Source organism: Phacochoerus africanus, chromosome 2 (assembly GCF_016906955.1).
Source record: "Phacochoerus africanus isolate WHEZ1 chromosome 2, ROS_Pafr_v1, whole genome shotgun sequence".
In the NCBI taxonomy this organism is placed as follows: Eukaryota; Metazoa; Chordata; class Mammalia; order Artiodactyla; family Suidae; genus Phacochoerus; species Phacochoerus africanus.
In genome coordinates, this window is record NC_062545.1 from 131,877,870 (window position 1) to 131,986,473 (window position 108,604).

Below are 108,604 nucleotides of genomic sequence, written 5' to 3' on the forward strand. Positions count from 1 at the left end.
GAAGAGGGAGGAATTCTGAGCAGGGAAAATATAAACTCAATTAGAGGAAGAATAAATGTGGTTTAGTCAGATACCACCTGGGATGATGTTGGCTGGATCTCACAGGCCTGCAGTCCTTGCAGTTACCCAGCCTCCAAATGGAGGAAAGAGGCTGGAAACAGCAACAGAGACATCAATAGTTTATTGGATAGAAGAGCTGAAGCAAAGGTTCTGGAATGACAACCCCACTGAGGGTGGCAGACAACACATGGCAGTAATCTTTGTTACTTGGGAAGAAGAAGGAAACTACTCTTTATGAGGGGAGTCAACAAGTTCCCATTGTGGCTCAGCGAGTTAAGAACCTGACATAGTATCCATGAGGATGCGGGTTTTATCCCTGGCCCAGCTCATTGGGTTAAGGAACCAGCATTGCTGCAAGATGCAGCTCGGATCCCAATTGCTGTGGGCTGTGGTGTAGGATGGTGGCTGCAGTGCCAATTCATCTCCCAGATGGGAAACTTCCATATGCTGCAGGTGTGGCTCTCAAAAGAAGAAAAAAAAAGATATGGGTTGTTGATGTCAGGTGGGCTCATCAATTACCAGTATAGAGACTAATTAACCCTATACTTAAGAGGATTGGATAGTCATGTAGTGAAGCGGAACTGGTTATCAGGGATTTGTAGATTAAAAAAAAATGCACAATGTGAGAAATGCGAATCAGGTTTTGTTTGGGGAAAAATGAGGATTATAGCTCAGGAGGCAGCATTTCAGATGGCTCTGAGAAAACCCTCCAAGGAGGTGAGGGGTGAAGCTAGGATATATAGGAGTTTTGCAACAAAGGGCAAGGTAGGAACAAGAGGGTTACTGCTAATAAAAGGACACTAGATATCTCAAATTATGTAATTTAGTGCTTTTCTACGTGTGAGAAGGTGCAAGTGTCTGGGCTCACTGAAACCATTCCCTTGATACTCACCTCAGCTATCTGGGGCCAGTATCCTGTATTTTCACATCCTAAGTTCCCTTGGGGGTCAACAGTTCATTATAGGATGTGGGTGCAATTGCAGATGACTGTGACATCTTTGACATCTTTATTATACTGATATGGCAGATAATATTTTATTTCTCAAGATATACAGAGAGCAAGAGAATGGTTTGTTTGTTTGTTTGTTTTTTGCCAGGCCTGTGGCCACATGTAAATTTCCAGGCCAGGGATCAAATCCACACCACAGCAGTGACCCAAGCCACTGTAGTGACAATGCTGGATACTTAACCCTATGTGCCACAAGGAAACTCTGAGAACAGTAACTTTGAATGCCCTAGCTGTACAGATGAGAAACTGAGGATAAGTATGGTTAGTATAGATGGAGTAGATTATGGAAGTCTTAGAACTGATGCAGTGGCATATCTAGAAGTCAAAAGAATTTAGTAAATGTTGTCTGTCCCCCCCTCCCCCCCAAAAAAAGAATTCCCGTCATGGCGCAGCAGAAATTAATCCGACTAGGAACCATGAGGTTTCAGGTTTGATCCCTGGCCTCACTCAGTGGGTTAAGGATCTGGCGTTGCCCTGAGCTATGGTGTGGGTCACAGATGTGGCCCAGATCTGGTGTTGCTGTGGCTGTGGTGTAGGCCAGCAGCTGTAGCTCCGATTTGACCCCTAGCCTGGGAACCTCCATATGCCGCGAGTGCGGCCCTAAAAAGCAAAAAAAAAAAAAGTTGTGTCCAGAGTAGGGCAATCAGCAGATTGAATGTAAATTGCATAGGGCAGTAATTATTGAGGTTTCATGGGATTTGGAAAGGTATGAAATCAAAGGCAGCAACATAACAAAACAAAGAGGACTTAAAGTGAGTGAGAGAAAGTGTTTTTTTTTTTTTTCCTTTTTAGGACTGAACCCACGGCGTATTTTTTTTTGTTTGTTTTTTGTTTTTTGGGGTTTTTTTTTGTCTTTTTGCCTTTTCTAGGGCTGCTCTCGGGGCATATGGAGGTTCCCAGGCTAGGGGTCCAATCTGAACTGTAGCTGCTGGCCTATGCCATAGCCACATGTGATCAGAGCCAAGTCTGTGATCTACACCACAGCTCAGGGCAAAGCTGGATCCCCAATCCAACGAGCAAGGCCAGGGATTTAACCGGAGTCCTCGTGGATACTAATTGGGTTCGTTAACTGCTGAGCCTTCCATGGGAACTGCAAGGGGAGGTTTCAAAAAGAGAAGCCAAGGATGGCCAGGAACTTTGAGTTTAGAAGGATGTGGCCACTTACAGAAAAAGTGGAAATTGAGTTCCTGTTGTGGCTCAGCAGTAACGAACCCAGCTAGTATCCATGAGGACTTGGTTTTGATCCCTGGCCTTACTCAGTGGTTTAAGGATCCAGTGTTGCTGTGAGCTGTTGTGTAGTTCGAAGACGCAGCTTGGATCCTGTGTTACTGTGGCATAGGCCAGCAGCTATAGCTCCTATTCAACTCCTAGCCTGCGAACCTCCAAATGCCGCGAATGCGGCCCTGAAAAGCAAAAAAAAAAAAAAAAAAAGAAAAAAAAGAAGAAAGAAAGAAATGAATAAGTGGCCACTAAGCACCAGCTTTGGAGGAAGAATGAAAGCTTGCATCTATCTTGATCCTTATCTGCGGCCCTATTTTCCACTCCCAAACTGTAAAACCACCTCCTAGTCTCTGCGAACGGAGGACACAGTTTTTAAGGCATTAGTCTGCTGTGGCTTCCTTTGCAGTGCCAAAGCAATAAAGCTATTTTTTTTAAAATCTATTTTGCATGCCCCCTTCCCCCCCAAAAAAAGAAAAAAAAATGGGAGGCGTTCCTTGGTGTCCTAGAAGGATTCACTATTATCACTGCTAATAGTTGCTTGGGTTCAATCTTGGCCCTGGAATTTCTGCATGGGGGTGTGCGGCGGGGCAGCCAGGCCAAAAAAAGAAAAGAAAAGAAAAGAAAAGAAAAGAAAATGTATGTTGGTGTTTAGAGGAACATATGTTGGTTTGCGTGTAACTCATGTCTGTAACTAGAAAAGAGGAAGGCACAGGCTGGGCTTAGGAGACAAACCCACAATTTAAGGTTGTGGGAGTACAGAGTAAAGTAGGCAGCTAGAAAAAGCTCAAGGACAAGTTCCCCTAGTGGTTTTGATCCCTGGCCTTACTCAGTGGTTTAAGGATGAAATGAATCCGATTAGGAACCATGAGGTTGTGGGTTCGATTCCTGGCCTCGCTCAGTGGGTTAAGGATCCCGCTTTGCCGTGGCTTGGATCTGGCGTTGCTGTGCCTCGGGCATAGGCTGGCAGGAACAGCTCAATTAGACCCCTAGCCTGGGAACCTCCATATGCCGTGGGTGACAAAAAGACCAAAAAAAAAAAAAAAAAAAGTTCAAGGAGGTTGCAGAGCCAGGCAAGTGTAGTAGAATCCGGAGAAGTCAAAGAAAAATTTGAAGACAGAAAAGGTGTAGAGTGGAAAAGAGTGACAGAGGAAACTTGGAAAAGGCAATTGTATTTGATGAGGACTTGGAAGGTACTTTGGAGAACGGTGTTAACAGCCAATGGTTACAATTCATTCGAATTCATGCTGAGGGCTTAATTCCTGCCAGCGTTATGCTAGGTGCTGGGGACAGGAAGAAGAGTACTTTCTGGACCCAAGAAGCTCACAGCATGGCGGAGGAAGTGAGAAGTGAATGAATAATTAAGATACAAGTGTTGAAAGTGCTTAAACAGAGGGGCGCGCAAGATACAATCGAAACCCTGGGGAGTGGGCGACCCCACGGGGCAGGATTGGGGAAGGGCAGGTAGGAGAGTTTGGTGTTCAAGTTTCAGGTGGGTCTCCCAAGATTCTTTGGGGGTTAATTCCAGGAGAAGTAGCTCTCTGTGGCCGTGGACTGCTCTTGGGCTGCTGCAAGGAATGGAGCACGAGTGGACCCTGGCTCCTTGGGGGCCAAGGTTATTAGCAATATCTGGGTCCTACTTGAAAGATACAGGATGAAGTTTGCAGCATGAAGGCGGAATGCAGGAAGGAGAGGCGAAAATTTTCTCTAAATTCTCCCCACTTTCTGACACAGGGCAGAAAAGATCAGGAAGGGCAGGAGGAGCGGGTCCTTTGGGAAGCTAGTCGACCATAACCCTCATTTCGCTAAGCTTCGGGATCTTTATTACTCTTCCCCCGACCTGCGTACCTGACCGGAACTCTAGTGTCATAAGGCCCAGTTTCCCTGCGGACTGGAAAAGCAGATGGACCTACACAGGAAAAGTGGAGTAGCCGGCGGGGAAAAGCCAGGAGCACAGCACTCTGGGGTGTCGCGAGGGAGGGCTGCAGCGTCGGGACTTGCGAGGGCGACACAGCCCCAGCAGGTGAGAAATGAAGGGGCCGTGACAATGTCCAGACCGCTCCCGGTCTTGGATCAGGAGCTAAACGCCGGGGCTCTTGGGGATAGGTTTGCCACTTAGTAGTTGTATACTTCGGGTGATTTAATCTTAGAGCCTCCATTTCTTCATCTTTGCAATTGGAATAGTAGCCCCTCTTTTGGTTGTTGTGAGGAGTTAATTAAAGTACACCTAGAATAGTTTCTGACACGTGGTAAGCGCAGGACATACAGTCTTCAGTGAGATTGCTTGCTTTTAGCTTCATGGTTTATGCTGCCATGAAAACTCACCAGCTTCAGCCCAGGATCATCCAGTTAGTGATTTTGACTATGTTTATTGGTAAAAATATGAAACAAAATATTCATAACTAACGTTATATTATTAGAGAAGTAATAACACTACTGAGGGGTTGGAAAATAGGGTGAATAATGGTACTCATAATCCCATCACCCTGCACACGGCTGTAAGCCTTTTTTAACCCCCAAATCTTTTTTGTTTGTACATTTACATTTTTATACTTATAACGTTACCATATATGCTTTTTTTTTTTTTTCTTCCCCTTTTTCTTTTTAGGGCTGCACCCGCAGCGAATGGAAGTTCCCAGACTAGGGGTGGAACCCGAGCTACAGCTGCTGGCCTATGCAACAGCCATAGCAACACTATAGATACTAGCCGAGTCTGTGACCTACACCACAGCTCACCAATGCTGGATCCTTAACCCACTGAGTGAGGCCAGGGATGGAACCTGAATCCTCATGTATCCTAGTAGGGTTTGTTAACTTCTGAGCCACCGACGGGAACTCCAGTATACATGCATTTTTAATTCCTCATATTTGTCACTCAGTAGTGTAGCCTAAGCATGGTGTTCATGAGAATCTTTTTTTTTTTGGTGTTTTTTTCTGCACCTGAAGCATGTAGCAGTTCCTGGGCTAGGAATGGAACCAAGCCACAGCAGACTGCAGTGACAACGGCCAGATCCTTAAGCTGCTGTGACATGGAGGAATTCTGAGAATCATTTTTTGATTGTACAAATTCCATTTTATCACTTATTTCCCAAATTTTATGTGTGGAGAGAGAAAAATCATTTGAACAAGTCAGTAAGGGAAATTTAAGTATTACCTATGATTCCAAGACCTGAGGTCAACTCTTGTTATTTTTCCTGGTTCCCTGCAATTTTTGGTCCATTTGAAAACATACTGTTCACACATTTTCATTTGTTTATTTATTTTCGGGTCGCGGGTGCAGCATATGAAAGTTCCCAGGCTGGGGTAGAATCTGAGTTGCAGTTGCTGGCCTACACTACGCCCATAGCAATGCCAGATTCAAGCTGCGTCTGCAGCTTACACCACAGCTCTCAGCAACGCCGGATCCTTTCCCCACTAAACAAGGCCAGGCATTGAACCCGAGTCTTCATGGGTACTAGTTGGGTACCACTGAGCCACGATGAGAACACCCACATTTTCCTTTTATTTTAGCAAACATTGAGCATCAGTTATGTTCAAGCCATAGTCAGTAAGCCTAAGGTCAGGTTAGTTAGGTAGACAGGTGAAAGCAAGATCCTAACAGTATGTAAGGGCTGTGAGATGTATGCACAGTTTCTCATGAGAATATTGAGGAAGATCAATGTCAGTGTCCTCCAGTTAGAGGCCACTAGGAACATGCCTATAGTTGAACAAGTTGGGTTTACTATTCCTGTAGTTGTTACTGACCAAACTTGGGTCTGTTTGCCCCAGTGTAGTAAAGCCAATCTACTGACACTGGGTCGTGGTGAAGCCAAGTGCAGCATTTATTGCAGGCACCAAGAGTCCAGCACAGCCAGTGCTTAAAAGTTCAGAACTCCTAGAAGGCTTTCAGGGGAAGGTTTTAACCCCTGGAAGGCTTTCAGGGTGTGTGATCAGCTGTGGACATTCTTCTGATTGGTTGGTAGCGAGGTAATCTGGAGTCAACATCATTAACCTGTCGCCAACCTATCTGGGGTCTGCCTGCTTGTAGGCAGATAACTTCTACATGGTAGGGGTTTCAGTATCTGCAAAAACAGCTCAGAGGGCATGGCTCATAATATTATCTATAACCCTTGAAGAGGAATTAAAGGTCCTTGGCTTTGTGTTTTTTTTTTTTGTTTGTTTGTTTGTTTTTGTTTTTTGCTTCTTTAGGACTGCGCCTGAAGCATATGGAAGTTCCCTGGCTAGGGGTCAAATTGGAACTACAGCTGCCAGCCTATGCACTGGCCACAGCAACGTGGGATCCAAGCCATGTCTGTGACTTTGTTTAATGGCTAAATTATTATTATTTTGTCTTGCTCAACTCCCTTTTTTCTTGCATTTTCTTACTTCCCTGATTAAATTTACTCTTTGGAATTCAGGGAAGGCCCAGGAAGGTACAGTTTTTCTACAGACAAGAGGCAGCTGGAGTTCCCATCCTGGCTCAGTGGTTAACAAATCCAACTAGGAACCATGAGGTTGCGGGTTCAATCCCTGGCCTCACATAGTGAGTTAAGGATCTGGCGTTGCCATGAGCTGTGGTGTAGGTTGCAGACATGGCTCGGATCCTGCGTTGCTGTGGCTCTGGCGTAGGCTGGTGGCAACAGCTCCAATTAGACCCCTAGCCTGGGAACCTCCATATGCCGTGGGTGCGGCCCTAGAAAAGATTTAAAAAAAAAAAAAAAAAAGAGGCAGATGGAGGACATGAGGGGCGGGGATAGGAGTGGGGGGGGTCTGTCCCAGGAAGGCCTCATAGGTCCTGTGAGAGAGTACACACACCGTGGGAAACCATGGGTCATCTCAATCAGAGGGTGTTAGAAGGGATTTATTATTTTCTTTCTTTCTTTTTTTTGGCTGCACCCACCATGTGGAAGTTCCCAGGCCACAGATTAAACCCAAGCTGTAGTTTGACCTGCACCTCAGCTCTGGCAATGCTAGATTCTTTTTTGGGCTGCACCTGCAGCATATGGAAGTTCCCAGGCTAGGGATTGAATTGGAGCTATAGTTGGCGGCCTGCACCACAGCCACAGCAACTCTGGATCTTTCACCCACTCAGGCCAGGGGTCAAAACCCACATCCTCAAGGATACCAGTTCTTAACCCACTGCACCACTGAACTTCCAGAAAGGATTTATTGTTGGATTTGGGTTTGTTTTAGGTGATTTTGGGGAAAATAGTCAGAGGGTAGAGGTAATTCTGTGATTAGGAGAGAGTCTTTTTTTTTTTTTTTTTTTTTTTTTGCTTGTTAGGGCCACACCTGTGGCACATGGAGGTTCCTAGGCTAGGGGTCCAATTGGAGCTATAGCTGCTGGCCTACACCACAGCCACGGCAATGCCAGATCTGAGCCACCTCTGCGACCCACACCACAGCTCATGTCAATGCCGTATCCTTAACCCACTGATTGAGGGCAGGGATCGAACCCACAACCTCATGGTTCCTAGTCGGATTCGTTTCTCCTGTGCCACGACGGGAACTCCAGGAGAGCGTCTTATCTACCTAGAGGGAGCCCAAATTATGACATTCACTCATATTCGCCAGGATAGTAGAATATTTGGTCACTTTTGTGATTTTTGAGTATTGTTTGTGTGTGTGAGTGTGTTGCTTGTTCAGACACGATTATAGTTAACCTTAACTAAAGAGCTGAGGGTATTGCCCATGGAAATGAGGAGAAGTTAGGCCAGGAGTTGGGCACTTTTTGGAGGGCCTTGTATACCATTTTAGAAGTTTGAATTTCTGGAGGGAATTGGTGAATACAGGGAATGACATCATATTTAGAAAAATCCCTTTGTTGCCAGTCAAAGGATTGATTGGGAGAAGAGAAGGAGATCAGAGTCAGAGAGATAAGTTAGGACTTTGCAAATCCTAAAGGGTGTTCTCTGGGCCAAAAACAAAGGCATCACCTAGGAGCTTGTTAGAAACATAGAATCTCAGGAATTCCCATCTTGGCTCAGCAGAAATGAATCTGACTAGCATCCATGAGGACACAGGTTCAATCCCTGTCCTTGATCAGTGGATTAAGGATCCGGTGTTGCCATGAGCTGTGGTGTATGTCGCAGATGCTGCTAGGATCCTGTGATACTGTGGCTGTGATGTAGGCTGGCAGCTACAGCTCCAATTTGACCCCTAGCCTGGGAACCTGTATGTGCCACAGGTTAGAAGCCTCTTGCGTGCCTGGCAACCATCCTGGGAGCTGGAAGTACCGCAATGAAGATAATCTCTCCCTTCAAAACACTTCCATTCTGGTGGGGAAGACTGACAAATGAACTGTCAGTAAACTGAAGAAGGGAAAGTGTCAGCTCAGGATGCAGGGAGAACACATCATAAAGGTGCGGGTCTTGGTGGAATTGAGTAATCAAGGAAGGGTTCTTGGAGGAGGGGTAATGGATGTCTTAAGCTGAATCCCAAATGATAAATTAGGGAGCAAATTGGTAGGAGGGCTTTTCTGGCCTGGGACCAGTATTTCTGCCAAGGCATGAAGTCCAGAGAGAGAACACTGGGTGGTGCTTGCTGGATCATGGGTATTCTCTGTGATTAGAGCAGAGTTGGGTGGTACTGGAGGGGGAGTTGGAGAGATGAGCAGAGGCCAGATCTGGAGGGGGGGGGGTCTGTGAACCTTGTGGGGAAAGCTGAGTTTTATTCTGAAGACCAAGAGAGCCTCAAAAGAGCTTTAATCAGAGAAGATAAATAATCAGTCTTGTGTTTTAGGCCCTCTAGATGCTGATGGTGAGAGAAGGTGGAGGTTAGGGGTTGCATTCCTGGAGTGCAGTGACTTTGGAGAGAGCAGGTGGTGAGCCACCTGATGTGGGGGGCGAGGGAGGCAGGGCAGTCAGGAAAGATGACCAACCCTCTGTTGTAGATAGAGTGGTCTGGGTGCTATTTTGATGCAGACTATAAGCAGCTAAGGCAGGTGAGCTGGATTGTTGGATTTGGGGCATTTTTGAGGCTTTTTTTTGGGTAAAGGTTTCAGCATTCCATTTAGTTCTCACTTAGCACTGTGTTCAGACTAGTAGGTGGGTGGCTTTATTTATTTATTTATTTTTCCCTCTCCTGGTCTCTGGAGAGAGAAAGATGAAATTAGCATTGCGTATTTCATTTCATTTTAGGGTAGCTGAAATAGATGGGAGAGGGGACTGTTTAACTTTCCCGGTTCTGCAGCACTTCTTGCCAACAATCATTAGATGTTGCTGCAGAGCAAAGTTGTTTATTTGCACTGAGCTATAGAAGAAATATTGCCAATATTTTACATACAGGAGAGACAGTGGTATCTAATGGGAGAATTTAAGGCCAGGATTCTAATGCTAGCTCCCATACTGATTAGCATTGTGAGCTTAGGCATGTTACTTCACCTGTTGGTGTCTATTTCCTTGTGAAAGGAAATATCTCTCTGACTTGTCTTATAGGGAATCTTATGTGGACTAAATGGGATAATATATGTCAGGGTGATTTGAAAACATTAAGAATGGTATTTACATGTAATGGTATTATTGCTGTTATTGTTTAGATTAGTTCAAAAAGTGACTGATATTCAAAGTCTTGTTACTCAAAGTGGGGGCCTTAGACTAGGAACTTCTTAGACATGAAGAATCTTGGGGGTCTTGTCAGACTTACTGGATCAGAGAACCCTCTTATAGCCATCATTCCATCTGACCTTCAGAAGAATCCCTTAAGGTAGGTAGGGGAGGAGTTATCTCGGCCTTTCCTTCAAGAAAGTGGAGGCCTCAGAGTTCCCGTCATGGCTCAGTGGTTAACAATCCAACTAGGAACCATGAGGTTTCGGGTTCAATCCTTGGCCTCAATCAGTGGGTTAAGGATCCAGCACTGCCATGAGCTGTGATATCGGTCCGAAGGACACGGCTCAGATCCTGCATGGCTGTGGCTGTGGCATAGGTTGGCAGCTTGTAACTCTGATTAGACCCCTAGCCTGGGAACCTCCAGGTGCAGCCCTAAAAAGAAAAAGCAAAGCAAAACAAAACAAAACAAAAAACAAACAGTGGAGGCCTCAAAAGATCAACTGCTTTACCAAAGGGTAAATAGCCCTGTTAGTGTTCACAATACAGCCTATATTTGGGCAGAGCCAGGTGTCCTGACTCCACATACAATGCAGGCTGTAGGGGTTTCCCATTGTGGCTCAGTGGTAACGAGTCCAGCTAGTATTCATGAAGATGTGGGTTCGATCCCTGACCTTGCTCAGTGGGTTAAGGATCCTGTGTTTTGCTATGAGCTGCTGGGTAGATCACAGATGCAGCTCAGATCTTGAGTTGCTGTGGCTGTGGTATAGGCCAGCAGCTGCAGCTCTGATTCCACTCCTAGCCTGGGAACTTCCATATGCCATGGTGTGGCCCCAAATAGCAAAACAACAACAACAACAAACAGTGCAGGCTTGTAGTCGTCTCTCTTTTTTTTCTAGGTGAAGCGCTTATAAAACGCTCTCAGGTTAGCCTAGATCCTGGAGTGAATTAGTTGAATATTATTTATTTTAGGAACCAATTATTTCTTTAAAAATCAAGCCTAAGGAGTTCCTGTTATAGTTCAGTGGGTTAAGAACCTGACTAGTATCCATGAGGATGATGATTCAATTCCTGGTCTCACTCAGAATTAAAATCTGCATTGCTGCAAGTTGCGGTGTAGGTCACAGATGAGGCTCAGATCTGGTGTGACCTGTGGCTCCGATTTGACCCCTAGCCCGGGAACTTCCATATGTTGGGAGTATAGCCCGAAAAGAAAAAAAAAAAAAAGCGTTAAAAAATTTGCTTTAAAATTGACACAATCATTTGAAGCACATACTTGAATTATTTTGATAATTAAATTCCATAAAGGGGCTTATGTTTGTTCGTCATGGCTTTTTTTTCATAAGGCAGTGTATATACAGTGTAGACATTGTTTTGCTCACAGTAGGCCCTGGGTAAATGCTTATAGAATTAGAAAATAAGTCCATGAATTTCACAATGTATATCCGTGTTGATTTGAAATTATGATGCATTCATTACTACACTGGTAACTCCTCAATGTCTTTTTACTTATAGGTGGAACTGGGCTATTTGCTGAAGCTTCTTTCCCTGTTAGCCCAAGGAGAAATTTAATTTTAGCTTTTCCTTACCATGGCTTTGGTTCACAAATTGTTGAATGGCACTTATATTCGTAGAAAATGCCTGAAGCCAAGTGTTGCCTCATTGTCCAAGTGTGGTCCATTTTTGAGTACTCGCTTTGCAGACTATTGCTCCAGTAGCCTTCAGAAACCTTCAGTGCCTGCTTCTGGCAAAGCTTCTCAGAGGAAGACCGAAGGAAATGTGGAAGGGCATCACCAAAGAGATGTTGCTTTGGATATAACTTCTCTGGGGACAAGCCTGAAGTTCAGTTTTTGATAAAGCAATTAAAGAAGAAATAAAGGACCATTATAAGGCGTTTGATAGAATGATATAGTGAATCATTGGATAGGGCTGAAGGTCGCCCTCTGCATGAGGTCTTGCGGAACAAGCAAGGTTGTCTGGCAGTTCCGTGGCAAAGAAGATTTGGATAAGTGGATAGTGACTTCTGATAAGACAATTGTGGCAGAAGGAAGCTTTCCTAAAGAGGGCAAGAAATAACCAAAGTGCACTCCTGTATGGAACCCTGAGCTCTGAGGCACCTCAGGATGGGGAGAGTGGCCGAAGTGGGTACTTGTGCGATGATATCCAAGGTTCTCAGGGTACGTAAGACCCAGGAGCTGCAGTTTTCTAGTGAGTTGGGCAAACTTCATTGTAGCATGAACTATAGCTGACAGGTTTTATTCTGTAAATGAAAACAGCTGGTGTCTCATCTTGTGTATGGGGTAAATAACTACTGGGCACAAGTGTAAAGCTTTGTGAGCATAAGGGGAAAGTTCTGGTAGAGAGGTGGCTTGTTTTGGGGCATCACTTTGGGCCAGGGTGAGACATTCTTAGGTTTGAAGAGCCCTGAGACGTTTAGATATTTAAATGAGAAGCTGGAGTTGCCATTGTGGCGTAGCGAAGACGAGTCTGACTAGAAACATGAGGTTGCAGGTTGGATCTTTGACCTTGCTCAGTGGGTTAAAAAAGGATCTGGTGTTGCTGTGAGCTGTGGTGTAGGTCGCAGACTCTGCTCAGATCCTGCATTGCTGTGGCTGTTGTGTAGGCCAGCAGCTGTAGCTCTGATTCAACCCCTAGCCTGGGAACCTCCATATGCTGTGGGTGTGGCCCTAAAAAGCAAAAAAAAAAAAAAAAAAAAAAAAAAGAATCTGAGGAGATTTGTATCTCCTCTAACCTGGGACCACAGACCGTATAATGGGTTGGGGTTCCATAGAGTGGAAGTAGGGTCAGGCTGTGGATTATTTTTTTAGGTAAACTTTTACATTTTAGAATATTTTTGTTTTACAGGAAAAAATGGCAAAGATAGTACAGAGAGTTCCTGTATGACCCTCACTCAGCTTCTCCATTTGTTACCATCTTACATCACTATAGTACCTTTGTCACAATGAGAAGCCAACATTGGTGCATTAAAGTTTAACAATGCCAGATTCTGTTTGGATTTTCACTGGTTTTTCCATAATATCTTTTTTCCTATTTCAGCTCTCCCCATCTAAGACACCACATTACATCTATTGTCATGTCTTCTTCTGTGACGGATTTCTTAGTCTTTCCTTATTTTTTCATGAGGATTCGAGAAATACTACTGGTCAGGCAATTTGTAGAATGATCCTCAATTTGGGATTTTCTTATTTTTTTTTTTTTACTCTGAGTTAGCCTGGAGTTCTGGGCTTTTAGGAAGAATACCACAGAATGAAGTACCGATCTCATCATATCAGTTACATACTAGCAGTACCCTGACCACCTGGTCACGGTAGTGTTTGCCAAGTTACTCCATTGTTAAGTTACCTTTTTTTTCCCTTTCTTTCCACACTCTGTTCTTTGGAAACAAATCAATAAGTGTACCCTATATTAAGATATGGGTTAGATATGGGTTAGGGTGGGGGATTAAGTTCAGTCTCCCTGGAAGGAGTAGTGTTTACATAAATTATTTGAGATTCTTCAGAAATGAAGGCTTGTTTCTTCTCCCAAATTTATTTATTCATTCAGTCATTTAGTATGGACCCACACTTGGGTTATAATCCAAAACTGTGTTAGTTATTTTATGTTCAAATTGTTGCACTTTTGGCCACTGAAAACTCTTTCAGGTTGGCCTCCCTTTGACATGCCACCATCTTTTTGTTTTTTTTTTGAGCACTTTTTTAGCAACAACAAGATGCTGTTAGCTCATCTTGTATTTTCTCTGTTCCAACCCTAGGAATTAGCCATTCCTTTTTTTTTTTTTTTTTTTAAGGCAATCCTGTGGTATATGGAAGTTCCCAGGCTATGGGTCAAATCAGAGCTATAGCTTGCTGACCTAAGCCACATCCACAGCAACACAGATCTGAGCTGTGTTTGGTGACCTACATGGCAGCTTGTGGGCAACACCAGATCTTAACTGAGTGGGGCCAGGGGATCAAACTACATCCTCATTGGTTTCTAGTTCAATTTAGTTTCCACTGAGCCACAAAGGAAACTCCCTAGAATTAGCCATTTCTTGAAGGAGCCCTGGTTCTTTTTTTTTCTTTTTTTTTTTTTTTTTTGAGAATGGTGTTGGAAACCAAGATCTGGGCCCTGAGTATGCTTGTTACTAGTGGATTGTCACTATTTCTAGGACCTCTCAATGTATACAGTTAGGAAATATATATTGCATACCAACTCATGAACAACAGACATCTGTAATTATTTCTATACCTTGTATTAAGGTGTTTTTTTTTTTTTGCCTTTTTCTAGGGCCACTCCCGCAGCATATGGAAGTTCCCAGACTAGGGGTCGAATTGGAGCTACAGCTGCTGGCCTGCGCCACAGCAACGCAGGATCTGAGTGTGTCTGTGACCTACACCACAGCTCACGGCAACCCTGGATCCTTAACTCACTGAACAAGGCAGGGATTCGAACCCGCAACCTCATGGTTCCTAGTCAGATTCGTTAACCACTGAGCCACAACGGGAACTCCTATATCTGTATTAAGGTTAAATATGAGTTCATAACTGATGCTCTGACTCTAATCCTATACCACATGGTCTATCCTAGCCTTCTCCCTCTTGTTTTGATAGCTTACTTTTTGTAACGGTGCGAAATGTGTCTGCCACCATTTATGTACACTTTATTTATTTATTTTGGTCAGGTTTTTATTTTTATTTATTTTTTTAGGGCTGCACTTACCACATACGGAAGGTTCCCAGGCTAGGGGTCAAATTGGAGCTGTAGGCTGCCACCCTACACCACAGCAACGCCAGGTCTGAGGTGCTTTTGTGATCTACAGCACAGCTCACGGCAACACCAGATCCTTAACCACTGAGCGAGGACAGGGATCGAACCTGTGTCCCATGGATGCTAGTCAGATTCATTTCTGCTGAGCCAAGATGGGAATTCCTGAGATTCTATGGATCCAGGGGTTGAACTTGAGTCCTCTTGGATACTAGTCGAGTTTGTTACCACTGAGCCACAATGGAAACTCCCTGCCTACACTTATTTATTAATTCAACCCCAAAGTACATGTAAAGCAGTTTCAGAATTTCTAATCCATAAGCCTGTGAGAAACAACTTTACTGGCCTCGAGTACAGTGTTTATGTATAGTTTCTTTTGTGTTTAGCCTTTTGGTTTCCAGTCAGAACACCCATTTTCCAAAGTTACTTAGATTAGCTCTTTTGTTTGCCACCAGCCTGTTGCTTTTGGCAAATTTGCTGATCAGGTATCATTTCATGGCTGCTCTGGATAGGCTCCTGTGCCTGGCCATGGCCACAGCCCCTGGGTGATTGTTTAGTTATGGTTAAGAAGAAAAACAAATGGTAGGAATAGTGTTAAGCTCCCTCTCTCCAGATAATGATGAAAAGGAAAGGTATGTGCTCTTTCAGAAAGAGACAGCAAGCTATGCATATAAGATTTTTTTTTCAGGCCTTGAAAATCCACAGATGGCTTCAGTCAGTTCACAATGGAAAATAATTCTGTGATGTACTGTGGAGTAGTGAAAATAGCTGATAACATTTCTTAAGTGTACCCTGCCAGTCCTTGTGCTAATTACCTAATATACATTATCCCTTTCATTCCTCACATCAATCCTGTAAGTTATAACCATCCTAGTTGTACCAGTGAGGAAACAGGCTTGGGGAGATTTAGTGGCTTGTCCAAAATTATATGGCTAGTAAGTAATAGTTCATATCAGAGCACTAGTATTCTTAAAATCATATTACCTCTGAGGTTGCTATAAACACCTTTGGAAATAAATGCTGCATTCTGCTTCAGAGAGAGACAGTTTAGGTAGTTGTTAAGAACATAGATTTTTTTTAAGCCTTTGGAATAGATAAGCAATGGGATCCTGCTATATAGCACCGGGAACTATGTCTGATCACTTGTGATGGAGCATGATAATGTGAGAAGAAAGAATGTATACCTGCAGTGGTGACTGGGTCACCTTACAGTGAAGCAGAAAATTGACAGAACACTGTAAATCAGCTATAATGGAAAAAACAAAAATCATTACTAAATAAATTTAAAAAATGAAATAATTAGAAAATACAAGAGCATAGGTTTTGGAGTTAAACAGCACTGGACCTACCACTTGTTAGTTGAGTGCTCAATTTCTTCGGTATATAAAATGGAGTACAATAGTACCTATTCTCATGGGGGTGTTGTGAGGATTAAATTACGTATGCAAAGTGCTTAATGTATGTTTTCAATGGATGGTAGCTGTTATTAAAAAAACAACCAGTTTTAAAACTTTATGGGAAAGTCTTGGAGTTTCCGTTGTGGCTCAGTGGTAATGAACTCGACTAGTATCCATGAGGACTTAGGATTCCGTCCTCGCTCAGTGGGTTAAGGATCTGGCTTTGCCATGAGCTGTGGTGTAGGTCGCAGACATGGCTCAGATTTGGCATTGCTGTGGCTGTGGTGTAGGCTGGCCAGCTACAGCTCCGAGTTGGCCCTTAGCCATATGCTGTGGGTATGCCCCCCCCCCAAAAAAAAACCTTTATGGGAAGTTTTTAAAACATATTTTTCCTGATTTATAGGACGGCAGTTGTCAGAAAATGGCCCACTGAGAAGCTGTGTTGCTCCATAGGCCCAGGGAAAGGAAAGCATATACCGTAATTCATTTCTGTTCAGTAACACAAGTCAGTGCCTACTGCACATAAACACTGTCCTGGGCCAATCACGTCTTGAACGTTACCTTAGAAACTTAACTAGGTCAGTATTCTGTACTGAAAGAGGCATCAGCAGATTTATCTGGCTCCCCTATGGTGGTAGAAAACAGGAAAGGCAGAAAAATGGCTTGTGGATTCTTTCGATGCTGTAAGAGGTGATTTTTTTTGCTAATAGTGGAAAGTGAGGTGAAATTAACTTTCCTTTTGTACCCTAGGGACCTTTTGAGATAAAGAAGTCTTATGATTGGTCCCAGTTCAACACTCTGTATCTCCGTGTTCGTGGAGATGGCCGGCCTTGGATGGTGAATATCAGGGAGGACACGGATATAATTCAGAGGAAGGATCACATGTACAGTTACTTCATGTCACCCGTGGGGGGCCCTACTGGCAGGAGGGTCAAGGTAACATAGCAGAATCTTTACTGTGTATGAAATGAGGCCTTTTGAGGTCATGGTTACATAGTTTTTTTTTTGGTCTTTTTGCGTTTTCTTGAGCCACTCCTATGGCATAGGGAGGTTCCCAGGCTAGGGGTCTAGTTGGAGCTGTAGCCCCTGGCCTACACCACAGCCACAGCAATGCCATATCCCAGCCGAGTCTGGGGCCTACACCACAGCTCACAGCAATGCTGGATCCTTAACCCACTGAGCAAGGCCAGGGACCGAACCCACAACTTCATGGTTCCTATTTGGATTCGTTAACCACTGCACCACGACAGGAACTCCCATAATTTTGGTTTTTTTTTTTTTTCATTCTTTGTTTTTTTTTAAATTCCTCTTTGGAAGTTATGAGAAGGGAAAAAAGGAAGAGGACTTAAGGGCACAATTTACATAATTGACTTTGTCTTTCATTAATATGTTACCTTATTAACCAGTAAATATTTTTTAAGAGAATTTCTCCTACTCTTTTTTTTTTTTGTCTTTTTGCCTTTTCTTGAGCTGCTCCCACAGCACATGGAGGTTCCCAGGCTACGGTCTAATCGGAGCTGTAGCCACTGGCCTATGCCAGAGCCACAGCAATGCGGGATTCAAGCCGCATCTATGACCCATGCCACAGCTCCGGGCAATGCTGGATCCTTACCTCACTGAGCAAGGCCAGGGATCAAACCCGCAACCTCATGGTTCCTAGTAGGATTCATTTCCTCTGTGCACAATGGGAAGTCCATTGTGTCCTTTTTTTAGATTCCACATGTAATTGATAGAAAACTATAGGCCAATATCTTTGCTGAATATAGGCACAAAATTTCTCAACAAAGTATTAGCAAATTGAGTTCCTGTCGTGGTGCAGCAAAACGAATCCATCTAGGAGCCATGAAATTGTGGGTTTGATCCCTGACCTTGCTCAGTGGGTTGAGGATCTGGCTTTGCTGTGAGCTGTGGTGTAGGTCACAGACATGGCTTGGATCCTGTGTGGCTGTGGCATAGGCTGGCAGCTGTAGCTCTGATTCAACTCCTAGACTGGGAACCTGCATATGCTGACGATGCCCTAAAAAGCAAAAAAAAAAAAAAAAAAACCTGCTTTTGCTGCATCCCGTTGATTTTATATAGTTGTGATTTCATTATCATTTGTCTAATGGCATTTTAAAATTTATTTTGCTTTCATTATTGACCCATTGGTTTTTTAGTAGCATGTTTTTAGTCTCCATGTAATTATTATTTTTCTCATTTCTTTTTCTGTGGTTGATTTCCAGTTTCATGCTTGTGCTCAGAAAAGATGCTTGAGATAATTTCTATACTCTTAAATGTGCCAAGGCTTGTTTTGTGCCCTAGTGTCTGGTCAGCCTTGGAGAATGTTTCATGTGCACTTGAAAAGAATATGTATCCCTGGTTTTTTTGATGTAATGTCCTGAAAATATCAATTAAGTGTAACTCTTTTTTCTTGGCCGTGCCTGAGGCACGTGGAAGTTCCTGGACCAGAGATTGAACTTGAGCCAACAGCAGGGACAATGCCGAGTCCTTCACTGCTAGGCCACCAGGGAACACCCTTAATTCCTCAGTTTTATGTTTTAGGATCTCTTTGACTTATTGATTTTCTGTCTAGAAGATCTGTCCATTGATATGAGTCATGTGTAAAGTCTCCTATTATTGTATTCCTGTCACTTTCTCCCTTTGTGACTGTTAGTATTTGTTTTATGTATTTGGGTACTCCTATATTAGGTGCATATATGTTGATGAGTATAAAATCCTTTTCTTATTTTTATTGTTATATAGTGTTCTCCATTTATCTTTCTTTATGGCTTTGTTTTAAAGTCTATTTTGTCTGATATGAGTATTGCGACCCCCCACTTTCTTGTAATTTACGTGAAATATCTTTTTACATCTCCTCGCTTTCAATCTGTGTGTCCTTTTCCCTAAAGTGGGTCTCTTGTAGGTGGCATATATTTTTGGCTGTTGGCTTTTGTTTTATTTTTTCAATCCAGTCTGATACTCTGTATCTTTTGTTTGGAGCATTTAGTCCATTGATATTTAAGGTAACTATTGAGATACATATTTATTGCCATTTTAAACTTTGTTTTCCAGTTGAATTTGTTATTCTTCTTTGTTCTTTTGTGGTTTGATGATTTCATTTTACTTTATGCTTGTATTTTCTTTTTGGTTTTAGTAAATCTATATTATGTTTTTGATTTGTGGTTACCCTGTTTTCGAGTATGTTTACCCCTTCCTATATCTACTTGTCTTTGACTGGCTATCATATAGGATCAAACACATTCTAGAGAAAAAATTTTCATTTTCTCACTCTCTTTCCTCATATTTTATTTTGATGTCCTCTTTTACATCTTCATGTTTATCCTTTTGCTGTTCATTGTGGTTATCATTTTCACAAAAAAATATTTTGAGTTTTTTTCCTTATTCTGTGTACTGGCTTATTTTTATTTATTTATTTATTTATTTATTTATTTATTTATTTATTTATTGCCATGCCTGAAGCATGCAGAAGTACTTGGGCCAGGGATTGAACTTGCACCACAGCAGTGACCTGAGCTACACCAGTGACAATGCTTGCTCCTTAACTGCTAGGCCACCTGGGAACTCCTCTACTGGCTTATTTTTTTATTATTTTTAAATTTTTTTGTCTTTTCTTGGGCCGCACCCATGGCATATGGAGGTTCCCAGGCTAGGGGTCTAATTGGAGCTGTAGACGCCAGCCTACATCAGAGCCACAGCAATGCCAGATCCAAGCTGTGTCTGCAACGTACACCACAGCTCACGGCAACGCCGGATCCTTAACCCACTGAGCGAGGCCAGGGATCAACCCGAAACCTCATAGTTCCTAGTCAGATTCGTTAACCGCTGAGCCACGATGGGAACTCCCTATTTTTAAATTTTTGTCCTTTTAGGGCCACACCCGAGGCATATGGAAGTTCACAGGCTAGGGGTCAATTGGAGCTGTAGCCACTGGCCTACACTAGAGCAAATGGGATCTGAGCCATGTCTGTGGCCTACACTGCAGCTCATGGCAACGCTGGATCCTTAACCCACTGAGCAAGGCCATTGATTGAACCTGATACGAGCTGGGTTCATTACTGCTGAGCCTCTATGGGAACTCCCTATACTGGCTTTTTAAAGTGATTTACTTTCCAATTATGATTTTGTCTTTATTTTCTATTTAGAGAAGACCTTTCAATACTTCTTTTAGGATAGATTTAATATTGCTGTTTTCTTCTAGTTTTTGTCTCACAAATTTCTTTTTTCCTTTTTTTCTCTTAAGGCCACCCCTGTGGCATATGGAAGTTCCCAGGCTAGGAGTTGAATCAGAGTTGTAGCTGTAGGCCTACTCCCCAACAATGCCAGATCTGAGTCACATCTATGACCTTGTGGTGACTTGGGATCCTTAACCCATTGACAGAAGCCAAGAATCAAACCTGCATCCTCATGGGAGACTATGCTAGGTTTGTAACCCACCAAGCCACAATGGGAACTCCCTTATTTCTCCCTCTATTCTAAATGTTAATTTTCCTGGGTAGAGTATTCTAGGTTGCTATTTTTCCCTTTTAGGATTTTGAATAAATCTCGCCACTTCCTTCTGCCTGCAGTCTTCCTGTAGAGAAGTCAGCTGATTGCCTATGGGGTTCCCTTGTAATCAACCTTTGGGAATCCTGTCTTTTTTTTTGCCACACCAGCAGCATGTGGAAGTTCTGGGGTCAGGGATCGAACCTGTGACACTGTAGTGATCTGAGCCACAACACTGACTACATTGGATCCCTGCTAATCCACCAGAGAACCCCTAGAATCTTCTCTTTAACTTTTGCCATTTTTAATATAATATGTTTTGGTGCAGTTCTGTTTGGCTTCATCTTGTTTGGGACCCTTCATGCTTCCTGTATATGGATTTGTTTCCTTTAGTTTTCAGCCATAATTTTTTCCCATCTATTTCCTTTCTTTTTACTTTTTTTTTTTTTTTTTTAAAAGGGCTACATGTGCAGCATATGGAAGTTCCCAGGCTGGGGGTCCATCTGGAACTGCAGCTGCAGGCCTATGCCACAGCCATGGCAACACCAGATCTGAGCCGCATCTAAGACCTGTGTTTGCAGAATGCCGGATCCTTAACCCACTGAGTGAGGTCAGGGATTGAATCCATATCCTCATGTTGCATTCTTAACCCACTGAGCTACAACGGGAACTCTTTTTTTTTTTTTTTTTTTTTGCTGCACCCATGATATGTGAAGTTCTTGGGCCAGAGATTGAACCCCTGTCACAGCAGTGACCTGAGCCACTGCAATAAAAATGATGGATCCTTATCCACTAGGCCACCAGGGAATTCTATCTTGCAATACAATACATTTTCTTTCTTTCTTTCTTTTTTTTTTTTTGCTTTTTAGGGCCGCACTCACAGCATATGGAGGCTTCCCAGGTCAGGGGTTGAATCAGAGCTATAGCTGCCAGCCTACACCACAGCCACAGTAATATGGGGTCTGAGCCACATCTGCAACCTATACCACAGTTCATGGCAATGCTGGATCCTTAACCCACTGAGTGAGGCCAGGGATTAAACCTACATCCTCATGGATACTAGTTGGATTCGTTTCCCCTGCTCCACAATGGGAACTCCTTGCAATACATTTTCTTTTTTTTTTTGTCTTTTTGCTATTTCTTTGGGCCACTCCCGCGGCATATGGAGGTTCCCAGGTTAGGGGTCAAATCGGAGCTGTAGCCACTGGCCTACGCCAGAGCCATAGCAACGTGGGATCCAAGCCGAGTCTGCAACCTACACCACAGCTCACGGCAACGCTGGATTGTTAACCCACTGAGCAAGGGCAGAGACCGAACCTGCAACCTCATGGTTCCTAGTCGGATTTGTTAACCACTGCGCCACGACGGGAGCTCCGAAATACATTTTCAATCCACTTTTCCCTTTCTGCGATTCCTATTATGTGTAGATTGTCATACTTTTTATTATACCGTAAGTCTTTTATATTGCTTTCTTTTTCTTATTTGGCTTTTTTCCTACTGTTCTGATTGGATGATTTCCATTATTCTATCTTCTAGGTCACTCTTTTGTTCTCCATTATTCATCCTGCTCTTTGTTGCCTTTTGCTCAGCAGCCTGGCAAATGTGTTTTCTAATTTTTCTTGGCTCCTCCTCATAGTTTCTAGTTCCTTTTTTATCTCTCTTTTTTTTTTTTGAAATTGGTGTCTCTTAGACTGAAGAGGTCTGTTTTCACTGTTCTTTCAGGGGAATTCCCTTGGTCTTTTAACTGGGAGTGGTTCTTCTCCTTTTTCATTTTACTTATATTTCTATCCTTGAGTTTAGAAAAAACATTTGTCTACTATGCTTTGGAGGGATATTTACATGTGGAAGTGTCCATCTGTAGTGGGCTTAATATTTTTGGTGTGAGGCTTGTTTTTAGTATGGATGTCTGTTCCCTCTGTTCTCAGTGTGTGCTGGACGTTATCCCCTTCATAGGGGGTAGGCAGACATGGTGACTGATGCTTACTCCTTGGTTGTCATCAGTGGAAGCTTGTGCCCACACCCAGAGCCTGAGACGTCAGTGGAGGAGGCCTGTGACCACTTCTAAAGCCCACAGTCAGTGGCTTGTGACCACTTCTGGTACCTGTGCCTGCTGTGGGAGCTCATGTAGGCAGTGTCCTGTTGCCTGAGAGCATGTGCAGGGAAAAGGCTGCAATGGTGGGACCGCCCTTCCTCTCACACACTCTCCCACACCGTGGGTGCCTGGCTTCCAGGGTAGGCCTGGGCTTCTTCCTTGTACACTCTCAGTTGTGGTCATGCCAGACTTCAGGCCCTTCAGGTTGTTTCTGTGCAGCCCATGCCAGTCCTCTCCCTGTGTCTGATCTGCAATGCCCAAGCTTCAGCAGCTAGCCCCCGCCTGCACCAGAGACACATTTCAGACTGGGGAGCCATGGGGTGGTGCAACTGACTGTGCAGTTCTCTCTCAGTTCTGGCTGCCTGGGTAGGTTGCTCTGCTCTCCTCCCAGGCGCTGAAGCTCCTCCTCTGTCCCAGCTGATCTCCCTGCTGGTGAGAGCCTTTAACAGCTCCCTCCCAGGGGTGTGGGTCCTGACTGATTCCTTTCATTTTCTTCTTTTGTCCTGCCTGGTTAAGTGGAGATTTTCTTGCTTTTTCAGAAGTTTGAAGTTTTCTGCCAGCGTTCAATAGATATCCTGTGAGAATCATTCCATGTGTCGATGTATTTTTGAAGTATTTGTGGGAGGAGGTTAGCTTCTTCATGTCCTACTTACTCTGCCATCTTGATTGCTCCACCTAAATAGGCTTTGAATTGAGTTTGTATTTATGTCAACAAGTGTTTTTGGTGATAATAATCTGAATAGTACTTTTTTTTTTTTTTTTTGGTCTTTTTGCCTTTTCTAGGGCTGCTCCTGCGGCATATGGAGGTTCCCAGGCTACGGGTCTAATCAGAGCTGTAGATGCTGGCCTACACCATAGCCACAGCAACATGGGATCTGAGCCGCATCTGCAACGTACACCACAGCTCACGGCAACGCCGGATCCTTAACCCACTGAGCAAGGCCAGGGATCAAACGTGCAACCTCATGGTTCCTAGTCGGATTCGTTTCTGCTGCACCATGACGAGAACTCCAGTTTGGTCTTTTTAGAGCTGCACCCGTGGCATATGGAGGTTCCCAGGCTAGGGGTCAAATTGGAGCTGTAGCTGTTGGCCTACACTACAGCCATAGCAATGAGGGATCCAAGCCGAGTCTGTGACCTACACCACAGCTCACTGCAGTGCTGGATCCTTAACCTACTGAGCAAGGCCAGGGATCAAATCTGTGTCCTCATGGATGCTAGTCAGATTTGTTTCAGCTCAGCCACAAGAACTCTCTGTATTTTTAAAATTTAGATCCTGGAGACCTTTTATATGATTACGTGGAATTATTCCACATTCTTTGTTATTTTGTTTGTATATGGAAGTTCCCAGGCCAGGGGTCAAATCAGAGCTATCGCTGGCGGCCCAAGCCACAGCCACAGCAACATTAGATCCAAGCTGAGTCTGCTACCTACACCACAGCTCACAGCAACACCGGATCCTTAACCCACTGAGAGAGGCCAGGGATCAAACCTGCATCCTCATGGATCCTAGTCAGGTTATTTAACTGCCAAGGCACATGGAAACTCTGCCAGCTGCTTTCTAAAAGAGTTGTACTAGGGAGTTCCTGTTGTGGCTCAGAGGAAACAAATCTGACTAGCTGTGGTATAGATCCCAGACATGGCTTGGATCCCACCTTGATGTGGCATAGGCCGGCAGCTGTAGCTCTGATTCTATCCCTAGACTGGGAACTTCCGTATGCTCCAAGTGTGGCTGAAAAAGCAAAATGAAAATAAGAGTTGTACTAATTTGCACTCCTATTAACATTTTTCTATTGAGTTGTTTAATCTTAGTTATTTGTAAAATTTTGTGTATGGGATACTAGTTTTTGCCATCAGAAAGTTTTAATTGTACTGTTTTTTCCTTTGTGACTTCTGGCTTGGAAAGTTTTTCAGGTATTCTCTTCTAGTATTTATATTATTTCATTGAAAAATTTGTATCTGTGTTCTAAATGATTAGCCACTTGTTATAACTTAACATATTAGATAATTTTAGAATAAAATATAAACTATCACTTTTATCATTGCAACTTTATGCAGATGCCTCAGTTGCTTACATTTTAGCTATGAAATAAGTGTTTCTGCTTTCAGATTCCTTTCTCCAAATTTTTCTTCTCCAATCAAGGAAGAATCCGGGATGCTCAGTACCAGCTTCTGCTTGATAAGGTAACATTTTCCTATATTTTCATTCCGAACTGTATTATCTTTAGTGGAACAGAACTCCTGTGAGGATGATTTCAGTCCCTTTTTTTTTCTTTTTTGCTTTTTAGGGCTGCACTCACAGCATGTGGACATTCCCAGGCTAGGGGTTGAATTGGTGCTACAGCTGCCGGCCTACAACACAGGATCCAAGCCACATCTTCGACTTACACCACAACTCATGGTAACATCAGATCCTTAACCCACTGAACGAAGCCAGGGATCGAACTTGAAACCCCATGGTTCCTAGTTGGATTCATTTCTGCTGCGCCACAATGGGAACTCTGAGTTCAGTTCATTTTTGAAGGCTGGCATGTGAAAGATGAAAATTCCTATTTGAGGAGTTCCCTTCATGGTTCAGTGGTTAATGAACCCTGCTAGTGTCCATGAGGAGTCGGGTTCGATCTCTGGTCTTGCTCAGTGGGTCGGGGATCTGGTAATGCTGTGAGCTGTGGTGTAGGTCACAGATGTGGCTCAGATCTGGTGTGGTTGTTGCTGTGGTGTAGGCCCACAGCTGTAGCTCCAATTCGACCCCTAGCCTGGGAACCTCCCTATGCTGTGGATATGGCCCTAAAAAGGGGAAAAAAAAAAAAAAAAAGATAGATGGGAGTTCCCTGGGTGGCTCAGTGAGTTAAGGATCCAGCATTGTCACTGCAGTGGTTTGAGTCACTGCTCAAATTCCTTTTTAAGTATAGCCTTGTCATACCTAGACAGATGCTCAGACCTATCCTGTAAGGCAACCCCAAATCTTGGAGGAATTTCAGTATTGTCATCTTTTTAGCATGCTTACATTTCATTTTAGCTTTAAAATAAGAACAGTTTTAGAGTTCAGGAGAGAGTCAAGGAGCCTCCATTAGGTATCCGTGTTGTAGTTACTAGTCTTGATGGGCACTTTTTAAAAAAAAATATATTTATTGTTTTATTACCACTTCAGAATCTTTTGGCCAAGCTAGATTGACAGGTTTTATTTATTTTTTTGTCTTTTTAGGGCCACACTTGTGGCATATAGAGGTTCCCAGGCTAGGGGTCTAATCGGAGCTACAGCTGCCAGCCTGTGCCACAGCCACAGCAGCACAGGATCTGAGTCACGTCTGTGACCTACACCACAGCCCACGGCAATGTTGGATCTTTAGCCCACTGAGCAGAGCCAGGGATCGAACCTGCAACCTCATGGTTCCTAGTCAGATCTGTTTCTGCTATGCCACAATGGGAATTCCTCGTTTTTTTTTTTTCTTTTTTTTTTTCTGGCCTCCCTGGCATATGGAGTTTCTAGGCTGGGGATCAGATCCAAGCCACCTATGGCTGTGCCAATGCTGGGTTCTTTAAACCACTGTGCTGGACTGGGGATTGAACCTGTGTTCTGGCGCTGCAGAGACATGGTCTAACCTATTTTGCCGCAGTGGGAACCACCCCCCCCCTTTTTTCCCCATTTTATTATTTTTAAAAAAGTTTGAGGAGTTCCCATTGTGGCACAGTGGAAAGGAATCTGACTAGTATCCATCAGGATGTGGGTTTAATCCCAGGCCTCACTCAGTGGCTGGGGGATCTTGGGTTGCCGTGAGCTGTGGTATAGGTTTCATATGCCACAGGTGCAGCCCTAAAAAAAAAATATAGAAAAAGTTTTTGGGTTAAGGATCAAACCCAAGGCACAGCAGTGACTGAGCCAGGGCAGTGACAGTGATGGATCCTTAACCAGCTAGGCCACCAGGGAACTCCTGGCATTACTTTACAGAGAAAAGTAGAAAGAAAAGCAGCCTTATACTTCCTTTTATAATCTGCTACAGCACATGAGAACTATGGTATACTTGCTTAGGGTTGACAGTATAGACTCAGCTATAGTAATTACCTCATGGGATTTTGAAACTCTAGGAACAATATCAGAGTAAGATTTTGATCAATTTCTTTATTTGAAATTTAGATCTCTTCTGTCGGATTCACCTTGGCTGATAAAGTGGATGGTCCATTCTTCCTGGAAATAGATTTTATTGGAGTATTTACTGATCCAGCCCACACAGAAGAATTTGCCTATGAAAATTCTCCAGAGCTTAATCCAAGACTTTTTAAATAAATCTGTGGCATTTCTATATTACTAAACTAAGGTTGGTAGAATCCATAGTGACACAAAAAGTATTTCTTTAATGACATCCAAACAGTGGCTGATAACGTAGTTCCTAAAGACTAATGCTGTTGCTAAGAGGAACCGGGATCTAACCTATACCTTAACTTAAAAAAATCCAAGTACTGAGGCAGAGGTACTATGTAAATAACTGGCTTTGGTTAGAATGATTCCTGTTAGGAATAGTTTTTTACCTTAGTAGGTGCTTTTCCAAAGCAGGGCGGTCTCTGAGATGACTGAGGATGGCCGCCTACCATTCTATTCCTCATAGCTTTCTTTTCTTTTTTAATTAGGAGAGGCGGCTGCCAAAGAATACTTAGATGCTATAAAAGCCATGGGGAGGAGATACCTGTTTTAGTCGGCTTGGGCTACTATAACAAATTGTTGTAGACTAGGTGGCTTAAACAAAACTGCATTTCTCAGTTTTGGAGGCTGGGAAGTCCAAGATCAAGGTACCTGCATACCTGGTATCTGCTGAGTGTCTGCTTCTTGGCTTGTAGACAGTTGCCTTCTCACTGTTTCCTCACTTGGAGAGAACAAGTTCAGGTCTCTTTCTCTTCATGTAATACCACTAATCCTATCATGAGGGCTCCACCGTCATGACCTAATTACATCCCAGAGGCCCCATACCTCCAAGTACCAAGTCACTCTGGGAATTAGGATTTCAGCATGTGAATTCTGGGGGAACACAAGCATGCAGTCCCTAACACCTACTAAGCTGGTCCTCTAGAGATGCATGAACTTTACCAGTTCTTACTTTATAGACTTATGTCCCCAAACCTTCCCCATTTTCAGCTTTAGAGACTGCATTCCCAAAAATAAGACTCTGATTAACAGTTTATTGATCAATTCTTATCATCTTAGAGAAAGAGATAGGACACTATAATATAGCCAGAGTACCCTAGGAGAGCCTGGTTTGAAATAAGAATACATAGGGAGTTTCTGTTGTGGCTCAGTGGTTAATGAACATGGTTAGTATCCATGAGGATTCTGGTTCAATTGACGTTGCTCAGTGGGTTAAGGATCTGGTGTTGCCATGAGCTGTGTTACAGGTCGCAGAGGAGGCTTGGATCTGGCATGGCTGTGGCTGTGGTTGTGGCATGGGCTGGCGGCTATAGCTCCAATTGGACCCTTAGCCTAGGACCCTCCATATGTATTGGGTGTGGCCCTAAAAAGACAAAAACAAAACAAAACACAAAAGCTGATAGCTTTTCCATTATCTTGGCTAAGATATGCTTTGTGTGTTTTCATGTAATTGCCTTTTCAGCTTTATTATTACCTTATTGAGGTATGTACCTTATATAACAAAGTTCATCTGTTTTAACTATACAATATTGTTTAGTTTTTTTTTTTAAACAGAATTTTGTAGTCTTTACACAAGGTAATTTTAGGAAAATTTTCTCATCCTAAAAAGAAATTTCAGTGCCCCTTTGTAGTCACTTAATTCCCACTCTCAGGCCTATAACTACTCTTTATCTATAGGGTTATCTTCTCTGGCTGTTTTATGTAAATAGAATCATAATATTATCTTTTGTGTCTGGCTTCTTTTCACTTGGCATAGTGTCTTTGTGATTCATCCATTTGTAGCATCTTATCAGTACTTCATTCTTTCTAGTGCATAATACTTTTGAATCCATTCATCTAGTGATGGACACTGGATTTCTCTCCATTTTTTGGCTACTACGAAAAATACTATTAAAATATTGGCACACAAATTTTGATGTGCACATGTGTTTTCATTTCTCTTAGGAGGAGAACTACTGGGTCATATGGTAGTTGCACAGTTAACTTTTTAAAGAACCACCAAACTGTCTTCCAAAGTGGTTGTATCATTGTACCTTCTCACTAGCAATGTATTTGACAGTTACCAGAGATTTCTTGATTGATCTGATTTCTGCCCCTAGATAGCAAAATCTGAGTTTATTAAATACCCTGTAGTGGGAGCTCCCTGGTGGCTCAGCAGGTTAAAGATCTGGCAATGTCACTGCTATGGCGCAAGATCTATCTTTGGCCCTGGATCTTGTGCATACTATGAGCGTAGCCAAAAAAAACCCTAAACACCCAGGAACATGCCATGTTCTATGGACTCATGTATATGTAACAGTAAGTACAGCAGAATCTGACAAGTGCTGTGAAAATGCAAAAGAAAGATATAGTCATTTCTTCTAAAAGTAGGAGTAGGAGGTCAAGAAAGGTTACACAGAGTACAAGTCAACTATTGTTTGTCTTGGCTGGTCAACCAAATTTTGGAGGCAAACTAGTTTACAAAGCACAAGAAAAAATTTTATTTATGAAAATCTTATAAAGTAGAAAACTCAGAAGCTCCACTCAAGTGTAACAAACATGGATATGATGGTAAACAACTCTGTAATCTTTTCTAGGAACTGAGTAAGATCTAAGTTTGATAGCATAGTAATCCTTAAAGTAGCAATCCTCTAATTTCAACATGGCTTTCTATATTTTTAAATAAGAAAGACTAGAATAAGCTATAGTTTTTAAGAATATATAGATGACAGTTACATGAAGTAATATGAACAAAGTTACACAGATAAATATTCACCTTACCAAACCATATGGTCCAGTTTCAGGAACAGTTCTAGTCTCTAGAGGATGAAGAGGTGGCCTTTGACAGCTTACCCTATTCTTAACTTGTTAGTGTTCAATTTCTACTGAAGCTTGTGGTATAATAAGCTACTATCAGGTAAAGACTTTTGCCTAGAGGAGGATTAAAGTTCTATTAATATTAGAGCCAGCAGAGGGAACTTGATATTAAAAATCTAGGTCAAGAAATCTATAGGAGTCTCTTTAGAAAACTGAGTCAGTTACAAAAGGGCTTATATAAAAACTATTTCAAAATAATATGTGAGTTTGAAAGGTAATAACATCTTTTTCGGGGTATAACATGTGAAGAAGCCACTAACACTACATATATATATGAACAAAAGTTAAGAGTAGGAAAAGGTCTTCTGACTAAAGTGAGAGGATAATATAAAAATATTTACAAAAAAGGATTCGGAATAAAGGAATATTTACGGGATGTTGAATTTTCAATATTTAGCCATGATGAGGCCCCTTCGAACTTCCAAAATCTTTTCTTTCTTCTCCTTTCGTTCTTGCTCATGTTTCTTCCGTTGCTTCTCCCTAAGAGGGACAGGTATTCATTAGGCTCTAGCAAAGCTCCAAAGAGAACACTTTAAAAGACCTGTTACTAGACTAATGTCCAAACTTAAAATGACATCCAGCACACTTTGGTAAAACACTCTTAGAGGATACTGTGCTCTATGTAGTTGTCTTTGTGATGGCAGCCATACCTATTAGTCATTGTTGTGTTAAAGGGCTAGAAATTGGTATCTTTTTTTTCTTTTTAGGGCCGCACCCACAGCATATGGACGTTCCCAGGCTAGGGTCAAATTGGAGCTACAGCAGCCGGCCTAACGCCGCAGCCACAGAACTAGGGATCTGGGCCGAGTTTGTGACCTATACCACAGTTCATGGCAACGCCAGATCCTTAAGCCACTGATTGAGGCTAGGGATCGAACCTGAAACCTCATGGTTCCTAGTCAGATTCATTTCCACTGCACCATGACGGGAACTCCGGTATCTTCTTTTTTGTGTTAAGGTAGCATTCTAAAATCAAGCATGAAAAAAACAAAAAAACCCCCCAAAAAACCCACTGCAGTACATGTGGTGCAATGGGATTGGCAGTGTCTTGGGAGTTCTGGGAGGCAGGTTCGATCCTCGGCCCAGGACAGTGAGTTAAGGGTCGGGCGTTGCTGCAGCTGAAGATTAGGTCAAAACTGCAGCTTGGATCTGATCCATGGCCTGGGAACTGCATATGCCACAGAGCAGCCAAAAAAGAAAAAAAAAAAAAAAAAAAAAGCATGGGATTGGAACCAGAAAGCACCTTGGAGATGGAATCCAGTCACTATAGTTTTTACAGTTTGTTTTAAATGAGAAACCTCTACCTCTGGAAGCCAAAGATCAAGCTCAAAATCACACTGTCTCAAGAATGTACTACAACTGGTATCAGGGTCTACTGACTTAAACCACTGTTTTTTGGGGGGAAGGAGAAAAAAATAAAAGGCCTTGAATCATGTTAATGATTTTAAAAGCAAATAATAAGGTCTTGGTGGTAGCTGACAAGTCAAGTGATAGGTAACCTTGTATCAGAAGAGTTTCATGCAGGGAACAGATTGACCAAACCAGGACCAGCTGCAGCCCATGGCTTTCATGCACCAAGAAGCCTCTAAGGAGCATCCTGGGCTTTCACCCTGTAGAGTCTTAAAGCCTAGTAAGTCTGGTTTCCCTGGGAGTGAGGAGTTTACACCTATCTGCACACGTATCTGCATACCTAGGTGCCCTGTACACTTGGATTAGTATCTGGAGGGACATTAGGTGCATTGTTTGGGCAAATAGGTCATCTAAGCTCTGAATCCAGTGTCATCTTCTGAATCACCTGCAGAGCTTTGGAAACAATACAGATGTTTGTGTTCCTTCTCAAACCTACTGAATTAGGACCCATTGTGGTATTACTGCCTTGGCACATGTACTTTTAGAAAGTTCTATATATAATTCCACTTGTACTCTCTTTAACACCACTATTGCTGCAACACTCCAACCGTAAGACGCTGCTTTTATATAGTCTTACAAAATTTAAAGAATTATAGAACTGGGCATTTAGGTACTTACCTGGTCTGGAGATGAGGTTGTTTATAAGTTTTCTTGTGGAAGCTAACTCTGTTTCCATGCTGACTCAGAGAATTATTTTCCTTAGATTGGCCCCATGGTTTCAGTTTTCCTGATTTAAGACAGAGATAAAGATAGATTTAAGACTCTTGTATTTATATTCCTCATTATCTCTTCATCTGTGGCTACCTGCTTGCTGTCAACATTTATTCATTTATTTATTTGCCTTTTTAGGCTGCACCTGCAGCATACGGAAGTTCCCAGGCTAGGGGTCAAATAGGAGCTGTAGCCGCCAGCCTATGCCACAGCCACGCAGGATCAGAGCCACATCTGTAACCTACACCACAGCTCACAGCAACGCTGGATCCTTAACCCACTGAGCGAGGCCAGAGTTCAAACTTGAGTCCTCATGGATACTAGTAGCGTTCATTAACCACTGAGCCATGATGGTAACTCCCATAGAAAGAAATCTTAATAGAGAAAAAAAATACTAATACTGAATACAATTACTTAGCACATTAAAAGAAGTCATAATAAACCAAGTAGTTTATCCCAAGGCTGCATAGGTATTATGTAATATTAAAGTAGTATTTCACCTGTGCAGTTTATTACCACCACATATTAACAAAGTATTTGGAATGGATCAAGTAGAAAGCTTTTGGCTTTAGAACTGAGACCAGGAGTTTCATTTGTGGCTCAGTGGTTAATAAATCTGACTAGGATCCATGAAGGTGCAGTTTCAATCCTTGGCCTTGCTCAGTGGGTTAAGGATCTGGCATTGCTGTGAGCTGTGGTGTAGGCTGGCAGATGCAGCTCTGATTTGACCCCTAGCCTGCAAACATCCATATGCCATGGGTGTGGCCATAAAAAGCAAAAAAATAAAAAATAAAAAATAACTGAGACCAAATATTTAGATATTTATGTACTACTTATATTTGTAGTTTGACCTATTTCTGAGTACCAATGATTATCATTTGCGGTGTTTCTCATTTTATAAAAAGGACTTTCACATCCGTTGCATCATTTGATCCTTTAAGTAACCACTGAAGTAGTACTTATTTTCCCTTCTATAAAAGAATTGTGACTTGTCTAGAACATAAAATAACAAACACAGATGAAGCTCTATACCAGGTTTTGTACCATAAGGAGAAATCAGTGGTGGTTAGTCATTCCCATAAATACTTTTTGAATACCTGGCATGTGCCAGAGACAGTTCTATGCTAGGAACGTAGCAGTGAACCAAGCAGTCAAAGGTCCTTGCTCTCTTGGGCTTACATTCCAGTGATAGAGTAGATAATAGTAAGACAACATCAGGTGGTGCCATGTGCTATGAAATGTAAAACCAGGTAAGGAGTAAAGTGTGGGGGGTGGGGTGGGGAGAGCCTTTCTAGGTTGCTGACAGTTGAGTGGGTGCCCCATTAAAACAAGGGAGCAAGCTGTGCAAAGGTCAATGGGAACAGTATTCCAGGTGGAGCAGGGTGATAACAAGTTCAAAGAGCTGGAGGAGGGAATGAGCTCTGTGAGTCTGAGGAGCTGAAACACCAGTGTGGTTAGCAGAGTCAGGGAAGGGAGAAGGCAATGCAATAAAAGTGGGAGAGAGATTAGCCTTAGGAGGTTCTGAACAAGGCAGGTATTCCTCTGATTTGTTTTTAAGGTTATAGTGGGGCAAAGAGGCTATTCTGGAAGCCCAGGTAAGACGATGACGACGCGGACTAAATTGAGTCACAGTGGAGGGGCAAAATGTGGTCAGATAAAAGTTGTTTCAATGATGGGGTTGAAAGGACTAGCTGATGGACTGGATATGGGATCTGAGGGCATGAGGAGCCAAAAATGATTCCTAAGCTTCTGACCTGACACTTGGCAGAGGTGCCATTGCTGTAGAAGGAAAAATGGGGTGAGAGAAGTGTTTTTAAACCATAGGTTAGTTTGACTCTTACCTCTAAATAAGACTTACATTATCATTATACATGTTTCATTAACATTAGTAATTTAAAGATAAACATTGTTACATGAACATGATTCTTATAGGGAGTTTTTTTGTTTTAAAGTAATTCTAGGAGTTCTCTTGTAATGCAGTGGGTTAAGGATCTGGAGTTGTCACTGCAGTGGCTTAGGTCGCTGCTATAGTGCAGGTTTGATCCCTGTCCCAGGAACATACACTACGGGTGCGGCCAAATCAAACAAGTAAATGAAAAACCAAACAAAGTAATTCCAGAAGCACTAGATAGATCACATTAAGTATGGCTGTTTTAAACAGATGTAAAGATACTTTAATATATTCCCAGGAGTAGTATTTGGCCCATAAATGTCACAGCTTGTTGGACTGATGGTTCTCAGCCTGGGATCCTTTAAAAATTAAAGAGAGAGTTCCCTTCGTGGCTCAGAGGTTAGCAAACCTGACTAGGATTCATGAGGACACGGATTCGATCCCTGGACTTGCTCAGTGGGTTAAGGATCCAGCTTTGCTGTAAGCGTGAGCTGCAGTAGTGGTGTATGTCACAGATGTGGCTCGGATCTGGCATTGCTGTGGCTGTGGCGTAGGCTGGCAGCTATAGCTCCAATTCAACCCCTAGTCTGGGAACCTCCATATGCCACAGGTGCAGCCCTAGAAAATTAAACATTTATTTACCCACAGGCTAATAACTCCCAAGTTTCTTGATTTTGGCTGAAGCTCTATTAATTTGTTGTAGTAACACTGGTTAGAAGTTGTCTTTGGTTAACAAAAACGTGAGATAATTATTTAGTATTTGTTTCATGGATAGTTTTAAAATCATGGGTCATGTGGATACATGGGCAGAGACAGGAATTCTAGGTCAAGTATGACTTCCACTGAGTCACTAAAATTCTTTACATTCTCAGATAGATGCAGAATTGTTTAATCAAAACACCCATACATACCTTTGTGTGGTTCGTAGGTGAGGGGACGAGACAAACTTGCTTTGAGATCAAACACTGGTTTTCTCTGGGAAGTCGGAGTCTGTGAGGCCTCTGCCGTTAACTTGAACGGAGTAATAACTAAAATACAAAATCCAAGAGCTTAATTAGAAAAAGACATGTTAAAGTATCATTTCTCAGTCTTAAAAATGGAATTTAATATGAACAGTATGAAACAGATGTAGGTTAAAAAGGAGGAGAAAAGAGTAATTGAGGAAAACTAACCCCTGAGATTTGTTCGCCTGTTAGCAGCTTCCTATGGAGCCTAAATATTGTGACATTTCCTAGGATTAACTGGAGTCTAGATTCCTGTTAAAAGAATTAACTGGGTAATTTCTCAGACTATTTCTAATATTATCTACTCTTTAAAAATTATTATCATTGGAGTTCCTTCCATGGCAAAGTGGGTTAAGTATCTGACTGCATTGGCTCAGGTGCTGCCGAGGTGTGGGTTTGAGCCCTGGCCTGGCACAGTGGGTTAAAGGATCTGGTGTTGCCACAGCTGTGGCTCGGATTCAATCCCTGGCCCAGGAACTTCCGTATGCTGTGAGTGTGGCCATTTAAAAAAAGTTATGTATTATTAATAACATTTTCATTAACAGATATAAATCCTGCAAGGAACCTAATCACATAGAGATAAAAAGATCCATGGCTCTGGTTGTTACTAATGAAGGCTGTTATTAAAGAATGTGAATGTAGGTTACGAAGCTCAATCACACCAGGATGATGTAATTTAGTAAGCCCCATTTTTGCTACAGTTGGGCAGCACATATCTGACTCATTTTGCAAAATCCTTTCTCCTCATAGGTTGTATTCAAGACCATTGTCAAATGTTGGCACTTGCTTGTATATGTGACCAAGTGACCAGGATCAGGATTGCCTAGTGAAATGACACAGAAAAGCACAGAACTTCTGTGCTGAAGCCATCCCACTGTGTTATCTCCATATTTGTCAGGGTGGTAAACAATGGGGCTATCACTCACTGCTCACGAGAGAATACACTGGGACATTCAACCAGTAACAGAAGTATCTGCATACCCAACTATTCAGCAATCCACTCCTCATCTTGAGAAACTTTTTTTTTTTCTTTTTAAGGCCACAGGTACAGCATATGGAAGTTCCCAGGCTCAGGGTCAAATCAGAGCTATAGCTGCAGGCCTATGCCACAGCCACATCAATGTGGTGGGATCAGAGCTATATCCACGACCTATACCACAGCTCATGGCAATGCCAGATCCTTAATTCACTGATCGAGGCCAGGGATCAAACACATATCCTCTTGGATACTAGTTGGGTTCATTTCCACTGAGCTACAAAAGGAACCCCCTCTCCAGAAACTCTTGTATGTGGACAGGAGAATGTTCTAGAAGGGTCATAGCTATATAAAATTACAAAAGTTGGAAATACCCACAGATCCATGAGCAGTAAAATGGCTAAGATGAAATATATCCATACTATTGAAAATCACAGTGAAAATGAATGAACTGTAGCTCCTTTATCAATATAGATGAATCCTGAAACATACTGAATGAATAAAGGAAGAAACCACAAGAAAAAAATCTAATACTTTGATTTTATTTATATAAAGTTCATATTTGATAACTGGGTAAAAAAGTGATCCCATCCAAACTGGGCACACCCGAGTTGCTCAGAATATGGCAAACATTGTCTGTGAGCATTTGTGAGGCCTTTCCCATTACTAGACAGGTGGCTGCTGCTCAGTGTCCCCTGTTCCATGTAAAATGACATGGCAAGTCTACTCTCTGGTTTTTTTAGCCCTGCTTTCTGCCCAGGCCCCTTTCTTCCCCTATTATAGGATAATTTAGAATGTTATATGGAATGTGTGTTTGCTGTGGTGTAAGTAAGATTAAGTGTTAGTGGGAATAAGAAGTCATTTAGAAGAATATAAATTTGCTATTCCCACCTCTGCATTCTCTAGCAATTTAGTTTGTCAGTTTCACTATTTAGTCTTTTTTTTATTTTTTTGCCACACCTGAGACATGTGGAATTTCCCAGGCCAGGGATCAAACCCAAGCCACAGCAGCGACCTGAGCTACTATAGTGACAATGCTAGATCCATAACCCACTGTGCCACTAGGAAACTCCTCACTATTCAGTCTTTGATTTAGGTGTTTAAAGGCATGACAGAATCCTCAGAGTTGTCACACTGATAATTACCAACAATTATCCTCTAGTCTCGGGGAACCTGGCAGTCCTTCCTTCTTGTGTAATCAAGGCTCTTAACAGCCATTCAATAGGACCCCCCCCCTTTTTTTTTTTGCTTTTTAGGGCCACATTCACAGCATACGGAAGTTCCCAGGCTAGGGGTTGAACTGGAGCTGCAGCTGCTGGCCTACACCACAGCAACAGAGGATTGGAGCCGAGTCTGCAACCTATACCACAGGTCATGGCAATGCTGGATCCTTAACCCACTGAGCAAGGACAGGGATGGAACCTGCGTCCTCATGGATCCTAGTCGGGTTTGTTAACCACTGAACCATGAAGGGAACTCCTCAACAGGACGCTGAAAAGAATTCTCATATACTCAGTACTAATACACAGGCCTTACCCTGATGGTGATACTGTTTTAAACCTTCACACTGCTTTTGCAGTGTTCTTTCGAAAACCACCTGGTTCTTCATAGGTGAAGATGAAGTAGACTGTGTGTAGAAAATGATCTATATGGCTTATTCTGGCTTATATAATCTATTAGTTCATTTAGTCCATGAACTCTTGGTCTTGTCAGTTTCAGAGTCTTACAGAACCATTCAGAGACCATGATGAATACTGTGATCCTCCCCTAATCCCGGAAGGGGCTGAATGTTCTTTGAGGAGGGTCACCACCTTAGGATTTGTCTTGGACAGGATGGAGTCCTCAGGCAGATATCAGTTTTTTGGTCTGTGTTTCTGGCATTTTCTTCACCAGTATAAATGACAAATGTTCTATAGAGAAATCTTTACTTTAGATTCTGTAGATATGGAGAGGCTTTAAGGAAACAGAGTTAATCATTTTAGGAAGTTATATGGCTTAAAAATGAACTAGAAGGGTTTCTGTTTACCAGCGGTGGTCTTTAACTTGTGTGTCCCAAACACAGCCTGGCCTTTTGGGGTGCTCCTAGATGTAGTCACATGTGGGGACTTTCTGGCAGGAGTCTTGGTCAGTGAACGCTTATGCTCATTATCTTGAGTAGCAGCTGAAAACCTAAATAGGATGGTGGAGTGTAAGACATGAATACTTGTGTCAAAAAAAATAACTTGTGTCAAGCTTCTCAACAAAATCCCTACCCATCACCAAGCACTGAAAGGGCTTCAATAAATATTTGCATAAATGAACCTCTTTTGCAGAAAAGACATGTTCTCTCTTTTTTGTTGTTGTTGTTTTTTTGCTTTTTAGGGCCACACTTGTGGCATATGGAAGTTCCAAGCTAGGGGGATAAGAGCTACAGCTGCTGGCCTACACCACAGCCACAGCAGCACAGGATCCGAGGCGTGTCTGCGACCTACACCACAGCTCACAGCAATGCCGGATCCTTAACCCACTGAGCAAGGCCATGGATCGAACCTGCAACCTCATGGTTACTAGTTGGATTCATTTACACTGCGCCACGACAGGAACTCCCAAAGACATGTTCTTAAGCAATGATATTAGAGCAAATCGTTTATCAGCTTTTGTTATTGGAAAATAGGATTTGTATTCTCTGCTCTCACTGTATTGGACAATGACAGTATAAAGCAGACCTTGAAGGAGATGACTTGGCCTCAAGGTATAATATAATAGGTGTTTGAAGAAACTCCTCTTTTTTCTCTTCCCGGTGAGGGCAAGTCAGAGGGAGTGGAAGACTGTTATGCCAAATGAGAGATAGGAACATTTCTTCCATCTTCCAAGAAGAATGGCATTCATTTCAGTGGTACCTAAGCCCATTCTCTACTCAGAGCAACCTGCTATAAATGTTTCTCATTGATTTTCTTCCTTTCTTTTTTATTATTTTTGTTTTGTTTTGTTTTTTAGGGCCACACCTGTGGCACAAGGAAGTTACTAGGCTAGGGATCAACTGGAGCTGCAGTTGCTGGCCCATGCCACAGCCACGTGGGATCCAAGCTACACCTGTGACCTACACTTGAAGCTCGAGGCAATGCCACATCTTTAACCCATAGAGCAAAGCCAGAGATTGAACCCACATCCTCGTGTTTACTAGTTGGGTTCTTAACTCACTGACCACAATGGGAACCCCCCTCATTGATATTCTGATGCAGACTTTTTCTACATTTATCATCTCTGAAACTAGAATGTGTTGTACAATTGCTAGCATGTCAGAGTTAGTTGGCAGTGATTTTTCTTAGTGGTTCATAAAGTAATAGTAAGCTTTCAGTTGACAGTGTTTTAAATTCAGTGAAAATCCAGTAATGGCAGATATAAATATACATAGGGTTGGTGGTAGGGGGTTAACAGAAGGGAACTTCTGGACTTCTAACTAAAGAATGATAGTGATCCTGAACCAACACCCAAATCGTTACCAAAGACTTTTGTGTTAGGAGAGGTGCTACCAAGTCCGGGCTGCTCCGCCCCCTATGTGAAACAACAGCTAGCCCCTGACCATTGTGTTCTTAACTAGTAACAAATAAAATCAGAACTGCCAAGTATAAGTACTTCTATTCCAAGCTCACCTGATAAACAGAAGTTCAAACTCGGGTATTTTCCAGCTTTAGAAACTATGTCAGATTGGAGTTTCTGTTGTGGCTCAGCAGGTTAAGAACCCAACTAGTTTCCATGAGGCTGGATGTTTAACCCCTGGCCTTGGAGATGTGGCTCAGATCTGGCATTGCTGTGGCTGTGGTGGAGGCTGGCAGCTGCAGCTTCAATTCAACCCCTAGCCTGGGAACTTCCATATGCCACAGGGGCAGCCCTAAAAAAAGAAAAAAGAAAAAAACTATGTCAGATAATTGTGTGTGTTGGGGAAGTTACCATACACCAGTTCTATTAGATGCTACAAATGTCCTTAAAAAAGAGAATCCAATTTTAGTATTAAAACAACAGAGTTGAAGGCCACACTGATGTCAGGAAAGGCACACAAAAAACATGGATCAGCAGGGCATGAGATAGCTATGCCACTGCAGTGTCCAGTGGGGGTACCAGGTTCATACTTTAAGGTGACTTAATTCTTTCATTCACTGCCTTGAGAGATTTTTGTTAGCAATTTGGCTTTAACTTTATACTTCAGTCAATGGGAAAATTTCTCTTTACACATCTTTGCAGACAGCCATTAAATTAATAAAATATCCACATCTATCTTACTTTCTATCTTTTTTTGCAAATCAAATATGCACTTAGGGAAGGTGAATAAAACAAGAAAACTAAACACAAATTTCAGGGGAAAAAAGATGAGAACTTATAAAAACCATTTGCTCATCTTTCTCTCTGTTCCCATCCACTTTCCCCTTTTTCATCAACATTAACATGTATTTGATGCAGTCCACCTGAAATGTACCCGAAGTAGTAAAGACCTCACTTTGAGACCTCACCCCCGCATCCATTTTGCAGCTCTTCTTTACCTGACGTTCATTTTGGCTGCTGAGAGAGCGGGACGCTTGGTGGACCCCTTCCCACATAAGGCACTCCGACCTGTGTGGGGCCGGCCCTGGGAGCGCCGCTGGCTGCCGGGGTTACCAGCGCCGGACAGTCTTCCTCGCAGAGGAACTGGAGTTGCCAGCACACTCTTAGTGATGAGCTGCTTCTGAAGAAAAGGGAAATGCACCGCATTAAAGCTTGGCCCCTTAGACAGTGTTGTCTCCCAGGCAGAGGGCAGGAGAGCGCCCCCATTCATCCCATCCCATCCCCACTTAGAACCCTGTAACCCTTCCTTCTCCACTGCCTCACGCTGGCCTACCTGCCTGGCTGGTGGGGCAGTTCCCTGCACCTGGGTTGCTAGGGGGACTCTGATTTAAGAGAAACTTCTGGTTGTGCTGGGTGATGTGTTCCAGAAAGCCTTTCCTGGCTACCACTAGCCAGGTATTTTCCAACTAGAGAAAGCACTGGCTGGTGGGGCAGTTCCCTGCACCTGGGTTGCTAGGGGAACTCTGATTTAAGAGAAACTTCTGGTTGTGCTGGGTGATGTGTTCCAGAAAGCCTTTCCTGGCTACCACTAGCCAGGTATTTTCCAACTAGAGAAAGCAGGTGGCTAAACAGTCCCCTGTGGCCAGAAAGGGAGGATAAATCAGTTCTCTTGGAAAGATTGTTCCTTTAAGAACATATGCAGTTTACTAAATACACACTCAGACTATGTAAATAGCTCATGGAATCTACAAATAATTTAAAGTTCTTTTAAAATGTTTTTAATTTTAATTTTTTTCTGGCTACACCCTTGGCATGTGGAAGTTCCCAGGTCACAGATCAAACCCACACCATAGTAGCCTCCCAAAGTGCAGAAGTAACAATGCCAGATCCTTAACCCACTGTACCACTAGGGGACTCCTAAAGTTCTTTTTAAAAATCTCAAGTAATGCAAGGAGGGAGGGAGGGAAATGCTTTCTCAGAACTGGCAGGGAAGGGTTCCACTCACATTACTTTTTTTGGATAGTGTCAAAGCCCAAAGAGTGATTGAATGTTTTACTATCATTAGTCTAAGCTCTGCTGTAAGTGGAAGAAATCTAACTTTATGAACTGAAAACAGAGGTAGGACTATTGAAAATGACAATGTAAAGCCAAGACATAACATTCTGATTATATTCTATGAAATACAAGAAATTAGAATTATGTTAACTTCTCAATTTGACCCACAAGCAGAAGAGATTCTCATCTTGTGAGACCAATTTAAAACCAGGATATTTAGTCAATACATATCTTTACCATAAGCTGAGAACTCACTTGGATGTACCAAGTATCATGTTACATCTAATCACATCTTTATGCCTTCTATCCTTCACTTAAATTCCAACTTTCCACATTGTCTCCTCACAGTTCACTTGCTGCCAGTTGAACCATCAATTCTGCATCTTTGTTTAAGCAACTCATAATGTTTCAATGATTGTATTCACACTGAGTACCAATCTTTATGACTTTTCCAGGAAGACTATTAGGCTCTGACTCTAGTAGCACTAATTTATTTTGTCTGCAGTATATCTAATCAATTCTTCCCTTTCTTTGAACAACAAGAAAAAAATCCTACAAAAGCAAACGGCTCAATCATACATACATAAAAATGTGAGTTAAGGATGAAACATACAGAAAAATAATAAAAGTACAAAAATAAATATAAGAGCATATCTTTATGATCTTGGGACAGGCAGGCTAGGACAAAAAATTCAGATTTAAAAGGAAAAGTTGATGGAGTTCCCATTGTCACTCAGTGGAAACGAAGATGTGGGTTTGATCCCTGGCCCCACTTAATGGGGTAAGGATCTGGCGTTGCTGTGGCTGTGGCCGTGGCCAGCAGCTGCAGCTCCACTTTGACTCCTAGCCCGGGAACTTCCATATGCCACGCTGTGCCCTAAAAATAAAACAAAAACAAAAAAAAAGGAAAAGGTGGACAGTTGAATAAAACAATAAAACCTTCCACAAGGTGAAAGATATAAACTGTGGAAAAATATTTGGAACATATAATATATATCATTAATATAGATAAGTGGCTCATAAATTGGCAAAAATTAAGAAAAAGCCAATTCACAGAAAAACTGCCAATTATAAAGAGTTGTAACATAAACATGTAACAGATAATGATCAAAGAAATGCAGAATCACCTGGGATTGTTTCCATCTAAAGATCAAAAAATTTGATCATTCCCAAAACATAGGCAGAATGCACTTTGACATAAATCACAGCAACATCTTGTTTGATCCACCTCCTAGAATAATGACAACAAAAGCAAACCAATGGGACCTAATTAAATCCAAAAGCTTTCACACAGCAAAAGAAACCATTAAAAAAAAAACCAAAAAGACAATCCACAGAATGGGAGAAAATCTTTGCAAACAATACAACAGACAAAGGCCTACTCTCCAGAATATACAAACAGCTCATACAACTCAACAACAACCAAAAAACTCAATTGAAAAATAAGCAGAAGATCTAAATAGACATTCTTCCAAAGAGGACATATGGTTGGCCAGTAGGCACATGAAAAATTGCTCAACATCACTAATTATTAGAGAAATGCAAATCAAAACTACAATGAGGTACCATCTCACACCAGTCAGAATTAACAAGTCAACAAATAACAGATGCTGGAGAGGGTGTGGAGAAAAGGGAACCCTCCTACACTGTTGGTGGGAATGTAAATTGGCACAACCACTGTGGAAAACAGTGTGGAGGGTGCTCAGTAAAATAAATATAGAACTACCATATAATCCATCAGCTTCCCTCCTGGGCATGTATCTGGACAGAGCTACAATTCAAAAAGATACATGCACCTGTATGTTCATAATAGCACTATTCTCAATAGCCAAGACATGGAAAAAACCTAAATGTCCATCAACAGATGAATGGATTAAGATGTGGTACACATATAATAGAATACCACCCAGCCATTAAAAAGGACAAAAAAAAAATGCCATTTGCAGCAACATGGATGCAACTAGAGATTCTCATACTGAGTGAAGTCGGAAAGAGAAAAATACCAGAATATATCACTTATATGTGGAATATAAAATATGGCACAAATGATCCTATGTACAAAACAGAAACAGATCATGGATCTGGAGAACAGACTTGTGGTTGCCGGGGGGGGGGGGGGGGTGGGGGCGGAGGGGGAGGCACTGAGATGGTTGGGGAGTTTGGGTTGAAAGATGCAAACAATTACATTTAGAATGGATAAACAATGGAGTCCTATTGTAAAATGCAGGGAACCTTGTCTAGTTTCTTGGGATAGAACATGATGGAAGATAGTATGAGAAAAAGAATGTGTTTACAGCAGGAATTGACACAGCACTGTAAAGCAACTATGGTGTAATAAAAAAATAAAATTGGGGAGCTCCTGTTGTGGCTCAGCAGGTTACAAACCTGACTAGGATCCATGAGGATGTGGGTTCAATCCCTGACCTCGCTCAGTGGGTTAAGGATCTGGCGTTGCCGTGAGCTGTGGTGTAGGTCGCAGAAGCAGCTTGGATCTGGTGTGGATGTGGCTGTGGCTGGCAATTGCTTCTCCAATTTGACCCATAGCCTGGGAACTTCCATATGCTGCAGGTGCGGCCCTCGGAAAAAAAAAAAAAAATTGATCATTCCCACCATTAGCAAAGTAAACAGACATCTTGGAGCACAAGGTTTCTGATCATTGTAGCAGAAGAGCCATTTGGCAATTAATTCAAACAGGTTTCCCTCCTCTAATCATTAAAGAAGAGACTGGTCATGGCCAGGATGATTCTAGAATATCTGCTCATTTCTTATTATCCATCACTACCTGAATAACTAATCCCCAAACATGTCAACTGTCAAGAAAAACTTCATATTAGCTATGGTGAAATCTCTGTAATTGTTTTTCATTCATCAATGTCCAAGAGATCATACCAAATAACCCATCTTGATTGGCCAATTCCTTAAACAATGGGGGTGGGGTGGGACTTAGAACTGAATCATTCAGGTGGGGCTATCTTCTAAACAACATGAGATAGGAGTTCCTTTTGTGGCTCAGTGGTCAACGAACCCGACTAGGATCCATGGGGATGCAGTTTCGATCCCTGGCCTTGCTCAGGGTTAAGGATCCGGCATTGCTGTGAACTGTGGTGTAGGTTGCAGACAAGGCTCGGATCCCATGTTGCTGTGACTGTGGTGTAGGCCGGCAGCTATAACTCTGATTAGACCCTAGCCTGGGAACTTCCATATGCTGTGGGTGTGGCCCTAAAAAACAAAAACAAAACCCCCAGAACAAGATAAGCTACTCATGAATTCAGCACAGCTTCAAGGCTACATGCAAGTGTATGGCTGAAGCAGCTGTTTTGCCATAACTTTTACCTGGAAAATTAACTTATCCATATTATGTACTATAGAAAGCTTGACTTGCAGTAAATACTTAAGAAGACTCAGCTTCATGGTAAGGAAAGTGAGTGGCCCTCCTTCCAGGCATATTTACAGCTAGCTCATGTATATGCAGAAAAAGAAGCTAACTGTTCACTTTTTGTAAAGCATCAGCATGCCCCCTCCCTTTTTAGTTTTATTTTTAGCTCTCGGCATGAGGTAGTTCCTGGGCCAGGAATCAAACCCGAGCCACAGCAGTGACCACACCAGATCCTTAACACACTAGGCCACCAGGGAACTCTCCTCCTCCTCTTCTAAGTCCTCCTAGCCTTCTGTGTTAGTATTCAGCTATGAATGTTTTGATACTTAGTCCTTGCTAATATTTAAGAGACTTTTTTTTCTTTCTTTCTTTTTAGGGCCACCCCTGCAGCATACGGGAAGTACCTGATCTAGGTGTTGAATCAGAGCTGCAGCTGCCAACCTACACCACAGCAACATCAGATCCGAGCTGCATCTGCGACCTGTGCTGCAGCTTGCAGCAATGCTGGATCCTTAACCCACTGAGCGGGGCCAGAGCTTGAACCTGCATCCTCATGGATACTAGCTGGGTTAACCTGCTAAGCAACAACGGGAATGCCTTAGGAGTCTGTTTTATAAACATATTGAGTATCTCTTCTCTGGATTGTCCAATCCAGATTGTTAAGTCAGTATGAAGGAATGGAGATCTTTAATGCCATGACCTGGGTATGCTGCTGTTTGCTAGAAGGTTGATAAACAGTGTCTTCAACTGTGGTAACAAGTGGTTTTATAAATACTGTTCAAATAAACATTCATCACCCAAGATTAAGCTTCTAAGAACTGTATTTTTTGTTTGTTTAAATTATTTAGAACTTATTACCCAGTGCATTTCCCCATTGGCACTGGTATCAGAGAGCTCAAGACTCAAAGGAGTGACTGATATAACAGACATTGTACTACATTTTCTGCCCCTTTAAAATCAGCCTAATACTGTTTTGTGTTATGTGTAATAGCACAAACTGCCTCAAATTCCTTACCAAAAAAAAAAAAAAGCAGGTTATTATATATTAATAAATTAAAAAATGTTTCCTAGCCATCTATGAGATATCCCATCTATGTAACACCAGATACCATGTAAGACAGTAATAGCAACTTCTTAGGATGTTATCAACACACTATTTTGCTAACTCAACCTTGGGGTTGACTTCACCTTTTCTTACTCAAAGGCACTTTGAATCCAGCAGGACTTGGCCTGAAGGACCACACTCAGGGAGCTCATTTAAGGTAAGACTTCAAGTTAGCCACTGTTCATCACTTTTTTCCTTTAGTTAGGAAATGGGGAAAGAAGATAGATTCAGCCATAAATCAACTCTTTGCCAACAAAAGTGACAGGCACAATGTCTGAATGTGGAAAACAGAACAACTTAATCTTTTTTCTTTTACTGTTTACTTTTGGAATTCTTTTTTTTTTTTCTTTTACTATTTACTCGTGTGGTTTTATTTAAAAAATTTGAAGAATTTTTATAGAATTCTTTTATAGTAAGGATTCACTCCTTTATCTGAAGAATTTTGAAAATTCTCAAAAACCAATTTAAAATAATAAAGATACAAACTTGAACAAATCCATTCCACTGGTAGAGTAATAGAAAGCTGGTTGTATTAACCATGGTTTAGTGCCATAATTTTGAGAGTCTCCTGATGGTTTAGTGGTTGGGATTCAGTGCTTTCACCACTGTAGCCCAGGCTCAATCCCTTGTCTGGGACCCGAGATCCCACATCAAGCCACTCCACCGCGCACGTATGTACACACACACACACACACACACACACACACACACACACACACACACGAAGAACATAATTTTATCAACATACCTTCAGTTCATTAAATGAATTGCGTTCTTCAAAATGTTTCTTTTTTCTCTCAATATATTGATCAATGGACTCCATTTCCTTAAAATGAGCCTCATGAAGCTTCTTAAAGTCTGGAATATTCCCCCAAATATGAAAATTAACAACACGAAATCCATTTATTCACCTCCCCCGTGTTTTTCTGTTAACGCTGTTCTTGTCTCGGCTTCCTGACATTCAACTTCAACATCATTTTTGCTAAAATTTTAATTTCAAAACATTTAGTTTTTGGAAATGCAGGGGGCAAAGCATAGTCATATTCTAAATTATTAAACATTAACCATTTCTCCATTGTTCATTTCACTGCTAACTGACATCTTGGTTTGGTCCACAGGATAAGAAAAGATAAACAGATTTATCTTTTCTCGTCATCAATTAATGAATGGCCTTTACCTAGTCATAAATTTGACATTTTATAATGCTTATTTAGAAAAGCTCTTTGCCAAGGACTGGCAACCTTTTTCTGTAAAAGGGCAGACAATAAACATCTTAGGCTTGGTGGCCACATACAGTACGGGATCTGTCTCAGATTGTTCCTTTTTTTTGGTCTTTTAAGGGCGGCACCTGAGGCACATGGAGGTTCCCAGGCTGGGGTCGAATCAGAGCTGTAGTGGCCAGCCTACACCACAGCCACAGAGCAACATAGGATCCAAGCTGCGTCTGCGATCTATACCACAGCTCACGGCAATGCTGGATCCTTAATCCACTGAGCAAGGCCAGGGATCAAACCCACATCCTTATGGATACTAGTCGGGTCTGTTACCACTGAGCCAAGATGTGAACTCCCAGACTCTTCCTTTATACAAACCTTTAAAACTGTAAAAACTAAAACAAAAAAGTGTAGCTCAAGGGCTACACTTGAGCTCAAGGGCTATAAGATAGGCCAGGGTGCTCTGTGCTGTTCTAATTAGTTATAATTAAGTATTAGAATTTCTAATATATGCTGAGCAGCATTTTAAGTTCTATACACATACATCACTCAGTGAATATTTCATGTGCCAGGCACTAGAGATAGAGAATTACATGCCCAGAAATGGAGCCCTTTAGACTTACTACTTTTTTTTTTGCTTTTTTAGGGCCGCACTTGTGGCCCTAAAAGGGGTCCAACTGGAGCTGTAGCTGCCAGCCTAAGCCACAGCCACAGCAATGCCAGATCCTACACCACAGCTCATGGCAACGCTGGGTACCTAACCCACTGAGCAAGGCCAGGACTCAAACCCCAACCTCATGGTTCCTAGTCGGAGACATTTCTATTGCACCATGACAGGAATTCCTAGACTTACTACTTAAAAAAAAAATTTATTACTAGATGGACATTGCTAAATATTTTATACACATTAATTCTCAGATATTTATTGAATATTTGCTACACACTAATTGCTCTGCTAGGTCATCAGAAGTGGAAAACTATCATAATTAACCCATGTATAACATGATGAAATAGGCGGTTTAATTATTCCCACTTTAAACTGAGGAAGTGGGTTATTGAGAAAAGTAAGTTGCCCAAGGTCTCATATGGAGACAGTGAGGGAATGAGGCCACAAGCCACAGATCTAGCAGCTGAGGGAGGGCACTGCCTCTGCAACATCTGCCCAAGGGGGCCAACCATTATTCATTCCTTCGTGTGCAAAACTTACTTGGAGTAGTGCTTGCAGTTTTTTTATTTTTTCCAGGTTTGGGAAACTCATCTGTATAGACAGACTTCTTTTTTTCTGAAGGTACCTTTGAAACTTCAGGACCTAAATCCAGAGATACAGAACTAATGAAAGATTTCCAAAAAATTATTCCCATTTAGAAACGCTTATTAGTTAACATGGAGCATTTTCATGTGAACGCTTTCTGGCAAGGTACTGGGAGAAATAGCACAAAGAATTAGTTCTGGCATCACCACGATTTTAGCTCATATTTCAACAAAACAGAAATTTTACATTTCCTGTATAGAAGTCTTCAAAATACACCAGAAACTTAAAAACACTATTTCAGAACTTTTGATGTGAACATGTCTAGTTGCTTTAACTAGAACAATAGAAATCACATAATCCTACTAAACTAAGAAACACTATTATAATTTTGCCATATTTTCTTAGGTTCTTTGCTTCTGTACTTGTTTTTGTTTTTTAAATCCAGTTGAAATCATGATATATATAGAAGGGTTGCTTTTTCCCCCCACTTATCTTTCACATTCTGATATCTTTTTGACTTGAGGCAATCTACTAAAATATAGGTAAGTAGGTTTTCAAGAAATGCTACTTATAAAGTCACTTATTCTTTTTTTTTGTCTTTTGTCCTTTTAGGGCCGCACCTGTGGCATATGGAGGTTCCCAGGCTAGGGGCTGAATTGGAGCTGTAGCCTCCAGCCTATGCCACAGCCACAGCCATGTCAGATCTGAGCTGCGCCAGTGACCTACATCACAGCTCATGGCAATGCCGGATCCTTAACCCACTGAGCAAGGCCAGGGATCAAGCCCGCAACCTCATGGTTCCTAGTCGGATTTGTTTCTGCTGCGGCACGGCAGGAACTCCTAAAGTCACTCATTCTTAAGATTTCCCATTGTATCCATAAAAGAGGGCAAAAGAATGATTGGATAGAGCAGAAGGGGCTGCAGAAGCTCTTGCATGAACCTTTGCCATGAGAAACAGGATATACCTATTTCTTCTTTTTGGCTGTGCCTCGGCATATAGAAGTTCCTGGGCCAAGGACTGAATGTGTGCCACGGCGTGACAAACCAGATTCTCAAGTTGCTGAGCCATCAGGGAACTCTGAGAAAACAGGGTTATTTAAGTTGTCAGAGCCACTCCTCACAAGATAACTTATGGAAATGGAAATACAATAACTGTAGCAAAAAGGAATAAGCAAGCAGACACCACCATAACCAGGTGATGGACATTAACATGACAAATCATGGGACAAATCGACATCTGAGCCCTTTGGGGTGGTGACTGAGGACACAGACCCACTTTGTGGGATTCTTGCCAGTCGTGCATGATCTGAATCTAACTGTCAACAACATTAGACAAACCAAGTCAGCAGATTTCCCAAACAGGCCTGTATTAAAAAAAAGTCAACATGCTGGGAGACAAAGGAAGACTGAGGAGCTGTTCCAGATTAAAGTAGCTTAAAGAGACATGGCAATGATGGTGTTCCCACTGTGGCACTGGCAGTGTCTCTGCAGCGCCAGGATGCAGGTTCAATCCCACACATGGCACAGTGGATTAAGGATCTGGCATTGCCGCAGCTGTGGCACAGGTTGCAGCTGCAGCTTGGATCTAATCTCTAGCCTGGAAGCTTCCATATGCCATGGGGTGGCCAAAAAAAAAGATATATGGCAATGAAATGCAAAGCATGGGCTGAAGGTTGCCTGTGCTCTAAGGGACACTATGGGATAAGTGATAAAATCTTAGTAAGGCCTGTCTACAGCTTATTTAGCAATTTCACTTTCTAGTCGCAAGAAACATTTATGCTCTCAAAACTTACTGAGGATTCCAAAGAATTTTTGCTCATGTCTGTTATATCAATATGAGCCATACTAGATATTAAAATTAAGGCATTTAAAATATTTGATTTGCTAAAAATATACCAATTACACATCAACATAAATAATTTATGAAAAATGGCTAAAATTTCTAAATCAAAAATAGTTTTTTTTTTTTTTTTAAATACAATTTCTTGGAGTTCCCATCGTGGTGTGGCGGAAATGAATCTGACTAGAATCCATGAGGATGTGGGTTTGATCCCTGGCCTTGCTCAGTGGTTAAGGATCTGGTGTTGCTATGAGTTGTGGTGTAGGTCACAGACTCAGCTTGGATCCTGCATCTTAGCTGCAGGCCAGCAGCTATAGCTCCAGTTCGACTCCTAGCCTGGGAATTTCCATATGCCGCTGGTGCAGTTCTAAAAAGACATACCAAAAAAATCTGGATTCTGCTTCTGCACACATTATGTTGCAATATATTGTTTGGGTTGAATTATACATGGAAAAAATTATGCAACATACAGCTATGTGGTTGAAAGGGAAGAGTATTTTAACAATACTTCTTGTCAGATAATTGTGGATGTTTTTCTTTAATACTATACCAAACTTTGACAAGTGGATAGTTTCTTAGGGTTTACTTGTAATGTGGAATACAATGCTCTATCAGTGAAATTTCTGCACTCTGTACATTTGTAAGAGAAAGTCCTTGTGTTGTAAGAAACACAAAGGAGTTTCCTGGTGGCCTAGCAATTACAGATCTGGCATTGTCACTGATGGTGGCGTGGGTCACTACTTGGTGCAGTTTGATCGCTGACATGTAAACTTCTACATGCCACAGGCGTGCCCCCCTCACCCCAGAAAAGAAAAAAAAAAGGTAACAATGGAAAGAAAAGGACACACGGGGAGAATGCCACATGAAGAGGAAGAGACAAGAGTGATGCAGCTGCAAGTCAAGGTCTACAGCCACCACAGAGAGGTCAGAAAGGGTTTTCCCCAAAGTCTTGGAGGAAAAAGGCCCCACTGATGCCCTGATCTTAGACTCCAGCCTCCAGAACTGTGAGAGAAAACATTTCTGTTGTTTTAAGTCACCCAATTTGTGGCACTGCTTTATGGCAGTCCTAGGAAATTAATGCACACGGTTACCCTAGCAAGTTTGGATTTTTTTTTGTAAGTTACTTGACATACCATTTATTCCACTTTTTCCTGAGGGCACTGCATTCTCATCTTCTTGACTCTCATTCGGTAGAGAAGGAACACCTACAGCAGCTCGGAGAGCCTGGCTTTCATACGTTTCTTGACTCTGGAATTCAGGAGGATCACATATTTTGATCTCTGAATGATTCTGCCACAAATTTTAAAAGGAAATAAGTGATTTAAATGACAAATAAAAAAGCAATCACATTTGAAAGTTGCTCTGAGGGTAATCCTAAAAGTTCTGATCACAAGAAAAAAAATCGTAAGTATGTGAAGCGACGAATATTAACTAGCCTTATTGTATATATTGTGAAATGATCAGCACAAATATTGGGTCCTTGCACTGTACACCTGAAACAAATATGATGCTACATGTCAATTACACCTCAATTAAAAAAAAAAAATTAAGAGTTCCTGTTGTGGTTTAGCAGGTTAAGAACCCAACAAGTATCCATGAGGATGTGGGTTTAATCCCTGGCCTTGCTCAGTGGGTTAAGGATCTGGCATTGCCGTGAGCTGTGGTGTAGGTCGCAGACACAGCTCAGATCTGCTGTTGCTGTGGCATAGGGTCCATCTGCAGCTCCAATTCGACCCCTATCCTGGGAACTTCCATAAGCCACAGGTGCGGCCCTGAAAAGAAAAAAAACTCATTAAAAAAACTGCTAATAGGATTTCCCTGGTGGCTCTGAGAGTTAAGGATCTTTGGAGCTCACAGCAGTGTTTAGCACCACCTGGTATCATAAGGGATTAAGAGAAAGCTTCCTAATAGTATTCCAGCACAGGCAGAGGCTCATTTTCATTTTGCACACTTCCATCCACCTGGGGGTCAGGGCTCCTGTGGAATGTCCTGTGCCTTCTCCTCATTTTGGTCACATGGCCAACTGGCTCCCTCTTAGCTTGTTCCTGGCTGCTCGTTTGTACCTCTGTCTCATCACAAGAGGATGCAGAAGTTTGAACTTCATCCTGAAAAAGAGAGACATTAATGGGCCATGTTGTATGTATGAAGTTATAATGCTCAGGATGAATCAGAATTAAACTGAATAAAAAATATATTACATATGCAAGGGGTAACTTTTCATTGGCTGAGCCTGTGGCATGTGGAAGTTCCCCAGCCAGAGATTAAACCTGCACTATGGCACTGACCCAGGCCACCGTAGTGACAATACTGGATCCTTAACCAACGAAGAAACAAGGTTAGCAAAACATTCAAAAGTATCTTAGTTTGAATAAATAAGCAAATTATCGAAAGTGCATTAGTGTATTGAATATACACTGTGTATTAGGCAGTATGCTGTAACTATTAACAATTACAGCTAGTGTCAAAACTTACCTGGCTAAGTATTCACATCGATTACCTCATTTATTCCTCAAAGCCAGTGAGACAGGTATTAATATTATCTGCAATTCACAGATAGGGAAACAGAGGCTTAGAAAGCCCCAAGTAACTTGGGTCAGCTAAGGGAGTAAGGTAAGAAGGGCACCTGCAATACCACAAACGAAAAGCAAAGAGCTACGGGACATTCTGATACCTGTGCCAAACAGACCTGCTGATAGAAGACATCATCATATGACAATGGGTGCACTTCACATTGGTAGGAATGGTTGGATTTATTATTCAACACATGATGCCAAGAAAACTAACCTATATTTTTCACATTTTTGGTGAGAGGGTGGTTATTCTATCACACTAAAAATGAAATCTGAATAGAGTAAACGTTTAGATGTAAAATAGGGAACTATAAAAGCACTAGGAAAAAATACATAAATTATATCACTGAGTGTGAGGAAGGCACTAGAGACAATAAAAAAGAGGCTTGATTTGTTTTTGGTGTTTTTTGCAGCTTTTTAAACATAAATTCCATTTTCTTCTTGTTAATCCTAATTTTTAAAAGTAAACTAATATATACTTATGGTTAATATAATTACTTAAGAGATTATAATGAAGTGATTGATTCTCTGCCCTACCTGTCCCATTTCTAGGGTTTAATTTTAAGTGGTCATTTATATATACTAATGATTTGCTGATGGGATAGTCATTCTTTTTTTTGGCCAAAATTTTTGTGCAAGTTTCCAGGCCAGGGATCCAACTTCTGCCATATCAGAGACCAAAGCCACTGCAGTAACAATGCCAGATCCATAACCCACTAAGCCACCAGGGAACTCATTTGTATTTTCTTTCTTTCTTTTTTGGCCACACCTAAGGCATATGGAAGTTCTAAGACCAGGGACCAAATCTGAGCTGCAGCTGTGACCTATGTCCTAGCTGTGGCAATGCCAGATCATTAACCCATTGTGCCACAAAGGGACTCCTTGTATTTTCAGTAACTATTTTTAGTGCCTATCATGTACTAAGATTAAGTTCATTTGTACCACTTTCATCTCCCCATCTTCTTCCTAATAGAAGTATACCTTTAACAGCTTTTTTCCTCTTTTCTTCTTTTTAGGGCTGTACCTATGGCATATGGAATTTCCTAAGCTAGGGGTGGAACTGGAGCTGCAACTGCTGGCCTACACCACAGCCACAGCAACACCTGATCAGCGCTGCCTGCAGCCTATGCCACAGGTCACAGCAATGCTGGATCCTTTAACCCACTGAGTCAGGTCTGGGATTGAACCTGCATCCTCATGGATATTAGTCTGGTTCTTAACTTTCTGAGCCACAACAAGAACTCCTGCAGCTTTGAATATACTTAAATCTTTAAATCTGGTTCCACAGCTACAGACATGGATCCTGTAAACTGCAAATATTAGCATCCTTGTATTTTCTTTTACCTCTAGTTCTCCTTTTATCAACTTCTGTCATCTATTCTCTTTAACATTTACAGCTTGCTATGTAACCTTAACTGAGTCATCTGTACAGCTTGAATCCAAGAGTGATTATTTTAGACCATAGTAGACAACTGATAATCTGCATATGGCGGCAGTGGGTAGAATACTGATATCCTGACTTTTCAGTTCATGTCACTATGGTGACTGGACCCCAACCTCTGGGAGTTCTGTTGCCTGGGATTTGATGAGGCCTAAATATCAGCGTTTTTAAAAAGCTCCCCAGGAGTTCACACTGTGACACAGCAGAAACAAATCCACTAGGAACCATGAAGTTGCAGGTTCAATCCTTGGCCTCACTCAGTGGGTTAAGGATCCGGCATCACTGTGAGTTGTAGTATAGGTCGCAGACACGGCTCAGATCTGGCATTGCTGTGTCTGTAGTGTAGACTGGCAGCTATAGCTCTGGTTACAGCCCCTAGGCTGTGAACCTCCGATTAGACTCCCTATTACCCCCCCCCTTCCCCCCCCCCCCAAAAAAAAGCTCCACAAATGATTCTCCCACATGTCCTGGGTTGAAAACCACAACATAAAATAAATGTGCTGGGTGACGGGATTAAGATGGCAGAATAGAAGGACTGGAGAGCACCTTCTCTCAAAATCAACAAAATTACAACCAACTGCTGAACATTCTTCAACAAAATAGACTGCAAACTATCAAAAAAGATATCCTACTCCAGAAGACAAAGAGGAGGCCACATCAAGACAGTGGGCGATTATGTGATATAAGCAACCCAATATCTGCTGCGTGGGCAGCTCATAGGGTGGAAATAACTGTATCAGAGGCTAACCCACAGGATTGAGAGTTCTGAGCCCCACAATGTCAGGTTCCCATGCCTGGGCAACTGGCATTGGGAAGAGAAGCCTCCAGAGCATTCGGCATTGAGGGCCAGCATGGCTTGTGTGCAGGAGCTCCATGGGACTGGGGGAAATGAAGACTCCATTCTTGAAAGGCACACACAAGCTTTCATGTGCACTGGGTCCCAGGGCAAAGCAGAGACTCCATAGGAATCTGGGTCAGACCTAACTACAGTTCTTAGAGGATCTCCTGGAAGATGAGGTGACTGTGGCTCATTGTGGGGAAGGACACTGGAGGCAAAGGTCTTGGGAATAATCATCAGCATGAACTCCTTTATAGGTGGCAATTTTGGAAAAATCTAGCCCCAACCATCAGGGCTCAGAATCTGCAGGCCAAATAATTTGAGTGGGAACACAGCCCCACCCATCAGCAAAAATGAAGCCTAAAGACACCCCAGGCACACAGTGCACTTTGTCTCCAATCACACCCAGAGACACAGCCCTACCCACCAGAGGATTATAAATCAGCTCCACCTACCAGTGGGAAGGCACCAGTCTCTCCCATCAAGAAGCCTATAGCAAGCCCCAGTACCAACTTCAGCCACAGGGAGGGCAGACATCAGCATCAAGAGAGGCTATAACCCTACTGTCTGCAAAAATGAGACCACACCAAAAATCTATATAAAATGAAAAGGCAGAGAATTATGACTCAGATAAGGGAACAAGAAAAAACCCCCAGAAAAAGAACTAAGTGATCTGGAGATTACCAACTTCCATGAAAAAGATTTTAGGCTGATGACAGTAAAGATAATTCAAGATCTTGGAAATAAATTGGAGGCAAAGACTGATAAATTACAACACTGAGCAAAGAAATAGAAGTTTTAAGGATTAAGCAAGCTGAGATGCAAAATACAATAACTGAAATAAAAAATTCACTAGATGCGACCAACAGAAGAATAGAGGCAGAAGAACAAATAAGCGAAGTGGGGGACAGACTAGTGGAAATCACTGACATGGAACAGAAAAGAGAAAAAAGACTGAAAAGAAATAAAGACAGTCTAAGAGAACTCTGGGACAACATTAAATGCACCAGCATCCGTATTATAGGGATGCCAGAAGGAGGAGAGAGAGAGAAAGGGCCAGAGAAAATATTTGAAGAGATAATAGCTGAAAACGTCGTTAACATGGGAAAGGAATCACTCTCTCAAATCCAGGAAGCACAATAAGTACCATATGAAATAAACCGAAAGAGGAACACCCTGAGACACATATTAATCAAACTGACCAAAATTAAAGACAAGGAGAAAATATTAAAGGCAGCTAGGGAAAAAGAAACAAGTAACATACAAGGGAACCCCAATAAGGTTAACAGATTTTTCAGCAGAAACTTCAGGCCAGAAGGGAGTGGCACCATATACTTAAAGTGATGAAAGGAAAAAAACTCCAACCAAGATTACTCTAGCCAGCAAGACTCTCGATTAGATTTGAAGGAGATATCAAAAGCTTTATAGACAAGCAAAAGCAGGATACTGGAGGTACACTTGCAATTAAGAGACCAGCATCTTAAAACAATCTTGTATATGTATATAAAGACTCCTATATCAAAACTTCATGATAACTGCAAACCAAAAATCTCCAATTGATACACCCACAAATAAGAAAAGGCAATCCAAACACAATTCTAAAGATAGTTATCAAACCACAAGAGAAGAGAACCAGAGGGAAGAAAAAAGACCAACAAAAACAAATTCAAAACAGTTAAGAAAATGGCAATAAGAACATACATATCAATAATTACCTTAAATGTAAATGGACCAAATACCCCAAACAAAAGACATAGACTGGATACAAAAACAAGACCCATGTAGAAGCCGTCTTCAAGAGACCCACTTCAGTTCTAGAGACACATACAAATTGAAAGTGAAAGGATGAAAGAAAATATTCCATGCAAATGGAAGTCAAAAGAAAGCTGGAGTAGCAATACTCATATCAGACAAAATAGACCTTAAAGAATATTATAAGAGACAAAGAAAGACATTACATAATGATCAGTGGATGATTCCAAGAAGAAGATAACAATTGTAAACATACAGGCACCCAACAGAGGATTACCTCAGTATATAAGGCAACTGCTAACAACCTTAAAAGGAAAAATAGACAATAACACAATAATAGCAGGGGACTTTAACACCCCAACTAACAGCAATGGACAGATCGTCCAGACAGAAAATCAACAAGGAAACGCAGGCCTCAAATGATGCATTAGACCAAGATAGAATTAAGGGATATTTATAGAACATTCCATCCAAAAGCAGAATACACATGAGTTCACCTTACAGCTCAGTGGAAAGGAATCTGACTAGCATCCATGAGGACACAGGTTCGATCCCTGGCCTCTCAGTGCGTTAAGGAATTGGAGTTGCCATGAGCTGTGGTGTAAGTCACAGATGCAGCTCAGATCTAGCATTGCTGTGGCTGTGGTGTAGGCCACCAGCTATAGCTCCAATTCAACCCCTAGCCTGGGAACCTCCATATGCCATGGGTGTGGCCCTAAAAAGATAAAGAAAGCAGAATACACATTCTTATCAAGTGCACACAGAACATTCTCAAGGATAGATCACATTCTGGGCCACAAATCAAGGCTTGATAAATTTAGGAAAATTGAAATCATACCAAGCCTCTTTTCTGACTGTAATGCTATACAATTGGAAATCAACAAGAATAAAAAATGTAAAAAACACAAACTCGTGAAGACTAAGCCACATGCTACTAAACAACCACTGGATCACTGAAAGAGGAAATTAAAAAATACCTAGAAGCAAATGACAACAAAGATACAACAATCCAAAACCTATGGGATGAAGCAAAAAGCAGTACTAAGGAGAGGATTTTATAGCAATACAAGCCTACCCCAGGAAACAAGAAAAAGCTCAAGTAAACAACTACAAGTAAAGCAACTAGAGTGAAGAACAGACAAAACCCAAAATTAGCAGACCTATACTCTGAAAACCATTAAGATGCTGATGAAAGAAATCAAAGATGACATAAACAGATGGAAAGATATACATTGCTCTTGGATTGGAAGAATCAATATTGTCAAAATGACTATACTACCCAAGGCAATCTACAGATTCAATGCAATCCCTATCAAATTACTAAGGACATTTTTCACAGAACTCGAACAAAATATTTTAAAGTTTGTTTGGAGGCACAGAAGACCCCAAATTGCCAAAGCCATCCTAAGAAAGAAAAATGGGGCTGGAGGAATCAGGCTCCCTGACTTCAGACTATACTACACAACTATAGTCATCAAAACAATATGGTATTGTCACGAAAACAGAAATATAGATCAGTGAAACAGGTTAGAGAACCCAGACAAATGAGGCAAGAATATACAATGGACAGAAGACAGTTCCTTCAATAAGTTGTGCTGGGAAAACTGGACAGTCACATGGGAAAGAATGAAATGAGAACACTTCCTGACACCATATGCAAAAATAAAGTCACAAATGGATTAAAGATCTAAATATAAGGCAGGATACCCTAAAACCGTTAGAGGAAAACACAGGCTGAACACTCTCTTGACATAAACCACAGCAATATCTTCTCAGATCCACCTCCTAGAGTAATGATAATAAAAACAAAAATAAACAAATGGGACTTAATTAAACTTAAAAGAAACCCTAACAAAACAAAAAGACAAGCCCCAGAATGGGAGAAAATATTTCCAAATGAAAAGAAATCAAAGATGACACAAAGAGATGGAAAGATATACCATGCTCTTGGATTGGGAGAGTCAATATTATCAAAATGACTATACTACTCAAGGCAATCTACAGATTCAATGCATTCCCTATCTAATTACCAATGACATTTTTCACAGAACCTGAACAAAATATTTTAAAGTTTGTTTGGAAGCACAACAGACCCAGAATAGCCAAAGACATTCTGAAAAAGAAAAATGGAGCTGGAGGAATCAGGATCCCTGACTTCAGACTATACTAAAAAGCAAGAGTCATCAAAATCATATGGTATTGGCACAAAGACAGAAATACAGATCAGTGGAACAGGATAGAAAGCCCAGAATTAAACCCACGCACCTACAGCCAACTCATCTATGATAAAGGAGGTAAGAATATACAATGGAGAAAAGACAGCCTGTTCAGTCAATGGTGCTGGGAAAACTGGACAGCCACATGGAAAAGAATGCAAAAATAAACTCCAAATGGATTAAAGACCTAGATATAAGACCAGACACTATAGAACTCTTTGATGAAAACATAGGCCAAACACTCTCTGACACAAACGACAGCAACAACTTCTCAGATCCACCTCTTAGAGTAATGACAGTAAAAACAAAAATAAACAAAATGGGACTTAATTAAACTTAAAAGTTTCTGCACAGCAAAGGAAACCCTAAACAAAATGAAAAGACAACCCACAGAATGGGAGAAAATATTTGCAAATGAATCGACTGACAAGGGATTCATCTCCAAAATTTATAAACACCTCCTACCGCTCAATACCAAAAACACAAACAGCCCCATCAAAAAATAGGCAGAAGATCTAAACAGCAGATTCTCCAAGGAAGACATACAGATGGCCAAAAAACACATGAAAAGATGTTCAACATCACTCATCACTAGGGAAATGCAAATCAAAACCACAATGAGGTACCACCTTACACCAGCCAGAATGGCCATCATCAAAAAGTCTACAAACAGTAAATGCTGGAGAGGGTGTAGAGAAAAAGGAACCCTCTTACACTGTTGGTGGGATTGTAAATTGGTGCAACCACTGTGGAAAACAGGATGGAGATTCCTCAGAAAACTAAACATAGAACTACCATTTGATCCAGTAATCCCACTCCTGGGCATCTATCCAGAGAAAATCATGACTTGAAAAGACACATGTACTCCAATGTTAACTGCAGCACTATTTGCAATAGCCAAGATAGGGAAACAACCTAAATGTCCATCGACAAAGGAGTGGATAAAGAAGATGTGGTACATATACCCAGTGGAATATTACTCACCCACTAAAAGGAATGAAGTAACAGCATTTTTAGCAACATGAATGGACCTAGAAATTATCATGCTAAGTGAAGTCAGTCAGCCAGTGAGACAGAAAGGTCATATGCTATCACTGTATGTGGAATCTAAAAAAGGATCCAATGAACGTATTTGAAGAACAGAAACTGACTCACAGACTTTGAAAAACCTATGGTTACAAAAGGAGACAAGTTGTGGGGGCAGGAATGGGCTTGAGGTTTGAGATGGAAATGTTGTAAAATTAGGTGATGATGGTTGTACAACTATTACTATAATAAAAAAATCACTGATTTTTTTTTCTTTAAAAGAAAAATTAACACACACAAAATATAAAGACATAGGTATAAAATAAAACAGGAATTGGAGTTCCCGTCATGGCTCAGTGGTTAACGAATCCGACTAGGAACCATGAGGTTGCGGGTTTGATCCCTGCCTTGCTCAGTGCGTTAAGGATCTGGTGTTGCCATGAGCTGCGGTGTAGGTCACAGAAGGGGCTCGGATCCCGCCTTGCTGTGGCTGTGGTATAGGCTGGCGTCTACAGCTCCGATTAGACCCCTTGCCTTGGAACTTCCATATGCCGCGAGAGCGGCCCAAGAAATAGCAAAAAGACCAAAAATAAATAAATAAATAAAACAGGAGTTCCTGTCGTGGTGCAGCGGAAGCAAATCTGACTAGCATACATGAGGTTTCGGGTTTGATCCCTTGCCTCTATCAGTGGGTTAAGGATCTGGCATTGCCATGAGCTGTGGTGTAGGCTGGTGGCTGCAGCTCTGATCCAACCCCTAGCCTGGGTGAGAACCTCCATATGCCGTGGGTGCTGCCCTAGAAAAGACAAAAAGACCAAAAAAATAAAAAGAAAAAAGAAAAAACCCTAAGGACTCAACCCAAAAACTACTTGAACTAATCAACAAATTCAGCAAAGTAGCAGGATATAAGATACACATTCAGAAGTCAGTCGCATTTCTGTATACTAACAATGAAATAGTAAGGGAATACAAAATACATTTTAAAATTGCACCCCAAAAAATCAAATACCTGGGAATACACCTGACTAAGGAGGTAAAGGACTTATATGTGGAGAACTATAAAACATTCATCAAGAAAATTAAAGAAGATGGCAAGAAATGGAAAGATATTCCATGCTCCTGGGTTGGAAACATTAATAATGTAAAAATGGCCATATTATCCAAAGGAATCTACAGATTTAATTCAATCCCTATCAAATTACCCATGACATTTTTCAAAGAACTAGAACAAACAATCCAAAAATTTATATGGAACCACAAAAGACCCAGAATTGCCAAAGCAATCCTGAGGAAAAAAAATCAAGCAGGAGGCATAACTCTCCCAGACTTCAGGCAATATTATAAAGCCATAGTCATCAAGACAGTGTGGTAGTGGTACCAAAACAGATATACAGACCAACGGAACAGATACAGAACCCAAAAATAAACCCAGACACCTATGGTCAATTAATCTTTGACAAAGGAGGCAAGAACATAAAATGGGAAAAAGAAAGTCCCAAGAATTGCTGCGAAACCTGGACAGCTGCATGTAAATCAATGAAACTAGAACACACCCTCACACCATGAACAAAAATAAACTCAAAATGGCTGAGACTTAAATATAAGACAAAACACCATCAAACTCCTAGAAGAGAACATAATAAGCAAAACATTCTCTGACATCAACCTTACAAATATTTTCTCAGGTCAGTCTCCCAAAACAACAGAAATAAAAGCAAAAGTATGTGGCTTTGGCTTAGGCCAGCAGCAACAGCTCACATTAGGCCCCTAGCCTGGGAATCTCCACATGCTGTGGGCATGGCCCTAAAAGAACAAAAGACAAAAAAAAAAAAGAAAAAAGAAACCAATGGGACCTAATCAAACTTACAACCTTTTGCACAGCAAAGGAAACCATAAAAAAGACCAAAAAGACAACTTACAGAATGGGAAAAAGTAGTTTCAAATGGTGCAAATGACAAGGGCTTAATCTCTAAAATATACAAACAACTTATACAATTCAACAGCAAAACAGCCAATAAACCAATGGAAAAATGGGCAAAAGACCTGAAGAGACATTTCTCCAAAGAAGATATACAGATGGCCAACAAACACATGAAAAAATGCTCAACATCACTGATTATTAGAGAAATGCATATTAAACTACTATGAGGTACCACCTCACACCAGTCAGAATGGCCATCATTAATAAGTCCACAATAACAAATGCTGGAGGGGTTGTGGAGAAAAGGGAACCCTCCTGCACTGTTGGTGGGAATGTAAATTGGTACAACCACTATGGAAAACATTATGGAGGTACCTTAGAAAACTATACATAGAATTACCATATGACCCAGCAATCCCACTTTTGGGCATAAATCTGGACAAAACTTTCCTTTCAAAAGACACATGCACCTGCATGATCATGGCAGCACTATTCACATAGCCAAGACTTGGAAACAACCTAAATGTCCATTGACAGATGAATAGATTAGGAAGATGTGGTATCTATACACAATGGAATACTACTCAGCCATAAAAAAGAACAAAATGATGCCATTTGCAGCAACATGGATGGAATGAGACTCTTATACTGAGTGAAGTCAGTCAGAAAGAGAAAGACAAATATCATATGGTATCACTTATATCTGAAATCTAATATATGGCACAAATGAACCTTTCCACAGAAAAGTAATGAATGGACTTGGAGAACAGACTTGTGGTTGCCAAGAGGGAGGGGTGGGAGTGGGATGGACTGGGCATCTGGGGTTAATAGATGCCAACTGTTGCATTTGGAATGGATAAGCAATGAGATCCTACTGTATAGCGCTGGGAACTATATCTAGTCACTTGTGATGGAACGTGATGGAGGATAATCTGAGAAAAAGTGTGTCTGTGTATATATATATATATATATACACATATATACATATGTGACTGGGTCACTTTGTGGTACAGTAGAATCACATTACACTGTAAACTAACTATAACGGAAAAAATAAAAATTATTAAAACAAATGCACTCAAACAAAAAGTGGGTACTGCAGAAATAAAAAAACCAGAAGAGAATACTATGAACAATGACATGTCAACAAATTTGACAACCTAGAAGAAACGTACTACTTTCTAGAGACAAACAACAGCACACCAAAACTGAAAGAATAGATCATTTGAACAGATCACTAGAAATGAAATTGAATATATAATAAAAACACTCCCTACAAATAAAAGTCCAGGACCAGATGGCTTCACAGGTGAATTCTACCAAACATACAAAGAACTTATATCCATCCTTAAACTTTTCCCAATGACTGAAGAAGTAACACTCCCTAAGGCATTGTATGAAGCCACCATCACCCCAATAAGAACACCAGACAAAGATACTACCAAAAAAGAAAATCATTGCAATTAAAACTTGGAATCAAAGAGAATTTTGGGAGTTCCTGTCGTGGTGCCGAGGAAACGAATCCGATTGGGAATCTTGAGGTTTCAGGTTTGAGCCCTGGCCTTGTTTAGTGGGTTAAGGATCCGGCATTACCGTGGGCTGTGGCATAGGTTGCAGACGAGGCACGGATCTGGCATTGCTGTGGCTGGCAGCTGTAGCTCTGATTGGACTCCTAGCCTGGGAACCTCCATATGCTGTGGGTGTGGCCCTAAAAAGACTTAAAAAAAAAAAAAAAAAAGAATTTTGAGGAGTTTCCTTGTGGGGCAGTAGGTTAAGGATCTGGTGTTTTCACTTCAGTGGCACGGGTTGCTGCTGTATGGGTTTGATCCCTGGTCTGGGAACTTCCACATGTCACAGGCGTGGGCAAAAAAAATAAAAAAATAAAGAATTTTGAATATTGGAAGTTTCAAAATGTTTGTAACCTGGAATATAGTGCATTATGAAGATTATGAAAACAGAAGGAATTTAAATTTTCAGTGCATGTTTATATTTACCTTCATTTTCAGATACAGAATGGATGCTCTCCAAGGCCCAGTTCCTTAAGGTGTTTCAACATTTTCCTGTATTTCAAGTTAAGAATCCCAGTCTAACAATAGCATTCATTGATCCATTTAGATATCGAGCTTTGTCAAAAATCTCTGGTGTGGGCCTGAAGCAGCCATGACAGCTGCTCCCTTCAGCAGTGATTTAGATATTTATTGCCCATCACTTTCACAGTCCTCAACTTCATTTGATTCTTACAACACTCAATTCCAAACAGATGTTATTTCCATTTTAAAGAACAGGAAACTAAGAATCAAGGAGTCTAAGTTTTCTAAGAGCCCACACAGAAAAAAAGATAGGAGCTGCTACTTAACTGGGCTTTTCTGACCTCAAATCTAGTTCCTTTCCTACAAACACCATTTGGCATAGGTGTAGCAATTAGTAATTAATCTCTACATTTGTATGAGAACATCTTTTTTTTTTGCCATTTCTTGGGTTGCTCTCGCGGCATATGGAGGTTCCCAGGCTAGGGGTCTAGTCAGAGCCATAGCCACTGGCCTACACCAGAGCCGCAGCAACGCGGGATCTGAGCCACGTCTGCAACCTACACCACAGCTTACAGCAATGCTGGATCCTTAACCCACTGAGCAAGGCCAGGGATCGAACCCGCAACCTCATGGTTCCTAGTCGGATTTGTTAACCACTGAGCCACGACGGGAACTCCGAGAACATATTTTTGATATTTGTTTTTTTTTTTTTGTTTTATTTATTTATTTATTTATTTATTTATTTATTGGTCTTTTTGTTGTTGTTGTTGTTGTTGTTGTTGTTGCTATTTCTTGGGCCGCTCCCGCGGCATATGGAGGTTCCCAGGCTAGGGGTTGAATCGGAGCTGTAGCCACCGGCCTACACCAGAGCCACAGCAACGTGGGATCCGAGCTGCGTCTGCAACCTACACCACAGCTCACGGCAACGCCGGATCGTGAACCCACTGAGCAAGGGCAGGGACCGAACCCGCAACCTCATGGTTCCTAGTCGGATTCGTTAACCACTGCGCCACGATGGGAACTCCTGATATTTGTTTTTTCAGGGCTGCACCTGTGGCATTTGGAAGTTCCCAGGCTAGGGGTCAAACGGGAGCTACAGCTGCCAACCTACACCACAGCCATAGCAACACAGGATCCTGAACCCACTAAGCGAGGACAGAGATGGAACCCACATCCTCATGGATACTAGTCAGGTTCGTAACCCGCTGAACCACAAGGGGAACTCCCTGTATGAGAACATCTTATTCAACAGATTACACAGGCAGTCTTGCCATTTCTAATAATTATGAAAGGATTTACAATTAGCAATAACATTCTTTTTGGTAATAAATAGCATGTCTTAAGTCATCACCAATGGTTTTTATCACTCATTAACTGTTTTGCTATTTAATAGGTGGTGAAAATGTTACTTACCTGATTCTCTTTTTCTTCTTTTAATTCATTTTTAAGGTGGGCTTTTAAGGCTCTTAACAATTTGTCTGCCTGTAGAAAAGTTAAATGCCTTTATCAGTAGAGTGAAAACTCAAATAAAAGCAAGACACACTGAACATTTTCTCCTGCTCTTGTCTTCATCAAACGTCCTCCTGGCAGGCTTTGGGAGTAGGATGACCAAGATAGAATTAGTCGCTGTCCACACAGATGCCACAGCAGAGTGGGGAATTCAGAGAGGAAAGTGCCAATTACCAGATCATGCAATAAGTGCCAATGGGAGGAAGCTCAGATGTCCTGTGAGATCACACGTGGGCTGGGCCACCAAAGCCTGGACTGCTAGGGTAGACTTCAGCAGGTAACTGGACACACACACCATTTCTCTCTCTTTTCTTTGGGGGGTGGGGGGGGGGGGCTGTGGTGTACACCAACTTGATATGAGATCTCAATTCCCTGGCTAGGGATTGAACACAGGCCGAAGTGGTGAAAGCACTGAGTCCTAAGTACTAGACCACCAGGGAACTCCCCATACCAGTTCTAAGATAAAACGTGAGGTCTCTAGCTGCTGAGGCTGAAGAACAAATAAGAGAGAGGGAGACAAAGGGAAAAGGGTAGGGAAATAGCATGGGACGCCAAAAGTGAGTAGAGAATGAACTCAAGTTCACTGTGGGCTGAAGCAGGGAGCTGTTAGAGGGGATGATGAGAGAACACTGGGAAAGTAGGCCTGATCCTGCCAGCACTTGCAAGAACTTTACCCTTGGAGCAAAGGCAGCCTGCAGCTTGCAGCAGGGCAGTGGGTGACCAGTTTTGTATTCCTTAGAACATTTACTCTGGCTGTACAGTGTGCAGGCTGCATTTGATGAAGGTAGGATCAAAGACAAGGAAGCAGCTGTGAGGCTGTTGTAGAAAACCAGAGACGACCTCAGCCCGAGCTGGTACAGGCCTGAGGCCACGTGGGTGGACTAAAAACCTTCCTAGGAAGTAAAATCAATGTGAATGTGTGGGTTGAGGAACAGGGAGATTTTACTATGTCCAGGTTTCTGGCTTGGGGAGGGGAAGAACCCCAAACATGTCTATCTTAGGAGAATGGTTACAGGCCCCTGCAGGTAGGACATTCTAGTTTCTCCTTCCACCCCAGGAAACCGTCCCTTTCTATTCTTTCCTGGAAGAGAAGTACTAATTTGATAGTTTACACTTTCCTGCCCTTTAAAAGGGCAAGGGCACGGCTCGGCTCTCTTGCCCTCCTCCTCCATCAGGCATGCAGGTGAGAGCCAGAGCCCCTTCTCAAGTGGGGCCCAGACACCAGGCCTCAGCTCTTCTCTGCTCACACCATTCACCAATGGCCATGTGTCTGGCCGAGAGTGGCAGAGATTCTGATTGGTTTGGGCTTCAGAGCTCAGGAGAGGCCGTGGAGTTAACCAGAATGCTCTGCATCAAGAGATCAGGCACTACAGCAGCTCAGAGTAATAAAGCAGTGCCCTATTTTCCACTTGCCATTGTTCTTTGAACCCCTCTTGGGGTCTTCTATGTGAAGTGGGTGATGGGCAAGGCAGAATTTAGGCATTCCTGATTCTTCTCTTTTTTAACCCCTCAATCACTTTATTGAGGTAGGACTGACAAATAGCTGCCAATATTTAATGTATATAAATTGGTTATGTTGAGAGATAAATATCTATTTGTGAACCCAATATCACTATCATAAATTTATCACATAAATGTTTTCTACTGCCCCCTTTGAATATTTGCTGGGGGGGAGAGTGGTAGAGAATTTCACATAAGATCTATCCTCTTAGCAAATTTCAAAGAGTTTTTTTTTTTTTTTTTTTTGTCTTTTTAGGTCCGAGCCCGAGGCATATGGAGGTTCCCAGGCTAGGGGTCTAATCGGAGCTGTAGCTGCCAGCCTATGCCAGAGTCACAGCAATTCAGAATCTGAGCTGCATTTGTGACCTATACCACAGCTCCTGGCAATGCCGAATCCTTAACCCACTGAGCAAGGCCAGGGATTGAACCCACAACCTCATAGTTCCTAGTCGGATTCGTTTTTGCTGCGCCCCGATGAGAACTCCTGGATTCTTTTTTTTTAGGTTTAAAGAAAGTCACCGAAGGGCACTGAGCAGGAAAATGACACAACCTAAATTTCAAGTATCACCCAACTACCAGGAGAACACTATTGTGAGGCAAGAGTAGAGATAGGGTCTCAAGCAATGGTCGAGCGATGCAGGCACCATGGCCCAGGTTTACAGTACTGGACATGGTATCCAAGCCAGATTTCAGGTTTGAGAGCAAGAGCTTGCCAGGATGGATGGGTTTGGGCAGTGAAGAGAGGAATCAACCAAATCTTTTTTTAAAAAAACAAACAAACAGAAAAAAACCCCGTTTTTTCTTTTTAGGGCTGCATCCATGGCATATGGAAGATCCCAGGCTAGGGGCTGAATTAGAGCTGCAGCTGCTGACCTACACCACAGCAACACCATACCTAAGCCCCATTTGCAACCTACACCAAAGCTTGTGGCAATGCCAGATCCTTAACCCATTGAGCAAGGCCAGGGATCGAACCCACATCCTCATGGATACTAGTCAGGTTCTTAATCCACTGAACCACAGTGAGAACTCTAACCAAGTCCTGAGACAGGGAAGAGGTCTTGTTTTGACCTGACCTCGCTCCTTAATATGCACTTAAGTACACGAGTAGCAGATCAGGTAAGAGGTCTCACTGGAGATACGAAATCAGGAATCATCAGTTTCAGGTAAATTTAAAGTTCTGAGAGGGATGAGATCAGCAAAGGAGAAAGCACAGTTAGAGAAAAGACCCAGGAGGGAACTCTGGGGCATTCCGAATGTGGAGATTTGGCAGAGGAAGAATCTGCAAAGGAGAATGAAAAGAAGTACTACTAATGCAGGAGAAAAATATCAAAGAAGTCTAGGAAAGAAAGTGGTTCCAGAAGAAGGGAGTGGTCCATTCTGCCAAATGCTGCTGCTGGGCAGGTGTGGATAGAGACGGCCCACAGCTTTGTAAAGTACAGGGCAGAGTAACCTCAGTAAGATCAGTTTCAGCAGGAAAGAACAGAGAAACTGGGCAGTAGATAAAGGACATGGGTCAGGAGAGGGGTTTTGTTTCTTTCTGAAAAAATGGGTGAGGAATTCCCTGGTGATTCAGTGGGTTAAGGATCTGGAGTTGTCACTGCTGTGGCACAAGTTCGATCCCTGGCCCAGGAACTTCCACATGCCTGGGCATGACCAAAAAATACACAAAATACAATAAAAAGATAGGTGATATTAAGACTCTATTGCATGCATTATGGAAAGGAGCCAGCCGAGTTGAGAGAAACTGACGCAGGAGAGGAATAATTGCAGCACAAAAGGCAAGACTGGTCTTAGGCTCAGCCTTTTTACTCTAAGATAAAACAGGTGGAAGGCAGAGGCTCTGGGACAGGTTCAGGCTGGCTGGAGGGTTTGGTGATGAAAAGACGAGGTCATTCTCAGCTGAATGCATCTATTTTTCCAAGACCTGTGAGGGAGAGTTATCAGGTGCGCTAAGGGAGCCAATTTGAGGTGAGAGGATATGAAATAGTAGCTCTCAATAATGGGAAAATTAAGACTACTAAGGACGTTAAGAGAATCAAAGCAATAATAAATTTAGGGTCACATTTAAATTAAGCTCAGTCAACCAAGTTAGGTGACTTTCAGGTCAGCTGGTTTAGGTACAAACAAGGATTAAGTACAGAGCTGGGTTTAATCAGGTGAAGTTTTGCCAGGTGAGGGAAGGGAGCTGCAAGAAAATGGAAATGGCACCAATCTTTATAACCTAAGCTTGCAAGAGTGAGAAAAGGACCATTACTACGATGAATCTTAGTAACTGACTCCTTCATTTTGTCTTAAAAGTACTGTCTCACAAGAGAGAGTTAATATTTTTTCATCTAATTTTATTTTGAATGTCATCATATTGGTGAAATTTATTTAAATCTTATTTTGTTAGGTTTTTAAAATATAATCAAATCTTGATAATTTCTTAGAGAAATTTATTCATTTTTTGTTACATACTTGGAATTTTTCTTTTTTTTCTTTTTTTTAGCCCCCCCCCCCCACAGCATATGGAAGTTCCCAGGCTAGGAGTCAAATCAGAGCTGTAGCCATTGGCCTATGCCACAGTCACACCAGATCCAAGCCTTGTCTGTGACCTACACACAGCAACACTGGATCCTTAACCCACTGAGTGAGACTAGAGATCAGGCCCACATCCTCATGGATACCAGTCAGAATCTTTTCTGCTGAGCCACGATGGGAACTCCCTGTATTTGTAATTTTTAAAAGGCAAGTGATTTAACAAGTTAAGACGTAAAAACTGTAAATAATTCAAAACATTTTAATAATGGGAGATTTCAAATGCATACAAAGGTAGAGGATAGAGCAATGAACCCCTCTGTATCCATCACACAGTTTCAACAAGTATCAAAACTGCCCTTTACTTGTCTAGTCCCCGATTCGTTTTGGTTTTCCTGGATTATTTTGTAACAAATTCCAGGCATCATAACATTTTATCTGTAAATACGTGGCATGTATTACTAAGAAGTAAGGACTCTTTTTTTTTTTTTCCTTTTTAGGGCCACACCTGCAGCATATGCATGTTCCTTAGGCTAGGAGTCGGATCAGAGCTGCAGTTGCCAGCCTACACCACAGCACACCAGATTTTTAACCCACTGAGAGTGGCCAGAGATTGAACATGCATCCTCATGGATACTAGTCAGATTCTTAACCCACTGAGCCACAACGGGAACTCCCAGAAATAAGGACTTAAAAAAAAAAAAGCATAACCACAATACCATGATCATACTTAACAAAATTAACAATACCATCATATAATTTAATACCTAGTCCATGTTTAATTTTCTCCAATCATCTCAAAAGTTTTTTTATAGTTGGTTATAATAAAGCCTTGTAAAATCAAATTTGTCTGGGAAATAGTATCCCTCACCAAATATTTATTGACACCTACTATGTGCCAGATACTGAATGGCAGGCAAGTAATGGGGTCTGTAGTGACAAGAAATACTGTTCAAAGAACTTTTAGTAGAAAAGAGAACATACCTACAAAAATTGCCAGTGGAAGGTGGAAAGCCTATAGGGTCTCAAAGAGAGTGATAACATTCTTGTTGGACTGGAGAGTAATTGGGAATTATTCATGCACATGAAGGAGAGAAAAAAGGATCTGAGGTTAAAGGGCCAAAATTAGCAAAGAAAAGATGATGGACAAAGGTGCCAAGTGTTCAGGGATCAGTACAGTTTGGATGGTGCTTTGGGTAAAAGAGTCCAGCCAGATTACAAAAATAATTTAGAGATTTAAGGTACAGAATTAAGGTTGTTTATAAAATATTGAGGAGCCATTAAACACAATAGCTCAGAAATATTTCCAAAGATAGTCCTTTATCATTTAGCCCCAACAGGTGCAGAGACAGATTATTTTCTTTAAACCACCTAGAAACACTTGTGAGGACTGATTTAGGCATTCATTCAGTGTAAATACGACAGCTTGCTGAACAAATCTCCAGGGTATACATTAATACTATGTGGGAAAACTCTAGAATATAAAAAACTTCAATCTCAAATTAAACCCCTGCATTTCCCCAAGGGGTTTGCAGTCTCGGAGTCAAAGACTTTACCGGCTTTGACTAGAATACTACCACAGCAGTGGCCATCCTACTAGATCACAGCTGTTATAAAAACTTTTCCAAGGTGATGAGAGGGGTCCCCTAAAAGTTCTTTCTTCCAGGTTCCCCATGAAAATAGATTTGGGGCGCTGTTATAACACAAAAAGTGTTCATTGTTTGCAGTTTTCCAGAAGCCTAGGCAATTATTTCTGCGACTGCCTAACAATCGGCATTTAGAAGCAGCATTCCTTTCGCTTTCTAAGCCTGCGTTTTGTAATTGAAGCCCTGACAATTACTATCGAGTACTTCAAAAAAAACCCAAGCCAAACCCTTTTGGAGCCGGGGCCTTCGTGAGCCTCCAAAAAAGTCAGCCGCAACATAAGCTGAAAACTACGGCTCCCTTTCGGTTTTGCAAAGTTACTAGGACCCTTGGGTGAACCAAACCAACCGCCCCAGGGCCAGGACAGCCGCCTCAGTCTTTCAGGTTCCCCCCCCACCCTGCCCCCATCGAGTCTTGAAAAGGCCGCTCATACTACCCCACCCGCCACCGGCCCCATACCCTGAGATTAGCCCGGAGGCCCAGATTCTTGGCCAAGTTCTGCAGGTCACTGTATTTGAAGGAGTCCAGCTCCTCCAGGGAGGACACAATCATGGCGAACTGCAATCCAGGCGACCACGAAGAAGATCAGTAACCCCCTCTCCAAAGCACAGTTGAAAACTCTGGCGCAGCTCGAAGCGTTAATCAAACCGAATTTTATAGAGAGTTTAAATTACGAATGATGCACTTCCATTGGTTAAAACTGCCTCATAGGCAGGGTCTCCCGGTATTGACCAATAGAAAGGCTTATTTCCCCTCCCAGTGACGCACGTTCTCCCCCACCCCTCGCCAACACCTGGGCGCCAAACAGTGTGTCCAGGCAACGAGTGCGCGGCAGAAACCCCGACACACGTTGTCCAATGAGGACTCAGGAACTGAGCTTGGGGGCGGGGCCTGGCGCGTCTTTGAAACGGAGGCGCGGGCTGCAGGAAGATGGCGGCGCGGCCGCGGAGGCATCGCTCGTGCTATCCAAAGCAGTCGCGGCGTGACTTTTGTGATGGCCCTAAGAAGGCGACTGACGAAGCTTCTTTTACAACTTCCATGGAGTGGGACACGCAGGTGGTGAAGGGGTCTTCGCCGCTTGGCCCCGCTGGGCTCGGTCCGGAGGAGCCCCCAGCGGCCCCGCGGCTGCCATGGTGGCTGCAGCCCGAGAGGTGCGCGGTGTTCCAGTGTGCGCATTGCTACGCTGTGCTCGCCGACTCGGTGCACCTCGCATGGGACTTGTCGCGGTCCCTTGGAGCCCTGGCCTTCTCCAGTGAGTGGGAGCAGTGTCTGGGGAAGGCGTAGGCGGGTCGAGAGGGAGTTGCGGCTTTTTATTGGGGGCTTAGAACTCACGGGGAAGAAAACGAGTTGAAAATTTGAAAGGAAATGAACTCCTTTGCCAGGGGTGGGTGGGGGCGACTTTTCGTAATTTTTTTTTGTGGCTGTGATGAGTCTTTCTGGAAGGAAGAGGTTTCCCCTTTCATTGCCTCACAGGTAGTCATTCTGACCAGTGTTTGTTTTCCTAGGAGTCACAAGTAACGTAGTTTTGGAAGCTCCTTTCCTAGTTGGCATTGAAGGTTCGCTCAAAGGCAGGTACGTACTGAGAATTCCAGATGGTCATTAAGTCATTCCCAGACTTAATGAGACCGAGGGGGGAATGGAACCGACTTGCACGAGGAGAAAACAGTTTATTCCTACCTTGTGCTAGAAGAAAAGTTTATTCCATCCATATCTGAAGGATTCTCCTTTTACCTGATTGAGTCTTGTACGAGGTTGATGTAGCAATGAAATGGAAAAGCTGTATTTGTGTGTAGGTTTTAAAGTCTGAGGGCCACATCTACCTCGCGCCTTGTGCAAGTGAGTTTAAGAAAGTTATTTCTGGAGTTCCCATCCTGGCGCAGTGGTTAATGAATCCGACTAGGAACCATGAGGTTGTGGGTTCAATCCCTCACCTCGCTCAGTATGTTAAGAATCCAGTGTTGATTTGAACTGTGGTCTAGGTTTCAGACGGCTCGGATATAATGTTGCTGGGAACCTTCATATGCCTCTGGTATGGCCCTAAGAAAACAAAACAAAAAAATGTGGCCATTCTGAATTGAAATATGCTGTGATTAAAGTTTTGAAAAATTTTAAAATATTGATTATATGTTGAAATGATATTTTTGAATAACAGGTAGCATAAAATATATTAAAAATAATTTTGGAGTTCCCATCGTTAAGCAGTTAACCAACCCAACTAGGATCCATGAGGGCACAGGTTTGATCCGTGGCCTTGCTCAGTGGGTTAAGGATCCAGTGTTGCCATGAGCTGTGGTGTAGGTGGCAGACACAGCTCGGATCCCACATTGCTGTGGCTGTGGTATAGGCCGACAGCTACAGCTCCAATTCAACCCCTAGCCTGGGAACCTCCATATGCAGTGGGTGTGGCCCTAAAAAGACAAAACAAACAAACAAACAAAAAACCTTTCACCTGTTGACAGAATTTTTTTTTTGTCTTTTTGCCATTTCTTGGGCTGCTCACGTGGCATATGGAGGTTCCCAGGCTAGGGGTCGAATCTAAGCTGTAGCCACTAGCCTACGCCAGAGCCACAGCAACACAGGATCCAAGCCATGTCTGCAACCTACACCACAGCTCATGGCAACGCCGGATCCCCAACCCACTGAGCAAGGCCAGGGATCAAAACCGCAACCTCATGGTTCCTAGTCGGATTTGTTAACCACTGAGCCATGACAGGAACTCCAACAGAAAATTTTTTAAGCAAGACTGATAGAAAATATAAAATTACTTATGGGGCTTGTGTTTTTTTTTTGTATTTTTTGTATTTTTAGGGCTGCGCCTGTGACGTATGGAAGTACCCAGGCTAGGGGTCGAGCAGAGCTGTAGCTGCTGGCCTAGGTCCCAGCAACCTGGGATCCCAGCTGTAACCTACACCACAGCTCATGGCAATGCCGGATCGTTAACCCACTGAGTGAGGGCAAGAATCGAACCTGTATCCACATGGATAATAGTCAGGTTTGTAAACCACTGAGTCAGAACAGGAATTCCTAAAATTAATTTTTTGTTATATCTTTGAAAGAAAATCCTGATTTGAGTTCCATTAATAAATTGCTTAGTAAGCCCTAATCAAGTTTATTATCATACTTCAACTGGAAATCAATTTGATGGTGGTTAATTTATATGGTCATGTGTAGTTATATACATTTATTTATTTATTTGTTTAGGGCTGCATCTGTGGCATATGAAGTTCCCAGGCTAGGGGTCACATCAGAGCTGCAACTGCTGGCCTACACCGCAGCCATAGGAACGCCAAATCCAAGCCGGATCCTTAACCCACTGAGTGAGGCCAGGGATCGAACCAGCAACCTCATGGCTCTTAGTTGGATTTGTTCTGCTGCAACACAACGGGAACTCCACAAGTTAACTTTTCTTCAATGTGACATTTCTTCGCTCTCATTTCTATTACAGTCTAATTTTTAGGAATGGGTCCAGAGACATTATTTTGTCTTTGTTCTCTGATTTTCTTTCTTATCCATATTCTGTTTTTTCCCTCAGCACTTACAACCTTTTATTCTGTAGTTCCTGTGTGATTCCCATTGGTTTCCATTTGTATTCTACCCATGCTGCCCTGGCTGCCTTGAGAGGTCACTTTTGCCTTTCCAGTGACAAAATGGTATGGTAAGTAGACTCATCTTCTGTATCAAATAAATTTTAAAAGATCTTACAAAAAGGCAGAATGTTTTTACCAGAGAAGATAGTAAACCAAATGTTGTTTCTCACAAAAGAGATGGCAGTGGGGCCAAAATAGAGTCTCATTATCATTTTAGGTGTCTCATAATTGTAATGTTAATAATCAAACCATGGAATAACTGAAAGGATATTCTTTCGCTACAGGAACTTTTAGAAGGTAAGTTTTTGCAAAATCATGTTGTAGTAGACACTGTTTGGGTTTGTGCCCAGCCCTTGTCACCCTGCCTATAGTGGGGACCTTGTGGCCATGTTTGTATTCTGTGTGATACCACTCCTGGGTGGTGGGATCAGGAATGGATACCTGACCTAAGCTAGGCCAATCATGCTTTCTACCTTAAGGATTTGAAATAACCCAGAGACACTGGTCATTTTAGATGGTGCTGGTACTGAAGTTGGGAAGTGAAAGCTCTAGGTTTAGGGTAGATGTTTTCTATGTTATGCATGTAAATAGAGAGAAATTCTGTCTTCAGAAAAAGAATGAAGCAGAGACATACAGAAAAGTAAAAATGAGGAATTCGCTGGTGGCCTAGCAGGTTAAGTATCCAACTTTGTCACTGCTGTGGCATGAGTTCAGTCCCTGGCCTGGGAGATTTTGTATGATATAGGCACAGCCAAAATAATAATAATGATAACCATGTGGCCTCATTAAGTCAGGAAAAAGTTCCCTTTTGGCTGTTCCTTCTCATGAATTACTTTGGATATTTCTTATCTAAGTATGAATTCTACCTTTTACTTAACCTTTTTGTTATTACAACAAACTGAAACATCCTTTAAAGTCTTTTTTTTTTTTTTTTTGGCTTTTGTCTTTTCAGGGCCACACCTGCAGCATATGGAAGCTCCCAGGCTAGGGGTTTAATTGGAGCTACAGCTGCCAGCTTACGCCAGAGCCACAGCAATGCCAGATTCGAGCTGTGTCTGCAAACTACACCACAGCTCATGGCAACACTGGATCCTTAACCCAATAAGCGAGGCCAGGGATCGAACCTGCAACCTCTTGGCTTCTAGTCGGATTCGTTTCTGCTATGCCACGACAGGAACTCCCAAAATCTTTCCTTGATCATTTAAAAAAAAAAAAAATACAAACAGCCATTAATGACCTAGTTTGTGCCAGGCACCATGATTACCTCACTGAGTTCTTAATATAAGAAAACTAGGGCTTGAAAATGTGCAGGAGCTGATATTTGAATCCATGTCTTAATTCTAAAGCTCATTTTCCATTCTTTAAACAGAAAATTTCCTTTTTCTCATTTAACATGCTTAGGTGTTTCTACCTTAGCAATAAATCTTATAAATAAAGCCCATCCTTTACCATGAGGTTTTCAATATGCATTAGGTACAGTATTTGTTCTTTTTTTACTGCACCTGCAGCATATGGAAGTTCCCATGCCAGAGACTGAATCTAAGCTGCAGATGCAACCCATGCTGCAGCTGTGGCAATGACGGATCCTTAACACACTGTGCCTTGGTGGGAACTCCCACTGTTAATTCTTCATTGCAGGTTTTTTTTTCTCCACACCTGTGGCATGTCGAAGTTCCCAGGCCAGGGACTGAACCCATGCCACAGCAGCCACCTGGACTGCTATGGTAACAACACCAGATACTTAATCTGGTGCTAAACCACACAAGAACTCCTATTGCAGGTTTTCAACAGGAAATATGTACTTGAGATGGACTGCTATTTTACTTTCAATTTCCAGCTGAAATTAAGTTTAAAGAGGCAGGGAAAAGTATCTTTAAATGTGTGCAAGTAACCTCAAATCTCTTTTAGAAACGGTTATAAATAGTTATTCCACCAAAACTGTAATTGAGTTTTTGCATAGGAAAGGAAGCTTTCAGTAACAAAAAATTTTAGTATAAATTTAAAAAGCAGGGCATTCCCATTGTGGCTCAGTGGTTAACGAATCCGACTAGGAGCCATGAGGTTGCCGGTTTGATCCCTGGCCTCACTCAGTGGGTTAAGGATCCGGTATTGTTGTGAGCTGCGGTGTAGGTTGCAGACACAGCTCGGATCCTGCATTACTGTGGCTGTGGCATAGGCCGGCAGCTGTAGTTCCAATTCAACCAAAATCTGGGTTCTGTTGTCAAGAAAGATTTGAGGAATGCCTATGGGGAAGACAACCAACAGTACTGGTCACGAAGTGGTTACTTTTCTTCCCATTGTGCTACACGATCTACTGGTAGAGTATGAGGCTTATATGCATCACAGTTATCCATTTGACCATGGCCTTTTGTCTTTAGTTTGTCCTAGGATAGTATTTCTTTGTTTTGTTTTTTTATCATGTCCACGGCAAGTTCCCAGGCCAGGGATTAAACCTGAACCACAGCAGTGACAATGCCAGATCTTTAACCTGCTAGACCACCAGGAAACTCCATGTCTTAACATAATTTTGACTCATGTATTCCAGGCTGGTAAAGGGTGAGACGAGATAGAGTCTCTCTGATGATGTGTTAATTGAGAGTGTTTTTCCTGTAAGATACTTGAAAAGGAAATAGTAAGAAGGCAATTTGTTGCTTGACAGATAATTGCAAGTTTGGTTCCTTGATAATTCTAACTGTGGAATGGTAGTAATACTTTCTCTCTGTATTTTCTATCTAGCTACCTCTTAAAAACAAAAGCCATAGTCGATGCAAGTGAGATGGATATTCACAACCTACCCCTACCTGAAAAGGTTGCAGAGGTAAAATTACATGATAGTTGCGTGTTTCCTTTCTCTTTCTTTCTTTCTCTTCTTTCTTTCTTCTTTCTTACTTTCTTTCTTTCTTTCTTTCTTTCTTCTTTCTTTCTTTCTTTCATTTAGTCTTTTTAGGGCTGCACCTGCAGTATATGGAAATTCCTAGGCTAGGAGTCAAATTGGAGCTGTAGCTGCTTGCCTCTGCCATAGCAACAGCAATGCCAGATCTAAGCCGTGTCTGTGACCTACACCATAGCTCATGGCAACGCCAGATCCCTAACCCACTGAACGAGGCCAGGGATCGAACCTGTGTCCTCATGGATACTAGTCAGATTTGTTTCCTCTGAACCACAATGGGGAACTCTGTGTGTTTCCTTTAATGTAGACAATTCCTGGTAATTCGTACCCATGAACTTAGGGGAAATGAAATCATAAATACCCCAGTAATCCTTTATACTTAGTTTGGCATTATTGAATTTGTGACACAAAGCAAAATCAACAGTCATAATGTCACATCTGGTTCAGGAAGAGGTGGAGAGCTGTCCTGAGCTCTGCATTCCTATATTCCTTCTCTCTGTGCTGGGAATGGATGCTGTTCTTCATAGGTCTGTCCTCTCTGCAAGCACTTTATGCCTACCTATCGCAGAGGAAAGAGGGCTGAAACCATCACTAAGAATTTTTACTTGAATATGTTTTAGGGGGTTCCCTTGTGACCCAGCGGTTTAAGGATCTAGTGTGTCACTGCAGCAACTCGAGTTGCTGCTATTGTACAGGTTCGATTCCTGGCCTAGGAACTTCCATATGCCTTGGGTGTGGCCAAAAAAAAAAAAAAAAACACCCCCCCCCAAAAAAACCCAAAAAGAATGGGCATTCCCCTTGTGGCTCAGTGGGTTACAAACCTGACTAGTATCCATGAGAATGTGGTTTTGATCTCTGGCCTTGCTTAGTGAGTTAAGGATCCAGTGTTGCTGTGAGCTGTGGTGTAGGTTGCAGACATGGCTCAGATCTGGCATTGCTATGGCTGTGGCATAGGCCTGCAGCTGCAGCTCCAGTTGGACCCCTAGCCTGGAAACTTTGATATGCCTTGGGTGTGGGCTCAAAAGAAAAAAAAAAAAAAATTAGAAAAATGAACTGGGCCTAAGAGCCCAGTTGGACACTATCAGGTACACCTAAATATGCTTTTGGTAACTGGAGTACAAAAGGGAGAAGAGAGAAAGAAGAAAAAACATTCAAGGAAATTATGGTTGAAAACTTGCTGAATTTGGGACTTCCCGTTGTGGCTTAGTGGGTTATGAACTCGACTAGTATCCATAAGGATGTAGGTTCAATCCCTGGCCTCACTCAGTGGGTTAAGGATCCAGTGTTGCCATGAGCTGTGGTGTAGGTCACAGATGTGGCTTGGATCTGACCTTGCTGTGGCTGTGGTGTAGGCTGGCAGGTGCAACTCCAATTTGACCCCTAGCCTGGGACCTTCTATATGCTGCAAGTGCAGCCCTAAAAAAGCTAACAAAACAAAACATCTTAACGAATTTGATGAAAAATAATCTGCAAGCCCAGGTAGGAAAAATGCAGAGATCTGTATCCCAGCACTTACCAGATCCTTAACCTGCTAAGCCAGGCCAGAGATCGAATGTGCATCCTTACAGACACTATGTTAGATTCTTAACCCAGTGAGCCACAACAGGAAATCCACATAGCTACTTTTGAAGACCATTAGCAGAATATTAAAGATAAACATTTATTATTGTGAACAAGAATTAGGGGCCCAACAAAAAAAAAACAAACAAAAAAAGCTTCCACTGGAGAAAGAGGGAAAGATTGGTTAATGCTTCTGTCTCCACAAGCTTTCTAACCCACTTATTCTTGTCTTCCTCCCCAAGTTTTAGAGTTATCACCAACCTGGTGATAAAGGCTAGGAAGGAGGGAAACCAGAAGCAGTGATACTCAGCAGTAGCTAGTCATATCCCATAAGAAACTTTTTATCTGTCACTTTTTATTTATTTATTTATTTTGGTCACACCCAAGGCATGTGGAAGTTCCTGGCCCAAGGATCAAACTTGAGCCACAGCAGCAACCGAAGCTGCTGTACTGACATTGAAGGATCCTTAACCCACTGCACTACAAAAGAAATCCTGTATCTGTCACCTTATTGTACTCTAGGTTTGTTGTATAAAGTTCTTTAAGGAATAGAACAAATGTACTTATGAAATGTGTTGTAATATTGCCAGTTCCCAATCACTAGCTTAAATCTGAAGTGGCTTCTAGAACCAGCATATTGACAGTTATGTTTAAGATGTCCTGATATCTATGTATTTCTGTTCCCAGCTGAAAGAGAAGATCATGTTAATGCATACTCGCTTAAATTCACTGATGAAGATTCTGAAGAAAGTGACTCCTGACCAGTCCAAGCCAGTAGATTGATCCAGAATCAAAGCTTGAGTGTCAGGGTCAGGCCTTATTGCTGTCCTCAACATCAGGTGATAAAGCCAAGTGGTGGTATACAGAGAAATTAACATGGTTCAGATGTAGCTAGCAAAATAGCAGATTCTTTCCATTTTACACTGCATAGAGGATATTTTCCTTTAAAAATATTTTAAGCTGTCCAGAGATCCCTGGTGGCTCAGCAGGTTAAGGATCTGGCCTTATCACTGCTGTGGCTTTGGTTGCTGCTGCAGCACAGGTTGGATTCCCTAGCCTGGGAACTTCTGTATGCTGTGAGCCAAATTTTTTTTTTTGGCTTTTTAAGGCCACACCTGTGACACATGGAGGTTCCTAGGCCAGGGGTCCAATTGGAGCTGTAGCCACCAGCCTACACTGCAGCCATAGAAACACAGGATCCGAGCCACATCTGCAACCTACATCTCAGCTCACAGCAATGCTGGATCCTTATTAACCTGCTAAGCAAGGCCAGGGATCGAACCTGTGTCCTCGTGGATACTGATCAGTTTCGTTAACTGCTGAGCCACCACGAGAACGCCCTGATTTTTTTTTTTTTTTTTAAACTGGAAAGAATTCTGACTTGCTGCAAAATTTGGCTCTTTAAGTTAAGGGTGCTTGAAGCCTGAGGAGCTCTTACTTTCTACTCTTAAAGAATAAGACTTAATAATACTATACTGAATCATCCTGGGGTTTTTAATTGTGTGTAGGTATGTCTACCTCAACATTTTCTTTATCTGAGTAAGTGAAAAAGGTGTTCTTATGTAGCTATTTTCTTTAATGTCTGCCTTTGCTGTTTTGGTAGACTTTCAACAGCAAATTAAATTCTTGAACTTGACATCAAATTAAGCTGGTGAGTTTTAAACAGCTTTTTGTTTGTTTGTTTGCCCAAATACAAATTACATGTTTACTCTAGGAAAAAAAATTCAGATATAGATTGTGACAAAATAATGGGTAAAATATACTCCCCCTTACATTTTTGAGAGGCAAAATATAGCATGCTGGGAAGTGAGCAGCTTCTGGAGCCAGATGATTTGGATTCACATTATGACTTGGTTACTTATTAGCCATGAATTTGAAGAATTAAAACTCTTCTTGTAAAATAGAGATTTAAAAACTAGGGCTATAGTAAGGATTAAACCAGTTAATGAATACATCTAATGTACTTAAGAGTAATGCTTAGCACATAATAAGCACTCAATAAATGCTAATTATAACCTTCATGCATGTAGACAGATACACAGAGACATTTAAAAAGGGCAATTATAAGAGTTCCTGTCGTGGTGCAGTGGTTAACAAATCCGACTAGGAACCACGAGGTTGCAGGTTCAATCCTTGCCTTGCTCAGTGGGTTAAGGATCCGGCATTCTGTGGTGTAGGTCGCAGATGCGGATCCGGCATTGCTGTGGCTCTCTGGTGTAGGCCAGTGGCTACAACTCTGGTTAGACCCCCTAGCCTGGGAACCTCCATATGCTGTGAATGCGACCCTAGAAAAGGCTAAAAGACAAAAAAAAAAAAAGGCAATTATATATTTTCACATTATTCTGCAACCTGCTCCCCACACAATAAACACCATGGGTAGCCTTCTATATCAGGCCTCACAAACATCTACAAACGACTCAATCGTATGAATATATCAGAATTTTAAATAATTAAACATAAAAGCTTCTTAAATGTTTTATGTATTTCAATAGGAAGGATTATCTGCAATAGCTGTATCATTGTTACTATTTTTTGCTTTTTAGGGCTGCACCTGCAGCATATGGAAGTTCCCAGGCTAGGGGTCAAATCTGAGCTACAGCTGCTGACCTACACCACAGCCACAGCAACATGGGATCCTTAACCCACTGGGCAAGGCCAGGGATTGAATCATGGATCCTAGCCAGGTTACCACTGAGCCTCTATTGGAACTTCGGTTGTATCATTGAACTTAGCTGGCTATTTCCTTAGCAGAAACTAAACATTTGCCCCTAGACCTAGCATAATGTTGGCCCTAAAGGTAAAAAGGAATGGTGTAAATTTAAATGGGATGTCTCTTTATTCATATGCTTTCCTGTTTTTCTCCTTGGACTACACCAGAAACTCTCAGTTTGCTATCAAGAAACCCAGGTCCTTTTCTCTTTTTTTGACATCTAGAGCCTACTTTAGCACAGGTCTGTGGATAGGTTCCTTCTTCCACTTCCATAATCACTTCATTATTAGAAATTGCCAATTACAAGTAACAACACAGTGAATTTTCAGTGCATTCTCAGCCCATGCTGCTTTATTGCCAAAATATATATGTACACAGGTGCAGAGATCCCAATCTTACAGCAGTTTCTCTTTACAGCAAAGAATAAATTTTTTTTTAAATTCCCAAAGATGCATAGATTAGAAAGCAAGCTGCCTTTTGTAAAACTTCAAACATTCAATGAAATTCTTTAATAGTATCTTTTATACCAATGGAGCAATGGAGAAGGTGCTAAATAGCAGGTAAAAACAGCAACAACTACTTAAAATCCTGTGACACAAAGAAATCTACCCAGCACTGTGTAATGACATGTATGGGAAAAAAAATCTGAGAAGGAATGGACATATATATATAACTGATTTACTTTCCTGTACACCTGAAACTAACACAACTTTGTAAATCAACTATATTCTAATAAAAATTAAAAAAAAAGGTTATTCTAAAATGAATCTTTTAAATTACCAGTAATAGGTGGTTTTAAGTTAAGCACCAAAAGACTGTTACTGTTGTTTAAGGATTGATGATAATGTATTGCCAGAATAGTTTTCTTATCCCTTGGAGAAAAACATATTGTAATCTATGGCATGACATAGATTAAGGGATGCAAACCTTTTGAAAATTCTAACTTTAAAGATAACTATTCTGACTTAAAGAAGGAGATTTAGTACAGGTTCCTAGAGAAATCTGTGATGTCTGGGTTTCTAATAACAGTTTAATACGCCCTAGTGAAATAACAGGAACACAGTTTAGAGAGACTCTGTCCTTAAATCTTTATTGGTTTCATTGTTTGGCAGACATGTTACTGTCTATTCTGCCACATAGAATCTGTACATGTGGGATATGACATTCCACTTCCTGAACTAAGTAAAATGACTACAGTAATTCAATTCTGAATTCCTTGAAAGTTAATATTCCATGTAAACATTCCTAAAGGTATATGGAGTAAAATCTCACAGCAAAGATTAACATGAGTTGAAATAACTTTAGAAAAAATATTTTTCAATCATAGAACATGAAACCTGGAAGGGGCCTGGTAAAAATCATCCAGTCTAATCCTGGATTCTCTTCTATTTAGGCCTCTTTCAGATATAATGAATTTTACTTTTCATGGTCACAGGTACTTATAAGGGTTATTTCAAAGTCAGGAATCATCTCAAAAATTTTAAGCTACCACAATAAACTGATCTATCTTCTTCATCAAGTAAGAAAATAAACAGCAAAGCTTCCCCCCCACACACACACAATGGGAAAACTTGCTCCTCTATACTTGCATCAAGCTTTAGGCAACAATTAAGTCTAACCAAAACTCAAGGATAAAACTCTGGCTATAAGCAATTTCTTCTAAAAGTTTAAATATAAAACACTAAAAAAAGAGAAACCAAACTATATTTTCAGGACTATTTCCACAAAATGAAATGGGCTCCTTTGTGGAAAGGATCCTTTATGGATGGTTAATACCAGTACCATCCAAAGTTGCCTAGTTATCTGAAAATCCTGGAACATCTGAAATATGTACATATCACTCTGTTCACCTGCAGGATTCTAGTTTTAAGAGACCAACCTTAAGCCATTATAAACTTTATCAGACAAACCCCATCCCAAGATACTGGTAATTTCCAAACCCTTTCTGAAACTCTGCACCTTTCTATTATAGTCGTAGCAGCTTACTTATTCAACATGCTTAGTTTGTGCCTTTTGTTTTTAAACATGCTTGGGGACTAATGGAACTAGGAAAGAGGTTAGAGGGTGAGCACTATTGTGCTCTATTCCTGACAGTTTGAATGTCTTGTGGTTGCCCCTGTTTATCTTCTAGCTCCCATTTTCAATGGAAGTAAGATAATCTTTAATTAGAAAAAACTAACAATCCACACAATAAATTCAAGCTACTTGTTTAAGTCTCTATTGCTTCCTTATTAATAAATGCATACATATAGCTACAAGTAACCACATTAACACTGAACATTTTCAAACATGCATTAGAATAAGATACTCTAAAATAAGAGTTATGGGCCTGCCACTATTGCTCACTTTAATCCAGACCCAGTTTTAATAAACATGCAGAGTAAACCCCTTGACTCAGAGGAATTAGGGGGATATAACAAGGATACATGCAAAGTTTCAACTGAAAATGTGGGTTAGTAAAGTGATTGCTTAGAAAGGCAGGCAGGTGCTCCACATCTACCACAATGCTGCTTCAGAAGAGAGGTACAAAAGTCACACAAAGGGTTAAAATTAGGAACACTATTCAGTTATAAAAACCTTCATTGCAAATGCTGGTCCTTTTGGATAGAGTATGATGTAAAAATTTGGGAAAAGAATACTGAGAGATGTCCTCTCCAGAGCAGTAAATTTTCCTGGCCATCCACTGATGGTGATAGCATAGAAGAGCATATGTGGTATAGTATAAAGATGGTGAAGAGGCTCTTAGGCAGAATGTTGTTTTTTCTTTTTTTTTTTTCTCTGATTCACATTAATGAGCATTACCTGCACAGCTCCCTGGGGAAAAGGAGTTTATGAATAGCAAAGCTAATACAATGTAAACTCAAAATCAATGCCCTGAAGTATAGCATAGCCCTCTGCTTCTGAAAACTGTTGGCCAAGAAATCCTTCCAAATATGGTATAATTAACAGCCAAACAATGTTCTGAATTAAACTAGAAGCAATTTGCTTGCACCAGCAGCACCGTGAGAATGTAAACTCCTGGAGGCCAAGGGTCTCTTCATATTTTGCATATCACAGGTACACAAAGGGTAAACATGAGACCATAACATTGAAAAGTAATCCAATACATACTCTGAGACTACAAAAACTTGTAGCTCATTAGAGCATTTAGAACTATTAATGTGGCTGTTAAGAGTAACTTTTAATTGTTCTAAGTAACTAAACTGCTGACATCACTGTAATATGCAGTGATGTCCTCATGATCGTGCAGATGTCTGAAATATTGCTTGGTTATCTCAATGTCTCTAACACCACCTGATGGCATAGGACATTTAAAGAGGAGCTATAATCAATTTCTCTCTATCCTTTGGAGTTGCCATAAAAGAATTTAATATTCAAGAGGCACTATTTTCTCAGATCCACTCCACTTTCAGTTTTTTCCCCTGGGAAAACAAGGGAACACAGACCCAGTATTTTTAGGGATCTTCAAGGTGCTAAATAGCCAAGATGAACACGAGGTAAAAGGGAGTAAGAAGTCACCCTTATTCTACTATTATATCCTGATGTGAGAGCTGTGTGTTTCCTCAGATTGAGAAACAGTTTGCTGGGTTCTTGTTAAAATAAGCAGTCACAGGCCGAAGGCCTCAGCCCTGCTACATTAGAGAAAGTTTAAAAAAACAACTGTTGTCTTTGGCTATTCCCTTCAATGCTTTTGCTTTACACCTTTAGATCCTAAATTCCCTACACTAATAGGCATGAGGAAGACAGCTATCCCAGTTCTTGGGTTTTTGGTTTTTTTTTTTTTTTTCTTTTAAAAATCCTAACTATATACACACCCAGGAAACTAATGGAGAAAGATGAGGTGACAAAGCAAAGAGTATGTCATTTTATAAATGCCTGTTGCTAAATAAACATCAGAAGCAAAATCCCTACATGATGAGCTTCAGTGGGACTACATCAGTAGCAGTACGTTTCCAGGTTAAGCATTAGAAAAGTTTCATTCAATGGCGCTGCTCCTCTGCTCTAGGAAACAAATACGGTTTTAACCTTAACTTACACAAAAGATGCTATTTCTCACATAATGACATTTCACACATTCATATTTTTAAGAGAAAGTACCTTTTATATACTCTTTACCTAGAACATCGTTTTCCTTTCATGGAACTCTGTTGATCACAGAGCCTCACAAACTCAAGCAGTAGTCTACTATACAATCTAACGTGACATGCAAAACTGTTATTGCTACTAAAATTCTACCTCTTGAAAATTATTAGTTTTATGGCTTTTTTTTTTTTTTAACAAGAAACATCCTTTCCTATATACTGTGCTATTTTGCATTCATTACCTTTTCAGAGGTATTTTTCAAAAATGTTTAAATGGTTTTCAGAAATGGAGTCTCCCAGGCACTAAACTACTTGAAACCAAGAGTACAATTACTTTAAGTACACCATGAGAATCTAAACCTGGGTCCCTAGAGATCTGTTGCTCAAGAGTCAATTTGTTTAAGCCTACTTCTGCACATGTGACACACCACATTAAAAAAGTTTTGCATAAGTGATTCACTTTGCTGTAACCTGAAGCTAACATGACATTTAAGTCAACTATACTCCAATAAAATAATTTTTAAAAAGTTTTGCCTTTCCTATCATACTAACTGTAGAATCTGCGTCAATAAATTCTAGACTCTCCTAATACTGAAATTTAAAAATCACCCTAGAAAACTACTGTTTCAGAGTTCTCAAGAAAGCTTTTTAGAGGTAGGAATATCTTTGCTTTCAGAACAAAACAACTTTTATTTCTACAAGGAAAGTAGAAAAATGTGAAAGCTGTCTGAGGCAATTTACTATAACCAAGCAGAGTTAGTTAATACACAGCAATCTAGGCAGGCTCCATTTAACAATGTTTCCGATTCTCATGAAAAGGTCTGGAATCTCAACAGTACACAATTCAGCAGATTTAGAAACGGGAAATGCCTGTGAAAAATTAATCTAAGACACTTTGACCAGAGTTCTTCCATTAACACATAGCACACCGCAGACAGGAAACATAAATGGTCTGCAGATTAGAAAAGCACTCGAGCAATTAACACAGCATCTTGGTAAGACATGCAAAATATAATCTGATGCAAAAGGAATGGGAACATAATAAACCTAGAAGACAATGTGAAAACAATGCCAGAACAATCTGACTTCAAACTCAGAGAGCAGTCATGAAATAGGGCCTCATTTTGAATTAAGGTTTTGTAAGACATAAAGGCAGCTGGTTTCCAGCTACTCATAAAAAGCTCAAATATCCTCAAAGACAGTATTTCACATTGTGACCCCACATTTCTATTCATAAATGAGTCTTTTTGGCCTTAAGCTCTTTTCCCCAGGGAGAATATCACAGATTCAGATATTTATGAGAAAAGAAAAGATCTAGATTTTCCACTCTTTTTACACTATTAGTTATTATCAATAATTCATCCTGAAGTTTAAATTATTACTAGGCTCATGCACTAACCCCTAACATGGCACTACAATATGCTACCAAGCACTAATGCTTACAAAACTATACACATCTCAAAATGGAAGACATTGGTGATTTTGTTGTTCTTAAACAACTTGTAACATTTGTCCACAAGTATTAAAATATACATATATATATTTCTATTGCACATATCCCGTTTTTGTTCAACTTTTTAAAAGAAAACTGCCAGCTAACATGGATGAGTAAAGGAAGTAGGCACAGCTATAGACTGAGGCACAGTCCTGCCTAAAATTATAGCTTTGCCATCAAGAAGGGAACCAAAAATAGACCAGAAAAAAACAATGTAGATGTAAGCAAACGCTAGGTAAGCACAATTGGAATATACCCATTGCGCTAAATGCCATCTGGTGAAAATCATAGAAAATGCAGAAACAACTTGAAAGAGAGCATTAAACAGTCATTCTCTTAGCTGTGAAACAAAAATATATAAAGCAACTGGAGAAGCTGAGTCTGGTACATACATATATTCAAACAAGTAGAGACGGTTTCACTGTTGCTAATAGTACAGGGACTCTATCTCCTGCCAAAAAGTTGCCCCCAAACATGGGTAAGATGGATAACAGACAACTGTAAAGATGCAAATTCTCCATGATGATATATATGACAAGCTCAACACAGCAATGGAACTCATGTGTGGAGGTTTCCATTGTCTTTAATGATTCTAAAATACTGAAAGAAAACATCAGGAAATGGCTAAGAAGTTACTTACAGAAAAATTTAAGTTACCTTTATCCAAAATTACTTCTACTGTGCTTTACTACTCAATAATTGCCCTCAATTAAAGGAAATTAGGCTTTATCTGTATTATTTATTTTACTAAAACGCTTTCTTACTGCCAATTCAAGTTGGTTGACCAACTTAACTAATCATTAACAGTGCTCAGTATTTCACATTTTTGGCTATTTCTACTACTCTCAAATTCTGGTAAATCTTCCCCAAGATTTCAGCAGCACAGCATGTATGACCCTGGGGGCATTCCCTCTATTACAAAGATGATCTGAGATGACTTGTTCTTAATTTCTTCTAAGCAGCTTTAAATTCTTTCTCTACTCACAAGGACTTATAATTTAAGGTGTCATTCTTCTTATGTAAAAACCTGGCCAATCATACAATGGTCCTTTGTTGATGTGGAAGCAAGGACAGCTTTACACGATAGTCCATTCATCAGATAGTATGTTTTAACAGAGAGAAAACTATTATTTCTTATTAGAACTATTTTCTTGTTTAAGTGTTTTTTTTTTTTCATACCCTGATTTTCTTCTAAATTTACACTGACCCTCCTAACATTTCTTCTGAGGCCCATTCTCTAGAAAGTTCATTTCCAACTAGGGAAAGTTACCTGAGTCCCAGCCTTTTCAGCCGAACATTACACCTATTTGCCTAGAAAAAAATAAATCAAACACCCAAGAACCCATCCTGGGTCAAAGGAAAAGAAGTCATTTATGCTTTTACGGAAAACAGAGCTGTAGAATGTGAAGTGCCATAAAGTCAGATGGAGCTGCATAAAGCATTTTCACTTTTTTTCCTTGGGAGAAAGGAATAGTATGAAGACTGTCATCATTTTTTTCCGCCACTCCTCTAGGTCCAAAGTTGAAGGCAGGTCATACTGTAGGGTCCATCACATCTTCTGAACAGAAAAACCACTTATGCCACTTTTCTTCCAGCCTCAGCAGCATGTAAAACCAAGTCTCAAGTGCTATATAATGTCCAAAAAGAGAATGAAGTAATCTGCAATACAGCAGTCTCTCATCCTAGGAGGGTGAAGAGGGTTCCATCACTGGACTCAAAACTGTTGTGTTTCCTTTTACCAACCTTTCACTAAACGCAAGCAGGCATTCATAGGGTTACCATCTAAACATTGTGGTCTTTCCTCAGCAGAATGGAAAAAAAAATTTAAAAATACCAAGTATCCAAAGACTTCTAAGAAAGAAGCCAGCACAGCTTCCTTCTTTAGGAGAAAATCCCTCTTATCAGCCAAAAATGTGGATTTACACATGTAAAAATGCGTTATTTATAGTTGAGATGGTCTATTCACATATGAAATTAACCTTGTGATATCTTGTCTTTATGTTTCTTTATGACATCAAAGGTTTTATTGCGAAATTGGACATTTGTTCTTATCTAGTAAATCCATGTCAGACGATGAGCCAGGATTTAGATATGTGTAATTTTTAAAGCATCTCATTTCAAATTAGAACACATAATTTGGAATCTACTGCTGCAGTCTCAACTATGCGTATCATGATGGTGACAAAAACTGGAAGACATTAAAAAAAAACAAAAAAAAAACCCTGATGTCACCCATACTTGCTATTTATTTAGTTTTCTTGTTTGGAACAAAATGTAAAGAACTCACAAATATCACCATTTAAGCACCTGCTTTAAATTAGGTACCGGCCTTTAGCATGTAAAATAATTTCTTTGTGATTAAGCAAAGAGCAGCAGAAGATGCATGTCAGTTGCCTCTTTTTTCCTGGAGAAGTTGGCAGGATGAATGCATCCCAGGAGCTTCTCTGTGTTGAATCTGAGAAGGTGGAACGAAAAGAAAAGCAGCCTTTTCCAATCCAAATCAAAGAGGTAATGTGTAGAGAAGAGATATCCACATTTTAATGGGGAAGGTGGCCCAATAATTGGAGCAAGACAACCGCACTCAGGAGACAACACAGAAATACCTAGAAATACAAAATAAATTAAAAGCAGGAAGATTAAGATAGGTACTTCTACATGAATCTTTTTACTTTTAAAAAATATTTAGAACACATAGAAAAAAATTTTTTGGATTATATAGTGTTTAAAAGAAAATGTCCAACCACACTACCAAATTTAGTATTACCATCAGAAAAGCAGAAGCCAGAAAAATATGTAAGTATGATATAAAAGCTAATTTATTTGTATTATACAAAATGAGCTATACATGTCAATTTCCTCTTACACAAATGGAGTAATATACTCCAAGTTTTTATAGCCAAAAAATGATTCTATATAAAACATTTGTTTAAAAGCAATACTGTACTTCAAAGAAATCATGTACTTCAAAGTTGATGTCTAAATACTTAATACTCAAAACCGTATGTATCATCTTACCTAGAATTATCTTCAACCACCTAAGACCAACAGTGAACAATAAAAATTTTGTGGGAGTTCCCGTTGTGGCTCAGCGGTAACAAACCCAACTAATACCCATGAGGATGTGGGTTTGATCCCTGGTCTCGCTCAGTGGGTTAAGGATCTGGATGTGGATTTGATCCCTGGTCTTGCTCAGTGGGTTAAGGATCTGGCATTGCCATCAGCTGTGGTGTAGGTCCCAGACACGGCTCAGATCCGGCACTGCTATTGCTGTGGTGTAGGCCAGCAGCTGCAGGTCCGATTTGATTTGACCCCTAGCCTGGGGACTTCCATGTGCCAAGGATACAACCCTAGAAAGCAAAAAACCCCCCATAAAACAAAACAAACCTAAAAATTTTGTAAACCATGTGAAATAATATGTACTATATACCATGATCACCAAGTGCAAGCATGTAAAAAACACTATCAGTTCAGTGCTATTAAACCTGCCACTTGTTAAACTGCAAGTATTTACAAAAGTAAATCTGACAAGGAGTTCCCATTGTGGCGCAGAGGAAATGAATCCAACTAATATTCATAAGGATGGAGGTTCGATCCCTGGCCTCACTCAGTGGGTCGGGATCCACCACTGCTGTGACTTGTGGTGTATGTCGCAGATGTGGCTTGGATCCCGTGTGGCTGTGGTGCAGGCCAGGAGCTGTAGCTTTGATTTGATCCCTAGCCTGGGAACTTCTGTATGCCAAGGGTGCAGCCCTAAAAAGCAAAAAAAAAAAAAAAAAAAAAAAAAAGTAAACCAGGCAAAAAAGGACATATATTGTGTAATTCCACTTACACGAAGTACCCAAACCAGGCAAATTCAGAAATATAAAGTGGAACAGAGGAGTTCCTGTCATAGCTCAGTGAAAGGAATCCAACTAGGAACCATGAGGTAGGTCTCCTGTGGGTTCGATCCCTGGTCTCGCTCAGTGGGTTAAGGATCCGGCATTGCCATGAGCTGTGGTGTAGGTCGCAGATGCGGCTGAGATCTGGCGTTGCTGTGGCTGTGGTATAGGCCGGCAGCTACAGCTCCAATTCAACCCCTAGCCTGGGAGCCTCCATATGCTCCTGGTGCGGCCCTAAAAAGACAAAAAAAAAAAAAAAAAGAAAGCAAGCGGAATAGAAGTTACTAGAAATTGGGCGAGTCAGCAGGGTGCGGGGTTACTGATTAATGGGTACCCGAGTTTGTTTGGGATGATGAAAAAGTTCTGGAAATAGATAGTGGTAATGGTTGCAAAACAATGTGAGTATACTTAATGCCAGTGAATTGTACATTTTTTTAATTTTATTTTTTGGCCTCGCATGTGGCATGTGGAAGCTCCCAGGCCAGGAACTGAACCCACACCACAGCAGCAATCCAAGTCACAGCAGTGACAATGCTGGATTCTTAACCCACTGTGCCACAAGGGAACTCCAAACTGTACATTTAAATATAGTTAAAAGGATAAATTTTATATATAAATAATAAATACATCACAGATGCATATCAGAAGCTTAAATAAATTACTTAATCTTACAAAAAATGGCCATTGGTGATTTGCTTTCTAGCCCTCCATCTTCAGCACATTACATAATTAAAAAAAAATACCTTAATTCCAAACTGAACTTGAATAATCTCTTCTGGTTGAAGACAAGACCGTTTTGATTCAAAACCTATGAAAGGCAAATGTAAATTAATTCAGAGGCAAATCAGAAGGAAAAGAACTACAGAATTTGCATTTGTTGCAAAAGTAGCAGAGGAATTTACAAGAAAAACTGAGAAGACCCATAGACAGGCCTTTAGAACACTATGGGGAACAGGGATGTTTCATTATATAAGCTTACTCAGGCTAATCCAAAGCTTGCACCAGCCATTAGGCTATTCTGTAATTCGATTCTTTTTTTTTTTTTTTTTTGGTCTTTTTGCTATTTCTTGGGCCGCTCCTGCGGCATATGGAGGTTCCCAGGCTAGGGGTCGAATCGGAGCTGTGGCCACCAGCCTACGGCAGAGCCACAGCAACGCAGGATCGGAGCCTCGTCTGCAACCTACACCACAGCTCACAGCAATGCCGGATCGTTAACCCACTGAGCAAGGGCAGGGACCGAACCCGCAACCTCATGGTTCCTAGTCGGATTCGTTAACCACTGCGCCACGACGGGAACTCCTGTAATTCAATTCTAATGGCCAGATAATTGGCAGTAATGTTGACGGGGAAAGAAAATACAAGCTAGTTCTACACACAAATAAATATGCTGAAAGAATTCTATACAAAATTCTATTTAAACCAAACAAGCACCAAAGAAGTCTTTAAAATTCACCTTTTTGGAGTTCCCATGGTGGCGCACCAGTAAAAACCTCGACTAGTATCCACGAAGACACCAGTTAGATCCCTGGCCTTGCTCAGTGGGTTAAGCATCCGGCATTGCTGTGAGCTATGATGTAGGTCATAGATGCAGCTGGGATCTGGCATTGCTGTGCCTGTGGTGTAGGCTGGCAGCTATAGCTTGGATTCAACCCCTATCCTAGGAACGTCCATATGCCACAGGTGCAGCCCTAAAGAGGAGCCCCCTCCCCGCCACCCAAAAAAGCACCTTTTCTTAATAAGGAAACAGTCTAGACTCTTAAAAACAAATTCTAGAGTTCCTATCATAGCTCAGCAGTTAACAAATCTGACTAGGAACCATAAGGTTGTGGGTTCAATCCCTGGCCTTGTACAGCGGGTTAAGGATCTAGCATTGCCATGAACTGTGGTGTAGTTCGCAGAAGCAGCTTGGATCTGGTGCTGCTGCGGCTCTGGTGTAGGCTGGTGACTACAGCTCCAATTGGACCCCTAGCCTGGGAACCTCCATATGCCACAAGTGTGGCCCTAGAAAAGGCAAAAAGACCAAAAAATTAATTAATTAATTAATTAAAAAAGAATTCCTTCAGCAATAGCAATTAAAAAAAGCATACATTCATCACATATAAACCTCATCCTTCCATCTACATCTTAGTATAAGTCAATAATGCTAGATATTAGGAAATGCTAGATATACTGCTTAATATCAGGCAATATTTTCTTCATAATGTACTTTCTTCATAATGCCCAGTTTCAGATCTGAGAGAGGACTATTCAACTTTATATACTCTGAACTCATATGTATTGAAAACAGAATGAATGAGAGCTTAGTTTAAAAGCCAAAGTTTCAACAATTACGCATAGTTCTCCTTAAGATCTCCATTTCTTCTGATGCCAATTCTATCTCCCCCTCCATCACGAGTTCCAGCCACAATGGACTCTTTGCTCTTCCTGGAATGTCAAACACCCTCCTACCTTACAGCCTTCTGGCTGTTCTCTTTATGAGAAGACTCTTCCCCCAGGTATCCACATAGCTAATCCCTTCACCTTAAAGTCTTTATTCAAATGTCATTTTCTCAGATTTCCCATGGCGGCTCAGCGGAAATGAATCTGACTAGTATGCATGAGGACTCGGGTTCAATCCTTGACCTTGCTCAGTGGGTTAAGGATCTGGCATTGCTGTGAGTTGTGGTGTAGGTTGCAGACGTGGCTCATATCTGGTGGTACTGTGGCTGTGGCTGTGGCGTAGGCCAGTGGCTACAGTTCTGATTCGACGCCTAGCCTGGGACACTCCATATGCCATAGGTGTGGCCCTAAAAAAAAAAAAAAAAAAGACAAATAACTGTCATTTTCTCAAACAGGCCTACTATGAGCCCTGATTTAAGATTATATTGTCCCCCCATCCTATCCACAGACATACTCTCACCATTCTCTCCTCTACCTTGTTCTACTTTTCCTTATACCATGAAACACCATACAAGATACTTATTATATTTCCTTTTCTTTTCATTTTTAAAAGCTTTATTGCAGTATAGTTAGTTTACAACTTAAACTATGTTTCTCATGTGTAACATCTAAAATGTAACTTCCGGAGTTCCCGTCGTGGCACAGTGGTTAACGAATCCGACTAGGAACCATGAGGTTGCGGGTTCGGTCCCTGCCCTTGCTCAGTGGGTTAACGATCCAGCGTTGCTGTGAGCTGTGGTGTAGGTTGCAGATGCGGCTCAGATCCCGCATTGCTGTGGCTCTGGAGTAGGCCAGTGGCTACAGCTCCAATTCGACCCTTAGCCTGGGAACCTCCATATGCCGCAGGAGCGGCCCAAAGAAATAGCAAGGAGACAAAAGGAAAAAAAAAAAAATAATAATAAAATGTAACTTCCACCAGGAAGGAAGCTGTTTTGTTCACTGATGAATCCTAAGCACCTAGGATTGTATGACCCATGGTAAGCACTTAATAAAAATTTGTTGACTAAATGAATGAATAGCAGCATTCTTAAATATACTTAACCAATATGAGCTAAAATTTAAATAGTTCTAGAGTTAGGTGAAGAAACACTCTGATCTACAAAACTTATAAATACATTCCCGAAATATGATGCCTTTCTAGGCATTCCTGGCTCTCTGAAAAGGGAAAACAAAGGTTTTCTTTTTTGGGGGGGGGAGTGCTGTACCCACAGCACATGGAAATTCCTGGACCAGGGATTGAACCTGTGCCGCAGTTGTGACCTACACAACAGCTACAGCAACACTGGATCTTTAACCTGCTGTGCCACATGGAAACTGAGTTTTCTTTTTCTTCTTGTTTTTGCTGGGGCCGCAGCATGGCATATGGAGGTTCCCATGCTAGGAGCTGAATTGGAGCTGTAGGTACTGGCCTACACCACAGCCAAAGCAACGCAGGATCCAAGCCTCATCTTCGACCTACACCAGAGCCCACAGCAATGCTAGATCCTTAACCCACTGAGCAAGGCCAGGGATGGAACCTGCATCTTCATGGATGCTAGTCAGATTCGTTTCTACTGAACCATGATGGGAATTCTGGAAACTGAGTCTTCAATGTAGCACTGGGACTAGCCAGATCTGAATCAAATGACTTTACAAAGTAGTCAGCTTAAATATGGTCCCTGATTCTTGCTGCCTCCTGGTATTCACACCATTTAATAGTCCCTTCTAAAAATAAATCAGGGTTGATATAAGTGACTACTGTATAATAAATGTGACTGGCTTTTATCCCTAGATGGAGACTATGAATACTTGCATAGTAAATGAACCAATGGAAATTAAACAACACACTCCTAAATAACCAATGGGTAAAAATTTAAAAATATGTTCAGACAAATGAAAACAAAAACACAACATACCAAAACTTATGGGATACAGCAAAAGCAGCACTAAGAGAGAAATTCATAGCTATAAATGCTTAAATTAAAAAAGAAGGCCAGGAGTTCCTGCTGTGGTGCAGTGGGTTAAGAATCCTATTGCAAGGGCGTAGGTCTCCGCAGAGCTGCAAATTCAATCCCCCACCAAGAGCAGTAGATTAAAGAATTAAAGGATCCAGTGTTGCCACAGCCGCAGCTTGGATTCAATCCCTGGCCTGGGAACTTCCATATGCCCCGGGGTGTGTGTGGGGGGGGGGAGAATCAAATCAACAACCTAACTTTAAATCTAAAGGAATTAGAAAAAGAATAAACTAAGCCCAAAACTAGCAAGAAGGAAGGGAAAAAAAATATTAGAGCTCGGCTAGAGAACAGAAAAACAACAGAGAAAAATCAATGAAACCAAAGGTTGGCTCTGATGTCATGGGAGCCCCACTTGGTCAGAAATGCAAGTGCTCTGGGGATCCTCCAAAGTGCTACTGGCATCTAAAATGAGGGCAGTTTTGTTGGGGATTATGCCCTTTGACTTATGGGGTATGCATTAATTCTAGATAGTTAAGTCTCAGAACTGTATTGCAGTATACTAGTTAGTGTCAAAATAGTGACCAGCAGAAGGAGGAGGAAGTGATAGTGACTTCTGAGGCAAGGTCATAGATGAGATTGTGGTTTCTGGCTTGAACTGCTTGTTCTGGGAGAAGACAGCTCTATAGTATGAGGACACTCAAGTAGCCCTGGAAGCCACTGACAATGGAAGGAACTGAGACTTTCAAAAACCAGTAAGAATTTGTAGCCTGTGAATAAGCCACCATGGAATCAGATTAGATGACTCCCACCTCAGCTGGTATCTTGATCACAACCTTAAAAGAGACCCCAAGCCAAAAACCCCCATTCAAGCTGCTCCCTAACTCCTGAACCACAAAAACTATGAGATAATAAATGTTTACTGTGATTTTCTAATCTACTAAGTTTTGGGTAATTTGTTATACATCAATAATAGCTCAGACTACTCTGCTTCCTCTAAGGACAGCAAAAATGATATAACTGTGAAAGTTAAATACTTTCTTATTTTGCTATGTTAATAGTAAATTCAGGGAGTTCCCGTGGTGGCTCAGCAGTTAAAGAATCCGACGAGGAACCGTAAGGTTTTGGGTTCCATCCCTGGCCTCGCTCAGTGGGTTAAGGATCCAGCATTGCTGTGAGCTGAGTTGTAGGTCGCAGACAAAGCTCAGATCCCCCACTGCTGTGGCTGTGGTGTAGGCCAGCGGCTCCAGCTCCAATATGACCCCTAGCCTGGGAACTTCCCTATGCCGAGGGTGCACCCTAAAAAGCACCTCCCCCAAGCCAAAAAAAGAGAGAGAGACAAGTGGCCCAAAATGGTGTCTCTTGTGCTAAATCCAGATCACCAAACCAAAACTTAATACCTAACCCAACTACGGTTTCAACTTCTTCCAGGAACGTTACCTTTACTCAGTCAACCTGGAATTACCTGCTCAGCAGAACCCTTTCACTCCTCTTAGGAGGATGACCTTTCCTGAAACAATGCATTCTTTGCTAATAACTTCCTTTTTCTGCCCCTCGTCCACCATTCTTTACTTTTCTACAGCTCAGAGGAGCTCCTTTCTATTTGGTAGATGGGATGCTGCCCAACTCATGAATCATTTAATGAAGCCAATCTGATCTTTAAATTTACTTAGTTGAATTTTTGTTATTTAACCCTGTCTGCCTAGACTTAATTAAGGATATAAATGCAAGCAACAAAGCCTTTGCTCTAATGGGCATTTATTCATCTCCCCCACACACTTATTTTATTTTTGCTTTTTAGGGCCGCACCTGCCGCATGTAGAAGTTTCCAGGCTAGGGGTCAAATCAGAGCTATAGCTGCCAGCCTTTACCACAAGGTCCAAGACATGTCTGCAACCTACACCATAGCTCATGGCAACGCCAGATCCTTAACCGACTGAGAGAGGCCAGGGATTGAACCCACATCCTAATGGATCCTAGCTGGGTTCATTACTGCTGAGCCACGACTGGAACTCGTTTTTCCCCCTTTTATTCCTTTTCTGAATATTGAAATACATATACAGTTGGAGTTTTTCACTTACTTTTTTTCAATTTTTAAAATTTTAAGATATACACAACATATAGTACATAAAATTCATTTTTAACCCCTTTTAAGTGTTCAGTTCAGTGGTATTAAGTACACTCACATTATTGTGCTACCATCCCCAATATCACCCCCAGAACTCCTTTCACATTACAAAACCAAAACTCCCTGCTGATTAAATAATAAATACCACTTCCCCTCCCCAATCCCCTGGCAATCCCCATTCTAATGTCTCTATGATTTTGACTACTCTAAGTACCTTATACAAGTGGCATGCAATATTTTAATCCTTAAAGCAGTTGTACATTGAATGTTTTTGAGGTATATGACTAAGTAGATATTACAAGTTGAACTAAGCCATCACTAAACTTGTTGTCATAGGAGTACCTCAAAACTTGACCTTATTTGGAATCTCAGCAAATGTAATTAGTTGAGGTCATACCGGAGCCAACTGGGCCGGCCCCTAATATGACTGGTGCCTTATAAAAGGGAGAATTAGAACACAGACACACACATGGAGAATGCCTTGTGAAGACTGAGGTTATGCTGCCACAAGCCAAAGCAAAAAAAAAAAAAAAAAAAAAAAGCTAGAAGAAAGGCCTGAATAGATCCTTCCCTGGTGCCTTAAAGGACAGCATGGCCGTGCCAACACCTTGATTTTGGATGTCTGATCTCCAAGTCACCCAGTTGGCAGTATTTTGTTATAGCAGCCCCAGGAAATTAATATAGGTGGTGTGAACTCTAGCTTGCAGACAATGTTATCAATTATGGAAGCACTATCACCTCTTGCTCTTTGAGCAAGAGTGTACTTTACTTCTGTGGTAAATTCAGAAAAACAGACTCATACCTAGAAATATTAAAGGCCCACTGAAAAGGCTTTAGAAAGTAAATATTAAAATATCAACATCTGGGGAGTTCCCATTGTGGCGCAGTGGAAACGAATCCGACTAGTATCCATGAGGATGCCAATTCAATTCCTGGCCTTGCTCAGTGGGTTAAGGATCTAGTGTTGCCGTGAGCTGTGGGTGTGGGTCGCAGACATGGCTTGGATCCAGTGTTGTTATGACTGTGGTGTAGGCTGGCAGCTGTAGCTCTGATTTGACCCCTAGCCTGGGAACTTCCATATGCGCAGGTGCAGCTCTAAAAAGAAAAAAAAATTACGGTCACTTTTGATGTTCATTTTCTGTTGAAGCTAATGATTTACTGTTCCACTTCTATGTATTTCCAATCTGCTTAAACAAATATTTGGATACATTAGTCACTATTACTCACTTGCCAAATCCTGAGTTCAGAATTTTGTGTTTTTTCTAGGATGAATATAAAACCACCTAAAAGTCAAGAAAAAATGTTCTGCCTTTGATAAGGAAAAATAAAAAGAACATTACAGTAAGGATACAGCCTTCACTAGAGCTATATGCATTCATGTGCAAAATTATTCAAATGAACCAAATTATTCTTAAACCATCACCATCAAATAATCAAGAAGTTACTCTCAGAGTTCCCACAGTGGTTTGGTGAGTTACAAACACAACTAGTATCCCTGAGGATGCAGGTTCAATCCCTGGCCTCACTCACTGGGTTAAGGATCCGGCACCGCCATGACCTGTGGCTCACTCGGGTTGCCCCGAGTTGGTGTAGTTGTAGTGTAGGTTGGCAGCTACAGCTCCAACTCCACCCCTAGCCTGGGAATTTCCATATGATGCAGATGTGGCATTAAAAAGACAAAGCAAGGGAGGAAGGGAGGAAGGAAGGAAAGAAAAGAAAGTTACTCTACCTGCACTGGCATTAATTTTATAAAGATGTCCAAACTCGTGGAGCAGTGTTCTCAAGTTCTTAATTAACACTGTCCTCTATGAGAACCTTTTTCCATAAAAGATTTTGCTTTAGTACAGATAACCACTCCTCTTTGTAAGGCAGAAAGGAAGAATATTCTGTTCCTTTTTCCTGCCCCATACCTTCTTTCTTCTCCTAGATGAAATGAAAAATTACTCCTGACAAGAGCAACAGAAAATTCTTATTGAGAAGTGTTTCTTTAACCTCGTATTTTCAGCTCTACTAGGTACAGGGCCAGGAAAAGGCATACCGGATACATTCATTTGTATTAGCACATATTCTAACCGGGCCCAAATAACGTGCCAATTTTAAACAGGCTTCACCAACTTCAGAAACAAGGATTTTCCCCAGAATTTAAACGGGGGGATGAGTGAGAGGTTACAACAACCCAAATTACAAAATGAGATATTCCAGGGAGTTCTTGTCGTGGCTCAGTGGTTAAGGAATCCGACTAGGAACCATGAGGTTTTGGGTTCCATCCCTGGCCTCGCTCAGTGAGTTAAGGATCTGGCGTTGCCGTGAGCTGTGGTGTAGGTCGCAGACGCGGCTCGGATCCCGCGTTGCTGTGGCTCTTGCGTAGGCCAGTGGTTTACAGCTCCGACTGGACCCCTAGCCTGGGAACCTCCATATGCCGCGGGAGTGGCCCCAGAAAAGGTAAAAAAGGCAAAAAACAAAAACAAAACAAAGAGATATTCCATAAAATTAAACAAGAACCGAATACAAACGCCTGACAGTATTATACTTTGTAACCCCACCACATTCCGCAAATTACTTTCTCATAATAATTCCCTAAACTCTTTCATTCTAAATAAAAAATGTACAATGACTCCTTTGTGTGAAAAACAACGGTGAATTCAACCTAGAATCATCCGAGATTAAAGCGCCATTAGGTAACTATCAGGTCATACAAGGACAAAGCTGCTTACACCGATCTTAACAAAGTTTGAGAGGTGAAAGTGGGAACGCATGGATATAATAAAGAAAAGCACGAGAAAATACATGATACACAGAGTCAAACTAAAATCCCGGGATGGAGGTGGGTGACCTATTACCCAAATCTCAAGGTTAACAGGCCAGGAACACAAAATACTCAGAGCCGCAAGAAGCCTCAATTGATACCTGAACCTCAAGCCAAACAGGCGAGAAGCATAAATAAATAAATAAAACAAAGCTACTCTTCAAAAGATAAGCGGATGGCAGACGCAGAAAATGCCAGATATACACTCGCGTAGGTGCAATCGCTGGGTAACAAGCGGAAAGTACCAACTCAGCCAAGGCAAGGTACAGAGGTCAGTGGCGGGTCGGGGACTCAGGCGTGTGTAACACACCGCCAAAAGCAGGGGCGGCTGCCCTGGGGCAGCTCGGAGGTAAACCTCGCCCGGCCGAGGCCTGCGCCCGCGCGACTAAACTCCATGCGCTCCGTCCCTCGTAAGGGATAGGCCGCGCCACTTTCTGCTCATTCCTCCGTCGCTAGCCTTCTAGGCTTACCTCGCACTGGCCAGAAGAAGCACTCGAGCGCCCGGGGGCCGCCCGCCCCCCGGCCCAAAGGCCAGCGAGCTGCGACACGCCTCACTCCGCCATCTTTGCTCCTTCTCAAGTCCGCCAACCCTGCGGTTGCCGTCTCCACATGCCCCGCCTCTTCCGCTGACGCTAAGTACGGGTTGAGTTACGCCTCACGCAGGCGCACTCTTCTTCCGTTGTAGATTGGTTGGCATGTACGTCAATCAATAGCTCTTGACCCACTGTTTTGGTCCCTCTAGTAACGTTTGGTCTGAGAGTAGTAATGGCGGGGAATGCCTTTCGTAATTCATTTGTTAGGAATGTAAAATTATTTCCGCGTAGAAGCAGTGTCACGTCGTGGTAAGGCAGTCTGGGTAGGCCCCATGACTTTTTTTTCTTAAGTTTGTCATTTGTCTTTCTTGGGCTACACCCTTATGTGGAGGCATGTGGAGGTTCCCAGCTAGGGGTCGAATTGAAGCTGCAGTTGCTGGCCTACACCACAGCCACAGCAACGGGGATCCGAGCCGCGTCTGCAGCTGCACCACAGTTCATGGCAATGCCACATCCTTAACTCACTGAATGGGGTCAGGGATCGAACTCATGTCCTCATAGATACTAGTCCTTAACCACTGAGCTAGGACAGGAACTCCCGCATGACTACTTTAAGCCACCCTTAAACTATGCTACTAATAATTTCCTTCTCAGATCCAAGAGTTTTTAATACACTACGTAAACAGTTTAATAGCTCCAGTTTGTCTCTTGACTTTGACCCATTTTGACTCAAAGAGCCCAAATGTCAAACTGCTGTTTACAGCTCTTGTTAATACAGGAGAGCAGATTCGCCACTTTTCTTTGAGCGCCATTCTGTAGAATGTCAAACTGTTAATAACTGACACTTTTGTTTCTTCTTAAACCCAGCTGCAGGGCTTTTGAGATTCTCCCTTCGTGATTCTCCCAGGAGAGGCAGGAGTGTCATTGGGAGCGCCTCTTCTGGTGAGCGACCAGCGGTGGGCGGTATAGGTCCTCAAACACCTTCAAGAGTGTCACCTGGGCAGCTTCTTAGAAGCAGAGATTCCTTTTGGCAGCAGTTCCCACAGATGCAGTTCCAGGATCTGAATCCACTCAAACTGTTTCCAAAGTCTATGCTCTCAAATTCCAAGTTAAACCACCTAATTATGTCCTCTAGAAAAAATAATTTATAGAGCCATTCAATAACAGGTCTTTAGCTATCTGAATACCACAGAAACTAAATATTTTAATATAACTACTTTACTTTTTTTTCTCTAGACCAAAGCCCGGGTTCCTATACTCACCCAAGATAGTAAGTTACCTTAAAGCTTTCACCTTTTTGTTTCTTGGGAATATGTCATTTCGGCAATGTCCTTCTAAAAGGCGAAGGTGGAGTTCCTGTCGTGGCGCAGTGGTTAACGAATCCGACTAGGAACCATGAGGTTGCGGGTTCGGTCCCTGCCCTTGCTCAGTGGGTTAGAGATCCAGCGTTGAAGTGAGCTGTGGTGTAGGTTGCAGACGCGGCTCGGATCCTGTGTTGCTGTGGCTCTGGCGTAGGCCGGGGGCTACAGCTCCGATTCGACCCCTAGCCTGGGAACCTCCATATGCCGCGGAAGCGGCCCAAAGAAATAGCAAAAAGACAAAAATAAATAAATAAATAAAAGGCGATGGTCTTCAAACTTTTGATATCTTAAAATACGTCTCTCTTGCTTGCCATCTCTCTTTTTGCCCTAAATACAGTAATTTACATTTATCTTTGTTTTTGTTTGGTTTTTTTTGTTTTTGTTTTTTTGTCTTTATAGGGCCTTGCCCTCGGCATATGGAGGTTCCCAGGCTAGGGGTCTACTTGGAGCTGTTGCTGCCGTCCTACACCAGAGCCACAGCAACACTAGATCTGAGCTGCATCTTCGACCTACACCACAGCTCACAGCAACGCCGGATCCTTAACCCACGAGCAGAGCCAGGGATCAAATCTGCAACCTCATGGTTCCTAGTCGGATTTGTTTCCACTGTGCCGTGACGGGAACTCCTACATTTGTCTTTGTTAAAAATATAGGTTGTTGGAGAGTGAAATGGTTAAGAGCATGGACTCTGCAAACAGAGTTCCTGGGCTTGAATCCAGGCTCTACCACTAACTAGCTGTGTGAGTCTGATCTTGTGGGGAGTGGGGGATCATTTAGCCTCTCTGGGCCTTAATATTCTCACCTGTAAAATGGTGACATTAATTGTACTTGCCTCTTAAGGCTACTGTGAGGATTAGAGTTAACATCTACAAGCACACAAAACAGTGCCTTGCATATAATAAATGCCACATAAATGTTAGCTATTGTTGAACACACTATTAAATTACTATTAAGGTAATTTAGTCTCTAGTCTCCCATGGAGGGACTATATTAACTACTTTTATGGCTTTCTGTTACTTTAAAATATTAATAAACACTATTTTTATGCTTTGTTTTTGGATGTTGAAAAGGACTGAACCACTGACAGTAAAGCCAATGGTATGGCATGGAAGGTTTTCATTAAGTCTGACGCTAATCTTTTAAAAAGTTTATTGAGATAACCCATTTGAAATGTACCATTTGGTGGTTTTAGTATATTCACAAAATTGTGTATCCATCAACATATTTTATAACATTGTCATTAATACCAAAAAAAAAAACCAAACCTATATACCCCTTGGTTGTCACTCATCAATCTCCCATTCCTCTAGGCCCTGGAATCATAAAATATTTGCCCTTTGGAGTTCCCATTGTGGCGCAGTGGTTAACAAATCCGACTAGGAACCATGAGGTTGTGGGTTAGATCCCTGGCCTTGCTCAGTGGGTTAAGGATCCGTTGCCATGAGCTGTGGTGTGGGTTGCAGATGCGGCTCGGATCCTTTGTTGCTGTGGCTCTGGCGTAGGCCAGCGGCTACAACTCCGATTGGACCCCTAGCCTGGGACCTCCATGTGCCCCGAGAAGCAGCCCTGAAAAAGGCAAAAAGACAAAAATAAATAAATAAATAAATAAAATAAAATATTTGCCCTTTTGTGACTGGCTTATTTTACTTAGCATAATGTTCTTAAGGTTCATCCATGCCATAGCATGCATCAAAATTTCCTTCCATTTTCAGGCTGAATGATATATGACTATGTATACATCACATTTTGTTTTTCCATTAATAATGTGTTGATGGACTTAGGTTGCTTCCACCTTCAGCTATTGTGAATAGTGCTGCTATGAACATGGGTATACAAATACCTCTTGAAGAGTCTGCTTTCAATTTTTTGTGGTATATACCCAGAAGTGGAACTTCTGGATCATATGGTAATTCTATTTTTATTTTTAAAATTTATTTATTTAGTCTTTTTAGGGTCGCACTCACAGCATATGGAGGTTCCCAGGCTAGGGGTTGAACTGGAGCTCTAGCTGCTGGCCTACGTCACAGCCACAGCAATGCCAGATCTGAGCCGTGTCTGTGACCTACCCCACAGTTCATGGCAATGCAAGATCCTTAACCCACTGATCGAGGGCAGAGATTGAACCTGCGTCCTCGTGGTAACCATTCACACTTAGCAAGATATGATTTGCAGATATTTTCTCCTGTTTTGTATATTGTCTTTTCTCTTTTTTTTTTTTTTTTTTGCCACACCTGCAGCATGTGGAAGTTCCCAGGCCAGGGATCAAACCCGTGCCATAGCAGCAGACAGTGCCCCAATCCTTAACCCACTGTGCTACAAGGGAGCTCCTCTTTTCACTTTCTTGGCAAGATGTCTTTTTTTGTTTGTTTTGTTTTTGTTTTGTTTTGTTTTGTTTTTTGTTTTTGGTCTTTTTGCTATTTCTTTGGGCCGCTTCTGCGGCATATGGAGGTTCCCAGGCTAGGGGTCGAATCGGAGCTGTAGCCCCCGGCCTACGCCAGAGCCACAGCAACGCGGGATCCAAGCCTCATCTGCAACCTACACCACAGCTCACGGCAACGCTGGATCATTAACCCACTGAGCAAGGGCAGGGACTGAACCCGAAACCTCATGGTTCCTTGTCGGATTCGTTAACCACTGCGCCACGACGGGAACTCCGCAAGATGTCTTTTTATTTTCCTGTGGCTACACCTGTGGCATATGGAAGTCCTGGGCCAGGGGTCAATCGGAGCTGCAGCTTCCGGCCTTCATTACAGCCACAGCAATGCTAGATCAAGCTGTATCTGTGACCTTTACCACAGCTCACAGCAATGCCCAATCCTTAACCCACTGAGCAAGGCCAGGGATTAAACCTACATCCTCATGGATACTGGTAGGGTTTGTAACCCCTTGAGCTGCAATGGGAACTCCAACACTGATCTTTTAGATTCTTGGTGTGTGGCTATTCAACTACCATCTTTAACATGTCGAGTGTAATCCAACTCAATTTCCTCTACCTTAACCATGTGAATATTATGAGAGACCTGGTCATATGATTTGGGGCAAACGACATTCTATCTCACTGATCAGACAAATATAATAAAGTTTTGAAATAAGTGAAAGAAGAGTAATTTGGCATACTTAATTCTTTGCCACAAACATCATCCTGGTGATTATCAGATTCTTTTCCATGTACTCACAACCATGTAGTGACTTATTCCAAAATTCTGCTGAGGAATAATGTCAAACAAATGAGTGGATCATTTCTGAAATCTGCCCTTTTTCCCTTTTGAAAACTTTGTTAGTATCTGCCTCTTTTGGTTCTCTAACCATTTACCAATATCTATGATGTCTCTGTGATTCCAAAGGGCACAGGTGAGAAGCTCACAGAACACAGAATCATCTTTTACAAACACATTGTTTATTATCCTAGCTTGTGACTCTGGCCCTACATCTGTCAGGAAGAGGTAGGAGGCAGCACAAAATCATTTAAAGTACAGTACATGCATTCTGCTAAGGTTGAAAGTTTTTATTCTCGGATTGCGTCAGTTCTGAGAAAACGTTTAATAAAATAATGAAAGTCTCCAAGGCAGCCTTCTTTCCATAGACATCCTGCAGAAGACATTTATTTATTTTTTTGGTCTTTTTGTCTTTTTAGGGCCGCACCCACAGCATATGGAGGCTCCCAGGGTAGGGGTCTAATCAGAGCTGTAGCCACAGGCCTTCGCCAGAGCCACAGCAATGCCAGATCCAAGCTGTGTCTGCAACCTACACCACAGCTCACTGCAACACTGGATCCTAACCCACTGAGCGAGGCCAGGGATCAAACCTGCAACCTCATGGTTCCTAGTCGGATTTGTTTCCACTGCGCCATGACAGGAACTCCCCAGAAGACGTTTTAATAACAGCCAGAAATTTGTTGTTCCCATGTTGGGAGAATAAAGATAACTCCTACTCCCAAGAAATACAGTATTATGGAGAATAAAGCTTTTTCTCTCCACAGTTTGCGTTATATAAGTCAGATATAAGTCTCTAAGCCATGTCACCATCAACTATTTTTTTGTTTAACCAAAAAATGATAAGAAAAAAGATGTGGAAGAGGAAAAGGAAAAACCAGGCAGGAATCGCTGAGCTTGACTAGCACAAATAGTGTCAAGTTATGCAGATTTGGGTACAGCCTGAATTACATGCAATAAAATTAAATTTTTTTAGTATTATCAGGCATGTTTCTCACATCAGTAAATTTCCATTTTACTTAAGCTTAAACCTCTAAGCATCAGCACATTTTAGATCTTTTCTTGATGACTTGAGGTCTTTTTTTATAAACTCATGTTGTTGAAGTGCCTTCAGGTTTAATGAACGATTTAGGATTATCTGGTGTGCAGTGGAATGAATGTCTAATGAGTTTATTTGGTTTCTCATATGGTCTCCTCCTTTGTCAAGTGCCCTTCTTGGTTGTCAACTTACTAATTTCCAGTAGTGCCTGTTAATTTAACTACTTCCATTTTGTTATGGGTTGGATGACAAAGTCACCAAGTTTATTAGAATTTATCAGGAGTTCTCATGGCTCAGCGGTTAACAAACCTGAATAGTATCCATGAGGACACAGGTTTGATCCCTGGTACCACTCAGTGGTTAAGGATCCAGCATTGCTATATGGTGTGGTGTAGGTTGCAGATGTGGCTCTGATCTCACGTTGCTGTGGCTGTAGCGATTCGACCCCTAGCCTTGTGTGGTCCTAAAAAGACAAAAGACTAAAATAATAATAATAATCATAATAATAATAAAATAAAATAAAATAAAAAAAATAATGTGTGCATGTTTTAGGGAATGCTAGATTTTCTTGTGAATAAAACACAAACTCTGGTTAATGGTGCTGGATATCTATTGTGGTAGCAGAGAACTTCTTTGATCAATTCTTAATTCTCCAGCCACGTTCAGGTACTAGGTAGAACAATTCACCTACCTGCTTCAGTTGAATGGACTGCAAAGGGTGGTGGGAAGTGCCAGGACCATGCCTCCAAATAAACAGCTCTGCTAGTTTTGATGGGAGATCAGAATCTAGTGTTTAGAAGACTGAAGAGCTTAGAGAAGAAAACTGAGTCCTGGCATCTCAAGACCAAGTCCTTGACCAGCTTATACCTTAAGTAAAGGTATCAGGCCAGTTAAAAGACATGACACCCTTCATTGCTGTCTACTCCTTCCAAAAGCTGTGAGGAAACTTCCTGAAGTACCTCACAAACTTACCAAGTAAATCTTCCATCACTGCTTGGCATAGAGGAAAAGAAAAAGAAATCTCTAAATTGGAGTCTAACTGGATGTGAAATGGGTCTGTACTAGCAAATACCAGCCATCTTCAGTTTAAATCACTTGTTGGCTCAAAGCTTAGCCAAAGTAATGTGAATTTAGGGACTTTCTGTCCAGTAATGATGACTTGCTCCCATGCAATTCTGCTTTCAGTGTCTGAGGAACAGGATAAACACCTGGTTTGCAGTTTAAGAAATTCTGTTTGTAAAGATAGTCCTCTTCAAGGCATCTCTACAGTAAATACTTGCTTTAAATCCCAATAAGACGATCTAATAGTGTTCTAAATACAATACTTGATAACATGATTCTATAATCAATTTGAAAAAATAGGTGACCCTGGAGAACACTGAAATTAAAGGAGAGTAATTCAATTGAGTGTAGCATTCTCTTGAAACTATATCAAAATCTCTGCCCAAACTGTGATCTAGTAAAAAAAAAAAAATCTAGTATAGAAAAATCTGCAAAATTTTTTCTAAGAAAAAAGTTACATGCAGGAGTTCCCGTTATGGCTCAGTGGTTAATGAATCCGACTAGGAACCATGAGGTTGCAGGTTCGATCCCTGGCCTTGCTCAGTGGGTTAAGGATCTGGCGTTGCCATGAGCTGTGGTGTAGGTTTCAGATGCGGCTCGGACCCCGCGTTGCTGTGGCTGTGGCTGTGGCGTAGTCCAGCAGCTACAGCTCCGATTTGACCCCTAGGCTGGGAATCTCCATATGCCGAGGGAACGGCCCAAGAAATGGCAAAAAGACCAAAAAAAAAAGTTACATGCAGAAACACATTCACTATATCATTATTTTGTAACAAAAAATTGGAAACAATAAGCAAATAAGATAATGGTTAAATAATATTAACCATTTATTAATGATTAATAACAATTACACTGTTATATATAATAATGCATATTATATAATTTTATATAATTATTAATAGTTAAAATAAAAAACAATAATTATTTTATATAATGTAATTAATGGTTATATTAATTATTAAACTAATATAATTATATTAATGGTTAATAATGGCAACATAACATATGGTTATGTTACCATTAACATAGACTAGG

At 41.5% G+C, this 108,604-nt stretch overlaps 3 protein-coding genes and 1 long non-coding RNA gene across 6 annotated transcripts; 2 read left to right on the forward strand and 2 right to left on the reverse strand.

Annotated features, from left to right (window-relative positions):
- Positions 1–4,193: 4,193 nt before the first annotated feature.
- On the forward strand, positions 4,194–26,860 carry NDUFAF1 (NADH:ubiquinone oxidoreductase complex assembly factor 1). The gene is given in 11 exon segments (XM_053743482.1): positions 4,194–4,310; positions 11,326–11,658; positions 11,660–11,710; positions 11,713–11,737; positions 11,740–11,773; positions 11,775–11,846; positions 11,848–11,959; positions 11,961–11,987; positions 16,722–16,907; positions 24,655–24,729; positions 26,681–26,860. Coding segments are annotated over 10 exon segments (990 nt in total). The 5' UTR covers positions 4,194–4,310; positions 11,326–11,400; the 3' UTR covers positions 26,831–26,860.
- A 2,279-nt stretch (positions 26,861–29,139) lies between these two features.
- Positions 29,140–71,791, reverse strand: NUSAP1 (nucleolar and spindle associated protein 1). 2 transcript variants are annotated; one of them, XM_047766664.1, is made up of 11 exons: positions 71,319–71,791; positions 65,100–65,168; positions 51,854–51,997; positions 51,026–51,140; positions 48,008–48,109; positions 46,335–46,444; positions 40,049–40,230; positions 37,558–37,700; positions 34,463–34,579; positions 31,568–31,676; positions 29,140–30,019 (listed from the first exon to the last, which is right to left on the reverse strand). In XM_047766664.1, the coding sequence occupies exons 1-11, from the start codon at positions 71,409–71,411 to the stop codon at positions 29,926–29,928; spliced, it is 1,278 nt and encodes a 425-aa protein (XP_047622620.1). In that variant the 5' UTR covers positions 71,412–71,791; the 3' UTR covers positions 29,140–29,925. The 2 variants fall into 2 exon arrangements, with proteins under 2 accessions (XP_047622620.1, XP_047622619.1); XM_047766663.1 differs by having other exon boundaries at positions 51,026–51,182.
- On the forward strand, positions 71,729–79,855 carry OIP5 (Opa interacting protein 5). 2 transcript variants are annotated; one of them, XM_047766665.1, is made up of 5 exons: positions 71,729–72,111; positions 72,365–72,431; positions 74,392–74,514; positions 77,183–77,264; positions 79,584–79,855. In XM_047766665.1, exons 1-5 carry the CDS (start codon positions 71,790–71,792, stop codon positions 79,677–79,679), a joined length of 690 nt encoding a protein of 229 aa, XP_047622621.1. In that variant the 5' UTR covers positions 71,729–71,789; the 3' UTR covers positions 79,680–79,855. The 2 variants fall into 2 exon arrangements, with proteins under 2 accessions (XP_047622621.1, XP_047622622.1); XM_047766666.1 differs by having other exon boundaries at positions 71,778–72,111; positions 74,416–74,514.
- Positions 79,856–81,928: 2,073 nt separating this feature from the next.
- On the reverse strand, positions 81,929–100,982 carry LOC125119535 (uncharacterized). The gene is made up of 3 exons (XR_007133112.1): positions 100,836–100,982; positions 91,805–91,869; positions 81,929–89,786 (listed from the first exon to the last, which is right to left on the reverse strand). It is a non-coding gene; the product is annotated as an uncharacterized LOC125119535 (long non-coding RNA).
- Between the last annotated feature and the right edge of the window lie 7,622 nt (positions 100,983–108,604).

Bases quoted from the DNA above. Each gene is read 5' to 3' on its own strand.
- OIP5 (XM_047766665.1), top strand. From the start codon at position 71,790: ATGGCGGCGCGGCCGCGGAGGCATCGCTCGTGCTATCCAAAGCAGTCG. The intron at 72,112-72,364 runs GTGAGTGGGAGC...TTGTTTTCCTAG, and splicing joins TGGAGCCCTGGCCTTCTCCA to GAGTCACAAGTAACGTAGTT. The intron at 74,515-77,182 runs GTAAGTAGACTC...TTTTCTATCTAG, and splicing joins TCCAGTGACAAAATGGTATG to CTACCTCTTAAAAACAAAAG.
- NUSAP1 (XM_047766663.1), bottom strand. From the start codon at position 71,411: ATGATTGTGTCCTCCCTGGAGGAGCTGGACTCCTTCAAATACAGTGAC. The intron at 46,445-48,007 runs GTAAGTTTTGCA...GGAATATTCCAG, and splicing joins AACTGCAAGCACTACTCCAA to ACTTTAAGAAGCTTCATGAG. The intron at 40,231-46,334 runs GTATGTTGATAA...CCTTTTCTTCAG, and splicing joins ATTCATTTAATGAACTGAAG to AAGCAGCTCATCACTAAGAG.